Below are 110,635 nucleotides of genomic sequence, written 5' to 3' on the forward strand. Positions count from 1 at the left end.
AAAGCTATTAACTATATCTACCTACACATATAAAATTCATAGTCCTATATCTATATACATATTGCTATTTGATGACATTTTCTTAGAAACTTAAGGAAAATTAAATAATACAGGTGGAAAGTAAGGTGACGCTAATTAAATTTATATTCATTTTCCCACTAGGACCATAGTGTGAAATACCTGTCTTAGCATTCTGAATGACTGCCTGAAGTAAAACTTAGTGTGTCTAAGCTTTCAAACTTTTCAATATTTGAAACTGTCACGATTCCTCATCATTTTGCCTTCAAATATTATTTTTTTCATAGTTACAAAATTATGCCCACTGAATAGCCCAATGTCATCCTTGCTTCAGTGTTTTCTGTAATATAACTATTGATAAATATTTACCAATGAAAATGATCTTATTTGCCTTTGTCATTTCTTTTCTAGTATTCTGTTTATTATTAATATGTGAAGCATCTTCTCGATGATAAAAATTGCTTCTACTCCTGAGCCTCCTAATTTAGATGGCAGAATTTTGTCTGTGCAACCTTCTCTAGTCATTTCTCATCACCTATCTGCCAATCTGGCTTTAATAAAATTTATAGGAATCCTTAAATGCATATAATCTTCATCAACATCATTAAAATAGTCTTAGAGTCTGTACAGAATTCCTGAATTTATTGTTATAAACAAGGCAGTCTTAAGATATACTACAAGAAGTTGCATTAACAAGCATGCATGTGGTAAGACAAGAGTAAATTATATACCAAATTTGAGGACATTTATGCACTTACTAGCACATAAAGTTTTACTTTAGAAAACTGCTTACAGCCCAGAAAGTAGGGTGCTCAGAGGCAAGGATGTTTAAGCCTGACACAGTAACATGAAAGGTGAGATGGGATGGGACACAGGGTAGGAAGACAGTGCATGGTTCAACCGGTGATGAATGTGGGGACTGGAGGTAGACTTCAAACTCAGGACACTGAGATGTCAAAGCAGAACCGGGAGAGTGCGTGAGAGTCTAGAATTTGTGGGTGACAAGAACTCTCAAAAACTGTGAGAGCCTCTGGAATATGAAGTCTGAGTTTTTCACCCCTTTGTTTGCTGTATCTATCATAGAGCCTGGCACATAAATGACCTAAGTGTTAGGTGAATGACCAGTATGTGAATGAAGTGGAAATCCATGTGAGTTAAAATAAGGAGTAGGATTTTTTTCTCGGGGAAGGTACACTAAGTTTTCCTTTCTTGCTCATTATCTTCAAATAATATTGATTTTCATTATATTTTTAGAATATTCAAAACTCTTCTCTGCTGAAGAATTTGCTCTTGCTGGGCCATCTTCCTCAAAAACATTTCCGCAGCAGTCTTTTCGGTCTCAACTCAGAAGCCACATCCTCAGAAAAAGGGCTTCCCTGACCTACTGTATCTTAAGCATCTCCCCCAATATAACTCTGTCTTTTCACTCTTAATTTTCTTCATAGCAGCTAATGTAATCTGAAATTATCTCATCTATGAAAGACTTCATTTGTTTACTATGTTCTTTTCCCAAAGAATATAATCATTTTGAGAACAAAAACCTTGTCTATCCTGTTCATTGCTTTAATCTCATTTCCTTGAACACAACGTGAAATATTTTTTGAATGAATAAACTTTTGAATAAAGTATGACTTTTTCTATCAATATTCTTTGGACTGAAAAGGTAGAAAAACCTCAAGTGGAAAAAAATTAAATGTATTGGTTTCATCATTAAAGAGCTTATATATGAGTTGAAGAGATTCTTACCACAAAACAAGATCATCAGGATGCATGCATCAGCTTTGTCTCTTTGGGGACAGCTACATTGCCAAGTTCTGTGTAATGGCAGCTTTAGTAAGCAAATGAGTTGCTTTTCCCCAAGAGCCCAACCTATTTCTTCTTGGTCATGCCCTTGTCATCAACCTGATTACCTGCCAGAAGAAAGAAGCTGCTTAATCAAAACCTTACAGATGACTCCTGGGAGTCACAAGAGGTATTAATCCCACCCAAGTCACCTGCCTGAGAATGGGGAAGGGTAGATTTCCCAGAGGAAATTTGAAATATTATTTCAATTTTATAATATAAATTCTGATTATGTTATTATCAAAATGAAAGAGAACAGATACTGGGCAGTGAACACAAAATACTCTTCACAATATCTTTCTTTGAATCCCTTAATTGCCACCCATCATAGCTAGATTCAAACCTGTCATTTTATTTGAGTGTTATTTAGATTTACACAATGCTGCTATTTCTGATCAGAATCAGGAAAACAAAAAGGAGTGTTGAGTCTATGTTACTTAATATTGTTTTTATTGTTCATGAATATTTCTATAGCTCCTGCATGCTTACTCACTCAGTAGTGTCTGATTCTTTGCGACCCTTTGGACTGTAGCCAACCAGGCTCCTCTGTCTCTTGGGATTTTTCAGGCAAGAACACAGGAGTGGGTTGCCATTTCCTCCTCCAGGGGATCTTCCCAACCTAGGGATCAAATCTGTTTCTCTTGTGTTTCCTGCCTTGCAGGCACATTCTTAACCAACTGAGCCATTGTGCTGACTACCACTCTGCCCTAACACCTCTGCAGGGAGGGAGATCAAGATCACCATCCCCAATGAGGCTCATTCCACCCTTTATCAGTCTTAAATTACTGGACCACAACTCTTTCCTTTGAGCTGAGACCAGATAATACTTACCAAAGTCTCAGTGGTACAGCCTGCAAAGCTCTGGAGAAATGGTGGCCAGTGCCATGGCAGGCAGCGATTTCTCTGCCTCGGAGGAAATTTCCTCTTTATTTCTTCTCCCATCCTCAGACTAGCTTACTTAAAGGGCTCTCAAGTTCAGAATGCCCAACACTGAACAAACCCGCTTTGCTGAGTAGTACGTCTGCCTGCCTTCTACACTCCAGATATGGTACAGGTTCCCCCCTCACTATCCAAAAGTAGAATGTTTTTATAAGCCAAAGTGGTGTAAAACAAGGAAGCATGTTCCCCAGGACATATCTTTCTAAGGGATGCACGAAACAAATTGCAATAAAACACAGATGCTCGCATGCAGCTCAAAGCTGGCAACTTGATGCTGAGATGCTGAGCGCAATTCCCTGGGAAGTAGCGTGACGGTCCCACTCTCGCTGCTCAGGGTATATGCTGCCTCTGGCTACAAAACAAAGCCTGAATGCTATTTTTGCTTATCGCCTTTTTTCATAAAAGTGAAAATTCTCTTCACATTTCTTTAATTAATACTAGATATATTTATGGGCTTTCTGGGTGGCTCAGCTGGTAAAGAATGCACCTGCGATGCAGGAGAACCTGGTTTGATTCCTGGGTCGGGAAGATCCCCTAGAGAAGGGATAGGCTACCCATCCCGGTATTCTTGGGCTTCCCTGGTGTCTCAGATGGTAAAGAATCTGCCTGCAATGCAGGAGACCTGGGTTTGATCCCTGGGTTGGGAAGATCCCCTGGAGAAGGGAACAGCTACCCACTCCAGTATTCTTGCCTGGAGAATCCCCATAAACAGAGGAGCCTGACAGAAAGAGTCAGAGAGGACCGAGTGACGAAGCACAGCACAGATATATATATATACGAGCCAAAGGATCCTGGTGTGTGATTTTTGTTATATGTCAACTTATATTTAAAAATTTAATGGAAATTAGACTATGGTGTTTATACTGATCTCTTACATTTATTCCTAACTTGCTAACACGAGAATTTTTTAAAGACTTTTCTTTTCAAATGGTTTTGTATTTATAGAAACGTTGCAAAAATAAGTACAGAGTTCCAGTACACACCTCACCTCACACTGGGTTTCCCTCTTTGTTAACACTTTATATTACCATTGTACACTTGTCAAACCTCAGGCACTAACACTGGAACATTTACTAGTAACAAAACTCCAGACTTTGTTTGGATTTTACCAGTTTTGACATTAATCTCTTCTTTCTGTTCCATGATCCTGTTCAGGGTTGACACCTTGCATTTAGTTGCCCTGTCTCTCTGTCCCCGCTGATCATGACAGTTTCCTTGGTCTGTTCTCTTTTCCTGACCTTGACAGTCTTGAGAAGCACTAGCCAAATATGCTGTAAAATATCCCCAACCGAGGTTTGTCTGTTCTCTCATGACTAAATTGAGGCAAAATGAAAATTTTCAGGGAAATAGCACTTCTTTAAGGAGTCCTATTTTAAGGAGTCCTTTTCTTAGTGTGTGAAAATAGCCTGTGAAAATTTTCTTGGTTTATTCTGCCCATAGTCAGACCCCAAAACAAGATCCAGCAAGATTAAATCATACATTACCATTTTTTATTTTAAAGAATTGTTGAAGCATTCTTTTCACATTACACTGGTTTTGAAAACATTAGATGTTCTGGTTGCCAGTTGGGATGGAATTGGGGGTGCCTCCATGGCCCCTCAATTAAGCTGAATTGGGGGTGCCTGACTCTTGCCTGCTCAGGTTGGCATTTTTCTGAGGCACTGATCTCTGTTGCCAGGCTCTGAGGAGGTCAAAGTCAGACTTTGGAAAAGCCCTTGGTCATTAGGAATCTGCTGTATATGCTAAAATGGTGAAAAGAAAATGTTACACAAACTCAGAGCTTCATTTATGAAATGTTTTCCTATTTAGCAATTTTAATCATTAACTAAATGAGCCACATAAGCTCCCCAAATGAAATGTGGTTTAAGGGTCTAAGTTGGGGGTTGAATTTAAATACTAACATCATTAAATTAAGAGTAGGTGAGAGAGAAGGACGTTTACCATTTTGCTTGGCTCTGTACCAATTATAGATACTTCCATTGCTCTGAGTGACTTTTCAGTTCAGTTCAGTTCAGTCGAACAGTCTCGTCCAACTCTTTGTGACCCCATTGACTGCATTACACCAGGCTTCCCTGTCCATTACCAACTCCTGCAGCTTACTCGAATTCATGTCCATCGAGTCGGTGATGCCATCCAACCATCTCATCTTCTGTCGCCCCCTTCTCCTCCTGCCCTCAATCTTTCCCAGCATCAGGGTCTTTTCCAATGAGTCAGCTCTTCGCATCAGGTGGCCAAAGTATTGAAGTTTCAGCTTCAACATCAGTCCTTCCAATGAACACCCAGAAGCAATCTCCTTTAGGATGGACAACTTGGATCTCCTTGCAGTCCAAGGGACTCTCAAGAGTCTTCTCCAACACCACAGTTCAAAAGCATCAGTTCTTCAGTGCTCAGCTTTCTTTATAGTCCAACTCTCACATCCATACATGACTACTGGAAAAACCATGGCTTTGACTAAACAGACCTTTGTTAGCAAAGTAATTTTTTAATATGCTGTCTATTTTTAATATGCTATTTTTTAATATTTTAAACTATTTTTTAATATGCTGCCTAGGTTGGTCATAACTTTCCTTCCAAGAAGTAAGCGTCTTTTAATTTCATGGCTGCAGTCATCATCTTCAGTGATTATGGAGCCCAAAAAAATAAAGTCTCTCACTGTTTCCATTGTTTCACTGTCTATTTGCCCTGAAATGATGGGACCAGATGCCATGATCTTAGTTTTCTGAATGTTGAGTTTTAAGCCAAAATTTTCACTCTCCTCTTTCACTTTCATTAAGAGGCTCTTCAATGTTTCTTTGCTTTCTGCCATAAGGGTGGTATCATCTCCATATCTGACATTATTGACATTTCTCCTGGCAATCTTGATTCCAGTTTGTGCTTCATCCAGCCCAGCATTTCTCATGATGTACTCTGCATATAAGTTAAATAAGCAGGGTGACAATATACAGCCTTGACATACTCCTTTCCCAATTTGGAACCAGTCTGTTGTTCCATGTCCAGTTCTAACTGTTACTTCTTGACCTGCATACAGATTTCTCAAGAGGCAGGTAAGGTGATCCGGTATACCCATCTCTTTAAGAATTTTTCACAGTTTATTGTGATCCACAGAGGCTTTGAAGTAGTCAATAAAGCAGAAGTAGATGTTTTTCTGGCACTCTCTTGCTTTTTCGATGACCCAGCAGATGTTGGCAATTTGATCTCTGGTTCCTCTGCCTTTTCTAAATCTAGCTTGAACATCTGGAAGTTCATGGTTCATGTCCTGTTGAAGCGTAGTTGGAGAATTTTGAGCATTACTTTGCTAGCGTGTGAGATGAGTGCAATTGTGTGGTAGTTTGAACATTCTTTGGCATCGCCTTTCTTTGGGATTGGAAGGAAAACTGACCTTTTCCAGTCTTGTGGCCACTGCTGAGTTTTCCAAATTTGTTGGCATATTGAGTACAGCACTTTAATAGCATCATCTTTTAGAATTTGAAATAGTTCAACTGGAATTCTATCACCTCCACTAGCTTTGTTCATAGTGATGCTTCCTAAGGCCCACTTGACTTCACATTACAGCATGTCTGGCTCTAGGTGAGTGATCACACCATTGTGATTATCTGGGTCATGAAGATCTTTTTTGTACAGTTCTTCTGTGTATTCTTGCCACCTCTTCTTAATATCTTCTGCTTCTGTTAGGTCCATACCATTTCTGTCCTTTATTGAGCCCATCTTTGCATGAAATGTTCCCTTGGTATCTCTAATTTTCTTGAAGAGATCGCTAGTCTTTCCCATTCTATTGTTTTCCTCTATTTCTTTGCACTGATCACTGAGGAAGGCTTTCTTATCTCTCCTGGCTATTCTTTGGAACTCTGCATTCAAATGGACATATCTTTCTTTTTCTCCTTTGCCTTTTGTGTCTTTTCTTTTCTCAGCTATTCTAAGGCCTCCTCAGACAACCATTTTATCAGTGAAAAAATGAAAACCCCACATAAAAGTTATCTTTGAGTGCCGTAAAGATGAGTAATCTAAAGACAAAGTTTTTCAAAGCCATTTCTGCAACAAGAGATAGGCAAATTTTCCAGTCTCCTAAGGCAGCCTAAGAACAGGATTTAGAGATTATCAAGACATTTTACCTGTATACACAGAATAACAACACTTATATAACGGCTTGGAAATCTATGTGTCAAATAGAAAAGTAATGTTCCCTATGTTTAAAAATACTTTGTTCAGAAATGAAATACATCATGGGATGCAGATTCTCCTCTACATATTTACTGAAACTACGTTACCTCTAATAGATGTAAGTCATTGATGTTGCACTTAATACTTTATAATAATACTACTTTATAAAAAGAGCACCTATTATTTCTCCAGGATTGAAGAATTTGAAAGAAAACACAATTTGCAGACTTCCTCTGTTAGAAAACTGTGATTTCATTTGTAAAATAAGTAACTAAGAACCAGATCATATGAAAAGATTGGTGCACTACATATTAACTGGTAAAGAATGACCAGATTCCTTAGGAGTCAATGCTTTTAAAGAAACTCATCCACATTTCTGCCTTTAATTTTATGATCTTTTCTTTTTTTATCCCCCCTTACTATTCACAATGAAAACATGACCACATTTACTATACATCAAATAAAAATGTTAACAAAATACTCCTTTACCTACCAACTGTCAGTAAGGTATATGTACATTCTTAAAAAAAAAAAAAAAAAAAAAACGGGATTTAGATCTTTATAAACTTGAGTTAGATATCTTGGGTGAAATTTTAAAAAGAGCATAAACTGAAAAGTTATTTTTCATTTTGATAGTCATGATACACTGGTTAATAAAAATGTTTGGGGCTTCCCTGGTGGCTCAGTAGTAGAGAATCCACCTGCCAATGCAGAAGACATTGGTTTGATCCCTGGTCCAAGAATATCCCACATGCCTTGGAGCAACTAAGCCCGTGAGCCACAACTATTGAGCCTGTGCTCTAGAGAACTACAACTACTACTGAAGCCCAAGCACCCTGGAGTCCATGCTCTGCAACAAGAGAAGCCCCCACAATAAGAAGCCCATGGACCACAACTAGAGAGTAGCCCCTGCTCTTCACAACTAGAGAAAAGCCCATGCAGCAATGAAGACCCAGCACAGCCAAAATTAAATTAAATAAGTAAATAATTTTTTAATGCTTTTATCAAAAACTATTGTCATGCTATTATTTCTTTTTTACTTGTCCTTGATTATTGGTAATTCTACCATTAAAATAGTTGGAACTATTAATAATTACTTTTTATTTCCTCATTGACTTGGCATACCACTAGGCTCTTGATAAAGAAAATTTAAAAGTGTCACATGGGTGAGAGAATAATCAGGAATTTTAGAGTTAAACTGAACTGGGTTCAAATCTTGGCTCAGCCACTGTAATTTCGAGCAAACTGTTTTATTTCTGATTATCACAACATTTTTGAGATGGTGATAACTGCATCACAGTGTGTAATGAAGACTATATGATAAAATATACTGAAAATACTGAGCTTAGTACCTAAAACAAAGCCAGTGTATATATATAATTCTTTGTATATGTTATTTCTAAACTGTCCATCCATTCAGAATTGAACTTCCTGGGGGGAAATTGCTTCTCTATTTGTCTCAGGGAAAGGGTTCAAGAGTGGAGGACACAGACAGAACAGGCCTAAAGAGAGAAAAAGACTGAAATCCAACTCATGGACCAAAATACGTAATAACTAGAAATGATGAGAATGTCTTTTAATAAACTCAACTGTATAAATATTTATAATTATAAAAATAACTGCTGGTAAGAAAGTGAGTTCTAATGACTATATGACCCAAGAAAATCTGCAGATTCAATGCAATCCGTATCAAATTACCAATAGTATTTTTCACAGAACAGGAACAGAAAAACTTTAAATTTGTATAGAGACACAAAAGACCCCAAATAGACAAAACAATCTTGAGAAAGAACAGAACTGGAGGAATCATAATCCCTGACTTCAGACTATACTACAAAGCTACAATAATCAAAACAGTATAGAACTCATACAAAAACAGACACATAGATCAATGGAATATGATAGTAATCCAAGAAATAAACCCACATACTTATGGTTAGTTAATCCATGACAAGACAAGAATGTACAATGGAGAAAAGACAGTCTCTTTAATAAGTGGTGCTGGGAAGACGGGACAGCTACACATAAAAGAATGAAACCAGAACATTCTCTAACACTATTACACAAAATAAACTCAAAATGGATTAAAGACTTAGTGTGAATCCAGATAATATTAAACTCCTAGAGGAAGGCATAGGCAGGACACTCTGACAAAAATCACAACAATTTTTTTTCTCTTGATATTTCTCCTAGAGCAGTAGAAACAAAAACAAACAAATTGGACCTGATCAAACATGAAAGTTTTGCACAGCACAGACAACCATAGCAAAAAGACAACCTACAGAATGGGGAAAAATATTTGTGAAGGATTTGACCAGCGAGGGATTAATTTCCAAAATATAGCTCAGACAGCTCAGTATCAGAAAATAAATAATCAGTCAAAAAGGGGGGGGGGGGGCAGAGGACCTAAACAGACATTTCCCCAAAGAAGATATGCAGGTGGTCAACAGGGACAGAAAAAGATGCTTAAAGTCAGTAGATCTGGGTCTGAAACCATGTTCTCTCAATCACTAGTTGTGTGACTTTGGGCAAGTCAATCTACCTCCATGAGTCACAGTCATTTGTAAAAAGGAGACAGCAATAAGACTTACTCCATAAACTTTGTGGTGAGGGTTAAACAAGTTAATGTGTGTAAAAACCTAGCAGGATATGTGTACCCAACATGCACACAATAAATATTTCACTGCTACAATATACTGACTTGTCAAGCTCAGTGAAGTTCTGGGCTACATGCTGATCTCTGTAGATCTGAAGAAGGGACATTTGATTCCTAGAAACAAAGTTAGATGCTAAGAGAACATATTAAAAAGTGACTCAAAATGTATTTTTAAAACAAACTTTAATTTATCCCACATGCCATTTGGAATACAGTAATAGAACAAAGAAAAAATAATAAATTCAGTGTGACCATCACTATAAATGATTACAAACAAAATCTGTTTGCATACATAAGCTCACTGACCAAGAAAACCTTGTGTTAAGGTTTACAAGAGAGTGAAGACTTGAGATTTGGCTGGTCACAGAGGGGACATTCAAAAAGAGGAATATGTGCAATATTCTTTTTTGACTAATTTCCCTTTTTCCTAGAATGAAACAAGTTTCTCACACATTTATTATTTTAACAAAATCCAGACATCTTCTAGTGTGTACTTGTTCTGCGATCTTTAATCTTTCAATGTACATTTTTAGACCCTAATTGTTCCTATGCACAGACAAAATGAATGGAATGATAGAAGTCCCTTAAAGTGGAAAAAAGAATACTGATTTGTTTAAAGGAAAATGTCACATACCAAATGATCTCTATCATATTTAGAGTGATATTTACAAGAGAAAACTAGAACCAAGCAACTGAAATGTTTCTCTACCCAAAAGGAGCAGAAAAATGAACATCACAGAGCAAGTACTGCACATTAATTCAGAAAAGAATTTGATGCCAAAATAAAGTAATAAAATGCTCCACTGACTTGCTCCTTTTGTGGCTTTAGTATTTACAGGAGCCAATTCATGGAGCCTGAAAATGGGCTGTGAACACTGGAGCCCTGACCGCTCAGCTCTGGGGCTAAGCAGCGGGATGCAGGCCAAGTTCCTCTGACACAACCAGAGGAACCAGCTCTTCAAAGCCACAGATATGGATTCACAGATCATCCTCGGTTTTTCCTTTTCTTCCTTCCAGGCCCGTATTAAATTCTAATGGTCTGGAAGACTCCATTAGAATCTCATCTCCCTGCCTCCCGCCACTTTCCTTGGACTCTTCATGGAGACCAAGTTGTGGTAGGCAGTCCTGCTCCGAGTTACTCCAGACGTAGCCAGGTAAAGTCACAAGGCTGTCGGGCTGTCGGCTGGCCTTCTTGGAGGCTTTGCCTGAGATGAGCACCATGCGCGTGCTGGCCGCCATCTGCGACTGGCTGCTGGTGCTGTGCGTCAACGTGGTGAGCACGGAGCCGTATCTGTGGCCGCCGCACGGGGGCGTCCTTTTCCAGTCCACGGAGAGACTCCACCGACTCCACAACTTCTTCACCTCAGACTGAACCTAAACACACAAGGACCATTTCATGCATCAAAAACCTTCAGAGGCCCTGCAGCCTTATTGGATGGATGTGTGCCCTGACTTCACTGATAGTAATAATCACTAAATTTCCACTGTGTACCAGGGACTTTATATATACAGTTGACACTTCAACAATGCAGGGATTAGGGGTGCCCAACACCTGCAGCTGAAAAATCCCCTGTGAATTCTCAGTTAGCCTATATCTGGAGTTTCACATGGGTGGAGTCAACCAACCCAAGATGGTGTGGTACGGTAGTGCATATATAGTGAAAATGTATAAGTAGACCTATGCAGTTCAAACCTGTGTTGTTCAAGAGTCAACTGTGTATTCTCTCTCAATCTCTTCCTGAGAGGTGTTATTACTGGAGATGAGCAAACAGGCTTAGAGAGAGGCAAAAGGATTTGTCCAAGGTTAGTGCTTTAATAGAAGTTGAAATACAGCCACTATAAATGTGTGACTCATGGGAAAGGAAAAAGAGGGGTCTGGGTTGGAGGAGAAATGTGGATACACAGTGCCTGCTGAGGCTGTGGAAGGGCATGGAGGCTGCTCATCTGTAAATGGAACTGTAACCCTATCGCTCTGCACAAGCATACTGAAGGAGAGGAACGGGAAGAGGACTGGACTATGAAAAGTGGGCACTGCAAGGGCATTCTTAGCAGGGTAGGGCTCTCATTTCCATTCTTGCTGCTGAAAATTCAGTTCTGCTACTGCAACCTTCCAGAAGGGAGCTTTTTGAAAGTTCCATGGGAAGCAGTGGAAACCTGATAAGCTGATGTCACCTAGAAGATTAGCACCATTCTTTCTCTCCAGGCAACTTGTAAATGAACTGAAATTATCCCATCACCATCTGGTAGTTTAAAAAATGTCACAATGTTCTAATGGGTTATTCCCAGAGAGTTATATTTGATTTTCTTATAGAACTTGAAATTAAATGTAAGTTGAAGCACTGACTGGAATATGATGTTCACTGTCCTTCCAAGTATCAATTTGCATTCTAACAAATTGGGTTTCTGACATCAAGGTTTGCAACTGAATTGACATTGAAAAGTGCTGGAAGAGGAAGACCTTGGCTTATTTACATCAATTCTTGCTTTCTCAAAATAATTTATGATGAAAATATATCCTTTCTCCCTGCCCATTCTTTCCTGTAAGCCCTGGGGATTCTTTTTTTTTTTTTTAAGCCCTGGGGATTCTAAAGAGATTCAGGTCATATTGTGATAGCCATTTATACTCAGAGTTAGACCTACAGGGGGTCTGGGGTTCCTTCAAACTTACCTCTCCATTGCAATAGCAGTAGATGATAGACACAAAGAAACCCTGGAGGAGAAAATAGAATGTTTTAATTAATTAATTTTAATTATGAAGATCATAGCACTAAAGCATCTTGTGTCAAAATGCATATGTTGAAAAACAGCTTTTTTAAAATGATTCCTCCAGAAAATTATACAAGTTATTCTCTCCTAATATTTCCAAATCCTTAAATATATATGAAATTTGTCTGAGATCTTTCCTTGGTGTCAAATTAACCAAGTAAATAAATAAAATACTCCAGGATACATGAATAACTGATTTTTATCATGTTAATTTCATGTTTGCCACTCAGAATCACAGAACATGCCCTAGCTGGTAAGTGAAATTTATACACCGTGAATGTTGGCAACTATAGGCATAGGGTATATTATAGTGAAAACACAAACTTTTTTTTCCCATTCATTCAAAAATATTTGTTGACTTTACACACTGTGAAATGCTCAGTTTTACAGAGATAAACAATTTAATCAAAATAGATAAGGTCCCTGTTCTCCTTACAGCTTATATTCTGGAAGAGAATACAGATGAATAAAATATAAACAAATAGCCACAGGAGAAAATCGTAAAATGATGAGATAAAGACTATTCAGGCAAAACAAGTGGTGTTGGAAGAGAAGAGTGGAGAAGATCTATCAGAGGGGGAGCTCGATGAAGACCTCTCTGAGAGGGTGACATTTAAGCTGATTTGAGTGAGAAGAAGCCAGGCCATATGAATATTAGAGGGAAGAGCATTCCAGGCAGAGAAAACAGCAAGTACAAGCCCCTGAGGCAGAAGTGAACCTGAGGAACAGAAACCGTGGATGAGCTAGTGTGGCTCAGACTTAGTGGGCAGCGGGGAACATGGTGTGAGGTGAGGTCACAGCCAGGCAGGATCCCTGCAACGTAGGGCTGTGCACACAAGGTAACACTGTTTGGATTTCATTCTGACTGCAATGCGAAGCCTCTGGATATGTCCAGCTGATAAGTGACATGGTCAGATTTATCTTTAAGAGTCTTCAGACTATTCTATGAAGACTAGCTTGAAGGCAGGAGGTGGCAGCAAATGAGTAGCAGGAAGAAGAGTTAGGAGACGTGTGTAGTCCGTATGAGGGATGATGCTATCGTGTTTTCTACTGAGATCAACTGTATGGAAGCAACCTCTTCCTCTTTCTTGTCTCCCCTTCCCTTTTTCCCTCTCGCCTGCCTATCCTGTCTTTTGTTTCATTGACTTTCCATACACACACACAGATTCCTGCTCCAAAGGTGTCACATATGTTACAGCAATATGCTTTCCTGTCTCACAGCCCATGCTCCTGCTGCGGTAAGGGGTTAACCTGACCTCCGCAGGGTAGAAAAGCACAGGTGCCAGAACATAGCCCCTTTCCTGGCCCCTGGGAGACGGGTGGGTCACCACCCAGAGAAGAGTCAAAGACATGAGCTTGCAATTTGGTAGCGTCGGAGGGTGTTGGAGGAGCTGGGGGTGGAGAGGAGGGCAAAATATAGGAATCACATTACTAGATGGCACTCTCTACCTGAAAGGAGTTGAAAAAGAGCTCACAGTGCATCCGAATCTCCCACCCCAGCCCCGCAAAGGAATGCGGCAGACACACGAACACGATGTAATGTACACCAAAGACCATCACCAGCACCAGTGTGGATTTGGCGAGTTTCCTGGAAGAGAATGGCAAGTCTTTTAATTAGTCAGTATAGAGTGCCCTTCTGTAGACATTGGAGAAGGAAATGGCAACCCACTCCAGCATTCTGGCCTGGAGAATTCCATGGGCTGGATAGTCCATGTGGTCGCAGAGAGTTGGACACGACTGAGTGACTTCACATCTTCACTTTTCTGTAGACATGTGTGTGCTAAGTTGCTTCAGTCATGTCCAACTCTTGGAGACTTTATGGGCTGTAGCCAGCCAGGCTCCTCTGTCCATGGGATTCTCCAGGAAAGAGTACTGGAGTGGGTTGCCATTTCCTCCTCCAGGGGATATTCCTGACCCAGGGATCAAACCCACATTTCCTGCATTGCAGGAGGATTCTTTACCACTGAGCACTGGGGAAGCCCTCTGTAGACACAGCTTTCTGGAAAAAATAAAGCTTAGCAGAGCTAACAGGGACAGATTTCCCCATCTTTGACCCACTACTTCTGCTAGTTTTTCCCTGCCTCCCTCTTCTTCCTGTCACTTCTGTTCTAAATCAGGCAGTTTATTCTCACTTCCGGTGATTACTATCCCCTGAAAGAAGTGAAAGTTGACCAGTCATGTCTGACTCTTTGCAACCCCATGGACTGTAGTCTGCCAGGTTCCTCTGTCCATGGAATTTTCCAGGCAAGAATACTGGAGTGGGTTGCCATTTCCTTCTTCAGAGGGTCTTCCTGACCCAGGGACTGAACCCGGTTCTCCTGCTTTGTAGGCAGATTTCTTTACCATCTGAGCCATCAGGGAAAACCACAATTATCCCCAAAATCTTTCTAATCTCATTTCTACTCTTTTTGCTTAAAGGATACTATTTTCATAAAATTGTAAAGTCGCTTTTTTTTTATGTCCTAAATCTTCAGCTTCAACATTTTAGATGTAAGAAGTGGCTCTTTCTCTAAGAAATATACCTCTTTCTCTAAGAATCATTTAAAACCCCAGTAATCTCAAAGTAAAGTCAATCCTAAAGGAAATCAGTCCTGAATATTCATTGGAAGGACTGATGCTGAAGCTGAAACTCCAATACATTGGCTACCTGATGGGAAGAACTGACTCACTGGAAAAGATCCTGATGCTGGGAAAGATTGAAGGCAGGAGGGGAAGGGGACGGCAGAGGATGAGATGGTTGGATGGCATCACCGACTCAATGGACATGAGTTTGAGTAAACTCCGGGAGTTGGTGATGGACAGGGAGGCCTGGCATGCTGCAATCCATGGGGTCGCAAAGAGTTGGACAGAACTGAGCGACTGAACTAACTAAAAAAATCTCAAAGGATTGTAACCTTCTTCCTTCCCTCACTAGTCTTTCCTTCAGTGTTCTTCCTTCCTTTCTTTCGTCCTTCCTTCTTTCCTTTCTTTCTTTCCCTACTTATTTTTTCTTTTTGGAAGTAAGCTAGTTTCAAAGATAATCCACTCTTTGTTCTCACCAGAGTTTTTCAAGTCTCTTGGGCAACTTTCTACTGAAAGTATAATTTCACATCATTCAGAAATAAAGGAAATAGTAGCTTTTATTCAGAACTAGAGAAATAAGCAGCTTTCAAACACCAGTGCACTTTTTCATTTTATGAAGATTGAAAGGTTATTTACATTTTTCCATTTCTATCATCCTTTGACCTTTGTCTTCACCAATGGGATGTGACATGAGACAAGCTATACTAGTATAGCATGGACCCTTTACTGTAAATGCTTAGCCACAATTTATAGTACTACCTCTTGCACCATACTGAAAATAACTGGAGCTAGCAGCTGATCATTCGTTCATACTGTGCATCTATTCTAGACCTCGGTCCATCTGTACCTGTAGTGTTTTCTGCCTGACAGCAAATGCTTTCTACATGGTATGGGGGGATGATTCCACAGAGGACTTAGAGAATGTTTGTGAGAGAAGATGGAAACACTGGCTATGATTTCTTCCTTTCTGTGTCTGAGATAGCATTTCATGACAACATGAGGCAGAAAGAAATAGATTCTTGTTTGGGGATTGCAAAAACTAATCCACATGCTCCTGACTAGTGGGTGTATATGTTCAGTTGCCTAAAAGCCAATTCCAAAATGATTTAGAACCTCTGAAATGATCATTGGGAGAAACAGACATAGTCTTAAAATAGTTTGATAATGATTATAAATACTTAGGATATTCCTGGTGGCTCAGAAAGTAAAAAATCTGCCTGCAGTGTGGGAAACCCAAGTTTGGTCCCCGGGTCAGGAAGAACTCCTGGAGAAGGAAATGGCAACGCACTCCAGTACTCTTGCCTGAAGAATCCCATGGACAGAGTAGCCTGGTGGGTTATAGCCCAAGGGGTCACAAAAAGTAAGATACAACTGAGTGACTAACACTTTCATATTCATAAATACTTAATTTGTCCTTTTTTCCAACAAAGACTGAATAATAGACCTCCTCCAATTAGCATATTTGAAATTTCTTAAAAATCAATTATTTGGGAGGTGCCAACTTGATGGGAAGGCTTCTCAGGTGGCACAGTGGTAAAGAATCTGCCTCCCAGTGTAGAAGAAGCAGGAAATGCAAGTTCAGTCCCTGGGTCAGGAAGATCCCCTAGAGAAGGATACAGCAACCCACTCCAGTATTCTTGCCTGAGAAAATCCCATGGACAGAGAAGCCTGATGGGCTACAGGCCATGGGGTCGCAAAGAGTCAGACATGACTGAGCACACAACAGACACAATTTGATGGGCAGACCGGAACCGATATAGCTAATATACTTTCTTGATTTTTGTTGTGTGTGTGTGCTCCATCGCTAAGCCCTGTCTGACTTTTTGTGACCTCCTGGACTGTAGCCCACCAGGCTCCTCTGTCCATGGGATTTCCCAGGCAAGAATATTGGAGTGGGTTGCCATTTCCCTCTTCAGGTGATCTTCTTGACCCAAGGAGAGAACCTGCATCTCCTGCTTGGCAGGTGGATTCTTTACCACTGAACCACCAGGTAAGCCCTGGTTACAAAGTTTATTGTAAAATCCCAATTGCTAAGAACATATTTTTAAAAATATACTTAGAATTTAAGCATAATGGGAAGGTTTGTTGTTATTTATATTTTTCTAAAATATATATATTTTTCTGATAAATAGCACAATTAAACCAAGCAAAAATACATGTTCACAATTTAGTCTCTTAGAGACATTTCAGATCAATTGATACCTGTCCTTTAGTCTAAATAGTAACCAAAATATTTTCTCTTATGGATGTCTGTCCTGGAATTACCTGTATTGTTTTCTCGTGTCATGCCCAACCACATTGGTCTCCCAGATTTTAGTAGCCAGAACTCTAACGGTATTCAGAAACAGGATAAAATTCAGCTGAAAAAGAAGATAATATTACAAAGAATTATAACTTAGTCTTCAAGTTGTTTCCAAAAATTTACATAAATTGAACTTCTTTGTATTCAAAGACTAAAAATGACTGATTTCTGTAAATGTGGATGAGGAAACCTCAGATAAGATATTAGAAAGATAGTGATTCTTATTTGCCCTCATGAAAACACAGAGAAAATTTCAGCAACACTAGAAATCAGAAATACCAGAGGATAACCTGCCAGAGTCCATGGGGGATTTCCAGGCCAAAGTTCAGATGAAGTTCTGTGGCAGACAGGTTAAAGGATAATAATTACTACATAAATGTAACTGACTGCCTTTTCGAAATGAATTACCTGTTTCTATATCTATTTTAGGGAGAATAATAGGGTTGCTTTGGGGATGCTGTCTCTTTTACGATGTATGAAAAGCACTGGGTGAAGTATATACAAGGTTAAGGGGGGGAAAAAAAGCCAGGTAAGATGCTGAATAAGATAAGAAAAGGTCCCAGTGTTGGCAATTAAATTGAGATATGAGCACCACCAGAGACAATCAAGTCCTGGCTTTAAAAAGGAGCAGGTAAAATAAATGAATAAATAAATAAATATTTTTTAAAATTAAATAAAAAGGAGGGAGTGAGGAAAAGATATTGGACATTTTATGTCCAAGGACCTCAAGGATTAGTGAACAGGTCCAAAATGAAGAAGAAGACAAGATATCCAGGTCAGGGTTCATAAAGAGGTGGAAGCCCAAACCCCTTGGGTCCCTTTATTCAAGGAGACATCCATAGTCCAGGAAGTACCAGTACTTAGGAATAATGGAAATGTGGGTTACCAAGAGTGGATTTGTGTTAATGCCAGAGTAACAGCTCAAAGGGAGGACCTATCAACTCTGCATCCTGGGATAACTTATCCTGAAGAGTCTTTAGTCCTTTCTGGAATTTGGAGAATTTTGGTTATTGGGTGATTCATGTGCCCCATTACCCAGTTGAGTTTATCATCTGCATCAGCCCTTAATCCCCACCACCATTTTTGCCATCCTACCACTGACTGCTCCATAGGCAACTCTCACCAGTTTCACAGTTTCCCACGAGAATTGGGGGTCTTGAGCCCCATATCCTAGAGAAAGGACAGAGCTGTGCTGTGAACTTGTGGAATACGGATGTCTTCAGGTTAATAAGAGCCACTAAGTATTGAACACTCTCTCTAGTTTAAATGGTCACATAAATATGAGACAGGCATATTTATTATGTATAAAGAAACTCTAGCTCAAGGAGGTTAGCTGATTTAACCTAGACTACCCAGCTATCAGCTGGAATTTGAACCAGATCTATATGAGTCTGTAATGTGGAATTCTTAACCATTATTTTTATTTTTTAATTAAATTGAATTTTTTAACTTACTGAGGTAACATTAGTTTATAACAATACATAAGTTTCATGTACACCACGTTATATTTCAATTTCGGTATATACTACAGCATGTTTAACACCAAAAGTCATTTTCCATCCTTCGCCTTTACCCATTTCGCCCTCCTCACCCCCTTCCTCTCTGGTAAACACTCTGTATCTAAGTGTTTGGTTTTATTTAGTTTGGTTTGCTCATTTACTTTGTTTGAGGGGGTGTTTTTTTTCTTTCTATATCCCACATATAAGTGAAATCATAAAATATTTGTCTTTCTCTGTCTGACTTATTTTGGTTGGTGTAATATCCTCAAGGTCCATCTGTGTCACAAATGGCAAGATTTCACCTTTTATAGCTGAATCATATTCCACTCTGTGTGCCTGAGTGTGTGTATAGATAAATATATATATATAGATATCACGTCTTCTATGTCTATTTATCTATCAATGAGCACCTGGGCTGTTTCCATATCTTGACTATTGTGAAAAAATGCTGCTAGGACTATAGCGGTGCATATATCTTTTTGAATTAATGTCTTTGCATTCTTTGAGTAAATAGCCAGAAGTGGAAAAACTGGATTGTATATGATAGTGCTATTCTTAATTTTCTAAGGAATCTCAATACTGTTTCCATAGTAGCTACACCAATTCACATTCTCCACGTTCTCTCCAACATTTCTTATTTCTCATTTTTATTTCTCATAATAGCCATTCTAATGGACATGGAATGATACCTCACTGTGGTTTTGATTTGCATTTCCCTAATAATTAGTGATATTGAACATCTTTTTGGTGCTTATTGGTCATCTGTATATCTATTCAGCTCCTCTACCCATTTGTTTTTTGTTGTTGTTTAGTTCTGTAAGTTCTTTATATGTGTTGGATATTAGTCCCATTATTAGAATAATGATATATGGTTTGTAAATATTTCCCCCATTTGGTAGGCTGTCCTCTGTGCTGCTGATAGCTTTCTTTGCTATGCAGAGGCTTTCTAATTTGATATAGTCCCATTTGTTTATTTTTGTTTTTGTTTCCCTTGCCTGAGGAGACAAACCCAGAAAGAAATTGCTAAGATCCATGCCAAAGAGCATACTGCTTATGTTTTCTCCTAGGAGTTTATGGTTTCAGGTCTTACACACAAGTCTAATCCACTCTGAGTTGATTTTTGGATATTGTGTGAGATAGTGGTCCATCTTCATTCTTTTGCAGATGGCAATCCAGTTTTCTCAACACCGTTTTTGAAAAGACTATACTTTCTCCATTGCATGGTCTTTGTTCCTTTGTTGTAAACTGATTGTCAATATATGCGTAGGTTTATTGCTGGTCTCTCAGTTCTGTTCCACTTCACTGTGTCTGATTTTCAGCCAATACTATTCTGTTGTGACTACGATAGCTGTGTAATAATTTTGAAATCAGGGAGAGTGATATTGCCAGCTTTGTTCTTTTCTCTCAGGATGTCTTTGGCTATTCAGGAAACTTTTGTGGCTCTATATAATATTTTTTAAATTTTTATGTTCTAGTTTTGTGTATAATGTCCTTGGGATTTTGATGGGGATTGCATTGAATATGTATATTGCTTTGGGTAATGTAGACATTTTCACAATATTATTTCTTCCAGTCCATCAGCACAGACTGTTTTTCCATTTCTTTGTGTAGTCTTCAATTTCTTTCACCCTCTCTTATAGTTTTCAGTGTAGATATTATTCACCTCCTTGGTTAAATTTGTTCCTAGGTATTTTATTCTTTTTGCTACAATTGTAAATGGGATTGCTTTCTTAGTTTTTCTTCTTACTAGTTCATTGTTAGCGTATAGAAATGCAATAGATTTAGTATATTGATTTTGTACCCTGAAACTGTACTGAACTTATTAGTTCTAACAGTTCTTTTATGGAGTCATCAGGGGTTTTTATGTATAAAATCATGTCATCTGCAAATAGCATTAGTTTGACTTCTTCCTTTTTAATTTGGATGCTTTTTATTTCCATTTCTGGCCTAACTGCTCTAGCTAGGGCTTCCAATACTATGATGAATAACAGTGGTAAGTGTGGGCATCCTTGTCTTGCTCCTGATTTTAGAGGGATAGGTTCCAGTTTTTCATTGTTCAGTATGATGTTAGCTGTGATTATCATGTATGGTCTTTATTATGTTGAAGTATATTCTTTTGATATCCATTTTTTTAGTTTTTTTTTATCATCAGTGGACATTGAATCTTGTCAATTACTTTTTAATGCATCTACTGAGATGGACAGGGAGGCCTGGAGTGCTGCAGTCCATGGGGTCACAAAGAGTTGGACACGACTGAGTGACTGAACTGAACTGAACTGAATTGAGATGATCACATGAATTTTATCTTTCATTTTTTTATTATGGTATGTCATGATAGATTTGCAGTCATTGAACCATCCCTGAATCCCTGGAATGAATATCACTTTATATAATGTATGCTCCTTTTAATATATTATTGTATTAAATTTGCTAATATTTTCTTGAGGGTATTTGCAATATTTTATTGGGCTTCATTTGTTCTTCTTTTCTAGTTCATTTAGGTGTAAAATTAGATTGTTAGGCTGTCTATTTGAGATTTTTCTTGTTTGAGATATGCCTGTATTGCTACAGACTTCCCTCTTTAGTACTACCTTTGCTGCATCACATGAATTTTGGTATGTTGTATTTTCATTTTCATTTATCTTAATTTTTGTTTCATTTCTACTTTGATTTCTTCTTTGTTGTTGTTGTTCAGTTGACTGGTCATGTCCAACTCTTTGTGACCCCATGGACAGCAGCACAGCAGGCTTCCCTGTCCATCACCAACTCCTGGAGCTTGCTCAAACTCACGTCCATCGAGTCAGTGATGCCATCCAACCATCTTGCCCTCTGTCATCCCCTTCTTCTCCCGCATTCAAGTTCCCCAGCATCAGTGTCTTTTCTAATGAGTCAGCTCTTTGCATCAGGTGGCCAAAGTATTGGAGCTTCAGCTTCAGCATCAGTCCTTCCAGTGAATATTCAGGATTGATTTCCTTTAGGATTGACAGATTGGATCTCCGTGCAGTCCAAGGGACTCTCAAGGGTCTTCTCCAACACTATAGTACAAAAGCATAAATTCTTTGGCTCTCAGCCTTCTTTACTTTTTTTATAGTCCAACTGTCATATCCATACATGGCCACTGGAAAAACCATAGCTTTGACTATATGAACCTTTGTAAGCAAAGTAGTGTGTCTGCTTTTCAATTATGCTGTCTAAGTTTGTCATAGTTTTTCTTCCAAGGAGCAAGTGTCTTTTAATTTCATGGCTCCAAGTCACTATCTGCAATAATTTTGGAGCCCAAGAAAATAAAGTCACTGTTTCCATTGTTTCCCTAACTATTTGCCATGAAGTAATGGGACCAGATGCCATGATCTTCATTTTTTGAATGTTGAGTTTTAAGCCAGCCTTTTCACTCTCCTCTTTCACTTTCATCAAGAAGCTCTTTAGTTCCTCTTCACTTTCTGCCATAAGGGTGGTATCATCTGCATATCTGATGTTATTGATATTTCTCCCAGCAATCTTGATTCCAGCTTGTGCTTTATTCAACCTGGCATTTTGCATGATGTACTCTGCATAGAAGTTAAATAAGCAGGGTGACAACATACAGCCTTGAAGTACTCCTTTCCCAATTTTGAACCGGTCCATTTTTCCATGTCTGTTTCTAACTGTTGCTTCTTGACCTGCAAACAGGTTTCTCAGGAGGCAGGTCAGGTGATCTGGTATTCCCTTCTCTTGAAAGGGAAATTCTTGAAGAATTTTCCACAGTTTGTTGTGATCCACACAGTCAAAGGATTTGACGTAGTCAATGAAGCAGATGTTTTTCTGGAAATCTCCTGCTTTTTCACTGGTCCAACAGATGTTGGCAATTTGATCTCTGGTTCCTCTGCCGTTTCTAAATCCAGCTTGAACATCTAGAATTTCTCAGTACTCATACCACTGAGGCCTAGCTTGGTAAATTTTGAGCGTTACTTTGCTAGCATGTGAAATTAATGCAATTGTGCAGTAGTTTGAACATTCTTTGGCATTGCTCTTCTTTGGGATTGGAATGAAAACTGACCTTTTCCAGTCCTGTGGCCACTGCTGAGTTTTCCAAATTTGCTGGCATACTGAGTGCAGCACAGCATCATTTTTAGGATTTGAAATCACTCAGCTGGAATTTCATCACTTCCACTATCTTTGTTCATAGATATGCTTCCTAAGGCCTTACTTGACTTCACACTCCATGATGTCTGGCTCTACATGAGTGATCACACCATCATGGTTATCTACGTCATTAAGATCTTTTTTGTAGAGATCTTCTTTGTATTCTTGCCACCTCTTCTTAATATCTTCTTCTTTGACCCAACAGTTATTCAATAACATGTTTTTTAGTCTCAAAATGTTTATTATTTTTTTCAGCTTTCTTCTTGTAGTTGATCTCTAGGTTCATACCAAAGGAGTTTCCCTTGTGGCTCAAGAGGGTAAAGAATCTGCCTGCAGTGCAGAAGACCTGGGTTCGATCCCTGGATAGGGAAGAGCCCCTGGAGAAAATGGCAACCCACTCCATTATTCCTGCTTGGAAAATCCCATGAGCAGAGGAACCTGGTTGGCTATAGTCCATGGGGTCACAAAAAGTTGGCACGACTGAGCAACTAACACTTTCATTTTTCAGGCCAAAGAGATTGGTAAACTGTTTATATTTCATGTCTGTGCTCTCGGTTTATGTTTTCTGGTCACCATAAGTGTTCTCTTAGCTTCATTGACTAATATACCCTGTTCTTCCTCAGATTTGGGAAATTCTCAGCTATTATTTTTTTAATATAAACTTTCTTCTCCCTTCTTCCATTCTTCTCCTGCTGGGATACCAATAACATAATTTTTTCCTTCCTAACAGAGTCACATAGTTCTTATAGAATGTCTTCTTTTTTTTAAGATCTTAATTCTCTTTTCCCTTCTGTCTCTATCATTTCTAGATTTTTATCCTCAAACTCACTAGTTCTCTCTTCCATATTGGCTGCTGTATTTCCAGAACTTTCTTCATCTTATTTATTGAGTCCTTCAGGTCCATAATTTCACTTTGGTTCTTTTTTAGAGTTCCATTCTCCTTGGTAAAATATTCCTTCTGTTCACCAGTTTTATTTCTGAGCTTATTTAACTGTCTTTCTATATTTTCTTATAGCTTGTTGAGTTTCTTCATGACAACTATTTTGAATTCTCTACCAGTAAAATCACAATATTCTGTGACTCTAAGTTTGGTTTTGGGGACCTGTCATTTGGTTTTTGTGATACACTGCTACCATGGTTCTTCATGGCTCTTGATGAGTTGTTCTTCTGCCAGCACATTTGAAGTAGTGAACACTCTTCTTTAGGTAAAGTTTTTTGTTGTTTTTTATTCTAAGGATTCAACGGATTAGTAATTAGTAGAGGCCTCACGAGTTTCTGGTCTCTTACCTGGGCTGCTTCTGGTTATATTTGAGAATCAGCCTTTTCTACCTTCCATCAGCTCTGTCAGAGGTGTCATGCATGTCACTGCTTGTGGCTTTGGGGTTATTAGTGCCTTGTTGCTGCTGGCATTGTTACTTAGGACGTTAGGGTGGTGGTCACTTCTGCTAGGCCCAGGGTCTCAGCCTCTATGATCCCTGGGGACAGGGGTGCCAGGGAGCCAGGGTCACAGCCCCTCTGCCATGGCTAGGGTTGTCAGGTTCACAGGCTCTACCACGGTGGGTAGGGGCAGATGGAGGAGCCAGAGTAATCGGTACCCCCATAACTGGAGGGACAGGGTCATAGGCCCACTGCTACTACTGCCTGGATCCCTGTGGCCAGGGGCACCACTTTGACTGGGAGGCTGGAGTCATACGTTCTGCTTCCCCTGATGCTACCAGATTCTCTGGGGCTGCAGGCTCAGCTACCATGGCTGGGGTTCCAGGATCACAGGCACCACCTCTGCTATTCCCCTGGTTCTGCCTCCTCCATGTGTTCTAGTCCACCTACCTTTGCAAAGGTGCTAAATCACTTCAGTCATGTCCAACTCTTTGTGACCCTATGGACTATAGCCCACCAGGCTCCTCTGTCTATGGGATTTCTCAGTCAAGAATACTGGAGTAGGTTGCCATGCCCTCCTCCAGGGGACATTCCCGACCCAGGGATCAAACCCATGTCTCTTACGTCTCCTGCATTAGCAGGTGGGTTCTTTTACCACTAGTGCCACCTAGGAACTCTGGTGTCCTGCTGTGTTGAGCAGAGGCACCATTGTTGAGTTATGGATGTTTTTACTGGTTGTAGATTGAAAAGAAAAGGCAAAGAGTGTGCCATACACCACAATGATGCTGATGTCATGCTTAATCACAATCTTATACCTCCTTTTCAGGAGGATAAAAAGATGCAAAACATGAGAGTTGAGGATTTTCATTTATCCTCTCCCACTACAATATTTGATTCACATCTATAGAAACGTTTTCAAAAAGAAGGTGAGAAGGTACTGCATGTGTGTTGTATGAGTGCTACTTTCTGAATGGCTAAACTTACTCATGCTTCATTAATTCCTCTTTCCTTAAGACTACACTCCCTGGTAATACAATGCAGGTGGAACTGATACTGTGTAGGTGTGAAGGGCCAAGTGCTAGGAGCTGAAGCAGGCAGAGCCATGCAAACAATACTAGCTGGGTACTGTCACTTGCCATTCCCTATTCCTAGAAAATAAATAATTACAAATGGCTACAGATGAGCCAGTCTTTAGCTCCATCTATATTAAGATGCCCATGACCAGGGACTCTGTACTCAAATCAGTAGACCATACTAAGTAAATGCAGCAAACCTAGGGGCAGTCCCAAGATGGTGGAGGAATAGGATGGGGAGACCATTTTCTCCCCCACAAATTCATCAAAAGATCATTTGAATGCTGAGCAACTTCCACAAAACAACTTCTGAATGCTGGCAGAGGACACCAGGCACCTAGAAAGGCAGGCTTTTCTCTTCGAAAGTAGGTAGGACAAAATATAAAAGACAAAAAGACAGACAAAAGAGTTAGGGACAGAGACCTGTCCTGGGGAGGGAGTTTCCAAACAGCAGGAAGCTCTCTCATAGGCGGGTCTGTGGGGAGTTCTGGAATCCCAGAGGGCAACATAACTGGGAGAAAAAAAAAAAAAAACCCACACAGAATAGGCGCCTAACCGCAACTGCCCGCAGAGAAGTAGTCCAGACGCTCGGCTGGACAGGGAGGTACGGGCTCATCATCGGTCCTTAGGGTAAGAACCAGGCCTGAATGCCCTGAGGACAATCTGAGGGAGCTAACATGAGATAGCAACCCAAACTGTGGGATCGCCAGAGAGGAAAAAAAAGAGAACTTTCCCTCAAAAGGCTCTAACATAATGCACAGCCTGGCCCGCTCACAGAACAAAGGATTGAACAAATACCAAAGGAGAACTAGCCTGCTGTGTACAGGTCCCTCCCCACCGCTGGAGGCAGAGAGGCAGGCATACAACAGCAAGAGCCAGAAAGCAAGGGGCTGCTCCAATCTTGGCCCCAGAGACCGGCATCCTCCACCAAACTGTGAGCAGGCTCCCAGTTGCTAGCCACATCTTCCTGGGATCCTGGATGGTTGACACCTGCCAGGAGGGTTGCAGCCTGAGATCAGCTCCCCAGAGGATTCACACGGCACACCTGAGATGGTGCTCTTGCGGTGCACCGGGAACCCGAGAAGCCAGGATGAGGGAGGTGATTAAGACACACGGCCCACCTGGGACAGAGCACTCTCCAAGCACCTGGTTGTCTGAGCTGCTCGAACCTAGGAAGGGCACAAAATGCATGCCCAACCGAGTCTGTGCCCTTGCAGAGTACCCAAGAACCTGAACCTGAAGTGCATGAAATGCAGGGTCTGCTTTGGACAGTACCCCTGCAGAGCACCCTGGAGCCTGAGCAGTGTAGACCCGGAAAGCACACACACCGTGAGCTGGGGCAAATCCAGTGTGGTCCATACCCTGCAAGCACTCCCCATATACACCTACAATATTTGTTTGTAGTGTTTCTCCCTCCCCACAACACACATGAACAAGTGAACCTAAATAAGTGACCACTTTTGCCCCCTTATGTCAGGGCAGAAATTAGACGCCAAAGAGACTTGCAAACAGAGGAAGCCAAAATAAAAAAGAGGGAACCATTCTGGAAGTGACAAGTGCAATAGATTAAAACCCTGTAGTTAACATTGACTAAGCACTGGAAGGGGCCTACAGACCTTGAGAACAAGTACAAGCTGGAACAAGGAACTGAACTGACTCCACACTGCCCACAACAGCTCCAGAGAAATTCCTAGAAATATTTTTACTACTATTATTTTTAAAATTTTTTATCTATAATTTCTTTATTACTCCTTTAATTTTCATTTTTATAACATACTATTACCTTGAAAAAAAAAGACCCTATTTTTAAAGCAAATTTCATAGAGCTGGCTAGCTCTCCTTTGGTATTCACTCAATCCTTTGCTCTGTGAGCAGGCCAGGCTGCGTGTTAGGTTAGAGCCTTTCATGGGAAAGTTCTTTTTTTTCTCTCTGGTTATCCCACAGTTTGGGTTGCTATCCTCCCTCAGATTAGCTCCCTCAGATTGTCCTCAGGTCACTCAGGCCAGGTCCTTACCCTAAGCATGCAGCCTGGGCCTCCCCGTCCAACCCCCACTTGCTGGTGGCGGACACGAGCGTCTGGGCTACTTCTCTGCTGGGAGTTGAGGTTAGGCACATATTCTGTGGGGTTTTTTCCTCCTGGTTATGTTGCCCTCTGAGATTCCAAAACTCCACACAGACCCACCTGTGAGAGGGTTTCCTGCTGTTTGGAAACTTCTCCTTGTTCACGATTTCCTCCCCAGGATGGGTCTTCATCCCTAACTCTTTTGTCTCTCATTTTGTCTTTTATATTTTGTCCTATCTCATTTTGAAGAGAACGGCCTGCATTTCTGGGTGCCTGATGTCCTCTGCTAGCATTCAGAAGTTGTTTTGTCAAAGTTATTCAGCATTCAAATGATCTAATGGTGAATTTGTGGGGGAGAAAGTAGTCTCCCCATCCTATTCCTCCACCATCTTGAGACCACCACACATAGTGAATTGATTACTGACTAGATTGCTCGCTCCTTTTTTGATTCCCCCTCTTCTCCTCCTGGTCACCTCTATCTCTCTCCTCCCTCTTTTCTTCTCCATGTAATTCTGTGAACCTCTCTGGGTGTCCCTCACTGTGGAGAATTATTTCAGCATTAAACTAGATGTTTTATCATCTGTGCTGTACAGATGGAGAAGTCTTGAGGCTACTGTAAGAATAAGACTGAAAGCCAGAGGCATGATTCCAGGTAACATTAATAGACAAGAGCTTATCCAAAAGCCTCCATACCTACACTGAAACCAAACTCCACCCAAGAGCCAACAAGTTTCAGAGCAAGACATACCATGCTAATTCTCCAGCAAAGGAGGAACACAACCATGAGCATTAAAAGACAGGCTGCCCAAAGCCATGTCAAACCCATAGACCCTAAAACTCACTACTGGACACTTCACTGCACTTCAGAGAGAAGAGATTCAGCTCCATCCAGCTGAACACAGACACAAGCTCCCCTAACCAGGAAACCTTGACAAGCCACTAGTCCAACCCCACCCACAAGGAGCATGCTCCACAATAAAAAAGAACCACAAACTTCCAGCTTACAGAAAGGGCACCCCAAACACAGCAGTTTAAACAAAATGAAAAGGCAGGGAAATATTCAGCAGGTAAAGAAACATGATAAATGCCCACCAAACCAAAGAGAAGGAGATAGGGAGTCTACCTGGAAAAGAATTCAGAATAATGATAGTAAAGATGATCCAAAATCTTGAAAACAAAATGGAGTGACAGATAAATAGTCTGGAGACAAGGATTGAGAAGATGCAAGAAATGTTTAACAAGGATAGAAGAAGTAAAGACGAGTCAATCAGTAGTGAATAATGCAATAACTGAGATCAAAAGCATTCTGGAGGGAACCAACAGTAGAATAGGATTGGATAAGTGGCAGAGGATTGGATAAAAGGCAGAGGATTGGATAAGTGAGGTGGAAGATAGAATGGTGGAAATAAATGAAGCAGAAAGGAAAAAAGAATGAAAAGAAATGAGGACAACCTCAGAGACCTCTGGGACAATGTTAAATACCCCCAACATTCGAATCATAGGAGTCCCAGAAGAAGGCCAAAAGAAAGGGCATGAGAAAATACTTGAGGAGATAATAGTTGAAAACTTCCCTAAAATGGGGAAGAAAATAGCTAACCAAGTCCAAGAAACCCAGAGGGTCCCAAACAGGATAAACCTAAGGTAAAACACCTCAAGACATATATTGATCAAACTAAAGATGAAACACAAAGATCAAATATTAAAAGCAGCAAGGGAAAAGCAACAAATAACACACAAAGGGATCCCCATAAGGATAACAGCTGATCTTTCAATAGAGACTCTTCAGGCCAGAAGGGAATGGCAGGGCATACTTAAAGTGATGAAGGAGGAAAACCTACAGCCCAGATTACTGTACCCAGCAAGAATCTCATTCATATATGAAGGAGAAATCAAAAGCTTTACAGACAAGCAAAAGCTGAGAGAATTCAGCACCACCAAATCAGCTTTCCAACAAATGCTAAAGGATCTTCTCTAGACAGGAAACACAGAAAAGGTTTATAAAATCAAACCCAAAACAACAAAGTAAATGGCAATGGGATCATACTTATCAGTAATTATGTTAACTGTAAATGGGTTGAATGCCCCAACCAGAAGACTGGCTGGATGAACTAAAAAACGAGGCCCCTATATATGCTGTCTATAAGAGACTCACCGCACAGACACATACAGACTGAAAGTGAAGGGCTGGAAAAAGATATTTCATGCAAATGGAGACCAAAAGAAAGCAGGAATAGCAATGCTCATATCAGATAAAATAGACTTTAAAATAAAGGCCGTGAAAAGAGACAAAGAAGGACACTACATAATGATCAAAGGATCAATCCAAGAAGAAGAATAAATCCAAGAAGAATAAATATAAATGCACCCAACATAGGAGCACACAATATGTAAGGCAAATGCTAACAAGTGTGAAAGGGGAAATTAACAATAACACAATAATAGGGGGAGACTTTAATATCCCACTCACACCTATGGATAGATCAACCAAACAGAAATTAGCGAGGAAACACAAACTTTAAATGATACAATGGACTAGTTAGACCTAATTGATATCTATAGGACATTTCACCACAAAACAATGAATTTCAACTTTTTTTCAAGTGCACACAGAACATTCTCCAGGAGAGATCACATCCTGGGCCACAAATCTAGCCTTGGTAAATTCAAAAAAATTGAAATCATTCCAAGCATCTTTTCTGATCACAAAGCAGTAAGATTAGATGTCAACTACAGGAAAAAAAAAAACTATTAAAAATACAAACATATGGAGGCTAAACAACACACTTCTGAATAACAAACAAATCATGGAAGAAATCAAAAAGGAAATCAAAATACACACAGAAAGAAATGAAAATGAAAACACAACAACCCCAAATCTATGGGATTCAGTAAAAGAAGTGCTAAGGGGAAGGTTCATAGCAATACAAGCTTACCTCAAGAAACAAGAGAAAAATCAAATAAATAACCTAATTTTACACCTAAAGCAACTAGAAAAAGAATAAATGAAGAACTCCAGGGTTAGCAGAAGGAAAGAAATCATAAAAAATTAGGGCAGAAATAAATGAAAAAGAAACGAAGGAGACTATAGCAAAAATCAACAAAACTAAAAGCTGGTTCTTTGAGAAGATAAATAAAATAGACAAACCATTAGCCAGACTCATCAAAAAAGGGAGGGGGGAGGGCAGAAGAATCAAATCAACAAAATTAGAAATGAAAATGGAGAAATCACAACAGACAACACAGAAATACAAAGGATCATAAGAGACTACTATCAGCAACTATATGCCAATAAAATGGACAACTTGGAAGAAATGGACAAATTCTTAGAAAAGTATAACCTTCTAAAACTGAACCAGGAAGAAATAGAAAATCTTAACAGATCCATCACAAGCATAGATATAGAAGCTGTAATCAAAAATCTTCCAACAAACAAAAGCCAAGGACTAGATGGCTTCACAGCTGAATTTTACCAAAAATTTAGAGAAGAGCTAACACCTATCATATTCAAACTCTTCCAGAAAATTGCAGAGGAAGGTAAACTCCCAAACTCATTCTCTGAGGCTACCATCACCCTAATACCATAACCAGACAAAGATGCCACAAAAACAAAAAACTACAGGCCAAAATCATTGATGAACATAGATGCAAAAATCCTCAACAAAATTCCAGCAAACAGAATCCAACAACATATTCAAAAGATCATACATCATGACCAAGTGGGTTTTATCCCAGGGTTGCAAGGATTCTTCAATATTTGCAAATCAATCACTGTGATACACCACATTAACAAATTGAAAGGTAATAACCATATGATTATCTCAATAGATGCAGAGAAAGTCTTTGACAAAATTCAACTCCCATTTATGATAAAAACTCTCTAGAAAGCAGGAATAGAAGGAACATACCTCAACATAATAAAAGCCATATATGATAAACCCACAGCAAAGATTATCATCAATGGCGAAAAACTGAAAGCATTTCCTCTAAAGTCAGGAACAAGACAAGGGTGCCCATTCTCACCACTACTATTCAACATAGTTTTGGAAGGTTTAGCCACAGCAATCAGAGAGGAAAAAGAAATAAAAGGAATCCAGATTGGAAAAGAAGAAGTAAAACTCTCACTGCTCTCACTGTTTGCAAATGACATGATCCTCTACATAGAAAACCCTAAAGACACCACCAGAAAATTAATAGAGCTAATCAATGAATATAGTAAAGTTGCAGGATATAAAATTAACACACAGAAATCCCTTGCATTCCTATACACTGAGAAGATAGAAAGAGAAATTAAGGAAACAATCCCATTCACCATTGTGACAAAAAGAATAAAATACTTAGGAATAAATCTACCAAAAGAAACAAAAGACCTATATATAGAAAACTATAAAACACTGATGAAAGAAATCAAAGATGACACAAACAGATCGAGAAATATACCATGTTCATGGATTGGACAAACCAATATAGTGAAAATGAGTATACTACCCAAAGAAATCTATAGATTCAATGCAATCCCTATCAAGCTATCAATGGTATTTTTCACAGAACTAGAACAAATAATTTCACAATTTTTATGGAAATAAAAAAATTCCAAACAGCCAAAGCAATCTTGAGAAAGAAGAATGGAACTGGAGGAATAAACTTGCCTGACTTCAGACTATACTACAAAGCTACAGTCATCAAGACAGTATGGTACTGGCACAAAGACAGAAATATAGATCAATGGAACAGAATAGAAAGCCCAGAGATAAATCTGTGCACCTATGGACACCTTATCTTTGACAAAGGAGGCAAAAATATACAGCAGAGAAAAGACAATCTCTTTAGGGAAAACTGGTCAACCACCTGTAAAAGAATGAAACTGGAACACTTTATAACACCATACACAAAAATAAACTCAAAATGGATTAAAGATCTAAATGTAACATCAGAAACTATAAAACTCCTAGAGGAAAACATAGGCAAAACACTCTGACATAAATCACAGCAAGATCCTCTATGACCCCCCCTCCCAGAGTAATGGAAATGAAAGCAAAGAAACAAATGAGACCTAATTAAACTTAAACACTTTTGCATAACAAAGGAAACTATAAACAAGGTGAAAAGACAGCCTTCAGAATGGGAGAAAATAATAGCAAATGAAGCAACTGACAAAGAATTAATCTCAAAAATATACAAACAGCTCATGCAGCTCAATACCAGAAAAATAATCCAATAAAAAAATAGGCCAAAGAACTAAACAGACATTTCTCCAAAGAAGACATACAAATGGCTAACAAACACATGAAAAAATGTTCAACGTCACTCACTATCACAGAAATGCAAATCAAAACCACAATGATGTACCATCATATGCCAGTGAGAATGGCTGCTATCCAAAAGTCTACAAGCAATAAATGCTCGAGAGGGTGTGGAGAAAGGGGAACCCTCCTACACTGTTGGCGTGAATGCAAACTAGTACAGCCATATGGAGAACAGTGTGGAGATTCCTTAAAAAACTGAAAATAGAACTGCCATATGACCCAGCAACCCCACTGCTGGGCATACACACCAAGGAAACCAGAATTGAAAGAGATGTGTACCCCAATGTTCATTGCAACACTGTTCACAATAGCTAGGACATGGAAGCAACCTAGATGTCCATCAGCAGACGAATGGATAAGAAAGTTGTGGTACATATACACAATGGAATGTTACTCAGCTGTTAAAAAAGAACACATTTGAATCAGTTCTAATGAAGTGGATGAAACTGGAGCTTATTATACAAAGTGATGTAAGCCAGAAAGAAAAACACCAATATAGTATGTTATCATGCATATATGGAATATAGAAAGATGGTAACAATGACCCTATATTCAAGACAGCAAAAGAGACACAGATATAAAGAAAAGACTTTTGGACTCTGAGGGAGAAGGCGAGGGTGGGATGATTTGAGAGGATAGCATTGAAACATGTATATTACCATATGTGAAACAGATCACCAGTCCAAGTTTGATGCATGAAACAGGGCACTCAAAGCTGGTGCACTGGGACAACCCTGAGGGATGAGGTATGGGAAGGTGGGAGGAGGGTTCACGATGGGGAACACATGTACACCCATGGCTGATTCATGTCAGTGTATGGCCAAAACCACCACAATACAGTAAAGTAATTAATAAGCCTCCAATTAAAATTTTAAAATTAATTTTTTTAAAAAACTTAAATAAGAAAATAAATGTTAGCACAACATTCCATAAATAAAGCATGTGATATACTTAAGCACAGTGCAATGCACGTTTTTAAGTCTCTTCTGAGTGACTGGCACTATGATAGACCTAAAAATAGATGAAGTAATATGCTTAACAACTCAGTCTTTGTCTGTCTTTCACTCCAATAAAACAATAATCTAGACAAAACTGATTTAAACTGTAGGTGATCTTGTATTCATTGACAGTGAAAGGGAAATTTGGCCACCTGATGTGAAGAGCTGACTCATTTGAAAAGACCCTGATGCTGGGAAAGATTGAGGGCAGGAGGAAAAGGGGACGACAGAGGATGAGATGGTTGGATGGCATCAGTGACTCAGTGAACATGAGTTTGGGTAAACTCCGGGAGTTGGTGATGGACAGGGAGGCCTGGTGTGCTGCAGTCCATGAGGTCGCAAAGAGCCGGACACGACTGAGCGACTGAACTGAACGGAACTGAACTGAAAGGGAACTAATATTTATTTAGTGGATACACCAGGCTCTTTATCCAAAAACCTTGTAACAGTGGAAAAAAAAAAAAAATGCAGAAAACTCCCAAAAACTTGATTAAAGAAGATACCCACCAATCAGTCCATCAGTTTGATAGCTAAAATGATAATCAAGTGGAATATGGAAAGAATTAAGAAAAACTAAGATTAAGAGAACTTACTGCCTTAAAAGACAGGTAAACAAAATACACACATGCACGCACACATGCACATATACTCACATAACAGTTGAATGAAATTTTTAAAAAATTATTATAAATAATTTAGGAAAGTATAGACTATAGGTTGATTAGAAACTGAGTTATTGACTACTTACAATTCTAAGTATTTCAGATGAACTGACAGTCTTCACAACAGCTCTATGAAGCAGGCATATTATTGTCCCCATTTTGCAGGTGAGGAATCTGAGTCACAGCTTACACAAATTAGGTATGGTCACACAGCCGGCAAGATGAGATCCCTAATGAAACCCATGCAGCCCAGATGTATAGAATGGACTCTTAACCACTGCACCAAACTGCCCATAAAAGAGAGTTAATAATGGATTTAGGTACAGAAATTTTTTAAAGAGTAGAAAGAATTAAGAAAAGAAGGAAAGAATCTAACGTATCAGTTCAGTTCAGTCATTAAGTAGTGTCCGACTATTTGCAACCTCATGGACTGTAGCACGACAGGCCTCCCTGTCCATCACCAACTCCTGGAGCCTACCCAAACTCACGTCCATTGAGTCAGTGATGCCATCCAACCATCTCATCCTCTGTCGTCCCCTTCTCCTCCTGCCCTCAATCTTCCCCAGCATCAGGGTCTTTTCCAATGAGTCAGCTCTTCCCATCAGGTGGCCAAAGTATTAGAGTTTCAGCTTCAACATCAGTCCTTCCAATGAACGCCCAGGACTGATCTCCTTTAGGATGGACTGGTTGGATCTCCTTGCAGTCCAAGGGACTCTCAAGAGTCTTCTTCAACACCACAGTTCAAAAAGCATCAATTCTTTGGCGCTCAGCTTTCTTTATAGTCCAACTCTCATATCCATACATGACCACTGGAAAAACCATAGCCTTGACTAGACAGACCTTTGTTGTCAAAGTAATGTCTCTGCTTTTGAATATGCTGTCTAGGTTGGTCATAACTTTCCTTCCAAGGAGTAAGCGTCTTTTAATTTCATGGTTGCAGTCACCATCTGCAGTGATTTTGGAGCCCAAGAAAAATAAAATCAGTCACTGTTTCCACCGTTTCCCCATCTATTTGCCATGAAGTTATGGCATGATCTTAGTTTTCTGAATGTTGAGCTTTAAGCCAACTTTTTCACTTTCTTCTTTCATTTTCATCAAAAGGCTCTTTAGTTCTTCTTCACTTTCTGCCATAAGGGTGGTGTCATCTGCATATCTGAGGTTATTGATATTTCTCCCAGCAATCTTGATTCCAGCTTGTGCTTCATCCAGCCCAGCATTTCTTATGATGTATTCTGCATATATAATTTACATACTATTCTTTCCTAAATTATTTTTAATAATTATTTTTGAATTTCATTCAACTGTTAAGTGAGTGTATGTGCACGTGTATATTTTGTTTACCTGTCTTTTAAGGCAGCAAGTTCTTTTAATCTTAGTTTTTCTTAATTCTTTCCATATTCCACTTGATTGTCATTTTAGCTATCAAACTGATGGACTGATTGATGGGTGTCTTCTTTAATCAAGTTTTGGGGCGTTTGCTGCATTTTTTTTTATACTGTTACAAGGTTTAATGAAATAATGTTTGTGGATAAACAGCCTGGTGTAGCCACTAAATAAATAAGCAGGGTGACAATATACACCCTGATATACTCTTTTTCCTATTTGGAACCAGTCCATTGTTCCATGTCCAGTTCTAACTCTTGCTTCCTGACCTGCATACAGGTTTCTCAAGAGGCAGGTCAGGTGGTCTGGTATGCCCATCTCTTTCAGAATTTTCCACAGTTTATTGTGATCCACACAGTCAAAGGTTTTGGCATAGTCAGTAAAGCAGAAATAGATGTTTTTCTGGAACTCTCTTGCTTTTTCGATGATCCAGCAGATGCTGGCAATTTGATCTCTGGTTCCTCTGCCTTTTCTAAAACCAGCTTAAACATCTGGAAGTTCATGATTCACGTATTGCTGAAGCCTGGCTTGGAGAATTTTGAGCATTACTTTACTAGCGTGTGAGATGAGTGCAATTGTGGGATAGTTTGAGCATTCTTTGGCATTGCCTTTTTTGGGGATTGGAACAAAAACTGACCTTTTCCAGTCCTGTGACCACTGCTGAGTTTTCCAAATTTGCTGACATATTGAGTGCAGCACTTTCACAGCATCATCTTTCAGGATTTGAAATAACTCAACTGGACTTCCATCACCTCTACTAGCTTTGTTCGTAGTGACGCTTCCTAAGGCCTGCTTGACTTCACACTCCAGGATGTCTGGCTGTAGGTGAGTGATCACACCATCATGATTATCTGGGTCATAAAGATCTTTTTTGTACAGTCCTGTATATTCTTGCCACCTCTTAATATCTTCTGCTTCTGTTACGTCCATACCATTTCTGTCCTTTATTAAGCCCATCTTTGCATGAAATGTTCCCTTGGTATCTCTAAGTTTCTTGAAGAGATCTCTAATCTTTCCCATTCTATTGTTTTCCTCTATTTCTTTGCACTGATCACTGAGCAAGGCTTTTTTATCTCTCCTTGCTATTCTTTGGAACTCTGCATTCAAATGGGTATATCTTTCCTTTTCTCCTTTGCTAACCAGGTTTTAAAAATCAATATTAGAAACACAAACATTAGGTCTAACAGAGCAGGAAAATGGATTTAGCAATTTAGAAGACACTTGAAGAATCTTCTCAAATGGAGGAATGAAGAACAAAGACTTTTGTGATGAGGGATAGATGTCTCCATGGAGGGCACAGAATTGAAAGTCATTATGAAGATTATTTCTCTTTCTGAAGAAAATGATAAATAGAACAAACCAATAAAGACATAAAAAGAAAAAGATCCTGCTCTATAGAGAAAGATTTGAGCCTATAGAAGGAAAAATGACACTATATATTGGGAAATGGAATGAAAAACAACAACTCACATTCTGGGGAGATTTTTAAATTTCTTTCAAATAAAGAAATGTCATTTAGAGAGAGAAAAATCACTCAAGAGGATCCTTGAATATCTCAAGTAACCTTCTTGAAGGGAAAATTTTGCTTAATGTCATTAATAAGCCAGTGAAAGAAAGTGAACGTGAAAGTAGCTCGGTCGTGTCCGACTTTTTGCCACCCTGTGGACTATAGTCCATGGAATTCTCCAGGCCAGAATACTGGAGTGGGTAGCCTATCCCTTCTCCATTGGATCTTCCCCACCCAGGAATCGAACCGGGGTCTTCTGCATTGCAGGTGGATCCTTTACCAACTGAGCTCTCAGGGAAGCCCAAAAGAGAATTCCAAGGAATTCAACAAGAGCATTCCCTGGAGGGATTTCCCAGGCAAGAATACTGAAGTGGGTTGCTATGTCCTTCTCCAGGGGATCTTCCCGACCCTGGGATCAAACCTGGGTCTCCTGCATTGCAGACAAATTCTTTATTGACTGAGCCACCAGGAAGTCCTATAGCACACAGAATAAGCCAGTAGCAGCACACAGAATTCATTTTGTGCAAATGTGGCTTTAAAAAATGCAAATATAAATGTTAGATTCTCTCTCAATTATGTTTTTAAAGATTTATTCAAAGTGAACCACAGATGAATTTTAAATTCAAAATTTCAGCTATGAAACCTGTGGTTCCTTAGGCCATCTCAAAGACTGCTCTTAGAATCACCTTTACCGGAATCATTCTACCCATTCCCCCTGCTCTCCCATCCTTACTAGGACAGCTCATTCTCAGGCCTTAGCCTGAATGTCACTTTTTCTCAAAAGCTATTCCTGACACCCCATTCCCACCCTAGCTCTTGTCACATTTAAATCTTGTCTCACCCCATGGGCTTCTCACGTAGTGCAGTGGTAAAGAATCTGGCTGCCAGTGCAGGAGACACAGGCGAGGAAGGTTTAGCCTCTGACTCAGGAAGATACCCTGGAGAAGGAAATAGCAACCCACTCCAGTATTCTTGCATAGAAAATTCCATGGACAGAGGAGCCTGGCGGGCTATAGTCCATGGGGTCACAAAGAGTCAGACATGAGTCACTTGCATGCACTAACCCACTATGAATAAGTTTAGGGAGAAACTGGTGTCTGTTTTCCCATCATCTCATCCCCATTGCTCACACAGCATCTGCAGTGTTCTTGGTCTTAACCAAGATTTGTTAAATGAGTGAATGAAATGGGCACTCTCTAAACCCTACTTGTATTGAGGTAAACTAGCACACCCACTTCAGAGTAGAATTTTCACTTCTAAATGTCTATCACAAAAGAGTTTAGTAGAGAAAGAAGTCAAAATTTATGTACAAGAAAGTCCACTGTTTTAAAATATCTTTAAAAATATCTGAAACTGAAACTGTTAGTCACGCAATCCTGTCCAACTCTGTAACCCCATGGACTGCAGCCCGTCAGACTCCTCTGTCCATTGCCTGGGTTCTCCAGGCAAGATTACTAGAGTGGGCTGTCATTTCCTTCTCCAGGGGATCTCCCTGACCCAGGAATCAAACCCGGGTCTCCTGCATTGCAGGCAGATTCTTCACCATCTGAGCTAAAGAATCTGTAAAGCTGTCTATTTACACTTAAAATTTTCGTCAGTGCCTTTGAATACATAAAGGGGAGGGTTCTCTTTCTCCCCATTCCTGATCTCTCCTTCCAGGGAAGATAGCTCAAATGATGTGCCCTTCTGTTCTCCCCGCTCCACCTTACTGTCTCCATCCCTGGAGGAGATGGACTGAAGTATTTGATGAGTGAATGCAGGAAGAATACTAATTCTGTTAAATTCAACTCATCCTTCTTTACTTTGGCAGCTTGCAGTGAGCAGACTTGCTCTGCAGCATCTCAGCATCTCAACATCCTGTGCCTGAGTGGGCAGATGCTGCCTAATTACGGGCTTCTTCAACAGGCCCACTGCACCGACAGATGGAAGATCACCCCAGACTCCAGTAGCTCTGAGGATTTTGCTTTGGTTCTCTTCTCTCCTCTTTTGTTTTATATCTCGACTTGTTCAGAATCTGAGCAGCAAAGAGGGATGCTATGTATTAGCTGTCCTCAAAGATCCTCTGAATACATCACATCTCACCCCATATATTGGTTTCTTTTTCAGTATCATGAACATAGGAAATGTGTCTGCTTTGTTTATATGTACATCAGTTCTAAATGAACATTTAATGATAGATAATAAACTCCTTAATCTTTATCAACTATTATCACTTGATTATCTTTATAACCGGCATGATGATAAAATATTTAACTCAATTCTTATCAGCTGGAATTCAATTTGCAACTTATGGGTAAATGCTTAAGCTTTAATTTCACTTGAAGTTCTATATTTGACTTATTTAGAAGAAGAAAGGGATTATGGATCAGAGATTTTCCTCTAGGGGAAAAAAAATTTTTTTGTATTTGCAACTCCATCAAAGATTAGAAATTAAATTTCATTCATTTTACTTTAAATTCCTTCCTTATCAGTCATTCCTCCCACCCTCCCCTCTTGTGCTTCATCACTAAGCTTTCTTTAATAACCACTGGGCGGAAATGAATCACTGACTCAACAGCAGCTGGGGTGCTTGTACTCTGTCCCCTTCTTTTTATATTTCATAAAGTACACTGGGTATTATTTTTTTTAACTCATCACTGTAAAACTCTTCTTAAAGGAATTAGTAAAAGTACCATCTTATTCCATTTGCTGGAATTCCCTGAAATATCCTTTGATAGGTACATGAACAAAACATGTATAAGAAAAAGATGAAAATCTGGAGCCTCTCCATTTAATGCACTCTAAATAGCATGCAGTCTCTTCAAGGGCTACTACTTAGTCACTCAAATTAGATCATTACTCATAGGATGAGCAAGCCCATGACAAACATCACAAACTACTTGTTGACCAGAGATTAGTCCTTAGCTTGGGTACACAATGGTGCTGTAATCCATGACAGACATCTAAAAACAAGCAAATATACCAATAACAGAAAGAAAGGGGGGAGGGGAGGGGAGAGAGAGGGAAGGAAGGAAGGAAGGAAGGAAGGGACTGTTGCCCTATAATTTCCTAAAATCCATCAACATGTATAAACCAAACTATATGCTCACAGTTATCAAGTTTCTGTAGGATTATTTAAAGATCAAAATCTCTGAAATAGTGTTGACAGATTATTATCAGGCAAGAGATCCAAAAAATGCTTTCCAACATGTACATTTTTTATTTTATGGCTTATTTTTGGGGTGTTACCAGGAAATAAACTACTGCTTGTAGAAAAACAAGTACATAAATTCTAATATCTCAGCAAGTGGCTGGCCCTGATTTCGCATTTCTGTCTCTTTAATAAAAGTTTTGGGTTGCTTTAAGACTGAATTTTGGATTTTCTATTTCACCCCTCCGACATTGCTTAGATGTACGTACCATAAGAAAAGTAACTCGAATAAATGTATACCCTCCAAGTATAAAAGTTGTGTTGCATGTGTGCTCAGTCATGTCTGACTCTTTGCAATTCCACGGACTATAGTCCACAGGTTCCTCTGTCCATGGGATTTTCCAGGCAAGAATACTGCTGCAGTTTGCCATTTCCTACTCTAGGGGATCTTTCAGACCCGAGATTGAACCTGTGTTTCCTGTGTCTCCAGCATTGGCAGGCAGATTCTTTACCACTGAGTCACCTGGGAAGCTCCCAAGTATAAAAGATGTATTATTAAATAGTGATACATTAAAATTTGTGATACATTAAAATCAGTAATAATTTTTATCAATGACACTTACCTTTTCTTGGTTTCTTAAAATAAATAGTTCTTATTGCATTTACATTTTGGTTCTGCTAAGATGAAGCAACACATTGTACAGAAAAATATTTTGGGAGTTTGTGATGTCTCCAAAGGAATGGATTTATGTGAATGGAAGAGATGGGTCTGACTCCTATCAGAAGAAGAAAAAGCCTTGGATTGCTGTCACCGTGCTCATGTTCACCAGCTACTGAAGCACTGATGTCCCTTTGCTGCCCACCTTAGTTTAACACTATTTATGGTTATTCCAATTTTAACATAATTCTTTAATGCTTGTATCTTTCTTTGGAAAGCTACATGAAGAAAATGACCTCTCATAGAGAAATCTGAGGACCTTCAAAATATCATAATTGATGTGAGAGTTAATCAGATAGAATTATGTACTTAAAAGTGAATAGCTAATAGCTCTCTTAAACAGGTGTCCATACCTCCAGACTAGTTCATTTAACCCCTGTTCTTGATCTTTCCTTGCACGGGAGGCAGCTCAACTGATGTGCACTTCTCTCCCCACCCCCCTTACTCTCTCCAGCCCTGGAGGTGATGGACTAAAGCATATGATGAGTGAACGTGGAAAGAATACTGAGCTTGCTTGACTCAGCCCACCCTTCTTTGTATAGGAAGCCTGCGGTGAGCAGACTTCCTCTGCAGTTATCTCCAGGGTTAGAAGCATCCTGTGCCTAGACACCATCCCCGTTAGGTCAAAACCCAAATCTAATCTGATCACTAACCTGCTCAAAATCTTCCAAAGTCTCATCACAATTTTAAGGAAAATTCCAGTGTCCTTTTAGCACAGAAAACAAGGCCAATCATGATTCAACCCCTCTCCATTTCCAGTCTACTCTCCTGCATTTTCCACAAACGCACCCAGCCAGCCAGCCACAGAAAACACGACCCGTCCTTCTATATTTTTAAAATCCCTGATCACATGAAACAACTAGTCTTCACAACTACTGGTTACACTTTTGTCAAGTCTTTTGCAACCACTTCAGATTTAATTGTCAAGGGAATTTGCCTAGTTCAGCATTTTCCAAGTGGCTTAGAGTGCCACCACCATGATTTTGCTGTATCAGTATTATTCATCCACTATTATTTACTTGATACCCTTCTTCAGTCTACTTTTATTAAAGTTTAAAAATTTAAATTTCATATCATTACCATAAATGGAAATCCAGTAGAAGCTGCTATAAGCAAGTGGCAACTGTAAAAATAAATACAATGGAAACAAGTCACGTAAAATTTGATGTAGACTGGGTTGTCTGTCCCCCACCTCCATCCCCCCAAAGGAAGATATCACACATAGTAGAAGAGTATTAAAGACCAGTACCAAAATGAGACTGTCTCTGAGATATGTTCAGAAGAGTTGGAGAAGGACCAATATTCTCAGTATATGTCTCGACATTACTTAATAATATTGCATGTACTACTTAATCAGTCCTCTATGCACCAGGGCATGTGCTCTCAATTTGGCAAACACTGGCTGAGCTTAAATTCAATTACCACAAACAGAGAAATCTATGGGCTCTGTAACTATAATATATTGCCTGAATTTGACTCTGGCCTCAGCACTTTATAAATGTATAAACCTAAGCTATTAATAGTTACATAACTGCTCTTGGACTCAAACTAAGAATAATGAAAATCCCAGCCTCAAAGCTGTTTGAGGGTTAGGGAAGAAAAGGTTTTGTGATAAAACCTGAAGCAAAAAAGACCCTAAAATATTCCTTCATCAAATAAACAGAAAGTAAGACATTTAACTCTGTCAAGGGACAAAAGAAAAGACTTCTTGTTAAAATGAAATTGAGCAAGGACTCACAAGACCATTTGATCACTTATCAGAGGATGATGAATATGAGGATGAAGGGATGAAGTCGACTAACACAGGATGAAGGTAACAAGTAAAGACAAACACCAAAGAGTTTCTGTTTTCCTTTTCCCTAACCTATAAATTCAAGATGTGATTGCTGTGAGGACCAAACCTCTCTCCATCCCATAGTATGGGCATCTTCAACACCAAGTTGTAAATGCTCAAGAGCAATTCTGCTCAGTTTGCAGTCTGTCCTTCTGTCTGTGGTTTTATTTCCCTTCAGCCATTACAGACTCTCTCCTGGTTGACACCAGTGACAATGTAGGTCCTCATGTCTTGGGGGGCCGTGCCCTGCTGGGTCAGGATTTATCACATCTGCCAACTTCACCTTGACCACTTCTAGAAGGTGCTGTCCCACCCGCGGCTTCTCCTGACCTGCCAGCCAAGCAACCTGTTCCTTCTAAGACTGCTCTGGGAGTCCGGGCACCAAGACAGTGCTCCAAGTCCTGTTGTTGATTAGGAAATATTCCTCTCATACTTTAATGCTATATAGAAAATTTTTTTAAATCGTCTTTGAGTCAACATCAAGATGCTGCAGGTGAATAATTAGTTATGGTTAGAGACATTTATTTTCAGAACGAAAATTACTACTTTCAAACATAATTGTACCACATTTGAACAAAACACAGAAAACCACAGTGCTACAGTTTTAGAACTTTCATCCTTGGAAGAAAAGCTATGACAAACCTAGACAGCATATTAAAAAGCAGAGACATTACTTTGCCAACAAAGGTCCATCTAGTCAAAGCTATGGTTTTTCCAGTAGGCTTGTACAAATGTGAGAGTTGGACCATAAAGAAGGCTGAGCACCAAAGAACTGATGCTTTTTAACTGCGATGTTGGAGAAGACTCTTGAGAGTCCCTTGGACTGCAAGGAGATCCAACCAGTCCATCCTAAAGGAGATCAGTCCTGAATATTCTTTGGAAGAACTGGTGCTGAAGCTGAAGCTCCACTTTGGCCACCTGACGTGAAGAGCCAACTTATTAGAAAAGACCCTGATTCTGGTAAAGATAGAGGCAGGAGGAGAAGGGGATGACAAAGGATGAGATGGTTGGATTACATCACCGACTCAATAGAGAAGAGTTTGAGCAAACTCTGGGAGATGGTGAAGGACAGGGAAGCCTGGCATGCTGCAGTCCATGGCGTCACAAAGAGTTGGACACAACTGAGTGACTGATCAACAACAGTTTTAGATTTCATGAGTCCAAAATCAAGTGGTTTCTTCCAAACTTGTACTCAAGTCTGTAATTCTCTCTAAAATTCAATTCTCTTGATATGACTTCTTCAAGTCAGAACCTATGAATTCTCATTCATACTATGTGCAATGCAAGACTAAAAAACAAAATTTTACCCTAAATTTAACATATAAAAAACTATAAATGCAGCCATAAGAATAAAAAGATTATTTCCCCATAATTTTGAGAAAGATTTTTATATGCTTTGGATATGTAAGTGAAAAAAACATGGTCCAAAAATGCAGGTTATAGTCTTTGTTTTGTCACACTGGCTGTGTGACCTTTATGTGTGTGGACTTTAGTTTCCTTTTTAAGAAAATAAAAAGATTGTGTGAAATGAACTCAAAAGTTCTGCAATTATACTGGCTTTGTGCTCTTATTTCACTTCTTACTTCTTACTGTTTCTGCAGATTATTTACTTTGTACACAAGTTTTATTTTTTCAGCAAGTGTTTATGGAGTGGCCACTCCATTTCAGGCAAATTGCTGGGCATTAGAATATAGACATGGAGAAAAATATGGTTCTTATTCACATAAACCTTGCAGTTTAGTGGGCAAGAAAAGCATTCAACAAATAATCCAAAGCATTATACTAGATGATGATCTTGAAAAGGAAAAACCTCACCAGGCTCTGCAGGATATAATACTGCTACTGCTAAATCGCTTCAGTCATGTCCGACTCTGTGCAACCCTATGGGCTGCAGCCTGCCAGGCTCCTCTATCCATGGGATTCTCCAGGCAAGAGTACTGGAGTGGGTTGCCATGCCCTCCTCCAGGGGATCTACCCGACCCAGGGATTGAACCCAGATCTCCTACATTGAGGCAGATTCTTTACCACTGAGCCACCAGGCAAGCCCTCGGGTTATAACAGGTGAACTAATTTAGTTGGAGACCATAAGGGAGGCCACAATGGAGAAGTGACATTTACAGTGAGGAGTAGAAGGCAGCATATCCCAGCCTTCCAGGTGTATAGTGCAAAATGAAGAACCCTCCTGAGAGGGGCAGACATAGAAAAGTTCAAGGAACCGAAAGGGAAACAACGAGGCAAAGGCAGGCACATAAAGGAGTGTGGGCATGAAGGACAGGGTCTTCTCTGAACTATCAAGAGTGCTGGCTTTCATCATAAGTGTACGGAGCTCCCTAGTTAGGGACGCTGGCCCCGATGTTCAAATCCGAGCTCCGCCACTTACTAGCTGAGTGACCTAGGGCAGTTTCCTCATTTAGAGTTATTGGTAAGATTAGATCAATGTAAATCAATGCAATCAATGTAAATAAAGTGTATAAAACAGTGCCCAGTGGTGGTAAGCTCTTGGCTATGTATGTTGTTATTATTAGCATCATCTTTCAGGCTTCAGAAGAGCTCAGAAGAAGGAGCACTGCACTCCAGGAGCTGAGACCTGGGCTCTAGGAGCATCTCTTCCCATTCAGGCTGTTTCCACCATAAAATGAGGAAACCTTAAAAGGAATTGAGATAACCCTGAATTGTAATAAAGAAACAAAAAGGTAACCTCAAGTGAATAGAAAGGTGCTTGTGAATCTCTTCTCTGATTTTTGAAATTAAATGGATGTTCTAATATGGAAAAAAGATTTAAGAATTTTTGATCTGTGTAATTTTAGTTCTAGAAGATGAAAATGACATCCCACTCAAGTTTCCTTCAAAATTTATTGACTGTACCGTCATTTCTGGTTCCCTTTAACCAATGGTGAATCTTTCAGAATCTCTGTAATCACCTAGGGGCTTCCCAGGTGGCGCTAGTGGTAAAGAAGCCACCTGCCAATGCAGGAGACATTAGCAGGAGACGCAGATTCGATCCCTGGTCAGGAAGATCGGCTAGAGAAGGGAATGGCAACCCACTCCAATATTCTTGAAGAGGAAAAGTTAAAATTTTACATAACCTCCTGCTCCTTCTGCCTCTGTAACTCAGCTTGCTCCTTGCGAAGTCTGGATCACATAGGTCACATAGTCTCAGAAAGTGGGAACTTACAATACTAGGAACTGGAGCTTATCTCACTCACCCTCATCCTACTGTTTGCAACTGGCCCGCCCCTGCAAACCTGCTTAATCATGCCTGTCCGTGTAAAGGTCAGGCATTCCCCTCCCCATCTTAACTGCTGTTCCCACGCACAAAACCCTTTAGTTTAAATCAGTCTATTAACAGCTAGTGTTGCCCACTATAGTCTGTCCATAAAATCCCTTTGTTTGGGGCTCAGAGCTTAGAGTGTTAACTCCTTTGGGCCCGCCAGCATAATAAACATGGGTTCTCCAACTCTCCAAGTGTGGTGCTTGGTTTCTGGATTACTGGTTTCTGCAGCATTCTCACCTGTAAAATCCCAGGGACAGAGGAGCCTGGTGGGCTACAGTCCATGGGGTCACAGAATCAAATAGAACTGGACGACTTTTAACTCCCTCAGTCATAATCACCTAACTTAACTGTTTCACATTGCAATCTAGAAAACTCAGCATGTAAACTTCTCGTCCGTTTGGTGATGTGAGTAAGGTGGCTTAGTGGGTAAAGAACCTGCCTGCCAATGCAAGAGATGTAAGAGATGCAGGTTTAATCCCTGGGTTGGGAAGATCCCCTGAAGGAGGGCATGGCAACCCACTCCAGTATTCTTGCCTGGAGAATCCCCATGGACAGAGGAGCCTGGCAGGCTACAGTTCACAGAGTCACAAAGAGTCAGACACAACTGAGCAACTGACACACACAAAATCTGCAAACAAATGACAAGCCTTCAGACCAAAATCAACTGTAATATACACTTGAAATATTACAGGCAGATATGGTCCCATGCAATATGATTGCCAAGTCTAGTCTTTTTCTTATTACCTATTAGAGGATACACGTCAGTGTGGAATTCTCTTAACTCCTTTGGGAAAGTATGTCAAATAAAAGCTTTAGACAATGCGTTATAATAAATTATACTCTCCTATTTCCCTCTCTACAATTCTTGTTCTCTTGCTATTCCATCTTGACCTCTCCTCCTGACCTATTACCAGGTGATCAGAACATTATAAAATAATGACTGAAAAAGAGAAGAGTTTGAAGACCTCCCAACTGCTTGAACCTGTAAATGCTCATAGATATTTTGAAGTCCCAGAATTTTTCCTATGTGCTAGCAGATTAAAGGGAGGGTATGTGCTTTCTTCACGGATCTCAGTGTTAGCCAGGAATAAGGATCTAATTCCCAACCCAGACTTTCTCAATAGCTATTATATAACATGAGGTTATATAATATATTTTATAAACAAAGTGGCCAACAAATTTTCTCTGGATTTTAGCAGAAGTTTAATTACGCATCTTGTTTTTCTTTTTTAAAAACTATACAGGCTTTTAAACTTACCCCGATAGCAGCTAATATTGGGGCTTGGTAAATCCACTTGATGTCTCCAGCACTAAGTTCCCAGCATCTGAGACATGAAAAAGAACCTCCATGAATAGACTGGCAAAGCAAATAAGCAATAAGAATTAAATAGCATTTTAAGTTTTACCAGAAACTCCATACCCAGGATTGTGATTAAGAAACAGGTAGACCAAAAAAAAAATTTTACAAAAAGCTCCTAAAACTCCCAGTGGGGAAAAAATGTAGTGAGTCCTGCTTTCTATACTATTAGCTACCCTTTGGGGATAAGTATTATAAATAGTGGTGTATTATTTATATAACAAGAGTCAAAACTATGTTTCTAAAGCCACAAAAACTTAGTCTTCTAAATGTGGTACCATTGACTCTTTACTTTTGTTATCACTGGAATGAGCCATAACAGTTAAACAGAGTTTAATAGGTGATAGAGAAAGTCCTCCCATTTTCAGAATTCACTCCATTGGCTGCAAAACACTGACATTAATACATTCTTATCCATAGACATGCAACATAAAACTAACAATAACGCAAATGATCCTTGTTAATAGGAATGTAGAAGAAAACTGAATACAAATGATTTTTATCCCTAGAAAGGAAAATTAGCTGTTTGGTGAAATGTAAGTGACTAGTGATCTGTGAATATTGACCAGTGTTTACATTTATTTGTAAAATCATTTCAGCATTCACAGTACTAAATATAAACATGTGATTCTTTTATTTCTCCTTCGAACCAGTTATAATAGCTTACTGGTTACTAAGCTAAGCTTACTGGTTAGCTTACTAATCAGTTAGTCAAAAAATCTCTACAGGTAGTCATTTCATATTTGTATAACATCATGACTTTTATCTTCTTTTTTTAAGAGTTATTTTTTTACAGTATTAATAAAAATGCATTAGTTGCTCAGCTGTGTCTGACTCTTTGCAACCCTGCAGACTGTGTAGATCACCAGGCTCCTCTGTCCATGGAATTCTCCATGCAAGAATACTGGAGTGGGTTGGCATTCCCTTTTCCAAGGATCTTGGATCTTCCTGACCCAGGAATTGAACCCAGGTCTCCTGCATTGCAAGCAAATTCTTTACCATCCGAGCCACCAGTATATAATTTACCTATTTGCTATACTTATTTTCTGCTTCCTGCTCGCTCCAACTAGAATTTAAGTTTAGATAGGTAGGGATTGCTGTTGTTTTTGTTTTCTGTTATAAGTGCCTAGAACATACACAGGATCTAGGTAGCCAATAATCATGTTTTGAATTAATTGAATTCAAAGTAAGTTGAACTTCACCCAATCTGGTTTGTGGTAAAGGTCTTACACTAGAATAAATGGAACAGAGTTGAGAAAAACTAGTTCCACTTGAAACTTTAACATAGCACTTTAAACAGTTTTTTAAAATTAAAGATACATAAACAAAAGCCTTCAGTTTCTTTCTCCTTAGACCTAACATTGATTGTAGCATTAGTAAATAAAATCTTATGAAGAAATTTTAGTGATATAATGACAATTTTTTTATTCTAGATGATAAACTTATATTAAGAAGTTACTTTTAAATTAATGAACAAATTATGGATAATAAAAAGCTATTTCAACTATTTCTTGAAAGGAAAACATTTTCAGCACACATATAATAACAAAAATTTTAATTTTTTATGTAAGCAATATATTCTCATTTCAAAAATCAACCTATATAAAAAGACATTTCAGTCCTCCCCATCTTCCTGTCTACCTCTGACCTTGAGCTTCTGCTTACAGGTTAACATCTTTAATTACTTTATTGTGCACGCTTGCAGTATTTTGTTGTGCATATACAAACACATACAGATATTATAATCTTATTTTCCCCATCTTACAGAAATGCAATGTACATTCTGTTTTGTAATTTGCCTTTTCCTCTTTATAGCATATCTTTAATTTCTTTCCATATCAGTACTGAGAGAGCTCAGTAGCCCAGCATTCCACTGGAAGGAGGTACCCAGCTAAATCAACCAAATTCCTACACCAAAGTGTAATTCTGATCCAGCCACACTGAAATCAGCAAAATCAATGGGCTTGAAGACTGAATCAGAATGGACATCAAACATACATTACTTGTTTACACAAGTAACTTGCATACATTACTTGTTTACACAGTATTGAACACTGCCCAATATTATCTGCATGCACCTATTTTCCACATTGTCCAGCCAGACAAGAAAAAGATAGTGTTATGGAGTAATGCAAAACGTCTATCACACTACCCTAAAAAGGCTTCCTACTGTAAGGAAAGTGGCACATATTGTGAGAATATAAATTGAACATTGATTCACGAGCTATGAGACTCTTGGATTTCATAAATTCTCTTTTCAGCTTTGACATTTGGTAATATCTTCATAACCCTCTTTCTTTTTGCCATAATGACATTTCATTGTGATGTCTCCTAACACACTGGAAATCAATTACACAATTTCAGCTCTACAAAATAGTCGTATCTGGAAGTAGGTCAAATCAGCTACTTCTAAGAACAAGAAAAACTTGACTTTGATCATTTTCAGTGTCAAAGTTTTAAATTTGCCCTTGATAAGAGGCAACTGAGGTTTCAGATTTTTTTTTAAAGGAAATGCTATTGATTCTTGTTTTTCATTAATTATTCAATGACCCAGCTCACCCTGTGTTTGTGAACATGGCCAAGAAACTACCCTCTGTTCAGATTTTTTTAAATGAATTTTAACACCCTAGGACATGCAGGAATAAATGTCAGTAAATATGTAATTCTGAATGGTAGAGCATGAAACACGGTCATCTTGAATAGGAGAGCATAGACAGGGAAGCAGGTCCTTCTGCAGCCAAGCTGGGAGCAGGAAATGCATCGTTCTGCCAGAGGGATCCCCTATTGGAATACTGTATTGTCTCCAACACTCACACTCTGATAAGAGAAGAGGAAGCGAAGTAACCTCAAAGCCATGCAGATTTCCCAAGAATTACAGAGTGTAACATTTCTTGGTCCTTTCCACTGCAAGCCTTAATGCTCCTACTGGCATCTCTTATCTCCTTTGAGTGAGCAGGGAGACAGTAATAAGGTATCTCATAAGGTGTTTTTGCTTTTGTAAGTTAAAAAGAAAGAGAAACAAAATTATTCACTCTTTAAGTCATTTGTGCAATCTAAACTGCAGGAAATTTCTTAAAGGAAATCAACCCTGAATATTCATTGGAAGGACTGATGCTGAAACTAAAGCTCCAATACTTTGGCCACCTACCTGATGCAAAGAGCTGACTCATTGAGAAAGACCCTGATGCTGGGGAAGATTGAAGGCAGGAGGAGAAGGGGACAACAAAGAACGAGATGGTTGGATGGCATCACCAACTCAATGGACATGAGTTTGAGCTAGCTCTGGGTGAAAGACACAGAAGCCTGGCATGCTGCAGTCACAAAGAGTCGGACATGACTGAGCAACCGAACAACGACAAACTACAGGACCCAGTTATCTTACCCTACCTTAGTCAACACTTCGCTAGAACTTTAGAACTGGAAGAAACTTTTTGTATATTCAACAGTTTAGAGCACCTTCTAAAACTGGGTCTTATCTGCTTATTTCTAAATGTCCAAGATACAGAGAAAATAAGAGTTCTAGCTTTGAAAGGCCAGATCAGAAAAAGATAAATCTCAAGTGTAAGAGACATGAACCAGGACCCTATCTGGCCTTTGGAGATGCTCCCAGTCTGCTCTCTCCACCTGAACTTTGCGACATGACACTATACGTAGGTTAGATGGCACTCAAGAAAATCTGAAGATCTTTTTATCTTAGACAAGCTGAATTTCATGAGAAATCAAATCAGGCAATTATGAAATTATGCCATGAATGTGATAATACAGTTTTATTTTCTATGCAAAATAAATGTAAAATGACCTCTTAACCCAATTATCATACTCAGATCAGAGCACTATAGAATTCAAGATTTTATTCTAAGGTAAGGTAAGAATAAATATGTTATGCAGAGGAGTCATATGATCTAACTTATAGTTAATATTTTTATATTAATTCATCTGTTTTAGAGCAATATTTAGTATCAGTTGTAGTTTTGCAAGTATTATGCACCTAATGGATTTTTTCTCAAAATAATAAACTCATATTTCCTATTTTTTCAGCAAAAGATTTATGATTATTAATAACTTAATACCTAGTTTATAATTTTTAAGAAAAAATGTAAGATAACTAAGGAAACTACCTATTTAATTCAATATATAATGTACTATGAATATATTTGCTTTCTTTCCATGCTCAAGGCCTGGAAGAGCTACGGAACGGAGGAATGAATCGAAGTGCTCCAGGATATGTATAGGCCATCAGGTCTCATTCTATTCATCTCTCACAAGTGAGGACTGGATGAAACAATGCCTTTGGTTCTACCTTCTCTAAAATTCCAAATCTGAGTGATTTGGTTACATATCTCAGGGTAAAATTATTTAGCATTATTTAGTACCTCTACTGACTCAACCTCCCTCTCTCCTTCAAGAAATCAAACAGCAAGTCTTTAGGTTTTCTTTGAGATTTCCAATATTGCTGTGTAAATATAACAATAATGATAACAATGTAGATAACATGAACCCCCATGTGCATGTTAAGACACTTCGATCATGTCCAACTCTTTGTGGCCCCATGGACTGTACCCTGCCAGGCTCTTCGATCCATGGGATTCTCCAGACAAGAATATTGGAGTAGGCTGCCATTTCCTTCTCCAGGGGATCTTTCCAACCCAGGGATCAAACCCCAGGTCTCCTGCATTGGCAGGCTGGTTCCTTTCCACTAGCACCACCTGGGAAGCCCTCATTAACTCCCAAGTGTCAGCAAATCCAAATAGCAAAAAGAGACACAGGTAAGTAAAAATGAAACCCTGCAGGATCCTTCTGGGTATAAGCCCTTCCACATTCCCACTTATTATTTGGGAAAAAGCTTTAGCCTTGTGAAATGAAAATATCTCCTGCCATATCAAACAAGAAACGTCACAGCCTGGTCTCCAAATGTGAATGAGGGCTCCCAAAACTGCCACCTCCCCCTTTACCCGCCTCCCTCCTTGCTGAGAAACTGGGGGAATGCAAGAAACAGCCACCTGCCAGTCCTAAAGGTGAACACAGAAATAGGATTTGGCACCAGAGAGCTGAGCTGCCTATGAAAAGAATGAACTCAGTGAGCCCAGAGGCTTGCATCTTCCCATACATAGAATGCTAAATTCCTTAACTTGATATCGAACCTTTGATGTTCAGACTGCCTACTCCCTTTGTTACAAACTTGTATAAAGCCTAACTCCCTCCTCCTGCCTCCTTGGAGCAGTTTTCTCAGAGCTACTGAGATACTGTCTCCCGGGCTCTGAGTTCTAAACATGCACACCAAACGAAATAATTCTACTTTCAGGTTGTGACTATATTTTTTAGTTGACAGTCTTCAAGGGCTTCCCCAAGTTTCAAAGAGCAGACTCGAACAGTTACTAACTAAGGAAGTGAGAAAATGCAGAAACCAAGGAAAAGCAGTCAAGCAAGAAAAGTAGTAACAACATGAACAGAGTTGCAGGACACCTAGTTTCTCCTGAAGAAATATAGATAATGATCTAATGCATAACTTTGCACTGTTCTGCAGAAATTAAGCACCAGCCCAGTGGAGGACGTTGACTACATGCTGACTACAAGCATGTAGACCCCGGGCTGGTTAAAACCAGAAGACTGGTAATTAAGATTCCCAAAACATCACCCTGTTACCTAACCACTAACCAGTATCCCTGACATCATCTTGCTGTGTGCTCATAAGACGTTCACTTTATGTACACGCAGAGAGAGAAGGCACCCTCTGGTTTCTCTTCTCACGAAGACACTAATCCTGTTATATCAGAATCCTACCCTCAGGACTTCATTTAACCTTAATTACCTCCTTACGGGCACTATCTCCAAACACAGCCACATTGGGGGTTGGGGTTTCCCACGTGTGAATTTGGGGGAGATACATTCAGTCCAAGCAATAAGTTTGACAGTGAAAGCAAAGAGCAGGCACTGAATATTTCTCTATGTTCTCCTTTCCTTTCTTTGACTCATCATCACTAAAAATAGAAATAATATGAAGCAATGAATGTTTCAGCATCCATGCGTCATGTAGCATCAAAAGAGAAACAGGCAACTGGGAGGCTAGTGATTCCCTAGGATGGATTCCACTTCTAATGTGCACTTGTTTTATCATTTTAATATATTTACCTATGCTATGCAAGACAAGAATACAAAGAGGTGGATTAAACCTATACTTGACATCACATATATGTAAGTAGTAAGTAGAACACGTGTGTGTTAAGCATAGGTACTAGATATTTAGGGCAACTGAGCACTAAATATCCACAGTTCACCAAATATATGAGACACAAACTATCCCTTGATACACAGGAAGTCCTTGATATTCTTGATGTCTTAATTAAGCACAATAGGTGGAACTCATGGCCACATATCTTTTGCCCAAAGAATGCAAGTAAAACCTAGGGCTGCTGAGTAGGCTACATGGCAAGTTAGCGCCATGGCCGCATAAACTTGCCCTTACATCTCTCTGAGACAGCAAGTGTGTGTCCCTGGCCCAGGGCACCGTCTGTCTGTGGGTCTCCTTGCTGCAACCTTGCTTCTGGCCCTCGTAACCACACCATCAGTAGGGAATGCTGATGTGGCGGACAGTAAGAGAAAAGAATATTGCCTAGCCCAGGACTCAGGCAGTGCGGTCCTTTCACCTGTGTGCATGACATCCTAAGTATGTTAACTAACCCATCTCTTTCCCCCAGCTTCTCGTGGTATGTTTCAAACTGATTTCATAAACCATGGGGTTCAAGCATGCCAACTGGGTCTGTGAGTCCTTCTGTCCCATGACTCTGGAATGGATAGCTGGCTGGTAATGTATGAGAGGCTACAGGGTAATCCCTAAAGGGCAATGTCATCGAGAACAGCCGCCGGTGTGAACTCCAAGCAGGAAGCCAGCCTTGAGAAAGTCTGAGGCTCTTGCTTTACCTCTTTTTCACCCACCTTGCATCAGCCAGAGTTGCTCGTGCTACAGCCCAGACTGTCACAAATGCCGCCGGGAACCCTGCAATCAGAAGAGGATTCAGAGGCAATGTTTGTTCCAGGATTAAGGTATCTTTTTCTTATATTCATCACACAAAAAAATATACTATTAAAAGGTGAGAGAGAAAAATTGGACATGAAAAATGTTACTATGTGAACAAAAAAATTCCACTTAATTTTCATCTTGTCCGTTTGAGAAGAGAGCTGGTACACTAATGTTACTTGTTCCCAAAGGTCTGAAGAAGATTGGCCCTATTTTCATTTGAGGGGTATAAGGTTAAGCTATGTAAGGAGGGGACTGAAGTCCCTGGAGTCAAAGACAGGCAGTGGTCGGTGCATAGAACTTCACCTCTTGCCACTCCAACAGCCACATGCTTTCCAAGAAGCGTGAAGCAACAAGAGGGACTCAGGAGAAGTGACAGGAAGGCTACTGTTTTTAAAAATTCGAATTTTCTCATTCTAAAGGTGGAAGGCATAGCGAGGCTACACTGAAAGTTACAAAATTAGGATGTTTTGATCAGTTTAGCCTCTTCTTTTTTGTTCATATTGGTTCCAGACAGAAGCATTTGCAGGTACTGAAAACTTACCAAAGAATGGTGCTATGTTAGCTTGATGATTTGAGCATGACATGTTTGTCTTTCATAAATAACAATCACCTATAAGCTTGCAACGTCAAATCTATTAATTATACTGACTTTCCATGAGTCTTTGCTTCCAGTAAAGATGGACTGTTCAGTTCATGCTATACTCAGTTAGACTCTGACATCACAAAAGAAACACAAACCATACTTTTGTAGAACTCTGCAATAGATCAAAGGATTTAATGGATATGTGACCTTTTAGAAAGAAGTTTTAAAAAAAAGGAAAGAAAGGCCACAGGAAGCACCTTACAAAGAGAGAAAAAAATTTAACTCAGAACACTTTTAACAACATTTTTCACCTGTTAAAAAACACATTTGTAATTTTTCAGATATCTTTTCTAAGCAAAGGAACATTAAAATAGAAGTAGATGAAAAATTTCAGAAAAGTTAAAATAAGGTGATATCCCACAGTAGGGAATTTCTTTGGTTTTCTTAGTGATCTAGTTGAATTTAACCTCAGTCTGCCTGTGTGGCTGTTTAATTTTATAACTCTACATTCCAGTTTTATTTGTTGTTTTTATATAACTCCCTCTTTTAAAAAATCTGCTCAAATTCTATGTTTTAGGAAATTTTTGTCAAAATGAAAGTGAAAGTGTTAGTCCCTCAGTCATATCCCACTCTTTGGGACCCCATGGACTGTAGCCCACCAGGCTCCTCTGTCCATGGAACTCTTCCAGGCAAGAATACTGGAGTAAACTGCCATTCCCTTCTCCAGGGAACGTCCGTGACCCAGGGATTGAGCCCTCAGGCTCCGGCATTGCAGGCAGATTCTCTACCATCTGACCACCAGGGAAGCTTCCGTGTGCTGGGCTGCGCTTAGCTGTGTCTGACTCTTTGAGACCCCATGGACTGTAGCCCACCAGGCTTCTCTGCCCATGGGGATTCTCCAGGCAAGAACACTAGACTGGGTTGCCATGCCCTCCTCCAGGGGATCTTCCCAACCGAGGAATTGAACCAGGGTCTCCTGCATTGCAGGCAGATTCTTTACCAGCTGAGCTACTAGGGAATCCCCAAAGTTAAGTGCTTTTTATATGATAATACATACATTCTGGCATCTCATCTGACAGGTGAAAATTAAGAATGGCTGCTAATACAGAGGTAAATTACCACATTCGATAAGGATAAAGAAGCAAGATTGAAAACTTTTTTCTATCTTGTACATTACTTTGGGTCTAAATCTTGTTTAGACATAATTATAACTTTAGGCTCTCTCTAGGTAGGTAAAACTCAGCACTTTATTACTCACACTGTAATGATGTGTGGAGCTGCATTTATTTACATTGATTTTGCTGGTTCTTAATAATAAATTGGCAAGGAAGGAAATTACCATCTAAAGAGGAACAATGCCGTATCTGCCTTTGTAAATTGAAGACTGATATTTAAAATGACTGTTTTTGTACATCTTTATCACAAAACAAGATGTACAGAGAAGCAAAAGCAAATCCTAATGATAACTATGTTTCTATTCTTTCAACCAGTCGTAGCCTTAATTTTTCTTATCCCTGCCTCAATTTTCTCATAAATAAGGCACTTTATTCTTGACTCCAACTGCACATTTTAAAATTACATTTAATTATATATTTAAGAGGGGTCAGTGAAAAAGTACAAACTTTCAATAATAAGTACAACAAAAGGTACAAACTTCCAGTAATAAGATAAATAAGTACTAGAGACGTAATATACAACATAGAAAAAGATTAGTTGTTACTGTTTTAAATCATGGTTAATTAAGTGAGCATAATATTGCATGTAATACGATTTATAAAAGTGAGCTTTCATGTAAATCCTACTTGCTTTCATGCATGTTATTAAACCATTCAATGAAATGAAGATTTCAAGTTGTGATGGTTATCTTACTATAGTTGTCACTCCTATGCCAAAATGTTTCTGGGGAAATTAATATAAGTTTTAAAGGAAGGTAAGAAACTAAGACTTGTATAGATGCTCACCAGAATCCTAACTACTTTTTTTTTTTAATTTTCTTTTTCATAGAAAGATTTGAAAACTAGTTTCCTGGGTTTCAGAGCTTCCCTTGTGGCTCAGATGGTAAAGAATCTGCCTGCAATGCAGGACAAGCTAAAGACTTGGGTTTAATTCCTGGGTCGGAAAGATCCCCTGGAGAAGGGAGTGGCAACCCACTCCAGTATTCTTGCCTTGAAAATCCCGTGAACAGAGGAACCTGGTGGGCTACAGTTCATGGGGTTGCAAAGAGCTGGACACAACTAGAGCCACTAACACTTCCTGGGTTTCAGTGAGACAAACCCCTGATTTTATGAAGTAACAAACTGAGTGAATCAGCCCAAACAAGAGTTGATAGGGGACTGAGCAGCTGACTATCAAACCAATTCGTAGATAAAGAAAAAACAAGCTTATTACTAGTGTGACCAATGTCATAGCAAGCCAAAAAAATTAAATCAAACTCAAAGTCACTGTTGAATTTTCTATCAATAACTTTAGCAACATCTACTAATGATGTGAGCACCCAGACATAATTTTGATTTGAAGGCAAACTACCAAAAACTGTTGAGAAAATTACCAAAGTACCCCCCAAAATATTAAATGTATCTCTTTTTTATTTTAGTAACTGGTAGTCAAAGATAAGGAACAGCTTAAAACCAAACTGCTTTCAGAAATAAAATTTTATTCACAATAATTAGTATTTCATAATAAATAAAGGGTGACAGTAAATTGACCCTTTGTCTTCTTAAAGGTTATTAACTAACAGGAAATTCAATATCCTTTACTTTACATTTTCAAATGTTAAGACAATGTCAAGGCAAACCAGGCAAAAAACTTTCTTATTTTGGAGGGGGGGAAAAAACCTTCAAATTTAATCTTGAGCCACTTAGTTATTTTTTTCCCTCTGCTGACCACCTGATCATCTACAAATTAAAGTAGCAGTTGTTAATCTTGAGACTTCTTAATTGTAACCACAAATGAGCTTTAATTTCTCTTAAACTATAACAAACAAACAACATTCTTTCTCCATATCACATTGAGCTAGTGTCTGGTTCAGTAATCCCTCTAGGACTGAAAAGGCATTTTGGAATGTGAGTTGAATCTTTTTTTTTTTAATTACTTATGCCAAAAGTAACTCTATTTATTTCCTTCCAAAAGACATGGTAAGTCTACATAATTAGCTTGTAATTTGTATTGTTAAATACAGCCAAGATGGTTCTATAAATTCCTCTCTGGCATTCTCATCATATGACCTAGAATTATAAATCAAAGATGCATCATGGTGGATTAGAAATTCAAAAAAATCAAAATTTATAGAATGGAATTACTGTTAAATCAAGACACTGACATAAGACATGATGAGCATGGCAGTTCTAAATGTGTAAGGCAAACAAGGTATTTCCCCCAAAGAATCCTCTCAAGAATCTGGTCTAAGAATAGTAACCCTAAGTTAAATGTGAGAAGTTTGTTACCACTGGGAGAATCATAGACTTGATTTTAATGATTTTCCTCAATAAATAATTAAAGAGAAAGGGAAGATAAAGATAGTATGGGGAGAGATTATTTCAGGAAAAGAGCTGAAAGAATGCTGATGACAGGCATGACACAAGCCCTGAAACCCATAATCCACTTGAAAAGGAAAGGAGACAGAAATGCCTTACCCCAGCCTATCAGGGTGAAGCCCCACAGGCACTTGGTGTCCGAAAAGAATGCCACAAAGATTAAACTATGCAGATAGAGACCTTCCACCAAAATCCAATAGTAGTTTGTAGCCAAGAAGTAAATAAACATCACAACAGCCATCTTGCACCCAATCTGTTACAAATAAACCAACATGGCACCATATTAGAATTCCTAATCATACTGTTTCCAACATTAGACCACTAAAAAGCAGTTCCTCCATTTCTTTTTTAGAATCTAATGTCTCTTATACATGGGGAAGCCAAGACTTTTGAAAGAGGCCAGAACAATGTTATTTAAATATAGCATTTCTAAGACTGCTGGCTTGATTTTATTTTTAAAATAATTTTTTTTTCCTTTAGAAGTAACAAGAAATCACTTTTCCTCAATTTATTCAAAAAAGAATATTTGATAATCAAAGAAAATTAGGAAAGTACAGAAAAGCATAAAGAAGAAATTTACCTATCATTCTACCATGAATTTATTTTATTCTGGACTTTGTTATACTCCAGAAGTTAAATGGCTTAAAACACTAAATGTTTAATGTGTCTTATGAATCCATGGATTGGTTAGGTGATTCTACTGATCTGAGAGAAGCTCAGGTAATCTTGACTAGGTTCACTCATAGAAGTCTACCTTCAACTGGCATACCATCATACCTACTTCATCCTTTATTTTAAACAAGTCACAAATCCAATGAAGAATTAGAATCAGCAGAGATGATAGTGAATTACAGGGAAAAGGACAAAGATAACTATGGCATTAATTCACACCATCAAGAAAATCAATCTACTCTACCTAATTTCCAGATATACTGCTTCAAGGTGATAATGCTCTCCATTAATTAAATGACTGGGTAATTCTACATACTTAAAAACACTATGATATCTAAGAACAAAATCAAGTACTATGGAATCTTACATGGGAACAAGTCTTTGGGTCCCTAATAAAGGAACTAAATCCCCTGGATTTTTAAATCCCAAGCTTCTAGTTTTGCAGGTAGGTTTTCTCTTACTTTTAGAAGTGGTGAGCCATGCAAGGGGTCATGAGGAAAACACTTACATATTGTGATTTGTCCACAGCAGGCACGTCTATGGAGCTTTGTAGGTCATCCTGCAGTATCAGGGACCGCAGCTCCTTTACTCCTATGTGAGCATGGACCACTCTGTCCTTGACAAAGATGCTCGCAGCCCTCAGCATGAAAGACACAAATAAATGCATGTGGATATAGTTCCTGGTACAATGCAGTCGTCTACAGAGAGAAAATATTTAGTATTTAGATCTGAATAAAATTAGAAATGGAGAAAGAAAATACATAAATGAGCTCAAACTACCCCCCCAAAAGAAGAAATATAGTAAAGCTGAACAAAAAGAGCAACAATTGGAGTCAAAAACTAAAATATAATTTTTTGAGAATTAATTTCAAATATATCCTGATCAGCTACCATGTTTATCCAGATTATGCAGTGTTAAATATTATACTACAGTGTAATATTATAATATAATATAATATATTATGTGTGCGTGCATGCTAAGTTGCTTCAGTCATATTCAACTTTTATGTGACCCCATGGACTGTAGCCCACTAGGCTCTTCTGTCCATAGGATTTCCCAGGCTAGAATACTAGAGTGGGTTGCCATTTCCTTCTCTAGGGGATCTTCCCAACCCAGAGATCAAACCCGCATCTCCTGCATTGGCAGGCATATTCTTTACCACTGAGCCACCTGAGAAGCCCCTGTTTCTTCCTGTATGGTATCGAATCATCTAGAGATTATTTAAGATGAATTTCTGTCCCATGCCACCAAAATCATTTGGAAAAAGTGAAATAAGCCTTCACATCATGAGTGAAAATTTTTCTAACTCATTTTGACAATACTCTGCATCACTTAGCAAAAATAGACTGCAATGCAGACCCACTGTTTTAATGGTTTCATACTGCTTTGAGGCTTTAAGTCTTTAAACAAACAAACAACAAAGAATAACCCTGAATTTTTAATGAAAAATAACTTATCAAAGTCAAATAATATAACACGAGGTTGAATTCAGAAACTTGTGTTTAGGGAAAGTATCTGGAGGCACAGATTGTGAGAGGTCTCTGTCTTTGATGAATAAGAAATAGACCTGCACCTTCACGGAGGCAGTGATTGAGAATTACTCACCTGAAGTAACCAATGATGAGAATAGCCACGGCCAGGGATGCAAAGGAGACAGAGTATCCGATAGTGTACATGACAAAGAGGCGTTCAAAGAACTCTTGCTGCAGGGCAATAGATTTAATCAGAAACGCATATCTGATGGAGGTAAATTAAGAGTATGCATTTAAAAGACAGGCAATGTGTCGCCACATTCATATAATATATAGATTATTTTTACGGCCTTCTTTTTACTCCCCAAATTCAAGTCAACATTAACATATAATAAAATAATTTCTTCTTGCTTTAAGTGAGGCCAAACTCAATGTTTCAAGATTCACGTCATGGATTTTTTGCAGTGTTCATTTTAACTAGTTGGAATTATATATCTAACGTGATATTTGGAGTAAATAAAACACACTGAAGGATGATTTTAAAACTAGTCAAAAGGATATATCACTTTTGGAATATTATTTCTAGTTTCCTTTCGCTTTTCTACCAAGCTGTAGTTTCTATGAAAGCAAAATGTGCAGATTTTAAATGAGCAGTGTGATGGGTTTTGACAAACTGATTTCTTTGCGCCACTAGCTAGTCAAAAATCCACCCACCATCCACCCCCCAGGTTAACTACTGTTCCAATTTCTGTCATCACAAATTGGCTTTATCTGTTCATGTACTTCATATATTTCTTGACTGTTCTTAGACTTCTTAGAATTATGTAGTGTACACTCTTTTTTGTCAAGACACTGTTATGATATTCACTGATAATATTACATGAATCAACAGTTCATTCCTTTTTCTTCTTTTGTATTTCAGAATGACTATAGATTCAAAAGAAGTAGGAAAAGACAGTAAGAAAGGTCCTATGTACCCCTTCACCAGTATCCTCCAATGCTTGCGTCTAATTACACTAAAATACCAAACTAGGAATTTGGCATTGGTGCAATTTATGTGTTGACAGTTCTGTGTCATTTTATCACATATGAAAAAATTTTAAACATTTCTGCAGTCGAGCTACAGAAATATTCCATCACAACAAAGATCTTGCTCCTGGTGTTCCTTTTACAGTCGTACCTACCCTCTTCCTCTCCACCATCCTTATCACCCACCAAACATTAATCTGTTTTCTACCTCTACAATTCTGTCATTTCATAAATGGAGAAATGAAATCCTACAGAACATGAACTTTGAGTCTGGCTTTTTTCACTCAGAGTAATAACCTCAGGATCCATTCAGGTTGTTACCCATACCAAGTTTGTTCTTTTTTATTGCTGCACTGTTTGTGGCAAATGATTAGAATAATTAAGAGATATAGCTAAACTAGGGCTTTCCAGGTGGTGCTAGCTGTAGAGAAGCTGCCTGCCAATGCAGGAGACATAAGAGACATAGGTTCACTCCTTGGGTCAGCAAGATCCCCTGGAGGAGGGCATGGCAACCCACTCCAGTATTCTTGCCTGGAGAATCCCAAGGACAGAGGAGCCTGGAGGGCTACAGTCCATGGGGTCACTAAGAGTCAGACGTGACTGAGTAACTTAGCACACTGCATGGTATGTACCTAACCATCATTATACTTGAAATGAGTTTCAGACTTTGTAGATAACATACAAAGTTGGGTCATGTTTCTTATAGACTCTTCTAATTTCTGTTAATTGGTACCTTAAGATATTTGTTTTTAATATAACATTGATATAATATTAAGGCTAAGTCCATTCTATATTTTTATTTTCTGTTATGTTTTTCATTACTGCGTTTTAGTTTTCTGGCCATCCCTGAATTACTTGAACAATTTGTAGAATTCCATTTTGATGTATATTTTTGGTGGTGGCTTTTGGTGGTGGCTCTAGGTATTATACTATATAACTTAATGTGGAAGATTTGATCACTGAATTTTCAACTTTCTTCTTTTCTAATTAAGTATTGAGAGCTATAAATCTTTCTAGACATCTGCTTTTGCTGTTTTCCACAGTCTTTGATATATATTGAGCTTTCATATTTATCCAAACTTTTGCCATTGGTCACATAATTTTCAACTATTTATGAATTCTCTACATATTTTTTTTCTGATTTCATACATTTATTGGCATTGTCCAAAATATTGTTTTATTCTTTAATGGAAAAAAGCTATTAATATTCAAATGAAAAGGATCACATTAAAAAACTTGTATGTAAGAAACAGCCTCCAAGAACATCCAAGCAGCAAGTCAGAGGGAGGGAAAAATGCTTCAACAGCCCATCAGTTTCCTTCAAAATATTACTTGACAGGATACAACTCATTTCACTGGCTACGACAATTCATAGAATTTTTCATTGTTTTCTTGAGACGCAAAAGTTCACTGTTGCAGTGTTTTCAAATGACCAGTCAAGGGTTACTTCTCGGTTAAAAAGGCCACTGGTAGGTTCCTCGGACTGGAAAGGACGTTCCTTCACTGCAGGAAAATGAGCTCCCAAGAAAAGAAAGCTGAAGTCTTTGCAGAGCCTCTCACAGCTCATCCTTCTCCAGGTCACCCAGCTCCACGTCACTCAGGTCAATGTCGTCTCCCACGGGAAGCGCGCCAGCCTTGCCATCCCAAGGCTCCCTGGTGCTGATGACAGAGAAAGCCCCACCTCTCTACATATTTTAGTTGATTTTCTATTGATTCTTTTGTGGTCAGAGAACATACATAGCCTGTGTGATTTTAATCTTGAGATTTACTGAAACTTGTTTTATACCCCAGCATATGTTCTATCTTGGTAAACTTTGGTTACTACTTTAAAAGAATATGAATTTTTCAGTTATTGTGACTGAAGTAAAGTGAAGTGAAAGTCGCTCAGTCGTGTCTGACTCTTTGCAAACCCATGGACTGTAGCCCGCCAGGCTCCTCTATCAGTCAAGAATACCAGAGTGGGTAGACATTCCCTCCTCAAGGGGATCTTCCAGACCCAGGGATCAAGTTCTGGATCTCCTGCATTGTAAGTAGATTATTTATCACCATCTAAGCCATCTGGCAACCCCCTCCAGTGTTCTTGCCTGGAGAATCCCAGGGACGGGAGCCTGGTGGGCCGTCTATGGGGTCGCACAGAGTCGGACACGACTGACGTGACTTAGCAGCAGCAGCAAGCCATCAGGGAAGCCTTTGAAGCTCCTAAACACATGTATATTTAGGATTATTTCCTCTTGGTAAATTGATTCTTCATAATTTTAAATACTGCTGTCTTGGTAATGCTCTTTGTCTTGATGTCTACATTTCTCAAAGACAGCATACAGTTAAGCCATACTTTTATTATCCATTCTAACAATCTCTGCCTTTTAGGAGAAATGTTTAGTTCACTGACCTCAAATACAATCATTGCTGTGACTGGGTTTAGATCTAACATATAGGTTATTTGCATTCTATATGTCTATCTTTTCTCTGAGCCTCTGTACCTACTTCCTTACCTTTTATTGGGGGTTGGGGGATGGGGAACTTAATCAGGTATTTATTAGTATTTCACTTGTGTTTTCTTTTAGCAGTTACTATAGAGACTTGGTTATGCATCTTGAAGTTATCAGACCTACATTTAATAATATTGAACTATTTCACCATATAAACAGATATTTACAATTATGTACCTAATTTTGCTCCCCTAGCCTTTGTCACATCTAGATTTTGTTCTACATAATTTATAAACCCTAATGAGAGGTTATTGTGTTTGCTTTAAGCAGTCAGCAGACTTTTAAATGACTTAAATTATAGATATAAAGATGGATGTAAACATAGCAATAAATAAGGATAGGTATATAGTTCTGCTTATTATTTTAGTCTGTCATTTTTATCCACATATGTATCTATTTTGGTACTCCTCATTCTTTCCTGTCAATCTTTGCTTCCATCTGATATATTTCTCTCCCATCTAGAGAATTTTTTTGAGCATTTCTTATGCAGAAGTCTGATAAAGATGAATTCTCTCAGATTTTTTTCTGTCTGAAAAAATCATTATTTCCCTTTATCTTAATGCATATTATCACTTTTAGAATGCCATTCCATTGTATCCAGGCCTCTACTGTTTAACTAAAAGACAAGCATCCTTTCAGTTTATGTTCTCCTGAATATCATGTGCCCTTTTCCTCTCACTGCTTTTAAGATTTTCTTCTTACCTTGATTTATAGCATTTTAACTATGATGTGTCAAAGTATGGCTTTCTTTTTATTTAATCTGCTTAGGGTTTTCTGAATACCTGGGACCTGTGATTGATTTATTTCACCCACTTTATAAAATTACCGGCCATTCCCTTCTGAAATATTTATTTTGTCCTATTCTTTCCCTCTCTTCTTACCCCTAATTTCACATATCTTAGGCAATTACATATCATCTCACAGTCTCAGACAGTTCTGTTTATTAAATTTATTTTTTCTCCTAATGTTTCACTTGGAAAATTTCTGTAGCCTTCTTTTCAAGTTCACTGATGTTTATCATGCTGTGTCCAGTATTCTATTGAGCATATCAAATAAATTCTTCATTTAGAATTGAATACTTCAATTCTAGAATTTCCTTTTTTTTTAAGTTTTCATTTCTTTGTCAGTTTTCCCATCTGTTTATGCACTTTTTTCACTAAATCAGCTAACATATTTATGAGTCATTACCTGGAAATTACAACATCTAGATCATCTATTTTTTCTGCTTTGTTTTTACTCTAGATTTGGGGTCCCTACTTTGTAATTTTTTATTACATTATGGGCACTGTAAGTAAAAGAAGAGTTGGAACTGAAGCATGTAATATTGAGGCAGGAGGCAGATGGGCACCCCCCTCCCACCAGGGTAAAGCAAATTGGAGATTCATTTTCTATTGACCAAAACTCTAAGACAAGAATGAAAGTGAAAGTGAAAGTGAAGTCGCTCAGTCATGTCCGACTCTTTGCGACCCCATGGACTGTAGCCTACCAGGCTCCTCTGTCCATGGAATTTTCCAGGCAAGAGTACTGGAGTTGGTTGCCATTTCCTTCTCCAGGGTATCTTCCCAACCCAGGGATTGAACCCGGGTCTCCCACATTGCAGGCAGACGCTTTACCATCTGAGCCACCAGGGAAGCCCCAAGACAAGAATAGAGGGGCAATTATGGGAGGGGGCTGGACCTTCTACAGACCACATAGTTCTCGTTTCCGGAAGTTGGGAGACCTCCTGGACCACATATGTGCAGAAAAGGCCCGTTGGAGGCCAAAGGGGAGTCACCCTGCTTATTTAACTTATATGCAGAGCACATCATGAGAAGCACTGGGCTGGAAGAAGCACAAGCTGGAATCAAGATTGCCGGGAGAAATATCAATAACCTCAAATAGGCAGATGACACCACCCTTATGGCAGAAAGTGAAGAGGAACTAAAAAGCCTCTTGATGAAAGTGAAAGAGGAGAGTGAAAAAGTTGGCTTAAAGCTCAACATTCAGAAAACTAAGATCATGGCATCTGGTCCCATCACTTCATGGGAAATAGATGGGAAAACAGTGGAAACAGTGTCAGACTTTATTTTTGAGGGCTCCAAAATCACTGCAGATGGTGATTGCAGCCATGAAATTAAAAGACGCTTACTCCTTGGAAACAAAGTTACGACCAACCTAGATAGCATATTAAAAAGCACAGACATTACTTTGACAACAAAGGTCCATCTAGTCAAGGCTATGGTTTTTCCAGTGGTCATGTACAGATGTGAGAGTTGGACTGTGAAGAAAGCTGAGCGCCAAAGAATTGATGCTTTTGAACTGTGGTGTTGGAGAAGACTCTTGAGAGTCTCTTGGACTTCAAGGAGGTCCAACCAGTCCATCTTAAAGGAGATCAGTCCTGGGTGTTCATTGGAAGGACTGATGCTGAAGCTGAAACTCCAATACTTTGACCACCTCATGCGAAGAGTTGACTCATTGGAAAAGACCCTGATGCTGGGAGGGATTGGGGGCAGGAGGAGAAGGGGACGACAGAGGATGAGATGGCTGGATGGCATCACCACTCGATGGACATGGGTTTGGGGGGACTCCGGGAGTTGGTGATGGACAGAGAGGCCTGGCGTGCTGCAGTCCAGGGGTCGCAAAGAGTCGGACACGACTGAGAGACTGAACTGAACTGAAGATGATGGGATCTTAACACCAGCAGGCTCTAGCGGCCATTATATGGGTTTTTGTCCATAAAACCTGAAAACCTTAGAAAAACTGAAGGTTTTCTAAGCTGCAGAGAAACTCTTTCTGCTTTCTCAACCATTCATCAGCTATATAAAATTCATATAGCCTTTAGACACAAGAATATGTGATAATTTCTACAGTATGCTGCTGTTTTAAATATAATACTCTAAAGAATTTAACAACCTCATGGCCTCTCATAAGCATTCCCTACCTTTTTTGTCTTTTAATTTCACTTTGCTGTGAATTTCACTTTGCTCTCTAGCCTGCCCTGGGCTTTCTGCATCTCAGAACATGTCTGTCCATTATGCTGCTCTGCTCCAGTTCTCAGCTAGCCACGGCCTCATTTTAGATGAAAACCTCTTGTGCCTAGAAAAGATCTTTCTCAGCTCTATTTTGTCAGGCTTTTCACTCACTGAGATCTGTCATCTCGGGGGTTTCTCTCAGCTTTCCTGCCCTCCCCCAATAGTCATGTTCTAAGTGAGGGCCCCAAATACCCCAAGAGATATCTCTCAGTTCCTCTGTTCTGTCCCATGCCTTCAGCTAACAGCTACCTCTCACCCAGGGAAGGTCCTACGTACATCTTGGGAAGTTTCTCTGCGTCCGCCTACATTGCCCCCAGTCTTTAACTCACTGCCTCCAGAAACTCAGTGAAGGCTCATGGGTAAGAACTGGCTGATGGGTAATAGCTCACCCTGACTAGGCTTCATTTCTTGGAATTCTAAGCCTTTATTCCAGTCTTCATCTGATGGAAGTTCTTTTAAAAAATGGTTCTTTTCTCTTTATCCCCTTCTATAGCCTGGTTGCTCCTCTTCTAGTGCAAAAACAGGGATAAATACAGCCACAGGTCTCTTCTGTCATAAGAAAAGGATTTCCTCTTTCTGCAATTAGGTTCATTTAGATTTCTTGGCATCTTCAGCTCACTGACAGGCTTTTACAGATTATTAATGTTGCGTCTTGCTCAGCTTATTCTTAATGCTGCAACTTCTCACTGGAACTTCTTCCTGACTGGAAGTAGAAGACTGTCTCTTACTGCCTTTTTAAAACATTTATGACACATTTTCTCTTAATAAAATGTTAAACTTCTATAGAAAATATTTGGATAATGTGTAAAATGAGAGAGAGAGAGGGGAAAAACTCCATAATTCCCACACAAGCAAAAAGAAACAGTGCATTTCGTGTATTTCTTTTCCTTCTATTTCTGTGTATGATTTCTTATTGTTTTGAATATTTGCATCCCCAATTTATATACAACTTTATTATCTGATTTTCTTTCAAGTAATTGAATAACAAAATATTTTCCCAAGACCACAAACTCTTTACACAAAATATATATTTCAGCTGATTTACCCAGCTCTTCATTGGAAATTTAAATTCTTCAAAATATTCACTATAATAATTAATGGTTCAATGAACACTATTCCATTCAGTACCCCCAACCCCAAATTTTTATGCTTAAATCTCAGAAATAAAATTATAAGGTCAAAGGACAAGACCCTCTGGAAGTCTCTTAGTATATATTGTTAAATTGTTGTCCAAAAATTCATATAGCCTTTAGACAGAAGGCTATATGAAAATTTCTACAGTATGCTGCCAGTTTAAATATAATACTCTAAAGAATTTAACAACCTCATGGCCTCTCATAAGCAATCCCTGACTTTTTTGGCTTTTAATTTTTGAAATCGTTTTCTGGACAAAATTTTTGGAGCGGGGTTGCCATTTTCTCCTCCAAGGGAATCTTTCCATCCTAGAGATCAAACTTACATCTCCACGTCTCCCACATTACAGGCAGATTCTTTACTAGTGATCCACTGAGGAAGCTGTACTCCCTTTTTATTAAAAGTAATTCTCTCATTTATCAAGTGAATGATATGAAAATTATTTAAAGAATGAAACAATAGATATCTTAAAAATCTTGTCTTATTTTCCCTATAAAAATGTGGCATGTATTCTAAATTCACTGTTTTTACTTTTACCTTTTGTTTCTTATACAAAAATTCTGATTACAACCATCAATAATTAATATCTCATATATAAGTAATATAACTTTGCCCTACAGTATATCAAAACTTTAGGAGCTATCCAGTTTTCTTATTAAAAGATTTTTTACATTTCTTAAGTTTCTCTAATTACTACTTAAGGGTTGTAAACAACAGAAAATACTCTGTACTTTTAATTAAGGAGATAAAATACTTATGACTAACAAAATGAACTCCTTATTGCCAAATTCAGACTTAAATTGAGGAAAGTAGGGAAAACCACTAGACCATTCAGGTATGCCCTAAATCAAATCCCTTATGACTATATAGTGGAAGTGAGAAATAGATTTAAGGGACTAGATCTGATAAACAGAGCGCCTGATGAACTATGGACGGAGGTTCGTGACACTGTACAGGAGACAGGGATCAAGACAATCCCCAAGGAAAAGAAATGCAAAGAGGCAAAATGGTTGTCTGAGGAGGCCTTACAAATAGCTGTGAAAAGAAGAGAAGCAAAAAGCAAAGGAAAAAAGGAAAGATATTCCCATTTGAATGCAGAGTTCCAAAGAATAGCAAGGAGAGATAAGAAAGCCTTCCTCAGCAATCAATGCAAAGAAATAGAGGAAAACAACAGAATGGGAAAGACTAGAGATCTCTCCAGGATGGGGAACACATGTAAATCCATGGCTGATTCATGTCAACGTGTGGCAAAAACCACTATAATATTGTAAAGTAATTAGCCTCCAACTAATAAAAATAAATGGAAAAAAATAAAAAGAAAAATAAAAAGAAAATCAGAGATACCAAGGGAACATTTGATGCAAAGATGGGTTCGATAAAGGACAGAAATGGTATGGACCTAACAGAAGCAGAAGAGATTAAGAAGAGGTGGCAAGAATACACAGAAGAACTGTACAAAAAAAGATCTTCATGACCCAGATAATCATGATGGTGTGATCACTCACCTACAGCCAGACATCCTGGAATGTGAAGTCAGGTGGGCCTTAGAAAGCATCACTACGAACAAAGCTAGTGGAGGTGATGGAATTCCCGTTGAGCTATTTCAAATCCTGAAAGATGATGCTGTGAAAGTGCTGCACTCAATATGCCAGCAAATTTGGAAAACTCAGCAGTGGCCACAAGACTGGGAAAGGTCAGTTTTCATTCCAATCCCAAAGAAAGGCAAGCCCAAAGAATGCTCAAACTACCACACAATTGTACTCATCTCACATGCTAGTAAAGTAATGCTCAAAATTCTCCAAGCCAGGCTTCAGCAATACATGAACCATGAACTTCCAGATATTCTAGCTGGTTTTAGAAAAGGCAGAGGAAATAGAGATCAAATTGCCAACATCTGCTGGATCATCGAAAAAGCAAGAGAGTTCAGAAAAACATCTATTACTGCTTTATTGACTATGCCAAAGCCTTTGACTGTGTGGATCACAATAAACTGTGGAAAATTCTGAAAGAGATGGGAATACCAGACCACCTGACCCAACTCTTGAAAAACCTATATGCAGGTCAGGAAGCAACAGTCAGAACTGGACATGGAACAACAGACTGGTTCCAAATAGGAAAAGGAGTACGTCAAGGCTGTATATTGTCACCCTGCATATTTAACTTATATGCAGAGTACATCATGAGAAGCACTGGGCTGGAAGAAGCACAGGCTGGAATCGAGATTGCCGGGAGAAATATCAATAACCTCAGATAGGCAGATGACACCACCCTTATGGCAGAAAGTGAAGAGGAACTAAAAAGCCTCTTGATGAAAGTGAAAGAGGAGAGTGAAAAAGTTGGCTTAAAGCTCAACATTCAGAAAACTAAGATCATGGCATCTAGTCCCATCACTTCATGTCAAATAGATGGGGAAACAGTGGAAACAGTGGCTAACTTTATTTTTTTGGGCTCCAAAATCACTGCAGATGGTGATTGCAGCCATGAAATTAAAAGATGCTTACTCCTTGGAAGGAAAGTTATGACCAACCTAGATAGCATATTAAAAAGCAGAGACATTACTTTGGCAACAAAGGCCCATCTAGTCAAGACTACGGTTTTTCCAGTGGTCATGTAGGGATATGAGAGTTGGACTGTGAAGAAAGCTGAGCACCAAAGAATTGATGCTTTTGAACTGTGGTGTTGGAGAAGACTCTTGAGAGTCTCTTGGACTGCAAGGCAATCCAACCAGTCCATCTTAAAGGAGATCAGTCCTGGGTGTTCATTGGAAGGATTGATGCTGAAGCTGAAACTCCAATACATTGGCCACCTCATGGGAAGAGTTGACTCATTGGAAAAGACCCTGATGCTGGGAAAGATTGAGGGCAGGAGGAGAAGGGGACGACAGAGGATAAGATGGCTGGATGGCATCACTGATTCAATGGACATGAGTTTGAGTAAACTCCGGGAGTTGGTGATAGACAGGGAGTCCTGGCGTGCTGCAGTTCATGGGGTCGCAAAGAGTCGGACACGACTGAGCAACTGAACTGAACTGAATAAAATTAATCAAAATTTTCAGTTAAATTTTAAATAATATTCATATAAAATAGTATTTATTTTGGATATTTTACCATCCTTAGATATTTTGATTCTTGGAACACAGAGCAGTCAAAAAGAATGATTGTAATATTAGAGTTCAATGTAAATTAAATCATGATATAATTTAATGCCATTTAAAAGCTATGAAAGACTTGAATTTGTCATTTAATCCACAAATTTATAACACAGAACACTAAACATTGTGAATGTTTATCTATTTCAATGAAATTGAAATTATTTTAAAGTGTTTTACATTAACTTGGCTTTGGCTCCACTGTAACATAAACAACTAATTTTATCTAAGAAGCATCTCATAAATGAAATACTAAACTGAAGTCTTTTAGCAACTTACTAAAGAGTCCTTAAGGTGGTAGGGTTTTGTGTTAGAAAAAAAATTAAGGAAAGAAGTCCTGACTATTAATACCTAATCAAACGAGGAACTTTCCAACTCACCAGTTCTCCTGCCACTGTTCCTCCTCCCCCACAACCAAAAAAGATCACCAAGCATAAAGAAAAATGTCTGCTGTTAGGAGAGTTATGTATTATGACTGTTCTCAGGGGTCTCATAAAATCATTTATACTTCAATTTATGTTCACCCCTACCATCATATGACTATGGTGAACTTATGCTCATCCCTATAGCATCATGCATTTTATAGAGGAGGTTTCAGTGATAGGAATTTAAGCATGACTTTTAATCTATCTACCATATAAAACCTAAAAGTAACTATCTAGAAGTTTCTGAAGTTTATATGTGATTACCATATCAGAAATAGCACTGATAAAGAATGTGGAGACCAGGACCCTGCTCTGAGCTGAGTCACTTGGATCAACCCTTCATCTCTGGTTCTAAGTTGACACACATGTGTACAATTAAGGTATTATGTGAGAAGATCTATAAGACACCCCCTTACTCCTCTTTAACTCTACATACTCTTAATTTTTCCTACACTAATAAAATCACCTACTGGCAAATCTTATGAGATGAAAAACCCATCTCTACAGTTTAAAGTTACTCCAGGAACATATAGTGAGACAAGATGTTGCTATTCATAAGTAACCAAGAAAAAAATCATGAATTATGTTGCTGACTACCTATTTGGATTTTTACACATAATATAACATCATATAATATAATATAAACATAATGTAATATAAGTGACACATATTCATAAGTATACATACATATACCTCAGCCAGGTAAATCTAACCAAAAGAAAATACCAAAATGTTTCAGGTCCTAGATTTTTCCTTAACCAGGTATCTGAAAAGCTTTCAACCTTGCTTTTATCTTTTTCAATATTTGTGTCAGATAATATAAGAGTTTTTTGTACAGTGGTTGGTAACCAAGAATTGCATTAAAACATTTCGTTTTCCTCTAGGGGCTCAAAAATACAAAAATAATTACCTTTCCTATGTTGATATCTGGTTGCAGAAAGCGAAGGCAGTCTGAATAATTAGACCATGTTTTATTTAAACTGTGCATAAAATCCCATGTTCCATTGGGGTTACAGTGTCGGAAAGCAACTCCTGTGAAGATGTGAAGAAAAACACTGAGATTGCTCAGTTCTTGTAGAGTCTATTATTTTTAAAAAAGGAAGTTTCTATTCCAAATGAACCATTTCACAAAAAATTAAATACCTTTATGATTGAAGTCGTAAATATAAGGAGGACACGGGACAGCCAACATTTTCCCCACCGTTCCTCTAGGCCAACAGATGAGTCCATCCCATTCTGGAAAACAGTTTCCTTCTGATAAGGAAAAAATTAAAAAACAGATAAACAAAAATGCAGCTAGAACCAGAGAGTCAATGCATTCAAAATACAAAATTTCAAGTCACTGCCTATAGCAAAATGTAAAGCAAACTGGTAGTTTTGTAAACTAGAATGTGATGGACATACGATGTAAACATCTCAAAATTCATCCACCTAGCCTCATCAAAGGCCCATTGCTAGAAATATTTGATTTCCATAAATTAAAACTATTTAGTGATTCTAATATATATGAATCATAGCAATGAATATGTAAGAAACATCAAAATTCATTGAGAACAATTTCCTTTAGTAAAATTCTGTCATAGTTGTAGCTACATTTTTTTACCCTAGGTTTTTCAAATTACTGTTGAAAAATATGACACATGAAAAAGATTGAACTTCACAGATAAGCTCCAAGATCGGGGTTTGCCTTTTTACAAATAATTTGTAATTTATTTGAGTCTAACAATCATCTCAGACAAAATTCTCATGAACTCTACTCTCCTCCAGATGAATCCAGAACCCTATTACTTCTCACAACCTCGACTGACACCCACCCCCCACCCCCAGTCCATGCCACCACAACTCCAGTCTTAATTATTGCAATGGCCCCCAACTGGTCTTCCTGATTCCATTCTTGTTCTCCTCATGCAATAGCCCAAAGGCTTCCCATCTCACTCTGAGGAAAAGCCAAGTCTCTTCAATGTCTAAAAGCCCCACAGGATCTGCTCTCATCTCTGGCTTATCCCTCATCCTCCCATCCCAGACTACACTCCTTATCCCACTTTCATGCCATGTTTTTCACTTGAGCTCTCTTTTTTCTTCCACTATCAAATTTTAATTTATTATAATTTTCTTAAACCATAGGATTTAAGGACCTTGAGGGTGGGGAATTCTGTTACACGCCTTTGCTTTTCTGGGTTTTTCAGGACTCTCCTCCATTCGTTGTGCATAAAACTTCCAAGAAGAGAGCCCATCAGCCAGGTCATATTCAAACTTCCCCAAAAGAGACTTTTAATGATTTCTGTGTTCATTTTCCCTTGTTACTATAACAAATTACCACAAACTTACAGCTTGAAATAACCCAAGCTTATTATCTCACTATTTCTGTGTGTCAGAAGTCTGGTGAGCTCAGCCAGACCCCTGCTTAGAGACTCATAAACCTGAATCAAGGACTAGGCAGGGTTAAAAACCCATTTCCTTACTCATTCCAGTTGCTAGTAGAATTTAGTTCCTTGCAATGATGACTAAGATTCTCATTTCCTTCCTGGCTGTTACTGAGGGTTGTTCCCAACTTCTGGAAGCCACTTGCATTCCTTGGTTCATGGCCCCCTTCCTCTGTCTTCAAAGTCAACAAGGGAGGTCAAGTCTTTCTCATGTTTCCAATCTCTCCTCCACTCTGCTTTTCTCTTACCAACTATTTTGCCTTTGTCTTCCACTTTTAAGAATCCATATATTTACATTAGTCTCATCCAAATAATCCAGGCTAATTTTCCTATTTTAAGGTTGACAACCTTAATTCCATTTGCAATGCCGCTTTGCCTTGTTACATAACATACACAGGCAGAACACCAGATATTAGGGTTTGCACATCTTTGAGGGGACATTATTTCTGCTACCATAGGTACCATTATAGCTCTCAATCTTTTAGTTACCAATTACACTAACTGTGGTTGAGAATTTTGTTCTAAGGTGGCAGCGTGGTAAAGAAGCTGCCTGTCAATGCAGGAGATGCAAGATGCAGGTTTAATCCCTGGGTTGGGAAGATCCCCTGGAGGAAAAAATGACAACTTGCTTCAGTAATTTTGCTTGGAAATCCCATGGACAGAAGAGCCTGGTGGGCTAAAGTCCAATTCAGTTCAGTTCAGTCACTCAGTCGTGTCGGAATCTTTGCAACCCCAAGGACTGCAGCACGCCAGGCTTCCCTGCCCATCACCAACTCCCGAAGCTTGTGCAAACTCATGTCCATTGAGTCAGTGATGCCATCCAGCTATCTCATCCTCTGTCTTTCCCTTCTCCTCCTGCCTTCAATCTTTCCCAGCATCAGGGTCTTTTTCAGTGAGTCAGTTCTTCGCATCAGATGGCCCAAGTATTGGAGCTTCAGCTTCAACATCAGTCCTTTCAATGAATATTCAGGGTTGAGGTCCTTTAGGATTGACTGGTTTGATCTCCTTGCAGTCCAACAGACTTTCAACAGTCTTCTCCAACACCACAGTTCAAAATCATCAAGCCTTCAGTGCTCAGCTTTCTTAATGGTCCAACCCTCACATCCATGCATGACTACTAGAAAAACCATAGCTTTGACTAGACAGACCTTTGTCAGCAAAGTAATGTCTCTGCTTTTTAATATGCTGTCTAGGTTTGTCACAGCTTTTGTTCCAAGGAGCATGTGTCTTTTACTTCCATGGCCGCAGTCACCATCTGCAGTGATTTTGGAGCCCAAGAAAATAAAGTCTCTCACTGCTTCCATTGTTTCCCCATCTATTTGCCATGAAGTGAGGGGACCAGATGCCATGATCTTCGTTTTTTGAGTGTTGAGTTTTAAGTCAGTTTTTTCACTCTCCTCTTTCACTTTCCTCAAGAGGCTCTTTAGTTCCTCTTCACTTTCTGCCATAAGGGTGGTGTCATCTGCATATCTGAGGTTATTGATATTTCTCCTGGCAATCTTGAATCCAGCCTGTGCTGCATCCAGCCTGGCATTTTGCATGATGTACCCTGCATAGAAGTTAAATAAGCAGGAAAATATACAACCTTGACGTACTCTTTCCCGATTTGGAACCAGTCCATTGTTCCATATGCAGTTCCAACTGCTGCATCTTGACCTGCATACAGATTTCTTGGACGGCAGGTAAGGTGGTCTGGTATTCCTATCTCTTTAAGAATTTTCCACAGTTTGTTGTAATCCACACTGTCAAAGACTTTAGCATAGTCAATGAAGAAAAGTAGATGTTTTTCTGGAATTCTCTTGCTTTTTCTATGATCCAGCAGATGTTGGCTATTTGATCTCTGGTTCCTCTGCCTTTTCTAAATACAGCTTAAATATCTGGAAGTTCTCAGTTCATATACTGTTGAAGACTAGCATGGGGAATTTTGAGCATTATTTTGCCAGTGTGTGAGGTGAGTGTAATTGTGCTACAGTCCGTGGCTACAGCCCATGCGATCTACAACCATCTAGTCCATGGCTACAGTCCATGGGGTCACAAACAGTCGGATATATTGAGCGCACAGACACACACACACAGAGTGTTCATTGTGTCAAGTTGTTTGTTTGGTTTTGAATACTCAGCATAACAGAACCTAGTAGAAACACCAGTATCTACAGCAAAGAATTCAGTGTGAACCTGAGGTTGACTTGCTAATGTCCACCATATCACATGAAAATAAATACTTGATTTGTTCTGTGGATGGCTGAAGCAATAAGAAAATGATAATATCTTCCCTCACCCACACTGTTCTCGCAGAAGAGAATGTTTTCTTGGAAACAGCCTCACTTTGCTCTCATAACAAAAGCTTGGATTTACATACTGCTAGTAACCATGGAACTCATCACACTGGCTCCCATATTTGGTACATGGCTTTACCTGCTTCTTTCCACCATGACCTACTTTTTGTTTATCTTTTTTCTTAAATAAAGTATAATGAATCAATCTCTTCCACCAGCTTCAGTTCAGTTCAGTCGCTCAGTCAGTTCAGTTCAGTCGCTCAGTCGTGTCCAACTGTTTGCGACCCCATGGACTGCAGCACACCAGGTCTCCCTGTCCATCACAACTCCCTGAGTTTACTCAAACTCATGTCCATTGAGTTGGTGATGCCATTCAACCATCTTATCCTCTGTCGTCCCCTTCTCCTCCTGCCTTCAATCTTTCCCAGCATCAGGGTCTTTTCAAATGAGTCAATTCTTCACATCAGGTGGCCAAAGTATTGGAGTTTCAGCTTCAGCACCAGTCCTTCCAAAGAATATTCAGGACTGATTTCCTTTAGGATGGACTGGTTGGATCTCCTTGCTAGTCAAAGGACTCTTAAGAGTCTTCTCCAACACCACAGTTCAAAAGCATCAATTTTGTCCTGAATATTTTTCTGTCTTGATAGCATTCAATATGGTTTCCCATACATTTACTTTCTATTTAATAAGTCATGTATTCTTATTTTTCTGAAACCAATACTTTCCCAAATATCTGTCATGTAGTCTACATAAAATGGACCCAGACACATATTCTTTTGTTCTTGTAACTAGTTGTCCTTCAAAATGTGTGCTTCAATATCACATGAAATTTTCCAAGAGTTGGTCATGTGATGAACTAAGGTCTTCATAGAAGTCTGAATCAATGATCAATTTATTCTATAATTATGCAGTTTTTAAGCTGCAATAGAGAAAACTGTTGCTATTTTGCTCATGCTTTAAAAGGGATAGTTTTTGGTCCCCTAAAAGGTTGTTGTTGGTGTTCAGTCACTAAGTCGTGTCTGACTCTTTGCCACTCCATGGACTGCAGGATGCCAGGCTCCTCTGTCCTACAATGTCTCCTGGAGTTTGCTTAAATTCATGTCCATTGAAAATGTGATGCTAGGTAACCATCTCATCCTCTGCAATCCCCTTCTCCTTTTGCCTTCAATCTATCCCAGCATCAAGGTCTTTTTCAATGATTTGGTTCTTCATAAAAGGTGACCAAAGTATTGGAGCTTCATGCCATCCCAAATATACAAATAGCTCATACAGCTTAATGCCAGAAAACAGCAATCCAATCAAAACATGAGGAAAGGGACTTGCCTGGTGGTCCAGAGGCTAAGATTTCATGCTCCCAAAGCAGGACGCCCAGGTTCAATTCCTGGTCAGGGAGCTATCTTACATGCCGCAACCAAGACCCAACAAGTAAATAAATAATTTTTTTAAATGAGCAGAAGCTCTAAATAGACATTTCCCCACAGAAGACACACGGATGGCCAGCAGGCACATGAAAAGATGCTCAATATCACTAATTATTAGAGAAATGCAAATCAAAACTACAACAAAGTACCACCTCAGACCAGACAGAATGGCCATCGTTTTAAAAATCTACAAATAATAAATGCTAGAGAGGGTGTGGAATAGAGGGAACCCTCCTACACTGTTAGAAATGTAAGCTGGTGCAACCACTATGTGAAACAGTATGGATTTTCCTCAAAATAATAAAAATAGAGTTGCCTTTTGATCTAGCAATCCCACTCCTGGGCATATATTCAGATAATTATATTTCAGAAACTTACATGCATCCGTATGTTCATAGCAGCACTACTTACAATAGCCAGGACATCAGAGCAACCTACACGTCTACAATCAACAGATGAATGGATAAAGACAATGTGGCATATATATATGTATGGTGGTGGTTTGGTCGCTAAGTCCTGTCTGACTCTTGTGACCCCACGGACTATAGCCTGCCAGACTCTTCTGTCATGGGATTCTCCAGGTGAAAATACTGGAGTGGGTTGCCATTTCTTTCTCCAGGGGATCTTCCTGATCCAGGGTCTCTCCTGCATTGCAGGCAGATTCTTTACCGACTGAGCTACAAGGGAAGCCCATATACTATATAAATACATATACACACACACACACACACACACACACAAGGGAAGCCCATATATTATATATATACATATATATACACACACACACACACACACACATATGTATATGTGTGTGTGCATGTGTGTAATGGAATACTATTTAACCATAAAATAGAATGAAATAATGCCATTTGCAACAACCTAGAGATTATCATACTAAGTGAAGTAAGTCAGAAAGAGAAAGACAAATACCAAATAATACCACTTATATTACACAATCTAAAATATGACACAAAAGAAATTACCTATACTACAGGAACAGACTCAGACATGGAGAATAGACCTGTGGCTGCTAAAGGAAAAGGGGGATGAGGGAGGGGTGCATTGGACATTTGGGATTAGCAGAGGCAAACTGGTATATACAGAATAGATATACAACAAGGTCCAACTGTATAGCACAAGGAATTATATTCAATATCCTGTGATAAACTACAGTGGAAAAGAATATGAAAAAAACTCTAATTGGAAAAGATATATGCACCCAATATTCACAGTAGCAGTATTTATAAAAACCAAGACATGGAAGCAACCTAAATGACCACCAACAAATGAATGGATAAAGATGTGATACCTATATAGATATATACACTGGTATAGTACTCAGCTATAAAAAATATAAAACAATGCCATTTGCAATAACATGGATGGACCCAAAGATGATCATACTAAATGAAATAAGTCAAACAGAGAAAGACAAATATTATATGATATCACTTCTGTGTGGATTCTAAACAAATGATACAAATGAACTTATTTACAAAATAAGTATATAAGTATATTTCTATACTCCCTGACACAGAAAACAAATTTATGGTTATCAAAGGAGATGTGAGGGAGAGATAAATTAGGAGTTTGAAATTAACATATACACACTATTATATATAAAATAGGTAAACAACTAGGTCCTTTTGAATAGTACAGGAAACTTATACTCAATATCTTATAATAACCTGTAATGGAAACTTATAATGTAAATATACATATAGATAGGTATAACTGAATCACTCTGCTATAAACCTGAAACTAACACAACATTGTTGATTAACTATACTTCATTTTTTTAACTTTTTAAAAATAAAATAGTATTTCTCTTAAAAAAAAAAAATACCATCCCACACACATACACACAGAGATATACTCCAAAACTGAGAAAACCAACACTCCCCCAAAATAATGTTTCTGTAGATTGTAATAATTTCTCTGCTGGCTATTTGACAAAGAGAATAATCAATATTCACAAAAGGTTGAGAAGACTGGGAAAGCCATGCCCTCATACAGATAATACACAGAGATCTTAATTAGCATCTTCTCTTTGATCAACATTTCACAATCTGTATGAGTAAATACTTTCATTATTTAGCAAGAAACTAATTAATTGCCTAGTGAGTCACCAAAGTCCCTTTATAAATTAACACCATTAATTACATTCTGTGCAACCTTTTGTGTGTGCCAGGAGGAACTGATCATTAGTGAAACTTGTCAAACCATATTTACACAAAGCATTCTAAAATTTGGAGAATCTGACTTTGACTCTTTTCAGTTCTACAGTTTCCATAGCATAATATGACCATACAATTGTAAAATAAACCTGGGATCATAATATTTGGGGGTTTGTTTTTAAATACTTAAACAGTTTTAAAACTAGATATTTTTACATTTTCTTTCTTTCATAGAAAAGAGGAAAATTTTTACTTCCTTTTTATTATAAAAATTTTTACAGAAATAAAACAGAGGATATCATATACTCAGTATTTAAAATTTACAGTTGGTAATATTTTATCAAATTTATTTCATCTAAGTTATTTTTCACTGTGGTATTTTAAAGTAAGGTGCAGACAGTATAACAGCTCACTCCTAAATATTTTGATATACATCTCTCAATTTAAGAGAATTTTAAAATGAAAACTTCTTAAATAAGATAGTGGATTCAAAATGTCATTTATCTTTTTACAGTTGTAGGAGAAGAAATGTCAGATCAATTTACATACAATTAGACATTTTTCATTGAAAGTAGACCAGTTTGTCCAGATTTAATTCTAGCATATTTTATAGAGAAAGATCTCAAAGAACATGTCTTTTCTCTTAATATTTATTCCTCTACATGTTTCACATGAGTTACACCTTCACAAATTTTAGATGTTATAAAGTTTACATCTAGATCATTTACTCTTTTTATGTTTAACTATCATGATGTGTTACTGATTCCCAGTTGCTTGTCTTTACCGACCTTATTCTGCCTACATGGAATGTCTTTTTACTTCCTCCTTTACACATCTAATTTCTACTCCTTTACTTGTCCATAAAGCTTTCTCTGATTCCTCTGTGATGAATTAAGATGCTTTTTTTCAGTGGTTCCACAACTGTGATACTTTTTTTTTTTCATTTATTTTTATTAGTTGGAGGCCAACCATTTCACAACATTGCAGTGGGTTTTGTCATACATTAACATGAATCAGCCATGGAGTTACATGCGTTCCCCATCCCGATCCCCCCTCCCCCCCTCCCTCTCCACCCGATTCCTCTGGGTCTTCCCAGTGCACCAGGCCCGAGCACTTGTCTCATGCATCCCACCTGGGCTGGTGATCTCTTTCACTATAGATAATGTTCATGCTGTTCTCTCGAAACATCCCACCCTCGCCTTCTCCCACAGAGTCTAAAAGTCTGTTCTGTACATCTGTGTCTCTTTTTCTATTTTGCATATAGGGTTATCATTACCATCTTTCTCAATTCCACATATATGTGTTAGTATGCTGTAATGTTCTTTATCTTTCTGGCTTACTTCACTCTGTATAATGGGCTCCAGTTTCATCCATCTCATTAGAACTGATTCAAATGAATTCTTTTTAACGGCGGAGTAATATTCCATGGTGTATATGTACCACAGCTTCCTTATCCATTCGTCTGCTGATGGGCATCTAGGTTGCTTCCATGTCCTGGCTATTATAAACAGTGCTGCAATGAACATTGGGGTGCACGTGTCTCTTTCAGATCTGGTTTCCTCAGTGTGTATGCCAGTCTATAGATTTAATGCAATCCCTATCAAGCTACCAACGATATTTTTCACAGAACTAGAACAAATAATTTCACAATTTGTATGGAAATACAAAAAACCTCGAATAGCCAAAGTAATCTTGAGAAAGAAGAATGGAACTGGAGGAATCAACCTGCCTGACTTCAGACTCTACTACAAAGCCACAGTCATTAAGACTATGATACTTCTGTTGTTAAACTTAGACACCATCTGAGGGCTGTCTACTTCCTATACTATTAGATAATCATTTCCAAGGAGTAAGGATAGAATCGGATTCATTTTTACCGGTGCTCACTACAGAAGGAACACACTGTATGCACATATTTGTTGAACTGTTAAAGGGACACTAAAGATAATAATGTTAGACTAGATAATTTCTAAGACATATTCCAGCTCAAAATTTCATGAGACTTCATAAAAGATAATTCATTTAACTCTCATAGATAACAATCTTTATAAATACCTTCACGGCAGTGTTGCCCCTCATTAGTAGACCTAAATGTCTGAGACATCAGGGTCAGTGTTCTTTAAAGATAACACTAGTGATTCCCTTTCCTGACATTATTAGCCTAGCCATTCAGAAAACTCTTTCCTAGTCCAAGACATCTACAAAGGCTGAATTAATATAAAAACGTTCTTGCTTAAAACATGGCTTAGGGAGGGAGGCTCAAGAGGGAGGCGGGATACATATATATATGACTGATTTGTATTGTTGTATGGCAAAAACCAACACAACACTGTAAAGCAATTTTCCTCCACTTAAATTTTTTTAAAATATGGTTTACGGCTACAAATTAAAAAATATGAGGCCAGAAAATATTCCACAGGATCAGCAATCACCACATTGAGGCTTACAATAGAGGCCTCTACTGACTTGTTGGCTAAAAATTTGGATTTTGATGGTATTCTGATAAAACAAAAATTAGTCTGAAACCTGATGAAGTAGGAAGCTATGCCGAAAACTCCTATATAAGGTTAGGATTCCCAAAAGATGAATCACTTAGTGGGTGAACAAAAAACAAAAGCATCCTTTAGAAAGAGACTGGCTGTTTCACTGCTGGCTATATTTAAACAGGTAACAGTAAGAAAAAGATTGTTCTTTGAAAATTTCTAACCACAAGCTCACACTTTGGTGTAGTCTAATACATGGTCTTAGTTTAAAGTGCAGTTAGATCAATAGTTCTACTAGGCATCTTGCAGAAAACAGAAATTTTCTCTAGAAGAATGGATATTAAATGAGGATCTCAAAAATCCTTTATCATAAGTCATTAGACACACAAGGAAATAAGCCCCCATGTGTGGTAGTCAGTATTGACAAGCAAAGTCTGTGGTTATCTTAATATCAAATGCAGAATATAAAATAGGTTTAGTGAGAAAACAAGAAAGGGATTAAAATTATATTTAAGATTAAAAAAACTATCAAAATTAAATAGACTTCAAAAATGAAAAATAGAATAATAAAAATTAACTTAATGGATGGATTAAAGAGCCTTTAGACATTGCTCAAAAAATAGTTGATGAATTGGAAAATATATTTGAATAAATTACCAAAACAGCAGTAGAAAAACAAAGCAAAGGAAAACATGCAAGACACGAAGATACAAAGGGTAATGGGAGAAGCTCCCTCATTTATCTACTTAAAGTTCCAGAAGGAGAAAATAGGAAAATGAGGAAGAGCATATTTTCAAAGACAAAATAACAAAACATCCCCACCACTGAAAAAAGACACAGACCCTTAGACTCTGGAAATCAAGTGAACCCATACCTAGACATAGAATGAAATTGCAGAACATCAAAATCAAAGAGAAACTCTGAAAAGGAGCTAATAAGAAAAATCAATGACCAACAAAATTTGCCAACAGCAACAATGGAAGCTACAGTGGAAAAATAAAATCTTTAGGAGCTAAAAGTAAATAATTCTCATCCAAAGGTCATTAGCCCAGAAAAAATATCTCTGAAGATTGAGATTGAAATTAATACCTTGTCAAACAAATAAAAATACAGAGTTCACTGTGTATGCATGCGTGCTCAGTCGCTCCAGTCGTGTCTGACTCTTTGCAGTCCTGGGGACTGTAGCCCGCCAGGCTCCTCTGGCCTCAGGATTTTCCCAGCAAGAATACTGGAGTGGGCTGCCATGCCCTCCTCCAGGGAATCTTCCTGACCCAAGGATCGAACCTGCATCTCTTGCCATCTCCCACACTGCCAGTGGATTCTTTACCGCTGAACCACTGAGGAAGTCCAGAAGTAGTGATACTACTTATAGTATCACTATAAGTAGATTCCAGTGTAAGGAAATCTCTTAAAAAGATGTACTTTAGGAAGAAGAAAAATTATACAAACTTACACTTAATATAAAACTGTATGATAACAGCATATAATTTGGAAGCAGTTAAGGTATTTCAAAACGCTTACACTACTTGATAGGGGGAAGTTATTGATAACTTTAAAGTGAAAGTGAAGTCGCTCAGTAGTATCCGACTCTTTGTGACCCCATGGACTGTAGCTTACCAGGCTCCTCTGTCCATGGGATTTTCCAGGCAAGAATACTGGAGTGGGTTGCCATTTCCTTCTCCAGGAGATCTTCCCAACCCAGGGATGAAACCCAGGTCTCTTGCATTGTAGACAGACGCTTTACCGTCTGAGCCACCAGGGAAGTCTTTGATAACTTTAAACTTTCTTTAATATAACATGAAAAATTCTAGGCTAATCACTAAAGAATTAAATATAACATACACCTTCCAAACTAGTAGGGGGAGGGAGGATGAAACAAGGAAAAAAGTCTCAATCAATTCAAAAGAAGCCAACAGAAGGTGAAAGTAGAGAGTAAAAGGAACCACAGGAAGAGCTGGTAAAATGAAAAGCCCAAACAGATGGTAAATTCAAATACAGTGTATTCATAATCATAATTAATGCAATTGGCTAAATTCTTTAATTATAGACAAAGTCTATCAAAATGGGTAACAAGAAAAATTCCACCTGTGTCTTGTTTATAAATGAAACTCCCAAAATATAAGTACATAGAGAAGTTTAATAAATAAATAGGAAAAGATAAGGAATTGCTTAATGGAGTTAGAGTGTCAGTTTTGCAAAATGAAAAATTTCTGGCTATTGGTTTAACATAACAATGTGAATATACTTAACATTACTGAGCTGTATGCTTAAAATATTCAAGATGATTAATTTTATATTATGTGCATTGCACCATAATTAAAGATTTTTAAGGATGGGAAAATAAGTGCAAGGCAAATATCAAACAAGAGAGAAAGAACTAAGTTATTTATTAAATATCATTATTTTAATATAATAATTTTAGTATTTAGTTATCATATAAAGCAAAAGTAAACTAGAAACAAAGAAAGATGCTTCATATCAATGGAAGGTTTGATTTACCAGGAAATATAACACTTCTCAATTTGCATATACCCAATAACATATTTTCTAAATATACGAAGCAAAAAATTCATCATCATTGTAGGCTATTTAAGATATATATATCAGAAAAAGAATAAGTCAAATAGATGAGAAATCATAGCAGAATACATGAGCCACACAACCAATAATCTTAACCTAGTGGATACTATGGAGAAGGCAATGGCACCCCACTCCAGTACTCTTGCCTGGAAAATCCCATGGACAGAGGAGCCTGGTAGGCTGCGATCCACAGTCCACGGGGTCGCTAAGAGTCGGACACGACTGAGCGACTTCACTCTCACTTTTCACTTTCATGCATTGGAGAGGGAAATAGCAACCCACTCTAGTACTCTTGCCTGGAAAATCCCATGGATGGGGGAGCCTGGTAGGCTGCAGTCCATGGGGTCGCTAAGAGTTGGACACAACTGAGCGACTTCACTTTCACTTTTCACTTTCATGCATTGGAGAGGGAAATGGCAACCCACTCCAGTGTTCTTGCCTGGAGAATCCCAGGAACGGGGGAGCCTGGTGGGCTGCCGTCTATGGGGTCACACAGAGTCGGACATGACTGAAGTGACTTAGCAGCAGCAGCAGCAGCAGCAGCAGCAGTGGATACTATAAAACACTGTGCTCAGAAACTGAACAGTACACATGCTTTTGAAGACCACATGAAACATTTATCAAAATTGACCCCCATAGAAGCAAGTAAGTCTCAGCACATTTTTGAAAATTAATATCATTCAGACCACATTCTCTGATCATAACCAACTGAGAAATCAAACACAAATTTTTTAAAGCACAGCTTTAAGGACATCATCTACTGCATACAGATTTAGGGAACTCGGTAAACAACACCTCTCTGTTTTTAAAAAATGTCTCTGAATACATCCAACTATCAAGACAAGGCATTTCCCTATTTACAACATTGTAATTTTCATACTACTCAATTCAATAAATGACTTTATCCAATGGCCCTAATGAGAAATGTGAATGACCACCAGACCCCAAGGAACACAAGCCACAGGTCCCCAGCTGCAATGGTAGAGACGCCTGAGACCACCAACAATACCACAAACTTGTCAGCACTTTCGTAGCTTTGTTTTTATAGCTTACCACTTGGAACTAATTGAAAAATTACATAAGGAGTCAGAAGATGAAGATAAAATAATCACTTTATTAAGAAGAAAGTTTTTGGAGAACATAGTCTATGTATGCATCAGTTGGCTTGCCTATTGACTCCTTTAAATTTTACATACTATCTAAAACTGCAGATGATAACCACAAGTACTTAGCCTGTTCCTTGAAGCTTACTGCACAGTCAAGGGCAAAACAATACGCATGCTCTCTGCAAACAGATCCCAAAGACATGTCTGAGGAAGAGACATATACATGCCTGGTCTATTCCCAAACTCACAAACCAGGCAAGTCACTCATCCACAGGGAGGAAAGAGATGATGGTGGAAGAGATGATGGTGAAATAGATGAAAATAGCATTATTCTGCCACACACCTCTCCACACACAAACATGGAATGACTGATGAGAAACTCCCTACTACTCAATAAGGAGGAGATTTGCAATCTTTGTGAGGGTTTGGGTGGGACACATGGGGGACAGTTTCTTCAGCATCTTTACCTCCTTCCTGGAGCTGGGCTGTGATGTTGCGTTCACACTGTACTTTAGCTTTCAGCACAAGGACAATCTGCTCCTCTATAGTGATGGTGCCATCAGAATCCAGCTGTAGATATGAACAAAATACAAACAGAGAAAAACATGCCACTATATTTTTTAAGCCATGATACAATCTTTCATTATTTCACCTTCTAATATAATTAAAAATTACTTTGATATCAAGCTACCTTGATATAGTTCTTTATAGAACTAATTCTAAAGAAATAGTTCTTTATCTGAATCAAAATTCAAAATCCATCAATGTATAAGATTTTAGAATAATCGTATTTTACCTGCTTAGCCTAAAGAAAAAAAAACCCATTTTTTATAAATTAAAAAGCTATAGAAATTTTAATTAGGTAACCCTATTAGATGTAACATAATCAGAAAAAATAATAAACATATTGAAATTTTCCTGGAATGTTACAAAGACCCAGCATTTCATTAGTCCTCTTACAATATGTCAATTATGGCACATAAAAAGGAGAACTGGACTAGAAGATTCTGTTTATCTCCACTGAAAAATTACCAGTGAAACTAGGCAAATCATTCCACGTTTTGGGGTTTTGGTTTACTCATCTATGAAATAAGAGAGTTACTTCAAATGGTTTCTAGTTAATTTTTGCCTTTTTTCCTCCAGTTTTATTGAGATATTACTTACAGACAACATAAATTAAGTTTACATACTATGTAGTGATTTGGTACATTTACATATTGTGAAATGACTACCACAATAAGATTAGCTAACACCTCCTTCCCCGCACCACATAATTACCTTTAACATGTGTGTGATGATAACATTTAAGATCTACTCTCTCAAAAAAAATATAAAAAATAAAAAAAAAATATCTACTCTCTCAACAATTTTTGAGTATATAATAAAGTACTGTTAATTATAGTCACCATATTATACACTAGATCCGCAGATCTCAGTCACCTTATAGCTAGAAGTTTGAACCCTTTGACCAACGTCCCCTCATTTCCCCCACTCTCCAAGGCTTGGCTGCCACTATTCTACTCTCTGAGTTCTTCCTTTTTAGGTTCCATACAAATGAGAACACAGAGTATTTGTCTTTCTCTTACTTATTTCACTAAGAATAATGGCCTTAAAGTCAATCCATGTTGCACAAAAGGCAAGATTTCCCTCGTCTTTATGGATGGATCATATTCCTCTGTGTGTGTGCATCACATTTTCTTTATTCATTCATCCCTTCACGGACACTTAGGTTGTTCCCAAGTCTTGGCAATTGTAGACAATGCTGCAATAAACAGGAGGGTACAGATACCTAACCTTTGAGATAGTGATTTCATTCCCTTTGGGTATTATCCAGAAGTGAGACTGCCAAATCATACAGTAGTTCTATTTTTCATTTTTTGAGGAACTTATACTTTTTCCAGAGTGGTTGTACGAATTTACAATCCCACCAATAGTGCACAAGCATTCCCTTTTCTCCTCATCCTCTCCAAAACTTGTCTCTTGTCTTTTTGATGATAGCCATTCTAACAAGTGTGAGGCAAGTGGATACCTCATTGTGATTTTTGAGGTACACTGCCCTCATTATTAGTGATGTTGAGAATCTTTTCATGTACCTATTATTTCTTTTGCTGTAGAGAAGCTTTTTAGATTGAGGTCATCCCAGTTGTTTATTTTCTGTTTTGTTGCTTGCATTTTGATATTATATCCAAAAAATAATTGCCAAGATCAATGTCAAGAAACTTTACCCCTGTTTTCTTCTAGTAAGTTTAGAGTCTTAAATTTAAGTCATTAATCCATTTGGAGTTAATTTTTGTGAGTAGTATAAAATGGGGGTCTAATTTTACTCATCTGTTTACCCAGTTTTCCTAACACCATTTATTGAAGAGACAGTCCTTTCCCCAGTAGGTATTCAAGGCTCTCTTGTCAAAGAGTTATTTCTGGGCTCTTGATTCTGCTCCATTGGTCTATGTGTTTTTATGCCAGAATTCTGCAGTTTTGATTGCTGTAGTTTTGTAATAAAACTTGAAATCAGGTAATACAGAGTAGATCAGTAAATAGGTATATAGTCTTAAATATTTCTGCATAGTATTCATGGGCTTCCCTGTGGTTTAGTGGTAAAGAATCTGCCTGCCAACACAAGAGACACAAGTTTGACCCTGGGGCCTGGAAGATCCCCTGGAGAAGGAAATGGCAACCCACTCCAGTATTCTTGCCTGGGAAATCCCATGGACAGAGGAGTCCGATGAGCAAAATCCATGGGGTTGCAAAGAATCAGATACAACTTAGCGAGTAAACAACCCACATTTATGTTAATGTGAAAGGAGAAAATAATCAAAACTAATTTTGGGGGTTGGAATACACACCATAATTTAGCTAATAGTTAATATAGTGAAGTCACTCAGTCGTGTCCGACTCTTTGCGACCCCATGGACTGCAGCCTACCAGGCTCCCCCATCCATGGGATTTTCCAGACAAGAGTACTGGAGTGAGTTGCCATTTCCTTCTCCAAATTCAGCTAATAGACTGACACAATGCAGATTGTGAGTTAAAGGCAGCTACACTAAAAGTTTGCCATAAAATCTCACTTATCAAAAAGGGAGAACAAAATGGAAAGAGATGAGTCACCTGAGTGGGCAGGGAGGAAAATCTGATTTCTTCCAATATTCTCTAGAAACAACAGTCAGGCACCATTCAAATTGTTTTGATTTTTTGTTTTGTTTTTCCTGGCTGTTTTTCCAATTCAATAGTTACTTTCTTTTACTTTAATCCCAGAAAACACTGGGTAACCTATAACCAAGTTTTAGAACTATAAATTTGATTCAGAGAAATCTGACCTCAATTATTAAACATGAACATTTCAAATCACACTGTGTACTGTTTTTACCTGAACACATTTACTTTTGTTTCCTTTTGCACAGATGTAGCCTTTTTACAGGGATAACATTTTCAGGAACATAATCATCATGTAAACTACAGCTTCTAAAGATAATTTTGTTCTAAAAAAAATGTGGCCAGTTTAACCAGGAGGTAAGTTTGATTAGCATGTGCTAACTGATGATCTGTTAAATTGATCATTACTTATTTCACCAAGTGAAAGTAAGAAAATGTTCATCTTTTATATTGTTTTTTCTTCCACCTGTGTTATAGAAACACGTGTTCTTTACCATAAAGGGACATTAAAAATCACAGTGTACTTAAACCAAAAGAGCAGTTTTCATATTCAGTGTCTGTTACTCCAAAAGCAACAACTACATCCAAAACAAAGCAGTATATTTAGAAAAATACATTTTAGCAATGTTTCCTGTGCAAATGATCATTTGTAATAGGGAAGAACACATCTAACTCCATAGTGGGTCTGTTTCTTTTTCTTTAACTTCTGTGCTCTGTTGCCTGTGCTTAGTCAAGCTGGCTCTGCACCTTTTGTGAAAGAATGCTGCCTACAACTTAAAATATTAATATATAAGATAGCCCATTCTCAAGACTCTGACCTTTAAAGATATAATACTCTTCCATTCATATAGTGATAAAAAGTTGCAGTTAAAGGATTAAAAGAATATGTTTATTGAATTCTGTTTGTCAGTTACTAAGACAGGAGAGTTCTAGAAACACCCAACTCTTTTAGATATATGCTTTGCCAGCAGCTCTCCTCTCCAGCTTTGTGACCAGATGTGCGTTCCACTGCATAATTCGTACCCAGAGCAGCCACCTCTGCCCCTTAGAATAGAATGACATTTTAAAAATTAAAACGGGAGTAAATAATTAGAGACTTGAGTTCCCTACGGGCTCAAAAAAGACAGGTTTTCTTGGAATGAAAGAAATACAAATTACCTCAGTCAATGGAGTGATACCACTCCAAAGGTGGTACCTTATGGAAAAGCCACCACCCAAAGGCACTGTGCTAATTGTCACAGGGGATTCCAAACTGCTTACTACTTCTCCGTGGGGTTGGCCAAGACTTTGTCAGGCTTGCATCCCAGTCTGAGGCTCTTCTTGTGCAACCCTGCTTCCTCACCCTGTTATCCTTCTCAGGCATCACCCTCCAATAAATCTCTATTTCCCGGAGGATTCACTAACAGTAAAGAAAAACTACAGACATTAATACAGTTGTCCTCATTACCACGTGAAAATCTGACTGGGAAATTTATTGCTGGGCCCTGCAATGACACCAGATGCATGAATTCATGGCCTCTGAACTGATCTGAGCGAAAGGAGGGGTGGGGAGTAACCTCACCAACTAGAGACCACAGAGTTATTCAAAACAATTGAAAAATTGGCCTATGTTATCTCTTTTGTAATGCGATCCAGGGTTTGCCAGATACTAAGCATTTATTATACACAAGCCACAAGCTAATTCTGCTTAGATGAGTTCCCTCTGTTTTTCTATCAATATATTAAAACTTTTAAATATAAGTCTTGACTGGGAATGAAGAAACTGAAGACCAAACAAGGTGTCAATGTGTCTAGGCAAATCTCTTTAATGTAACCTTCAGATTTTGTTTAAAGTGCCAAAAATGTAAATATTATCACAAACTGTCATTTTACATAACTCAATCTATAAACATAAATGGAAATCATTGTTAAGCAACGGGTCTCAACCAGAGGCGATTCTGCCTCCCAAAGGACCGTGGGCAGTATCTGGAGAGACATTTTTGGTTGTCGCAGCCAGGCAGGGTTGGGGGGTTGCTACTGGTTCTAGTGTGAAGAGTACAGAGACTCTACTAAATATCCTACAAAGGACAAGTCAGTTCCCATAACAAAGACTTACATGGCCCAGTATGTTGAGAAACTTCGACTTAAAATTATAGAAAAAGTGTTCAATGTCCTGATTTTTCTAAAGCTAAAAGGAAACATCCTTCCCATGATAGCATAGTGATTTTTTTTTCTTTGTTGTGTTAAACAATGTCTCTCCATTTCCTTAGAAAAAGTAATCTGGAAAGTTGAATAAAATAAATGGTTAGAGGTCATTTGGCCCTTATATAAAGAAGCTGCGTTTTCAAGCACAGTATTCAAATACCTTATGAGACAGAAACATTAGAGATCACCCGAGTTCTATCACTGTCACCAAATTCTTAGTTTTTTCCATTCTTTCACATTCTTTTTGTTACCTGGGTGAAATTTTTCAGGTTCGAGCATACTCTACTTTTGAGCATTCATTGACTATCTTATTGCTCAATGACAATGTACCTCGTTTGATTTTTTTTTTTTTTTTAACAGATTTACTTCACATGAACTATCCTGGTCATATCAGCAGGGCAAAAAAAAACACAAAACACTGCACGTTTAGAATAACTGAAATTTAAACTGGCCGTTTGAAAGCCAAGAACATAGTATTAAGTTTAGACAGTATCAGCGCATAAATTAATGCCTTAATTTTCTCACGGGGAAAGAATTTAAAAAACAAAAACAAAAAAAACTAATTGGGGCTTTATTTGACGGTCAAAATGCGCCCCCTTCCGAACAAAAGAGAGAAATAACGTTGGTTTCAGTCATTCAGTCTCAGGGCTCTTAAACTGCATTCCACTCAACACTACAAGCATCTCTTTCTAGCTCATCTGAAAACCTGAGTGTAAATCCTACATTTTATTTGATTCAAAACAATGTGAGGATGAATTATGACTTTAGATGCACATTAGAGAGGCTCCTTTGTGAAAGATCACCCAGAAAATCTCTGAAGGATACTACCAGTCCGAAAATGACAATTGCCACTTATTCTAAAAATGAACAACTCGGCTTTAACAAGTTACGTATATTTTTCTATCTAGTTTCCTCGCTTTAATGATGCATGATTCTGTATTAGCGAGATCCTGCTATCCTTTCAGGCAGTGGTCACAAACAATCCTAGAAATTTAAGTTCTCAAAACGGACAGTAAATTGCCAGCAGACAAAAAATAATGTAATTAAACGGGGAACCAAGAAGTCTAACAGTAAGAAAAGTTCCTCACGTCTCAACCTCACTCTACTGATCCAGAAAGTCGTGGTTCCGAAATATCCTCTTACTTAGCAGATGCCAAGATGCTGGTCGGAATACCACCGCCAGACATCATTCGCCTGAAACATACCTCTGCAGCTCCACTAAATGCCTGTCAAACTTGCCGAGTGCACCTCTGTGTGTGTCTGTCTGTCTGTCTGCCTCTGTGTGCGTTAGTGCCTGGGTGTGTAAGGATGCGCGCACCTTGGTCTCAGCCAAGTCCCGGCGTTCGGCCCTAACGCCGGGTTCCGGCGGGTGGCTCCGCGAAGCAGGTGCCTCGGGGCCCGGGCTCTTACCTGGGCTCCGGCGAGAATGCAGCAGCCGAGCAACAGCCACCCCCAGAAATACAGCGAGGCCCCTGGCCCGGCCATACCCAGACCAGCCCGAGCGAGGAGCAGGAACATTCTTCCCGGAGCCCGGGATAAGCTCCACACTCGCAACTTGGCCGGCGCGAGGCAAACTTGTGACTGGGAACGCGGCGCAACCGGGAGTCGGGTTCGAGGCTACCGGCCGGGAAGCCCTGGACCAGGCTGTCCGCGCCGCGTGCGTTTGGGGTTGGGTCTTGCCTCTCGGAGGCTCGCGCCTTGGTCGGTACTTCCAGGCTGAGCTGCTCGAGTCCCGGCCTTGACTCGCTGGCCCCGCGCCGGGTGGACGCGCGCGCGCCCCCCGCGCGGCTGCTGGAGCGGCGGGAAGGCGCTTGCGCTCCTCTCCGAGTCTGTCTGTCCCGCAGCCCAGGGGAACCCGAGGGCGACGGCTCCGGAGCGCCGCTGCCGCCGCCCGCAACTCACAGTGTCTCTGCCCGCCTCCACTCTGTCCCACGTTCCGATGCCCTGTCTCTAGGGGTACCCTGGGTCGTTGGGGAGTGTCCGAACTTCCCCTCCTGTGCAGACGCCGGCTGACCACCAGCCGCTGAGACCCAAACAGCGTGGTTAAAGGTTTCGGAGGCCAGGTGCATTCCCCATCGACGACTCTAAGCTGACCAGTACCTGCACCTCTAAAGTTCTGATTGCCTTCTGTTTAACCACTGTACTAATACCGTGCCTCTGGGCGCGGGGGCGGGGAGAGGTTCTACTCCAACAGAAATCTCTAGGTCAAAAATTTTTTGGATCTTTATATTTTTGGATCCAGGCATTAAAAAATACTAATATTCTTTAATATTTTTCTGTGTGTAAACACCTTCGTTTGAGACAGTCTTTTTGTTTTTCTTAGAGGCATAATCGTCAAGATGCCAGAGACTGCTTCACAGACATTGAATTGAAGAATATCGTCTCCCAGCATCTGATACAATTTGGAAAGAATGATTCCCATAGATGAAACACAAATTGGCTCATGTCCTTTTGACAATGAGCGTCTGACTTGTCACCACTGGCTTTCATTTGAATGTCGAAGTGAAAACGGAGTTTGCTTTTAAAACGTAAATTGCTAATGACTGCGTGCCCAGTGCCTCAGTCATGTCCAGGTCTTTAGGACCCCGTGGACTGCAGCCTGTTAGGCGCCTCTGGCCATGGGATTTCCCAAACAAGAATACTGGAGCGGGTTACCATTTCCTCCTCCAAGGGATCTTCCCCACCCAGGGATAGGACCCAGGTCTCCTGGGTTTCCAGCATTGGCAGATGGATTCTTTACCACTGAGCCTTACTAATGACTGGACAGCTCTAAAATACTAGAAATAGATAACTTTTATTTCTAATTCTACATATCTAAAAAAAGTTCACTCCTATCCTTTTTATTGTTCCTAGTGCAGATAGGTATTATAAACAATTTCATGTGCTTTTCTCCATCCATAGGATTTTCCAGGCAAGAGTACTGGAGTGGGTTGCCATTTCCTTCTCAGTGGGACTCCAGCATTGTAAGCAGACTACCGTCTGAGCCCTGAGGGAAGTCCTTTTTTGAAATTAGCAAAATCTAAATTACATAACATATACACACACACCTGCAAAATTACCAATAAAGTTCACTTTCCACTTATTCTATCAAAAATTTAAGGGGGGGTACACCATTTTTCGAAACAGGACTCTATAGGCACTATTATCTAAAATCTTTGGTTTGATTAAATTTTTAAATTATTTATTTTTGGCTGTGCTGGTTAGTCATTGCGGCACAATCTTTAATTGTGGCAAGCAAAGGCTACTCTCTAGTTGCAGTTCAAGGGCTTCTCATTGCAGTGGCTTCTCTCGTTTCGGAGCATGGGCTCGAGGGCACACAGACTTCAACAGTTGCAGCGTGTGAGCTCGGTAGCTGCAGCTTCCAGGCTCTAGAGCACTGAGTCAATAGTTGTGGTGTTTGGGCTTAGTTGCTCTGCAGCATGAGGGATCTTCCTGTACCAGGGATTGAACCTGTATCTTCTGCATTAGCAGGATTCTTTACCACTGAGCCACCAGAGAAGCCCCGGGTTTGATTAAATTATTTAGAATTATTAACTGTTAGACTACCCTACTCAAGCAAGAAAATAATAACAGTAATAATACTGACAGCATTTAATAAGTGCTTTGCTACATTCCAGTGACTCTTCTACGCACTTAAAATAATCTCTACGATTAACCCTGTGAGATAGTATTACTGTTATCCATACTTAGAGATGAGGAAATAGACACCAAGTCACTTGCCCAAGGTCTAGATATTCTATCACGTGGAACTTTTGATCATCTGTTCTCGTGTTTGGCAATAGTATTATTGCAAATTTTGTTTCATATTCCTTAGGCATCACAAAACCAGAAACACTTTTCCAGCCAGTTTTTATTTTCATCTCTCTGTTTGTGCCCCCTCCCAAAACTTGAGAATAATTTACTCTGAGTTACAGCAGTACTTCTGAGCCAGAGGAAGTTTTGTCCCAGGATACATCTGGCAAAATGTCTGGGCATCTTTGATGTGTCACAGTACATGTTTTGGCATGTTAGGTAAAATAAAAAAAAATAATTACACAAATCACTGTGATAGCATCAGGATATTTGTCACTCTTCTCATAAAATGCTATAATCGCTTATACTATGGGTCAACATGGAATAATTAGTTAGGATTATTTACAAACTGATAATTGGGGGGGAAAAACAAAGCTTTGTGCAAAGTTGATGAAGTGGTTTAACCACCAAGTATCTTTGCAAATAACATCTTGTCAGTCTTTGAAGTCAGTGAAAACTAGATAAAGGCTCTGATCATCCACATTCACAAATTAAAAACAGGATCCAGATGATAAAGGAACTCAATTTCAAGTCAATCTTGGTCTCGAGGAAATTATCTATTTATGGCAAAGTTTCATTTTAAGTCTTGTTGTTTATTTACTTGTTAGCTTGTTTTTGTCTAAATCATAAGCTGACCATCTGCAAAATTAGCTGGCATGCTTGTTAAAAGGCACCTTCTGGGGCTTTACCTCAGACCTGCTGAATCCCAGTATCGAGGATCAGGTTCAGGAATCTCCATTTTTAACAGGCTCCTGGGTGAGTCTCACACAAGATTAAGTTTGGACACCACTCTCTAGACTGATGGATACACCCAGCTGGTGTGGGCTTCATGGGCAGTTGAAAGGTCTGTTAGAGTAATCCTTTTCTTCTTTGCAAAGTGTATTATCCTATGCAATGAAGGGCCAGGGGTCAACAGTCAGCCTACTTGGTAAGAGGGAGATATGGGGACAAACAGGCTATTATCCAGACATTCCCCAAATTGCAGACTGGACAGCCTTATTTTGAGGAGGATTATTTTTGTTGTTGTTGTTCTGTTCATCCATCTCTAAGTGCAGCCATCTTTCCTTGTTTTAATGCTGTCCTTCTTTCTTGGTTTTTACTGGGGAGAACTGAAGGATCAGAGGCTCTGCTCTGCTTCTCCCTGAGACTCCAGGTTGAGCTTCTCTTGAGCACATCACCTACTGTCTCTAGAAACAAATTTGGAGGGCTTCATGCTGGGAGCAAAGATTGCTGCTGTTAGCTGCTCTGCATTTGGAGGAAAGGCAGCTAAAACATTAAAATCAATTAATTAATTTGAGGTTAGCTAATCATCTATGTAAAGTAATTGCTTTGATCATTTCTCTAAGTTCTTTAAAGCTTTTTAATCACAAGCTAGGATATGTGGTTGTGCAGCTGCTGTGTGTGTCTGTGAGTGTGTCTCTGTTTGCCTGTCTATATCTGTGTGTCTGTCTGTGTGTGTTTACAATTGTATCTATTTTTAACATTCCAGGAATTTCTCAAAAATTTTAGTGTACCAATCTCAGGTTTTTTGTTTTCCAGTATGATGCTGTCTGATTCTTTTAAAATGTGGATATGCATTTTCTTTCATTTCAGTAGGGTTTTAAACAGGAAATACAAATAAATGTATGTTCTCTATTCATGTTTTCTGGAAACCCAAAGGGAAGAAATGTATTTAAAAATTCTTGGGAATTCCCTGGTGATCCAGTGGTTAGGACTCTGCTCTTCCACTGCACGGGTCCTGGCTTTGCTGGCAGGGGAACTAGGATGCCACAAGCTGCATGGAAGGGGAAAAAAAAATTTAGTCACATTTTTATTATAATACCCATTCCAAGAGAAAACTTTGCAAATGCATAAAATCACAGAGGAGAATAAAAATCCAACAAAATTCCTCTACCCACCATTTTGTTTGCTCATAATTATTTTGAAATAAGATTGGCCTTTTACTGATTATAACATTTTTTAAAGGATGAAAAACAAACACACTGAATAAGAATGGTGGGTTGGCTGGGTTTTATTATTTAATTTTCTATACTTTCTGTTATTATACGATACAATATTCTGGAAACAAAAGAGTTATCACTGGGATGACTATCCTTGAACATGTATTTTTGTGTAAATCATTGAATATTGCCTTAAAATAAAATTTTAAATCAAAAATTTTCTTTAAAAAATATGCTCAAATTTAAGACTTATTACAGATATTTATAAACTGAACTTGAACTTGTTTATAATTTTGCTGAAGCATTTCCTTACACTCTTGCTTTTGTTGGTATTACATTTTAGAATCTTGTCCATTTAGAAAAGATGACATGTCCTTACTGTTTTTATTTTTAGTGTATTAATAAGGTTGACTAATGCATACATGTATTGTCCAATAGTATCACTTCTTTTTAAAATCTATTCTTGCTTCTTGAGGGAAGAGATGAAGAGGCACACAATCTGAAGCAAGAAAGCCTGGGTTTGATTTCCAGTTCTGCCACTTCCTAGCTGAGTAACCCTGGGGAGATTACAGAAAAGCCTTCCTTTGTCTTAATCTCCTCAAACATAAAATAGAGAAAATAAGAGTACCTCCCTCAAAAGTTTGTTGGAAAAGTTAAGTGAGTTAACAAACATAAACAGTGAGAAATTACCTGGTTCAGGGGAAATGCTCAATAGATGTTAGTTATAGTAACTAGTACTGCTTCATTTCCTATTACTATTATTAATGATATTAGCCTTGTGACCAGTGTATGAATGAGCAAAGGATTGTGGTGAGTTTGAATGATTCTTATTTATGGAAAGAAAAGCACTATCTCTATTTAGAATATTAAATATTTTTTACTAGAAATACCAAAATGTCTTTTCAACTTTATTTTTGGATTAATTTGAAATGTCTGAATCAGTGTAGAAGTTTAAAAAAAAAAAAACTTTTATGGATCTGAATCTATCAGTCTTTTATAGTTTCTTCCTTAGCTTTTAAGTCAAGAAAGAAACAGCATTCTAAAAACCAGAATATCTTTTCATCAGATCTTTTTCTATTTTTTCACTATTTCATAATTTCACATTTAATACTTTAGAAGTATTGACTTTTCTACAATGATGATTTAACAATTTTCCCAAATACCTAACCAGTTAACGCTGTATCATTTATCAAAGAATCCACTTGTTTAATGAGAAAGATATTTTGAAGAGAGGTGGAGGATGGACTTTGCTGATGATTCCAAAATCACAACTTGGGCTCCACATGTGACTGCTATACTAGAAGAGGTTTAAAAATCATAGCAGTGTATAGGGCTTCCCTGGTGGCTCAGAGGGTAAAACCTGCAATGCAGGAGACCTGGGTTCGAACCCTGGTCAACAAGATCCCTGGAGAAGGAAAAGGCAACCCACTCCGGTACCCTTGCTGGGAAAATCCCATGGATGGAGAAGCCTGGTTGGCTACAGTCCATGGAGTCGCAAAGAGTCGGACATGACTGAGTGACTTCACTTCACTTTGAATACAGCATCTGTCCATTTCATCCAGAGTAGAATCCCATTCATCAAACCCAGATGTTTTGGAAGGAACCAAAATGTCCATTGACAGATGAATGGATAAAGAAGACGTGGTACATATATACAATAGAACACTACTGGGCCATAAAGAGGAATGAAAATGGGTCATTCGCAGTGATGTGGATGAACCCAGAGCCTGTCACACAGAGTGAAGTAAGTCAGAAAGAGACAAACAGATATTGTATATTAACATATATGGAATCTAGAAAAGTGATAGTGACGAACACTTTTGTAGGACAGGAATAGAGACAGAGACGTAGAGAGCAGACTTATGACACGGTGTGGGGGTAGAGGAGAGCGGGACAATTGGAAGAGCAGCACTGACGTATATACACTACCATGTGTAAAACAGATAGCCAGTGGGAAGGTGCGGTGTAGCGCAGGTAGCTCAGCTCATTGCGCTGTGATGATCTGGACGGTGTGGATGAGGAGGTGGGTGGGAGGGAGGCTCCAGTGGGAGGGGACATATGTGTACATATAGCTGACCCACCTCCCCATTCACACCATCCAGATCATCACAGAGCAATGAGCTCAGCTACCTGCGCTACACCGCACCTTCCCACTGGCTATCTGTTTTACACATGGTAGTGTATATACGTCAGTGCTGCTCTTCCAATGAAAGAGATGGGAACACCAGACCACCTGACCTGCCTCTTGAGAAACCTGTATGCGGGCCAGGAAGCAACAGTTAGAACTGGACATGGAACAACAGACTGGTTCCAAATAGGAAAAGGAGTACGTCAAGGCTGTATATTGTCACCCTGCTTATTTAACTTATATGCAGAGCACATCATGAGAAATGCTGGGCTGGAGGAAGCACAAGCTGGAATCAAGGTTGCAGGGAGAAATATCAATAACGTCAGATATGCAGATGACACCACCCTTATGGCAGAAAGTGAAGAAGAGCTAAAGAGCCTCTTGATGAAAGTGAAAGAGGAGAGTGAAAATGTTGGCTTAAAGCCCAACATTCAGAAAACTAAGATCATGGCATCCAGTCCCATCACTTCATGGCAAATAGAGGGGAAAACAGTGGAAACAGTGGCAACATATTAAAAAGCAGAGACATTAGTTTGCCAACAAAGGTCCATCTAGTCAAGGCTATGGTTTTTCCAGTAGTCATGTATGGATGTGAGAGGTGGACCATAAAGAAAGCTGAGCACTGAAGAATTGATGCTTTTGAACTGTGGTGTTGGAGAAGACTCTTGAGAGTCCCTTGGACTGCAAGGAGATCCAACCCGTCCATCCTAAAGGAGATCAGTCCTGAATATTCATTGGAAGGACTGATGTTGAAGCTGAAACTCCAATACTTTGGCCACATGATGCGAACAGCTGACTTATTGGAAAAGACCCTGATGCTGGGAAAGATTGAAGGTGGGAGGAGAAGGGGACAAGAGAGGATGAGATGGTTGGATGGCATCACCGACTCAATGGACATGAGTTTGAGTAAACTCCGGGAATTGGTGATGGACAGGGAGGCCTGGTGTGCTGCAGTCCATGGGGTTACAAAGAGTCGGACACGACCGAGTGACTGAACTGAACTGATAGCTCATTCACACTCTTGTGAAGCAGAAACTAACACAACATTATAAAGCAAGTGTACTCCAATAATAAAATATAAAAAAAAAAAAAAATAGAAAAGCAACTGACAGTATTTGTTGTCCATAATAAAAATCAAAGTTTTCAAGTGAAAAAAAGAAACCCAGATATCAAAGGCCCCTGCCAAACAGTTGGCAATGTTTCTTCTGAATATGTGACTGTTAGATTTGGAAAGTTGTAAGAAATTAGGCCTCTGAAGTCAGTCCTGAAGGCTTTCTGCCTGTAACTCTGGAAACAGGCAGACAGCAGCAGGAAAAAACCTGGCCATTTAAACACAGTTATGGGCTTCCCATGAGGTAAAGAGTCTGCCTGCAATGTGGGAGACCTGGGTTTGATCCCTGAGTAGGGAAGATCCTTGGAGAAGGGAATGGCTACTCACTCTAGTATTCTTGCCTGGAGAATCCCATGGATAGAGGAACCTGACAGGCTACAGACCAAGGGTTTGCAAAGAGTCAGACACAACTGAGCAATTAATACTTTATGGGCTTCTCTGGTGGCTGTAGGTGAGTGATCACACCATCATGATTATCTGGGTCGTGAAGATCTTTCTTGTACAGTTCTTCTGTATATTCTTGCCACCTCTTAATATCTTCTGCTTCTGTTAGGTCCATACCATTTCTGTCCTTTATTGAGCCCATCTTTGCATGAAATGTTCCCTTGGTATCTCTAATTTTCTTGAAGAGATCCTAGTCTTTCCCTCTCTATTGTTTTCCTCTATTTCTTTACACTGATCACTGAGGAAGGCTTTCTTATCTCTCCTTGCTAATCTTTGGAACTCTGCATTCAAATGGGTATATCTCCTTTTCTCCTTTGCTTTTGGCTTCTCTTCTTTTCACAGCTGTTTGTAAGACCTCCTCAGACAGCCATTTTGCTTTTTTACATTTCTTTTTCTTGGGGATGATCTTGCTCTCTCAGACACGACTAGGCAACTGAACTGAACTGAACTGGTGGCTCAGATGGTAAAGAATCTGCCTGCAATGAGGGAGACCCAAGTTCGATCCCTGGGTTGGGAAGATCCCCTGGAGAAGGGAAAGGCTACCCACTCTAGTATTCTTACCAAGAGAACTCCATGGACAGAGGAGCCTGGAGGGCTACGGTCCACAGGGTCACAAAGAGTCAGACACAACTGAGCAACTAACATTTTCACTTTCACTTCATTGGTAAGTTACCCCAAAGAGAAAACATGTTCCGCAAGGAAAGGGCTGACCCCAGACTGACTTTCAGTGGCTCATATGCTAGTCTTTTTCATCTGGGAAATTTATTATTAGCGATATTATTAATATCGCTTTACAATATTTGTGAATTAGATGAAATAATGACAACATCAAAGAAACTTTTACCAACTATACAGAATTATACAGATGATGGTAACTTTGGTATTTACAGAATCTTTTCATGTACACTATCATACTCAAATTGTAATTGTTAATATGCAAGTTAACATGCAAAGCCTATTATAAAATACTCTGTAATTAATTGGTAGCTTAAAGGAAACTAATGAAAAGGAAGCAACAGCAAATCTTAAAATTTCCCTGAGGATTAAAGAAAATAATTAATTCATGCAGAGCCTACCTCAGTCAAGATAAAGCCCAAAGAAAATTTAGAATTTGAGCAATTGTTTGTCACCATCCCACTTCCTCTTTATACACATATATATTCTTTTTCATATTCTTGTCCATTATGGTTTATCCCAGGATATTGAATATAGTTCCCTGTGCTCTATAGGACCTTGCTGTTTATCTATTCTACATATAATAGTTTGCATCTGCTAATCCCAAATTCCCAGTCCTTCCCTCACCCACACCCCTTCCCCTTGACAACAAGTCTGTTTTCTTTATCTGTGAGTCTGTTTTTGCTTCGAAGATGTGTTGATTTGTGTCATATTTTAGATTCGGACTTCCCTGGTGGCTCAGACGGTAAAGTGTCTGTCTACAATGTGGGAGACCTGGGTTCAATCCCTGGGTCAGGAAGATCCCCTGGAGAAGGAAATGGCAGCCTACTCCAGTATTCTTGCCTGGAAAACCCCATGGACGGAGGAGCCTGGTGGGCTACAGTCCACGGGGTCACAAAGAGTCGGACACGACTGAGCGATTTCACCATTAGATTCCACATATAAGCAAGATCAGAATGGCCAACATTAAGAAGTCTATAAATAACAAATGATGGAGAGCATGTAGAGAAAAGAGAATCCTCTTACACTGTTCCTGGGAATGTAAACTGGTACAGCCAGTATATAAAACAATATGCATATCCTAATAAAACTAGATTATATGGCCATATAATCCAGCAATCCCACTCCTGGGCATATATCCAGACAAAACTATCCTTCAAAAAGATACCTGTATGCCTATTTTCATAGCAGAACTATTTACAATAGCCAAGACATGAAAATGATCTAATTGTCCATAGACAGATGAATGGATAAAGAAGATATGGTACATATATACATTGGAATATTATTCAGCCATCAAAAAGAGTTTGATTCCTGGTTGGGGAGCTGAGATCTCACATGCCTCATGGCCAAAAAACCAAAACATAAAACAGAAACAATATTGTAACAAATAAAGACTTTAAAAAAAAAATTAGAAGAAGGAAAAAAATATTTCAAAAGACATATTTGATGAAGGAGTGTTATCCAAAATATATAAAGAACTCTAAAAACTCAACAATAAAAAACAAATAACTTAATTAAAAAATGGACCAAAGACCTTGACAATCACCTCATAAGGCAAATAAGCATATTTGTAGAGCATAAGATGCTCTACAGCATGTCATTAAGGAAATGCAAATTAAAGGAACAATGTGATGCCGCCACATATCTCTAAAATGGCCAAAATCCAGAACCCAAAACTGAAGCCATGAATTGTGTGGAGGCAAGGGTGTAAGAGAAATATCTGTACCTTTTCCTCAAGTTTGTTGTATACCTAAAACTATTCTTTAAAAAAAATAGGTCTTGAAAAAAAACTAACGTAGTTGATGACATAGGTAATAAGAACAATTTGCTTTCATTGTTAGTTCACTTGTGACCAGGATTCAATCCTGACCAAATGCTGACTGGACACGTGGCCTCCTCTGCCCTTAAAACTCTGTTTTTGTCTTTCTAAAGTCTTCTAGCTTTCTCAGAGTTGACTCACTCTTCTGTCCAGAATTGCTGAGAACTATGATTTTTCTCTAGGAATGACATAGAATATTGGTATTTGAAAAACCTTTCAACTTCTTCCCAATACTTAAAATTGTTCCTACAAATCTAAAGCTGTATTTCCTCCATAAGAATAATCCTACGGACATCCCTAGGTTGTTCAGTGGTTGGGAATCCGCCTGCCAATGCAGGAGACATGAGTTCAACTCCTGGTCCAGGACGATCCCTCATGCTGCAGGGCAAGTAAGCCTGCCAGCTACAACTACTGAGCCCATGCGCCCTAGAGCCTGAGAACTGCAGCGAGAGAAGCCCGTGCACCACACCTAGAGAGTAACCCTTGCTCGCCACACCTAGAGAAAAGCCTGAGTGCAGCAATGAAGACCCAGCACAAAAAAAAAATAAAGTAAAAATAATAATTAAAAAAGGAATATTTCCAGTGATAAAAATATAATTCAGTAAGCAGTGAGATTAACATGGAAACCAACTGATCGGACTAGCTAATAACATGGATTAAATGGCTACAACTAGCTGACTATAACAATAACTCATATTTTATAGCATTGTATAAAATTTGTACAGACTTTACAAATTCTCTTCATAAATTCGTATCTTGCAAAATATTTGTGTCAGCAAAATATCCTGGTCCTTCAGGACTTCCCCAGCAGTACAATGGTTAGAACTCCACCTTCCAATGCAGGGGGTGCAGGTTCAATCCCCAGTTGGGGCCCCTGGGTGTGGCCAAAAATTTTTTGTAAATATCCTGGTCCTTCAAACAATCTTAAGAGATGGGCAAACTAAGGCGCCCACTTTAATGATGGTTACTCATTTAGATGAGGAAGTTGCAACTTAGAGAAAAGCTAAATAACTTGCAGAAGAATACACAGCAGCAAATAGAAACTTGAACTTGGGTCTTCTGTTTCCATTATCTATCACTTTTCCTATTATCTTATCATACCCTCATATGATGCACTTTAGTGTTCTTATAGAACTTCACAGATCTCCTTTGTGCCTTCTCCCACATTTTCTCATTTCTCCCACAAAGATAACTTTCTAATAGAATCACATTTTTAAAGATATTCTTCTTAAACTAAAGGATTAGTCACATTTCAGGCAGTATGACAAATCCATGGGTGATTTATTTTGAGTCTTTCAACATAGGGAGCCATATGCTCCCAAGAATGTACCAAATAACACTAAAAAGAGAAATTTAACCTAGATAAGAGGGATGATCCTTTAACTTGGAGATGGGTTAGAAAAAAACATATTTTCAAGTTAGTTATGCCTCTATTTCTTAAGAAAAAGTAAAAAGAACTTCGTAAAAGATAATTTCGTTAAGATTTTTAAGACTTAGGGAACATAACAGTTTGTTAGCAATTTATACTCAGTACTTTCCTAGACACAGAAGCTCACTGTTAAGAAGTAAATGTTGGTTAAAAACAAAGAAAGAGAACATATTGCTTGTGTCATAAAGAATTTATATGACAAAGCAAAATATCAACATAGACAAAATCATATATTATAAAGGTAGCCACAGGCTTCAGAGTGAGGGAGTGATCAGCTGGGGCTGAGGTTACTTGAAAGTTTTCAGGAGGTGGGAAGATTTGCAAAGCTCCTTTGGTGACGTGACAGAGGGAGGAATATTTATGTGTTTTGTGTGGCATGAGTGTCCCAAGAAGCTGGATATATTACATATTATATAATGCAATTTTCTAATGTACATAAGAAAACAGGAAGAAAACTGCCTTGTTGGTAAGAATGAGATGAAACGCAACAGGAGCTTCAAGTCTCTCTTTTCTGACTAAGATACAGAATTTGGAATGGCATGGTAGCCAGTCATACCCTACCAGAAAGTTAAGATATGAAAATGCTTTCATAGGAAAATGTTTTCATAGTTAAGAAAAAGAGATGTTTCTGTTCTGTTCAAACAGAACAGAGCAGGCGTTCTGTTTGCTCTGTGTAGAAGCAATGAGGAGGAGCCAGGATGTTGTGTAAGAGGACCACGTGTAATAACAACAACCCACAGGCAGTGTGCTAGGCACCAGAGCTTCCAGCAGAACAATCTCATCCTGTTTCCAATGTGTTCCCAAAAGGCAGGAGGGGATAAAGTGGAAGCCCACCGTACCCTGTGTGGGTGAGAGAAGATTTCTGGAGGAAATATGGGAACTGATGTGAAGAGTGGCTACGTGTGAGTCAACAGCGGGGAGGAGTGCTGAAGAGGGCATTCACAACAGAGAGCAATGTCCATGCAGAAAGAAGGAGATGGGGGAAAGTCGGTTGGCGCATCACTGAGAGAAGGAAGTGGAAATGTGGCTAAAAGTCCTGAGGATGAAAACAACCAGCAGAGAAATGCAGGGGAAAGGGCAGAACTAGAGGAAATGTGAACCAGGAAGTAAACTGCCTTGTTGATAAGAATGAGAAGATGAATGAGAAAATATTAGCAGGAGTTGGTTACTGGCTGACGTGGAGGATAAAAGGGATGAGGGGGTTTTAAAAAGTCCCAAACATTGTGAGTCTTGGAGACCAAAAGAATGAGAGTAGTGTTGGCTATAAAGGGAAGGCAGGAAGGTACTGTTTGAGGAAGGAAGAGAAGCTAATCTTGACCTTGTTAAATTTCAGGTAACATTAGAACATACAGGTGTCAGGTGGGGAAGAAGTTGGGGACTGAAGAGTATGTGAAATTGGAGGATGGGACTGAGATGAGAGCTGCAGACAGATTTAGGGATAGTCTAGACACAGGTGGAAGCTAAGACCATGGGTACATGAATTACTTGAAGGAATTCAATGTATTTGAGAATATAAATTATTTTCTAATAGAATTCATACACACATAGAATAGACCAGAGTATGGCATAACCCTACTGTACAGCTCCTTCAGACATTTGGAATACAATTAACAAAGGAGCATAGTATTGATAAACTAGATTTACTGACTCTTACGTGTCAATATCCAGTTGGTGGACTTCCCTGGTCGTCCAGTGGTTAAGAATCCCCTGCCAACGCAGAGGACAGGGGTTCAATTCCTGGTCCAGGAACTAAGATCTCATATACCTGGAGGCCAAGTAATCCTAGGCACCAACTAGAGAGCCTGCACGCCACAACTAAAACCTTATTCCGCCAAATAAATGAATATTTTAAAAAAATATATCTAGTTGGTTTCTAATCAGGAACTATGAGATCAACACTTGTCAACTATTTATTAAGATCTACTATGGAATTTGCATTTATTCTGTCCACAAAACTTTTTTACTTGTACAGAAAAGTTCAAGAGATACAAACATATCTAGTGAGATATCTGTCTAGACATCAAATATCTTTTGATAAAAAGGTATCTTGAGGATTAGTTGAATTTTAACACACATATACCATATTTCCAATAAAACATAAATAGTCTTAGAAATTAAAGAAACTTAATATAGCAATTGTATATTGAACCCTAGTTCACCTGATTTGAGAAACTTTTAGATAAAATTATTATCTAATTTTTCAGGTCTAATAATTTTCCCTAAGTTAAATCAATAGGATCTGTACGAAAAGTTATAGATAATGTAATAAAGCTAATACCAAAGTAACCACTAACATAGTTTACTCTGAATCATCTGTAAGTGACCTGGGTAATTTTGCTATTTTTACTAGGTTACCAGATTAAACTAGACATCTGGAAAAATAGGCTCTAGTAAGAAATTCAAATAGCTCCTGCCATTCTTGAAAATAAAAGAATATCCTTTCACAGAGTAAACAGACATAGCCTTTCATTTTAGGTGGTCCCAAGGATAGGTACTGATGACTAATATTGGGCAGATATTTTTGACGGGCATGTCTCAGGATATTACAATATTATAAAAGAGAAACATCTACTGAAGTCAATTCTGTGTATAAGTTTGTGTGCTCAGTCGCTCAGTCGTGCGTGTCTGACTCTTTGCAACCCCATGGACTGTAGGCTCCTCTGTCTGTGGAATTTTTCAGGAGTGGGTTGAAATTTCCTCCTCCAAGGGATCTTCCCAACCCAGAGTTTGAACCCGTATCTCCTGAGTCTTCTGCATTGGCAGGCATATTCTTTAATACCGTGCTACCAGGGAAACCCAAAGTCAGTTCTACCACTCACCTTTTGAAGAATTTGGACCTTACTAGTTAGAATTCATATTTTGTTTTGTTTGCAATAAATAAGTACTGTACTAACCTCTGGATATATAATCATTATAATATCTTTTTTAGTAAGCTATAAGAAGCAGCAGGGCTTTCCTTGTGGCTCAACTGGTAAAGAATCTGCCTGCAGTGTCGGAGACCTGGGTTCAATCCCTGGGTTGGGAAGATCCCCTGGAGAAGGGAAAGGCTACCCATTCCAGTATTCTGGCCTAGAGAATTCTATGGACTGTGTAGTCCATGGGGTCACAAAGAGTCGGACACGACTGAGCCACTTTCACTCACTCACTCAAAAAGCAGTAAGTATTATCTTCAAAACAAATAAAATATCTTCAAAACAAATAGGTCAAATAACTCAAGGAAGTAGTGTGAGATTGAGAAAGAGATTATTTTTCCAGCTGATTTAACTGAAGACCTGTTGAAACAGAGTTTTATTTTCCACGAGATAATTAATGAAGGCTTGTAAAGTGAAAGTTGCTCAGTAGTGTCCAACTCTTTGCGGCCCCATAGACTATACGTCGGTGGAATTCTCCAGGCCAGAACACTAGAGTGGGTAGCCTTTCCCTTCTCCAGGGGATCGTCCCAACCCAGGGATCGAACCCAGGTCTCCCAAATTGCAGGCAGATTCTTTATCAGCTGAGCCACAAGGGAAGCCCAAGGACGCTGGAGTGGGTAGCCGTTCCCTTCTCCAGAGGATCTTCCCAACCCAGGAATCAGTCCCAGGTCTTCGCATTGCAGGAGGATTCGTTACCAACTGAGCCGTGAGGTAAACCCTTATAGCTCAGGGCTTAAAGCTCCATAAAAAAGTGAGTGTCATTATAAATGGCTGGAAGGGTATTAGCAAGGAGATTTGTATCTCTCGATGCTGGAGAGGAAAAGGTAAGCAGCAAGACTGCAGACTTTTCTCTGACAGAAGGAGAGAAAAACCCTCAAATCTCTTTGTTGAACATGCTATATTGGGGTTCCACCATCTTTACTCTAGATAAACTGTTAGGTTTCCTGAGACACAGAAGCTATTACACTGGTGCGTACAGTTTATTACAATGAAAGGATACAGGCTAAATTCAACATGGGGAAAAGGTACATGGGGCAAAATTCGGGAGAAACCAAGTACAAGTTACCAGGTGTCTTCTCTCCATGGAGTAGCAGAGACCCCGGCAAAGATGCACGCCAATAAAAAAAACAAAACTGCCACCTGGGAAGCACATCCAAGTGTTAGTGTCCAGGGCTTTTACTGATCTCACGCACTCCAGCCTCCCCTACCTCAAGCAAAAACAAGATAATCAAACATAGAGCCCTTCATTAGCATAAACTATCTGGTCAAATCAGCAAGGCCTCAGACATACAACACCTTTATCTAGCAGAATATTGCCATGATTCAGCGCTCATCTCCCAGGAGCCAGTCAAGGTAATCTTGAAGACTGGCATTTTGGGGGATGTGCAGGGATAGAGCCTCCCAGGCCTGCTGGGGCACACACATTAATGACAAGACTTCCCAGTAAGCACACAAATGGTAGTTACTAGGAATAGAAAGATAATGGTGAGAAATCTATACTTATAAAATGTTGTTAGGAGGACAAACACTATGTATATGCTTATTCGCTCAGCTGTGTACAACTCTTTGCTATCCCATGGGTTGTAGCCCACCTGGGCTCCTTTGTCCATGGGATTTCTCAGGCAAGAATACTGGAGGGGGCTGCCATACCTTCCTCCAAGGGATCTTCCCAACCCAGGAAACGAACCCATGTCTCTTGCGTCTTTTACCATCTGAGCCACCAGGGAAACCCTGTGCATGCTGTTTATTATAAATAAACTTAAAATTTACAGATTTATGGGTGAGATGGTTTGCTACAAAATGAGAAATGATCATACAACAGTTAATCAACAGGGTGTGTAGAAGAAAATTTCATAACCAAAACTATACCCTTTGTTTGAACAGTGTCTGCAGACAGTGAAAGTGAAAGTGAAAGTCACTCAGTCAAGTCCAACTGTTTGTGACCCCATGGACTATACAGTCAATGGAATTCTTCAGGCCAGCAAACTGGAGTGGGTAGCCTTTCCCTTCTCCAGGGGATCTTCCCAACCCAAGGATCAAACCCAGGTCTCCTGCATTGCACGCAGATTCTTTACCAGCTGAGCCACAAGGGAAGCCCAAGAAGACTGGATCTGGTAGCCTATCGCTTCTCCAGCAGATCTTCCTGACCCAGGAATTGAAGCAGGGTCTCCTGCATTGTAGGCAGATTCTTTATCAAATGAGATATCAGGGAATGACTGCAGACCTTGCTTATAAGGAAACTCATCTGTTTAATCTAAAATCAAAATTTATCCTACTGCAGGAGAAATTGGGACATTTTTGGAAGCTCTGCTGAGTGGTATCAGACTTTTCCAAGACTATTTTATTTGTGCCTGATGTTTCCCTGAGTTTTTGAATCATTAGTCAAGTTTGGTGCTGGTTAAGAGCTAGAATTCAAGAGTCTAATTTGAGGATTCAAGCCTCTGCAGTGTTCATAAGGAAATAGGTCAATGAGATAACTCCTCTCTGATTTAAGACACATTGTTCTAGGTATGAATCAAATGGTA

The 110,635-nt window shown here is 38.9% G+C and overlaps 1 protein-coding gene across 1 annotated transcript; it reads right to left on the reverse strand.

Annotated features, from left to right (window-relative positions):
* Positions 1-9,792: 9,792 nt before the first annotated feature.
* PTH2R (parathyroid hormone 2 receptor) lies at positions 9,793-93,559 on the reverse strand. Its single transcript, XM_043445165.1, has 13 exons — positions 93,268-93,559; positions 86,991-87,093; positions 73,201-73,311; positions 72,968-73,089; positions 60,955-61,052; positions 59,857-60,046; positions 58,776-58,929; positions 54,476-54,536; positions 47,444-47,510; positions 17,207-17,301; positions 13,829-13,967; positions 12,282-12,323; positions 9,793-10,987 (listed from the first exon to the last, which is right to left on the reverse strand). The coding sequence occupies exons 1-13, from the start codon at positions 93,373-93,375 to the stop codon at positions 10,592-10,594; spliced, it is 1,686 nt and encodes a 561-aa protein (XP_043301100.1). The 5' UTR covers positions 93,376-93,559; the 3' UTR covers positions 9,793-10,591.
* Between the last annotated feature and the right edge of the window lie 17,076 nt (positions 93,560-110,635).

The sequence above is a fragment of the Cervus canadensis genome, chromosome 24 (genome assembly GCF_019320065.1).
Source record: "Cervus canadensis isolate Bull #8, Minnesota chromosome 24, ASM1932006v1, whole genome shotgun sequence".
In the NCBI taxonomy this organism is placed as follows: domain Eukaryota; kingdom Metazoa; phylum Chordata; class Mammalia; order Artiodactyla; family Cervidae; genus Cervus; species Cervus canadensis.

Excerpts from the sequence above, each read along its gene's own strand:
- PTH2R (XM_043445165.1), bottom strand. The coding sequence starts at position 93,375 with ATGTTCCTGCTCCTCGCTCGGGCTGGTCTGGGTATGGCCGGGCCAGGG. Across the intron at positions 58,930-59,856 it reads CTGTGGACAAATCACAATAT|ATTGGGTGCAAGATGGCTGT; the intron begins GTAAGTGTTTTC and ends TATTTGTAACAG. Across the intron at positions 47,511-54,475 it reads GCAACTCTGGCTGATGCAAG|ATGCTGGGAACTTAGTGCTG; the intron begins GTGGGTGAAAAA and ends TTCATGTCTCAG.